The sequence below is a fragment of the Micropterus salmoides genome, unplaced genomic scaffold, assembly GCF_014851395.1.
Source record: "Micropterus salmoides isolate LMB-PRFRI ecotype aquatic unplaced genomic scaffold, ASM1485139v1 Ms_hic_scaffold_14, whole genome shotgun sequence".
Classification (NCBI taxonomy): Eukaryota; Metazoa; Chordata; class Actinopteri; order Centrarchiformes; family Centrarchidae; genus Micropterus; species Micropterus salmoides.
The window spans coordinates 7,218,341-7,320,568 of NW_024040485.1; the positions used below are offsets into that span (position 1 = coordinate 7,218,341).

The 102,228-nt window shown below is 41.8% G+C and overlaps 2 protein-coding genes and 1 non-coding gene across 8 annotated transcripts; all 3 read left to right on the forward strand.

Annotated features, from left to right (window-relative positions):
- The first annotated feature begins 3,132 nt into the window (after positions 1-3,132).
- On the forward strand, positions 3,133-7,137 carry sdhc (succinate dehydrogenase complex, subunit C, integral membrane protein). Of its 2 annotated transcripts, none has more exons than XM_038717391.1 (6): positions 3,133-3,193; positions 4,212-4,271; positions 4,405-4,506; positions 5,376-5,437; positions 6,429-6,592; positions 6,900-7,137. In XM_038717391.1, exons 1-6 carry the CDS (start codon positions 3,177-3,179, stop codon positions 7,002-7,004), a joined length of 510 nt encoding a protein of 169 aa, XP_038573319.1. In that variant the 5' UTR covers positions 3,133-3,176; the 3' UTR covers positions 7,005-7,137. The 2 variants fall into 2 exon arrangements, with proteins under 2 accessions (XP_038573319.1, XP_038573318.1); XM_038717390.1 differs by lacking the exon at positions 3,133-3,193 and adding an exon at positions 3,711-3,772.
- A 1,570-nt stretch (positions 7,138-8,707) lies between these two features.
- On the forward strand, positions 8,708-8,781 carry trnar-ucu. Its single transcript has one exon. It is a non-coding gene; the product is annotated as a tRNA-Arg (tRNA).
- Positions 8,782-10,847: 2,066 nt separating this feature from the next.
- cadm3 (cell adhesion molecule 3) lies at positions 10,848-100,609 on the forward strand. 5 transcript variants are annotated; one of them, XM_038717392.1, is made up of 11 exons: positions 10,848-11,125; positions 12,707-12,864; positions 44,884-45,033; positions 63,744-63,896; positions 69,981-70,118; positions 82,900-83,070; positions 83,652-83,742; positions 89,301-89,473; positions 90,867-90,890; positions 93,650-93,775; positions 96,318-100,609. In XM_038717392.1, the coding sequence occupies exons 2-11, from the start codon at positions 12,774-12,776 to the stop codon at positions 96,434-96,436; spliced, it is 1,236 nt and encodes a 411-aa protein (XP_038573320.1). In that variant the 5' UTR covers positions 10,848-11,125; positions 12,707-12,773; the 3' UTR covers positions 96,437-100,609. The 5 variants fall into 5 exon arrangements, with proteins under 5 accessions (XP_038573320.1, XP_038573323.1, XP_038573324.1 ...); XM_038717395.1 differs by having other exon boundaries at positions 93,659-93,775; XM_038717396.1 differs by having other exon boundaries at positions 90,870-90,890; positions 93,659-93,775.
- The last annotated feature ends 1,619 nt before the right edge of the window (positions 100,610-102,228 follow it).

The window sequence follows — 102,228 nt, forward strand, 5'->3', positions numbered from 1 at the left end:
ATTTTTTCCCCCTTCTAAACACTTTTTGCTCACCTCCAGCTCTCTCTGTAGCTCAGACAATCCCTGCTACCTGCCTGTGCTAATCCATTCTTTCAGCCATATTTTTTGTCTTTATAATTGGTATCTTAATAATAACAAACAACAGCTGTTTTGTGTGCAGATTCACCTAATTTCCGTTTCACATTTCACGTTTTCTTGACGAAACGTGGTTTGGAGACCAGCGTCAGGTGACACAGCCGCTGTCAGCTCATGTACTGTGTGACCCCCTGCCACTGATCAGTCACAGTGTGAACGCCACAACGATTTGGTAAGTTGTGTAGTGTGAACGGCACGGCCATCGGCAGACACTGAAAGTCGTGCAGTCTACACGAGCCTTAAATGCGCTATATGTAAGTTTTTGATTTTAATAAATCAAAATTGTCAGTGGGCTCAAAACACACTGAGAAATGAAGCACATGCCTGCTTTCTCCGTTGCTTGCATCAGCCACTATTCTGCTTTTAATGTGAGGTCTCCGGGTCCCGAGCATCTCAGACTACAGCGACAACATGGAAGCTAACGACATGCAGTCCACTAACACCATAAAACAACCGGCTCACAGCAAAACACAGGCTCCACGTAAGGATCCAAAACAACAATAAAGGTTTATGTGCTGAAGCCTATCAGACCAAACAGGTTCAGATGATGTCGAGTAAGAACAAAGTGAGCATTAGTAAAGCTGGAGAAACACAGAGAAAGTCATGTTAGCTCGCCGGCTAACGCAGAGCAGTTGAAATGTTATCCGGTGCAAAGTTATATAACGTTAGCTTTCCACATTACTTCACCAACTAACACGACCCATGTTACTATCCTTTGTATCACTGTTGATTTAGCCTGCATAGAGGATGTAACGGTAAAAAGCAAATGTGGAGCGATTTATTTACTAAAGGTAGCCTATAGTGATGCAGCCAGGAGCAGCCAACTAACGCTACATTAGCTCGGACCTGCCGCTGTTTGCTTCGTAACGTTCAGTTTAGGTTTATTGTGGTTTTACCAATACTCAGGTACACAGCTTCTCCACCTCTCAGTCGCTGTAACTAACGTGACCCACATAACATAAAACACTGCAACAAAACAGTCACAACAACCCAGAGGAAGGAAGGGCCATGCACTAACACTAGTTAGAGTAAAGTTACTGACTGCGGCCTAACTGTTATAAAGTGTGACACAGTCTCAGTTATAATATTCAGTCCAGCTCACTACTTGTTTCATTATCATCCAGTACATGTAGCTGTGCTGACATTGCTGAGCCTCCGGTGAAAGATACACAGATAGTAAAGATAGTTACTGAAAGCAGCAGACGAGCTAACGCTGTAGCACGTCGGCTAAATGCAGTAAATGTACCATGATCATGTAACGAGCATGGATTAGTTCAACCTGCAGCTGATAAAACTATTACTGTAACTTTGCAGTGGGAATTTACCTGAGTTTCCAGCTCTGTCTGTTCTCCCTGCCTGTCTATAGCTGTCACTCTCCCTTTTTTCGCGAGGATTGTGCCGCTGTGCGGCTTGCTGAGCTGAATGAAGTAACGTTACGGAGCCGTTGTTGATCCGCCTCTGAGACGGAAACGTTGAAATAACAGTATGACAGTGGTAGTGTTTTGGATTATGCTCGCTCATGACTTCAAGCGAGCACGAGTACGAGAACATGCCTGGTTGCAATCTTAGAACCGCACCGCTAGTGGCCGCTGGAAACTACATAATGCCCCTTTAAGAAGGCCAGCTCAGCATCTGTCTTACAGCCTTTTATTTTTGAAGCTCTTTCCTACATCAGGCAGCCTCTTGCTTAGTCATTGTTTTCTCTTAGCGTCCTCTTTGGTCTCTTCGCCTCTGCCATTAGCCAACATTATGTCCAAAAAATCTACTGAGACCTGTTGCTTGCTCACCCGGGTTTGCTAACACAGGCAATCATAAGCAAGCGCAACAACACACGACACAGCAAGCAGCTAATAAGTTATTATTGACCAGTCCAACAGCCAGAAGGCCAGCTCGGCATCTGTCTTGCATCCTTTCAGCTCTTTTAGCTCACACCAATGAGTCAAAGCCTGTCCGATATTTACTCTTGTCCAGTCTCTTGCTCGGTCACTCTGTCATTTACTCTTCCTCGGTTCCTCTGACGTCTTCTTTGGTCTCTTCGTAGCCTCTCGAATAATATCCATACTGACGATACCGAGCTAGCTTCTTCTAAAGAACTTACATTGTACTTACCAATGTACATGTAAAGTATCAACACATCATTGTACCTTGTACAAAATGACAAACTGGCCCTCATTACCAGTGAGGAGGCACATACATTGGCTCACTTTTATTTACAAGTCTATGTTGTATATGTTCCCCTCTTATCTTTGCACTTACATATCACGCAACATCAGTTCCTATAATTTGCATTCTGGTAACTTGTATTTGTAATCTGTACCTACGGTCTGTACAGAGCTCGGTAAGAAGGCCTTTAGTTATGCTGCCCCATCCACCTGGAACACATTGCAGACTGATTTGCAGTTGTGAAATCTGATCTTGATTTGGTGAATTTAAACACTGCATGAAAGACTTGGAAGTAGACGGTATAAATTGTTGTCACTGCTTTTAAAATAACTAAATCCTTTAAACTTAAGGTATGTATAAATTGCACTTTGTATAAAATGTCGTTTGTTTATGTATTGTAAGGGTCTTGTTAATTGTTCTTTGTTGTTGTGTGTGTGCTCGTGTTCATATTTGTCACTGTGCTTTGTCAATATGCTGCTATTTTGGCCAGGTCTCTCTTGGAAAAGGGGTTTTAAATCTCAATGATATCATCTGGTTAAATAAAGGTTAAATAAATAAAAACATACTTTTTGCTTCTTCTTATAGCTTGCTTGCTGAAGAATCGTGTTGATGCTGTAAAGCATTACAGAAAAGTGATTCCAATACAAATAGTGCAGTAGGGGCACTGAGCCGAAGTGGCAATGACATTGACACCCTATGACAAGTCAGTGTACCATCAAAATGATTTTAAAGCTGTTATTTTAAGATAAAATACTACATATTGTTGCGTATACCAACGTCTTCACCTCTGTGACCGAGACTAACCTTCTCAGAACAACCCTTCAAAGTTTTAGATAACAACATCCGTCGACGTCACTTCCGTTCACTGACTGTCAAACATGGCGCTGCTCCTAAGGTCAGTACATCTGTGCTACATCAGTTTTGGGCTCGGGGAAAGCTCTTTGTGTCGTTTATCGGGGTGTTTATGTCAAACAGTCATATTTACAGCATATTAACGTAACAGCCGATGACTCTGCCCGAGTGTGACTTTTTATCTTGGTTCATTATCCTTATATAGCGTCAATATGGCGCGACACAGCGCTAGCTAGCGGGCTAACTCTTGGTGTTTTTGAAAGCTAGCAGAGAGTGGACTTTGGCTGTCTGAGTATAATTAATGGCTGAAGTTGTTATTTTGCTGCCTTCATATTGGCGTTGGAAGGCACAAACGTAATTAGCTGTTGATACGATAACGATATGCTTCCTAAATCGGAGTGTTTGCTCAGGTTTAGCTTGGAGCAAACTGGAAGTTAGTTAATTGCTACACTGTCTTTCATGCCTTTACCAGCAGAGTATTAACCAAGTAGAAAGTCAAGTGTGTGAACTTTGCCTTTCATTGACATTAGGAGGCTGTTGCAGGAGAGCACAGCAACACTCGGCTAATCAAAACAATGTTTGTCACTGCCCGGACAAGTTGGTTTATTCCTTCTTTCTCAGGGTGGAGATTTATTTAAACATATTCTCTATCAGACTGTATTGCTCTATACTGGAGTTTTTTGTAGTCACTTTTTGAGTTGTAACTGCTTGGTATCGTAAAGCTGAAGGCTTTCCCCCAGTGTTGACCTGTACATCTGTTTTGAGTAGCATAAGAATAGTATGTAGAATAGGTGTTATTGAAATCATGCTGTCAGAAATATGATCTCATTTTCTTTGTAATGTTGGTGTACACAGCATAATTTATACCATTATTCACAGTATTAAAAATGTGTTCATTAATAGATGAAAGAACAGCCCTTTTATTAAAAAAAGTTCCATATGTAAGTGGATATGTACTGGAGACTGTATATTTGCTTTTTTTTCTCCTTTATTTGACTCTAGACACAACATCCCAGATAGTAAGTACGGACTTAATTCTAACACTTCTTTCTTATATTTAGGACGTTTGCCCGCCAGGGTGTCTGTGTCGCCAGACCACACTACAGTGTCCTCTACAGACAGTGAGTTGTGTGTGTGTGTGTGTACTTGTAAGAGAGAGAAAGAGGGCTGCAACAAATCATAGCATTGATGCAGAGTTAAAACCTAAGTACTTTAAACTTCTGTACTGAAAATTATTTTTCCTCTCATCTACAGTGCTGCTCCCATGGGAACCACAGCTAAGGACGAGATGAACAAGTTTTGGTCCAAAAATGCCAGACTAAACAGACCAATGTCTCCTCATATCACCATCTACAAGTATGTGCATTATGTCACGTGCAGTACAGAGTATCGCCTGTTTTTTTCTTAAAGGGTGGAGATGACTCAGTTGTTCTCCATTTATGTTTTGTAATTTCAGTTTAATATTTTCCAGTGCACTTAAAATCCCCTGCAGCAGATTATCCAAGTTGAAAATGTCACTGTTAAAGTCAATTTTCAGATCATACAGCCTTTTCATTCATTTTATGTTTGTAAAACAGCAGGACAAGCCACCATTACCAGAGATTTTTATGCTTTTGGATACATTTAGTGCAATGATGTACTGCTAGGCAGTTATGAGAATCCTACAACCTGCAGTAAAGATAACTGTTTTATTGAGTATGTGCCTTGGAATTTCTCACTACCTCTCCTTTCTGGTTCATTAAAAAAACCCTTCTCTATTATCTGGGATAATTGTTATTGTTAGTCTGTGTCTATGCCGTTTTGTCTCTGATAGTTGGACTCCTAACCACGGATTGTTTCTGACACCGGTGATCTAGTGATTTAACACTCTTTCACTTGTTTAAAGTTAGCTTTGTAAGAACATAAGCTTACAGCTGTACATGCAAACATTGGAAACTGTAGGTGAAAGTGTCATTTGAAATAAAATCAAATAAAAATCTACCATGGCTTGCAGCTTTACCTTGTAAGTCTCAACCACTTTGAGTTAGCATTGCTGCCTGTAGCTGACAAAAGTCCCTTTTGTTTGTGTCTGTACTATGCCACTGTCATCTGCTACTTGCTGATGACAACCTGAGCCCAACCAGAAACAAAACAGTGACTCAGTCAGTCAGTGAAGGCTCGTTGCATTGAATTATACATATATCTGCTATTGTTGTAAATGTGTTTCATAATTTTTTGTGTTTCAGGTGGTCTGTTCCCATGGCGATGTCCATCACATTCAGAGGAACTGGAGTGGGGCTCAGTGGAGGTACACATCTCTTTTCTTTATTATCCATGATTAAAGTTATAGATACGCTAGTGAATATTTTTTCAACTAGTTAGTCTCATCCTTTAAAATACCTAAATTATCCCACATAGAAACAAAAGTCTTTTCTGTTGTTATTCTCGTATCTAAGTGAAGCTGCAAGTGCCACTGTCAGCTTTTGATTGACCCTGAAAATCTCTTCAGGGCATTTCAGTTCATCACTATTGATTTCTGCTAAGAGCATTTACTGGCATTACAAAACAAAAGTTGTTCAATACAATTCCGCCCTTTGCATGTGAAAACCAAGTCTACTACTGGACCGCTAACAACATTTAGTCATTTACCTGGTGTAGAGGTTGAGCCTGTGTTACTGTGACATCGGATATCAGTACTGTTGACCTTGATGTACGATGCTGTATAAGCTGGGTCCAATTTTCTTTATATGGTAATTAGTTCAATAAAGGTCAGCACCCTCAACTGCCAGTTTAAAAACAGTCTTTCACAATGTCTCATTTTCCTAACAAAACATTGCATGTGCTGAGTCACTGTGTCTCAAATCAACTTTCTGGCTACCTTGCTAAGGGACCTTAAACTAAAAATATCACCTGCTGAGAGTAATTTTTAAAAGCCATATTGATTAATATAACATTTTCATTGTAATGTTTAGATAGCTTTAGTTAATCTGATGTTAAGGAGAGTTTCTTCTACCATTAGACCTGTTATTAGGCCTTCATCCAAACGGCACAGAAAGAGAAGGCAGCCACTGAGGAGCCTGTTGATACTGGCCCATTTTTCATTGCACATAAAAAATGACTGTCCATTGGGTTCTAATGGTACAGTAACTTTTGTAGACTAACCCAGCAACCACAAATGATAGTAGCATGTTGATCCGTGATTTCTGACTTGTTGCTTTCTCTCATGCTTGCACAGCTAACGCCCATTCACATACACGCATTATCCAGTCTCTGGTCTCATTACTTCTGTCTGTGTCTAGCTGTCTCAGCCTTTGCCGTGGCTGCGTTGGTATTACCGGAAAGTTACCCCTACTACCTGGACTTGATCCACTCGCTGTCCATCGGCCCCTTTCTCATTGGATTGGCCAAGTTCGGCATCGCCTTTCCGTTATCTTACCACACCTTTAACGGCATCCGTCACTTGGTAAGACTTACTAATTTGATTCATAGGCGTAGCAAATGTTTGTCTTTTTCCCCTCATGTTAGAGTATGCATGAGATTCTTTGGGTTGTTGCCATTACCAGCTTAAGCTGAGGAGTCCAGACACTAAAACTGCATAGAGACAGATCTCTATGCAGTTTGTTACATATTTTTATTTTGTCTTGATTGCTAATTTCACCAGTTTCATGGAACATGTTATTATATCTGGCAAGATTTATAAGCTGATGGTGTTTCTTATGCCAAATATTTTTCTCTGTTTTCTCTTATTTGTTTCCTATTATTTAAATCAGAGTTGGGACCTTGGCAAGGGCTTCCGAATCCCAGAACTCTACCGCACCGGCTACACAGTTATTGGTCTGTCCATCATCACCTCCATAGCCCTGCTTTTGAAATGAGAGGAGGGAGTCAAAAGGGATGTGGACTGGATTCACTGTTTGGTTTTTGTGTGTACGTTCTGTCTTGGCCTACAACAGGCCCCATTTCATCAAAGTATTAAATAAAGGATTATATTATGCTGTACGCAGAAAAGGTGTTGTGATGTTTTGTCCCTTGGAATTAATTATACTCTGGAAAGCTTTGGGGTCATCAAATGCAGCAAGAGTGCAAAGTGCATGTAAACGTGACCCAGTTTATTTCACACTTGTTCTCAGTGTGAACAACAACCAGCGGGCAAAATTAGATGTGTCCTACATGTTATATCCTTATGTAATTTGTCTAATAGCGCTGTGACGTCAAATTCATTAATCACTTATCTTTGCCCTAAGTACTGCTCAGTCACTGCCAGCCCAACCAGTGTGCCAGTGTTGTCTCTGTGTACAGGAATGTGTGTTTGTGTCTGTAGAGTGGCTGTTTACTGTAGGCTGTCATTCATATTTTACCTCATACAGGCTGCAGCTGCTCAGATGCATTTTTAAAATCAGGAAAGAGAGCGGCTGAAATGTGGAGTGGAAGCTGTGTGCGTACGAGTGTGAGAACAGGCTCCTCACCAGCAGCCTGCCTCAGGCCTTACCTCCCACTGAGCCACACTAGCTACACAGTGCACCTGAACAGCTTTTGTCCTGCAGTGTGAATAAAAGCAAGCCGTGATGTAATGTCAGATCCAACTCCATTTATGTAGGGTATACAGTAAAAAGTGCTCACAGGGGGGAAAAAACAACAGTAAACGTTGTGGGGAGGAGGCTGCACCCATACGGTTTTGTACCACTTGGTTTGAAAACATTCAGATCAACGATTCAACGTGACCACTTAGTCTGGTTAGCGCCAACAAAATTGGCTTCTCAATTTGTTACGGGTGGCGTGGAGGGAAAATTCAACTTGTCAACTTACATTTCTTTTCATTTCGCTGTTGATAAAATTTATTTGTCAGCCACACGTGATCAAATATATTGCTTACACAGTGTCAGTGTTTATAAATCTCAGAGTTAATTTAATGCTTTTGATAGAGTTATATTGTCCTCAGAGCCACATCAGCTCCATTACTGGACATCTCTATATTTAACAGTTACCAGCTCAAATTAATTGTCACTGTAAAAACAACACTTGTAAAATTGCTCTCTGTACCTGACGGCTGACTGCAGTGAATTTGGCATAAAGACATGTTACGCCTGAGCTGGAGATCCTTCGGACTGCAATTTTCTTTTGTGGGCAGAATTTTTGCCCGAACGCTGCAGGATATAAGACTGGATTTGCTTATAATCTGTTCACACATGAACCCTGTAGATATATCTCCCATTCTTAGAGAAAAACAAATGGAGATAATAAAAACATGGGCTGTTCACTGGAGCTGTTCCCTGCAAGGAGTGAACACTTTGCCTCATAGTTATTGATGCAGATCTTTTGGTTTTGCTCTGATAATATCACCATTATGATGTTTTGACGAGATAACCCGTGTGAAAGCAGTGGGGGATGGAGAGCGGGGGCTCTCCCCTTCTCTATGAGGCATAAAGGGACTAATGATTATGCGGCGGCAGCACCCCCTACCGGGCGGCAAATTATTATCCACGGGGCTGCGGTCCTGATGCTGAGAGATGGTGAGGATGCTGCACAGAGCAGGGAGGGGGAGTATAAACCCGCTTTTGATCGAAAAAAATGTGTCACAGTCTCTGTGGCGCAATGGAATAGCGCGCTGGACTTCTAATCCAGAGGCTCCGGGTTCGAGTCCCGGCAGAGATGTGGTTGAAGGTGTTGTGGTTTTTGCTTGAGAGGAAACACAGTGATGGGGGGGAAAAGCTGAGACGTTGTTTAGTGCTTTTGCAACTAGGATGCATCTTACAAGGCTGCTCTGTACAAAACTGACGGATGGGTGATAAATAAATAGATAGATAGATAGATAGATAGATGGACGGTCATGAGCTACTGACTACCAGAGATGTGTTAATTTTTGCAGAGGCCCAATACAAAGTTCATCTGGACTGAATTGTTATAGGAATTTCACAGTGAGCCTTTTCAGCGCGCAAAGGTCAGCGCTTTAATATGCAGATTTCAAACGGGCAAAAAGCCTGAAACCAGAACTCCGGTCGCACAGCACGAGCTTCGTTACAAGCCTATTGCTGTCCAGACTGCATGCTTAGGCTCCGGTCTTGCATGCGGCCATCACATAGCCACCGCTGGACAACACAGTGCCGCGTAGCATCGTCTCGTGAAAGTCAGTGGGCACGCGCGCTCGCTCGCGCACGGTTTCAGCACCTGGGGCTGTCCACTCATTTAAGCCGGAGCAAAAGCTTCTGTAGTGTAGCGCCAACAACAAAACATTTAAAGCCTTTTCCGGCCACATAACAAGTGTTCAATGATGCCAGATGCTGCATTTCTACTCTCCCATGTGGTTTGGAGACAGAGGGAGAGATAAAGATTCCGGTTTACTTTGAAGATAAATTACTCATAGTGCCAGAAAATGGTGTCGTTTCAACATTGTTGTATTCAGATTTTGCATTGAATGATAGACTATAACTACAAGGTGGATTTTGGTGGATTGCAAAAGCCATTATGTATTTTTAATTTAGTGAAGTCAGAGTGGGGACCTTTCTGGAATCCATTCAAGAACCCCTAATGGTGGACTGTAGTTTAGCCCAATCATGGCAGCCCTGAGCTGCACCCTTTATGTTTACAGTGTGGAAAGCAGCTGCTTGCTTGAAGATGTCTCCAACGCCCCGACTCTCTGACCCCTCCCGGCTCCCCATGGCTTTTATTATTTTGTATTTTCTTCAAACCCACCTCCCTGGTGTCACTTTGTTGCCGTCACCACTGATTGGGCTGTCGTGCGGCTGCCGCCATCCATGTTTAACCCCATCATGCCTCCCCACACACAGACCTAATCCGCCAGTAAAACTAATCCTTAATCCTCTCTGGCAAGTTGAACAGCCCCCCTCCCCCCCTCCCCCTCCCCCTCCTCCCCCACCTCCCTTGGATCCTGATTCCCACACGGGCCTTTTGCCTGAAACGTCAAAACTATATAGACCTCTATATGATAAAGTTTACTGGAAGCATATGCAAAACCATTCCAATGGGGTTAAACATCGTGATAGACGTTATGGCAGCCCTATTATACAAATTTTGAGGTGTTAAGAGATTAAAAAAAAAAAAAAAGTCAATGTTAAAGGCACAAGTGAACAGCAGTAGGGATATGGGGAAGATAAAGACAGAAAAAGTCCCACAATTCCACAAGGCCAAGGACTCAGTATATCATTACCGTGTCGCAAATTATCAGGCCTACATGAAATAGCAGCGGGCCTATCTGCAAGATATGGGTAATAGTTCCATAATATCAACGATAAGAACCATTAGGCTACTGAGAACCGTGACAATCAGCTTCAAATGAACTCTGCTGCTTCATCTCGGGAGATATGTAGGCCCAAACCTATATGACAGAATTGAAGAAGGATAGACCTACTCACTATCAAACCTTTAGATAAAGTGAGCTGAGCTATCACTGGAAATCCTAATGTGCTTCCACAGGAGATAATAAAATATCATAAAGTCCGATAAGGTCAGTGTAGATTCACTGTGGAGCATTAGAGGAACATTATGGTGATTTTTCGGCGGGGTGAGATCACGCTTCTCTATCTGCTCCATCTCCTTCATGTTGCTCTCAGCCAGTAGGCCCCTGCTCTGGCCCTGTTATCCCGATGGTACGGGCCAAATCGTATTAAAATCCCCTCCCCTCCCTCCCTCCCTCCCTCCTCCCTCCCTTGTCCCCTCCCTCTCGTCTTTCAGACAGACTGTTTTTGCTGCAGTGAACGGCAGCCGTGGAGAGAGAGCGAGAGAGAGACAGACGCGCGCACACACACACACACACACACACACAGAGTGAGCGAGAGAGAAAGAGAGAGAGCGGAGGAAAAAGCAAGAAAAACAAAGAGTCCGGAGAAGGAACAAGGAGATAAAAAAAAAAAAGTCGATAAAAGCAGACTGTGAGAAGGATCCGGACAAGCGACTGCTGCGCATCAAAGGAGGAACCTTACCAGGGACCTTATTGGAGACCAGCGCCAACAAAACCGGACTCCGGAGGCGGAATATAACGGTGTGTGTGTGTGTGTGTGGTCATTGCCGTGTATTGCTTCGCAGTTTGTATTATTGTTCAGGGTTAGGCTGTAGCCTGTAGGGCGGACAGGAGACACCTGTCAGTGCTGACGCTTTCGCTTCTCCAGGAATGTGTCTGTGTGCGCACTCAGTAGCTACTGTGTGTGTGTAATCCGTTATGCCTGCCCAGGGAGAGAGCTGTATAATCCATGCATGTTTTATAATGTTTTCTGAATAGCCTATGCGTTTTGTTGTCGGGCTGCCCGCGCTGTATCCGACTCCTCTCCCCTTCCTCTTCTCTCCCAGCTATGTTGGCTTTATCGCTCTGCAAAAAAAAAAAAAAAAAGAAAGAAAAGAAAAAGCATCACAACTCGTGCCTTGTGCAGGAGCCACCTCACCAGCCGCTTACAAGAGTCTCCTCAATCTCATCCCATCAGCACAAGATATTTCTGCAAGTGCGAGAGATGGTGTTAGAAAACGGACTCCCACCCGACAAACATCGCGCTGGTGCTCCCGTGATCCGTCGCAGCGATGCAGGCCACCACGAGCTGATTTTAGTGTTATTATTATCATCATTTCTCTCGTTACTCTCCACGTAAGAGCAGGACGCCAGAACTTGTGTTAAATCACACCCGGTGTGTCCTGGTTATTTCCCATGGATGCACTTCTATTTGTTTTCATTTCTCACCATCACTCAACAGGAAGGGCTGGAGCAGCAATAAAAACCCCCACCCCTCCCAATCCCACATCCCCCATACCCCCCCCCAGCCCCACTCCTCCATCCCACCCTCTCTCAATCCCCGCCCTAAGCGCCCGCCCGTCCCGCAGGCAACGCACCAGCCACGGTTTCCTCTCAGCGTTTACAATGAGGTAGCGTTTCGCAGATGGTCCGAGGGCTCACCTCGGCGCGGGCTACTGCTATTTTAGGGAACGCACGTGAGAGAAAGAGAAAGAGAGGGAGAGAAAGAGTGTGTATGACAACGAGAGAGAGAGAGAGAGAGAGAGAGAGGACGAGTGCCTGAGCGGCTATTAAGCACGTCTCCAGTCCTGTGCAAAGCGCACTGAGTGTTGTCAGCTGGCGACAGGTGCATCTTTTTGCCGCTGTTGTTTCCCCCCTTTCTTCTTCTCTGCTTTTTCACCACCAGCTGGGGGAATGTTCCTTTCCGTTATTTCTAATTAGTGTGAGTTAGTCGGAGCTGTCCAAAATATTCGTTTTCCTTCACTCCACATGCGCACAGCTTGTTAAAGTGGATGAATAAATTCCCAGTAATGAACAACCTCCTCCTCCCCTCTTCTCCTCTTCTCCCCTTCTCCCCTCATTACCACCTATACAACACCACCATCACCCTCTATTCTGCTGTTTGGCTCCATCACCGACCCCTCCCCTTACCCACGCCTCTCTCAATCGCCTCTCAGTATGGTGTGACACAAGCAGATCGATGAATACCCATGGAGCAACGCGTGAGGAACGGGTTGGCCCAGCGTTTATTCAGAGGCATCCAACCAGTGGCAGGGAACGCAATTAGTGGCCAGTTGGCCTGTCCTGCTTGTTTTCTTTATTTCTCCACTTCTGTCCCTGCAGGTGACTCTCCAGAGCTCCTCTGCCCTCCTGAGGATTCAGTGAGACAGGTGGATCTGTGCGCCCGACCATGGCCATCCCATCAGCCCCCTCCGCATTATGGAGTGTCAGCTTATTGACAGTACTATTTGCAGCTGCGGTTCACAGCAACATTGTCTATGGTAAGCGCCTCTCCCCCTCTTTATCTATCTGCTATCTCCTAGTCTCTCTATCTCGCTGGCTGTCCCTGGGCCCCTGACCTCCCCGACCCTCTCTTTCTGTCGCTGATGGTGCCCCTTATCTGTTGACATGAGTTTTTTTTTATGTTGTTTCCTGTATTATGACAAGGGAATCAGAGAGCCGTTAATAAGCCCATGGGACATTGCCACCTCCCCGGACCCCAGTGGAATTTCTGCCGTTGTATTTGAGGAATGTGTGTGACTTGCACGTGGGTGCAGGACTACACACTTACACGCATACTACAGGTCCTTGCTGGAGTAGCTCACTTGCCCCATGGCTCCCTCTGCTTTGTTCCTTCCTTGAGTCACTTGCATACACTCACATAAAAGTACAAAAGCAGCCACACGCTCATGCACTAACATTCTTCATTTCACATTCACCTGCTCAGCATCTCTCCGTCTTTGTTACATGTGCTATTCATCATCTTTGTGGGCCCTCTGTACTCATCCCCCCCCCACACCCCCCCACACCCCACCCCCCCACCCCCCACACCCCCCACCTCTGTCCTATGCCCCGGCATACAGTACAGACACATGCCACTCGTCATGGCTGAAGCTCAACCTGTGATGAGCTGGGCGTGGCTGAGAGCGGACGATAAGAGAGGATTTGATGAGAGAAGCACTTTGTAATGATATCATCCCTGCTGTGAGCACCGAGTGAACAGGAATACGCTGTCCAATGTGCTTTTCCAATTACATAACACTCAAGTGACTGGCTGCGGGTAATACAACCTTTAGAGGGCAAACTGTGCCCATGGCGAAATAGAGCATCATGATTGCCGCTCAATCCATAGAAAATTGATTGACACAGGTAGAATCCTGTAGGCATTTTCTCATTACAGTTAGGATTTAATTGCACTGAGTGTTTGGCAAAGAACTGAAAGACGATATAGCAGGCGAGAAGGCTTCTAATAGACGTTCCCTGATTTGCATTAACGATATATTCTCAGAGGCCCCTTGTGTTCACTTGTGCACGCCCACACAATTTCACAAATCTGAATACATCTCTGAGTGCATGAACATGCATGAACACATGCACAGTGTACACGTGTATGCACATAGATATGCAAGTGCACTCACCACATCTAATACACTTCCACTTTGTTTGTCCACATCAGCTGTTTTTACTTTCTGTTAAATTATGCATACCAGTGTTTCTGCACATTTGTGTATGAAATGTGGGGAGGTGGAGGATGGTCAATGTGAGCTCACAGTGGTCAGTGCAGTAAAACGTGAGAAACAATCCTGCTGTGCCAAGAAGCCGGGATGAGGTCACTGCTAAACAAATGCAAATGTAGGCCTGCGGAGGCCCCCGAAAGCTGTTGAAGATGAGAAATGCACAAACAATCTCCGGATTGAGGTGCTGATGATGAAATATCAATCTCTCGTCAGAGTGCTGACCCCGACCGTGTAGCTCGTCATTGAAACCCAGGCAGCGCTTCGTTATTTGGGTCCGAAAACGATTTTGGCTCGCACTCAGAAGCACGTCACATTTGATTAAGGTGTGCCTAGCTGGAGGCCTGACCATGCATGACCAATTCCTGCTTTGGTTTCACCTAAGCGCTGTTTTACATTATCATGTCAGTCAAAGAGAGTAATTAAGCCTGGGACGTCTGACAGTGTTTAGGAGATGAGAAAACACGTCAGAGAGTGCAATTGAGAGGAGAAGGGGAGCATGGATGGAGTGCTGGCTTAACAGTTTCAGTGTGTGTGTTGTAAAGCATTAAGATGGCAAGACTGTTACACTGAAACCAAACTAATAACATTTCTGCAGTGAAATTAATTAGAATCACTTTCATCAAAAAAGTTTGAAATTATAATTCTTCTGCTACTTAGGAAGGCTTTAATCACAATATGAATGCACATGTCTTTTCATCAACATAGAATGGGAATTTATAGACTTTCTCACTGGTATAAAAGGAACTCTTATGGGACACACTATATATATATAGTGTGTGTGTGTTTTCTGTTCTATGGTTTCCAGATATCTGAGCAATGTTGGAAACAGAGTGTTTGCAAGCTGCAGAGCACTGGACCATCGCTCACATCTGCTCTTATTGGTGTCTGATTGGTGTTGTTGTGACACAGCAGCAGAGCTGTTAAGTAGAAGATGGAGTAGGGCGGGGTAGGCAGTCAGATAATGCCGTAATAATGGAGATCTCCATGCTAAGAGGCCCTGGAACAGAAGGGTCTACTTAGCATAAATAATTCAACGTTATGTATCAGAGAGGAAAAACGGTTAGCTCAGCAAATCAATGCAAGAGCAGATGAGCCATCGGAGAGCAGGACTGCCCATCACTGCTATACTCAGAGTGCGCAGTGAATTCAAAACAAGGAGAGAGAAAAAAGTTACGGGTTAATTGTCATACAGCGAGCAACAGGCTACATGTCATGGCTATTTAAATTCCTGGCCAACCCCGGATTCCAAACTCTGCCACTTCCACTGCTCCATCTTCATTTGATGTATGTCAAAGTCAGGGACAGGACAGCATTAACTCTGTTTTTTTTCTGGATTTATCTGTGACCTGACTTCCTTAGAGCAAGTGAACGAATTGGGGAGACACTAATTGCGCGCCATTTGACATATCCATTTCCACAGCTGGATGTGCAGCCATGCGCTGCGGATGGAAAGTGCCTCTCAGAAGGGTACAGATTAGGCATGCAATTGGCCGGCTGTGCCCTGGTTCTGTACTGCTGACCCAGTTACCTCGGGGCTGCTGTGGAGTGTGGAGGGTCCGTCCGCTGGAGCACTCAGCAGACAGCATGTAGAGCAGCCCGCTGTGGCTTCCCATCAGCCACCTGGCCCTCAACTCCACGGCAGCCTGATCCCAGACCCCAGGAGAATGTTTGTGTTCGTGACAAGAAACATGTCTAATAGTTTATTTACCTCGACGAGTTCTGCTGGTCGGAACCATTGAATGAAGCCCTAATGCTTCCAGCTGAGGCCAATAATGAATAAGGATTAAAGGACGGGAGCAGTGTGGACCCTTCGTTAGTGTGTTAAGATTTACAGCTGGGCGGGCTCTGCATGTGTGTGCCTTTGCCAGCGGTTCACTTTATCCTGCCACAAAATGGGCTCCTTCCCCACTGGACCAGCTCTTTCTCACTGGCTCAGTGCCCACTTCCTGTGTGTGCTGCTGTTGTTTACTGTTGACTTCCTGTGTGCCAAGATGAGGGAACATTTGGCTAATACACAGTACGGCTAGCACACAATAGCAGTAGGCGGTTTGGATGGGAGGCCTCTGCCTGTTAACAAGGCTGACTGATAAGCAGTGACTCATTAACAAGCCGAGGTACACAGAGCCTGGGGGAATTACCGCCTAGCCACTGTGACATTAATAAGAGGTCTAAGCTATTTTTCCATTTGGCTCCACTGGCACAGCGCTAAACCAGTGGTTTCCAATCTCGACCCTGGCTATTTACTGGCTCCAGTGCTTTTCCATTTGTTTCAGCCACTGCTTACCTGGTCTGATTGGAGCTGGACAGATCAGTATTGTCAGTGTGGGCTACAGTTAATGACATCTGCTGCTTCAATGGAAAACCAGACACCTCATTAGTTTTCTCCAGATTCATTCAGAAACATCTGGGGAGGAGCCCAATTAATTCTTCTTATGCTGAGCATGCCAATTAATTAGCAATATGTTTGTTTTTTCAAGAGAAAAAGACAATGACATATTCTAACACATAGCCTAGATTTTAATCAGTAATACTGATGATGGTTCTGACACTTTATAGATCCAATTAGGCATCTAAAATAGACTCAGTACAATTTGAAAAAGAGCTCTAAGTAACTGTCTCCTATCAAAATCCAAAGCCATATTACTCCCATTGTCTTGTGTGTTTATTTGTATCTGATCCTTTAAGTGTTTTGTCGTCCGGATCAGTTTTGTGATTATAAATTAGATCCTGATTGGCTGGCATTAGTTTGCAGCAGATTCACATCTGGCAGAAAACCAATTATTTCTCCTGTTCATCATGCCGATTAATTAAGGCGCTGTGGCTGATTGATTAAACTCCCAACAAAGCTCCAACCATGAGCAATAGAGCCTTGGGGATGATTTGCATCACACATTATACACATTGCTGTGTCATGTTATCTTCATAAAGCTCTTCAGACATGTCGAAACATTACATATGCGTACGCGACAGGAAGAGAAACCCACAGCTCAACAAGGAACAAGTGTTGATAAGTAATATGTGGCTAAATTAAGCAGAATTAAGATGCAGTGGCGCGCCAGTATCATTGGATCTTAAAGGTATCAGGAGCGCCCAAACAAGTCTCCATTAGACCTCATCAATCTCAGGCAGATCTCATCCACCCTGGCCCACTCAGGCCATGTGAGATTACATCAGAACCGATCAATCTCGCCTGCTAGCATCATAATAACAGCAAGTGCCATTTAAAAATTGAAAGAGAGAAGTGCTCTTGAGATTTTGCTAAGCAGTGACACACTCGGCTTCCTCTCAGGTTCTCTTAAAAGACACATCACTCTGCAGCAACTCGGTTGAGGAAAATTGGGGGTCCAGCATTTGCAGAGCTGTCAGCTTTAAACCATCACTTCACAAAGGCAACGCAGATTAAACAAACCTAACAACAATAACAACGAAAGCCTTGGAATAAATTAATTCTCTTCGTTTTCAACAACAGGAGCTCTTATTATTGCGCTCTGCACTCAACTGGCTTTTCCTTTGATCGGGTCCCCCACTCTCACCACTCCCAACCCGCCCCCATTTTCTCCAGTTACCTGCCTGAATTCTCTACTGGGTGTTTTAATTGATTGCTGTGGGGTTGGAAATCACCCATCCTGTCACTGACGCATGGTTGGTCAGACCAAGGGCTTCCGGAAAAGGTGTATATGTTTGTTGAAGCCCATCACTGTGCTATGACGGGGTGCCGGAAGACTTGAGTGCGTGGCTGTAAAGCGCAGCATCTGTATTGATTGAGTCTGAGTGCTGAGGGTTCCCCCTGAGCGCAGGAGCTCCTCCAATGAAAGAGCAGAGGTTGCTCTTGTTTATTGCCTCTTTTTGATGATGCCATCACTTCAGCTGGTGGTAGGGAGTGTGTCTGTGGGGGGATCTTATTGCTGATATCACAACCGTAAAGCCATTTTAATTCACCTGTGGGCTATCTTGTGAATTCTCCCAAGTCTGGTTTCTGCTGAGGATATCGCCGTCCATTCCCTGGATGGTGAGTCCCTCTAACATAGTACTGTGACATACCGAACCAAGTGTTGTGAAGCTATAAACTGGCATGGACATAATTGCATTACATGTATAAATCTTTGCAAAATGTGTACAAATTATTCAATTCTTACTTGAAATACTTCTGATTATGCTGTTTTTCTGCAAGCATACTTGGTTATTTTACTTTCCCCATCTATAACATAACTATAAATGGCTGTTTGATGGAAATAATTTGTGATAAATTTACCAGCTTAGAGCTGAATTGACTGGAGTCTGGCACTTCTGCTGATCCAATGTCAAAGTGAATCAGCAGCCAGACTGACAGAGTCCTCAAGGCTGTGTCCTGTCTTGGCACATGCAGTTAAGTTTTTCATAGCTTTAGCTTTGGCTGACTGATTAACAGTCAGAGTGACCAAACTGAATGCTAGCTGTAATTTCTGAGCTGCAACAAAATGATATGTTATGCTAGTAATAAAAAATTGTTGTACTGAAGCCATCTTTAATATTGGTTTTAGCAGTAAAACAGTTGGATGGTATCATTATTAAAATTTTTGTATTGTAACACAGCTAATGTTCAGAGTTCATTTGCGGTTCCACTGCACTGCTGCACTCCGTATGCTGCACAATCACACTGTACCACACTGCTCGTATGCTCATAGCTCCCATATCCATCTGCTATTAAAATGCATTCTGTTTTATTTTAAATGCCCTTTCCATTAATACAGTTGCATTTAGTGTGTAGTTTCCATTATCATTATGGCTGCATTGTAATTGGATTACATTTTTCATGCGCCCTATAGCACAGCGGGAAAGTAGTGTGGGAGCATGCATTGTCAACAAGAACAAACATGACAGGTGTAGGATCATTAGACTTCATACTATAGTGCCTGGATTTACTTTTCATTGAAGTGGAAAAGGTCGTCTTTTATGAGTCTTTCCTGGAAGACAACGAAAATGATGACGTGTGGTTTTTTGCCGCAGTTTGCAACTACTGTAAAGGCTATGGAAGAGGAAAAGTAGTGAGAACTGGTGGGAATGGAGAGTGATTCTGTGGGTGTCTTTGGGTAATCTGATTGGTTTGCAAACTATGGAGTGAGTTTAAACTTCTCTGCACTGCTTGCAATATGTGAATACACACTGTGTGGACTGTATTTACTCCTGGCTGAGGTTTGATCACCTCCCTAGGTGGTCTATGGACCTGATAACTTTCAGATTGTAACGTGCATTTACTCGCTGTATCAGCATTTTGTTTTTCATCCAAGAGATCCACAAAGACATCACATTTTAATCCTAGGTGTAAAGGAGGCCAGACTGCTAAATCTTTCAACAGAAAGTTGAGTAAATAGTCTGTAATCTTTCTTGCACTCTTTTCCTTGCACCAAGTTTTTTTTCTCCGGTGCTTTTGTGTGTTAGTTTGATTATGTTCTCCTTCAAAACCACAGTCTTGATAGATCACCTATCTACATTTTTTGAATACTTTAATTGTACTGGTGAATACAGTGACTGTGACCTACAGTAGATATCATTTCACCTACCAGCTCTTCTTTTTTTGGGGCGGAGGAATCGAGGAGGATTCCAAAACAGCAGTCTATAGATGAAAACAAAAATAAGCTTGTTGGCTTTATTCTGTTGTCCTTGAGTTTTTAGAGAGTGATGGATCCATGTTTTCCACTGGCAATTGGTGCAGGGAATATATTGCCTTCCTTTAAACATTTCATAAGGTCAGCTGATCAATCAAACAATCTATCACTGTGATGGAAGTGGAAGCTTCAAACTCACACACTGCCCAGTGGACAGGTGCAGCCTTGGCTTTTATTCTGCATCTGGCCCTCGACACTGATCAGGGTATGATGAACACATGATGAGTGGATGTGGCTTATGATGACGGGGCTGTCGTCGCGCGGTGTAACTCAGTGCTACCGCACTGACTGAAGACAAAGGCACCAAATAGGCATCTCTAATCTCCCTGCTGAATGAATCCGAAACAAAGAGAGGAGGAACGCAGACATAGAGGCTTGGACACACATAGGATAAGCTGATTACCCAGGAAAGTAGGGAGGGCGAGGGAGACAGAGGGAGAAAGACAGAGGCATGCACGTGAACAAGAGAAATCCATACAGTAAGGGAGCTTTAGGGCAGAGAAATGAAGGAGGAGGGGTAGTAAGAAAAAAGCAAGTGCACTCTAATGATGGGGTGCACAGACTGGAGAGAAAATGAAAAGAAACATCGTAGGGAGCGAGGGAGGAAGAAAAAACACACAGGAAGAAAAAGGGTGAATGTTTAAAAGGACCAGCTATGGCGCGCTACATAGAGCATGCAATAGGAAAATGAAAGGAATGCATATTTGCCTGTGATATCCTCCTAAGGCACGCGACACAATCAAAAACAGGACATTATGCAAATGTGAGGCGGCTACGGCAATATAATCGCTACCTGAGTCATTTCACCTGCTCTGTTCACTTGTCGCTATATATGCAAACAGAATTACACCCAATCCAGGTGTACGGGCTAAATATACAGCTAATTAAAATTAATGAGATTTACTTAGAAAAGAATATGCTTCTTCCCTAAGCTGCTTATCCCCGCATGAGAATCGACTATACACATTGATACACACACCTTTGCCAGTGCACTCACAAATACACACACACACACATGTACCTTCTATTCCTTCACTACGCTTTCTCACACCCTGGTAGGCAGACTATTTAGAATCCTTGGGACACTTGCACACACACACACACACACACACACACACACAAACACAAACGCTTAGTCTATCTTTCAGCCAGCTTTCCTCTCACCCAGACTTAAACATGCTCCTTGTTCAATGAACACGCAAGTCCTTGACTGTATGTTGGCACACACACACACACACACACACACACACACACAAACACATTCACAGAGATTCTCAGGGATGCACACACACACAAACATGTAAACAGATGCTAACACACACTCTGAAACAATTTAAGAAAAACACTTATGTACATATTTATGCATAAAGACAAGCACAAGTACACACGCACACACACACACACACACACACACACACACACACACAGAAACAAAGCTCAAATAGAGCTTTGAAGGCCTTCTAGTCTTTACTTAAACAAAAATATCCTTGTGAGCCAAGCTGTTGACTGCCAGGCGAATATGTTTGTGTGCCTGCTTATCTATCTGTGTGTATGCATAAGTGTGTGTGTTTAGCAGGCCAGTCAATGGATGCATATATATTCCCCACACAGAATGGCCCTTCTATATACAGTATATCATACAGTGTAAGCTTTTGATATGTAACATTTCTTCTTCTTACAGACTTTTTTTTTTTATCCATAAGGTGGTGTCCAACCAGCGACGCTCCATTTCCTAGCGAGCAGAGTGCTGAGTAATTAAACGGTCCTCTCTGTTGAAGGAGTGGAGTGGGGGGGTTGGGAAAATGACACAGCACGAATTAATCACACACTTTATTAACAGACTTAGGATTCGGTTCCTTTCTCCACTGCAGCTAGCTGCACCACTTGGCACCCACCCAACTTATGTCTCAGCCGACACCACGCATATTTGTACTACACGTACAGTAGCTTCCACATGCACTCACACACTCACACGAGTACTGTGCGAACACACACATGTACACACTCCTCTTTTTTCTGTCTCTATCTGCATTTCTCTCCTTCTGTCGCTGCTTCATTTCTCAGCTTGGTGAGTACTTGAATGTCATTATGACTTTTGCTATCAAAAGCAAACAGCGGGACTGGATTGAGGAGTGTATGCCAGACCTCCCGTTTTCCACGCTGAGAGTGCCACAGCATGTCGAGTGCTATTTTGATCGTTCTGGCTTTTTTTCCCTGTTTCTTTTCAACAAATGGGCCGGCGTTTTGAAAGGACAGATTCATTGACAATGCTCCAGCTGTGAGGCTCAAACGGCCCACGTGCTATAGTTTCTGAATAGAAACCTCCCTCTCTATATATTTATGCTACAGTCACTCTCCCTTGGCCTGTGTGTCAATGAAGATGGCTTCATATCTACCGGCAAATTCGATCCCATTTGCGTAATGCATCAGCAGACGGCACAAGTGAACGATATAATTGAGTTAATGAGCTACATGCCCTTATCTGCTGTTCATTCATACGGGCAGCCCGGGGCGTGACGACTATCAGCCTCTTACACAGGCTACTGTATGTTTGATGAGTCCCTTGAAGGGAGAATTTGATAATGCAGTCGAAGTTCCTCAAGGCAAACTGTTTTGAAGGGAGTTTATCCTCTACGTTTCTGTTTTTTTTTATTCTCTTGTTCTCTTATTCTACAATGAATATTTAAATGTTATTGTGATTTATTTATCGGGGCTTAGTGTTCAGCTTCACTGAGCTATTTTCAGGTTGATATCTTCACAGGCATGGGAGGGGGGCATATATACTTGTACATAGTGGAGGTGTCATGCTTGAATTTATGACAGCGCTCGATGGCGTGCCTGGGAGAGCGTCTTTTTGTTGTTGTTTGAAGGGTTCTGTGACATTTTCTGGTTCTTCCCCTTAGGGGTAGAAAGAGTCAGAGCTGGCCTGGTTTCATCATCCTCACAGTACAATTTACTGAGGTTCCGTTTGAAAGGATGAAGAGAAAAGGAAGGGTCATTTACGTCATAGGGTCAGTTGCCGGTGGCAAGATGACTACATGCTGACATTTCCTCGTACTGTTTTGTGTTACACCTTGATGAAGCAAACCAAGGCAAGGGGGCATGACATACCATCCATTGTGCAGTGTTAAAGGGGATCCTATTTTAGGAAATCAGTAGTAAAGATTTGTACATGACCACTGTAGTATTTAAGCGAGCAGTCAAGTCCAAGTCACGTCACAAGTTTACAGCTCTGGGTGAGGCAGCATATTAGGCTAAGTCAAGTGACACACGTCTGAGCCCCACTGTAACCGTGTGTCCTGTAAACGTGTCTGGCTGAGACACTAGACTCCTCCAGTATCTGCTCAGTCAGCCTGGCTCTGTCTTAGAGCATCAGCTAAATGGCTAAAAGTGTTGGGACATGCAGTAATTCCATCTTCAAAATTCATTCAGTCATTTTTACTGGCATTTTCAGATTAGCTCTAGCCAGCATGTAATTAATTGACTGGCACATATTCCCCAAACAATAGATGTCTATCACAGCATAATGTAGACACAACTACCAGTGGTTACTCAGGGCATTTTACCATAGTGAAGGAGTGACAACAGAAGGCAGGAGGATGGCGATGTTGGTCTGTTGCTTAAGTCTCAATCTTCGCTACTGCCATCGAATTTCCCGTCAGAGTTGAATCACTTAACTCCCTCCAATTAACTGATGTTGCACTGTTTGAAATGAAAATGAACGCTTCAACTGAATGAAACTTGACGTCTTCAATTTCAATCAAGAACATTTATATGAGCAATACTTTATGTGTATGTAGGGTCATTTAGTGATACTCTCTCACACAGAGATGAGCCAACAAACCAAATACCCCATTAACTATTCATAAATACCCCATTTAATATTCTCATTAGTTTCTATCTGTGTATAGAAACACATGGTGAGACATGCAAACACTCAAATATCAGATCAACATAGCTACTGTGGCTCATGTACTGTATTTGAAAAACACCTCACAGTAGGGAGGGTTTAAAAAAACATGCATTTATTTGACAAACAACCGCATGCATATTATTCTTTCTTTTTTGAAAACACACTGAAATGGGCCCTTTAAAGCTCTACTTGGATACTAAGATAAATGTTAATAGGGACCGTGGGATGAAAAATAGCTGTTTAGCTATATCTCTGTGTAATGCATTGGCTTTCAAGCTTGAAGTCAATGTTTTATTATGCATGGTCCCTGTTAAATAAACTTCACAGTGCCAGATGTGATAGACAGCATGATAAAATAACCATTTATGCAGCAGTTTCAAAGTAAAATCACAAAAGTAAATCCATTAAAAACAAGAAATAGAACGGTGGTGCAACACCTTCCATTTGTCGGATGATTTCTCCCAAAGTGTCACCATGACTGCATACATTTTTGAGCACCGGTGGCCCGAGGGGGAATCCCTAACCATGACAGTGTTAGTGCAGAGATCTATCCACAGAGAAATACAGTGATGCAGCAGATTTTATGCAAGATTTGAGTTGCAAAGGCCACTAGAGGATGTCACTCTTTTGTGAAACAGTCTTCTTTGATTAATGAAATTTCTCTCCAAGGTAACTGGATTTTCAGATGTTTCACCGGTCATCTAAGAGCCTTTACCTCTTTCAAACTGTTTCAAACATCTTCCTTTTATTTATGGTACCGTGATCTGGATGATTCAAGTTTGTCATAGACAGGCAGTGCTTTCTCAGAATTGATGGCAGTAATATTTTATTAATGTTAAACTCGGAGAACTTGATGTGATGAACTTCCTTTATAAATGCTCAAGTTATGACAGAATGATTTCTATCTAAAAGTTGTATGTTCAAGGTAGCTGGGCTTGCTTTTTGCTTTCTTAGAGGTTCCAGCTGTTCCACCATCTATAAAAGCCTTCAGTTCAGAGTTTGACTTTAAAAGTCTCAGAGTTTCCAGCCACGCCACCTGCACTGTGAGGCTGTACTTAGGTGCAGCAGTGCTTTGAATTCTTACGTCGGCATGCTAACATGATCACCAAGACAATGCATTCATGCTCATGTTCAGCAGGTAAAATGTTAACCATGTGTACCATCTGAGATTAGTATGTTAGCGTGCATTTGCTGATTAAAACAGAGTACTGCTGATGGAAAGCTTTAGCATTGGTTTTGCTGATGAGCTAAAAAGCGTGTTAGACAAGTTTAAATGTTGATGTGATGATGGCATTAGATGGAAAGTTAAGAGATCACCAAAGTTGTTACACTTTATTCTTAGGGGAACATGAACATTCCTGCCACATTTTATGGCAGTTCATTCAGTAGTTGGGATGTTTGACTAAAAACCACAGATGTGAACCACAGAGGAAACTATGGAGAGAAAGTCAGAGGATGACCAGTAATATTAGGATTGATCCTGTAGGGGCCATAATTGTCTGTACAAAATGTCATGGCAATCCATTCTCTGGTTAAGTTATTTGAAACAACGTGGTGGACCAACAGAACGACACGGTAGCGCCACGTCACTTGCATGTGGTGCTGTAGTACTGCTGTAGACTGGTCTTAAGACCACTTTTTGATGGTCTTGCTCTCGTCTCGGACTCAACCGCATTTGTACTTGGTCTTGGACATTGAGGACTCTGGATTTTTTTTCAAGGCCAGTCAAGTCCATAACTTTGGGAATATCAATAAATTGCTTGTGCATTGTCAGATTTTTTTGTTAACATCCTAACTTTGATTGGATGTAAAACGTATTGCTTTACATGCAACCAATAACCCTAATTAAAAATGTGTTGTTACTGTGACGATCGAACCCCCTCCCCGCGATGGTAAGCATGGAAAAGGAGTGTTGCAGCCCTTAGTGTTTGTATGTGGGTGTTTTAATGGGAATGTGGATCTTTCAGATCAGTTTGAGAAGTACCTATGATCTCGTTCCACATTTTATTGTGTGTCATGTAATGAGGTTTAAACCGGTCTTGGTCATGACTCAGTCTTGGTTTCTGCCCCTAAAAGTCTTGGTCTTGTCAATAAACTCTGGTCTTGACTACAACACTACTTGCATGGCTAAAAAATCAGGTGAACAAGGACCTTCATCTATAAATGTCAGTCAGTCTGAAGGACCAGCATATGGCAATCACAAAATGAAGAAAACAAATAATTGCAGAAATAAATATATATATCATCACGGCAACATGGTGTCAACATGTCCCCCTTCCCCCACTTCTTCCCTCAGCTGTGTTGTAGTTGGAGTGTCAATCACAAGAACTCCAGCGCCCAATCCAATAGACAGTCGACAAATTACCATTTGGAGCGGAACCTGGCCATAAATGCGATTGGGCTGGATTTGAGTCTGCTTGGATTTGAATAGAATAGAGTCTGTCCTCTTCTCCCCACCCCCCTCTCCGTGGCTTCAGAAAGCAAGATTAGATAGAGGTAGGGAGGGAAAGCAACAAACAAAGAGAGGGAGAGAGGAGTCAGAGGAGACAGAGGGAAAATAATAAATGCAGAGCAAGAGAGAGCGTCCACAGGTCTTTAAAATTGCAAAAGCCTTAAAATAAATCTAAATTTAAGGCATTGAAAAGTGTGAAACGTCTGCATTAGGGGTCTTATTTTTCCCACCACTCTATGATATGTTTCTTTGTCCTGCATGTCTCCTCTTAGAGTATTTTAGTGCAGACCAGGGTTAGCAGGACAATAGGCTGTGTAATGTTTTATTCATCATTTAAGTAAACAAAACTGGACTTCATGTTCCTTAACAAATAATTTCATGTCGTCCTTTTTATTACACTGCCCATTCATAATTTCAGAATTTTTATTAGCTGTACTGAATCGCAAATAAGTTGCATTTGGCAGTTTTATAGCGTTCTATTTGTCGCATTGCAAGATCTGTAAACCCTCGCCACATTTTGACAATAAAGTAATTACCGTAAACAAATGACACTATTACCAGGAAGATTGTCAGCCTCTAAGAGCCTCTGTGCTGCATTTTACACAGTCCTATCAAGTCAGATTTGGCAGGAAATCTGCTAGATTGCTAACAACACAAAGAGTGAGCATTGCAGTGCGACATCAGGTGCAATATCAGTGATACATGCGAGTGATCCTTATTTTTACATACATCTGGTGCTGACATAATTCATTTAGACTCAATGAATTGATTCAAAATACAAATGTTTCTTACCTCAGCATTCAGGTTATATTTTTTTCAATATATTATATATATCATATATTCTACAACTCTGTACATTGATTCATTCCACATTGTCATCCAGACATACAGTTTAATTGGGCATAACATATATGTGATATGTCATAATACTATCTAGTTAACCTCAGGGAATAGAATCCATCTAGCGGTGCGTCATAGTTCACGCCATGCAGTTTTACCCCTTGTGAAATAGCATGACCGCAATGGTCTATGTGCAACAGGCCTGCTGGGGATACCTGTACACGCTAGTACATACGCTCACTTGCAGCTTAACAATAAGCTGAAACGCACTATAAAGTATTTAATACTCCCAACTTGCCTTACTTTGCTTTTTGAGCTTTGTGTCTATAAATTTACATGTATTCCTTTGGCAGATGCTTTTGTCCAAAGCAACATAGAAATGAGGTGCAACACAAGCTGCAGCAGATAATAGAAAAGCCTTTGAGGATAAGTGCCACAGCACTCACTTCTATATTCCACCTGACACATGTGCCACAAGGCTGCAGGAGCGTGTAGTAAGATATAGGTTTGTTCAGACCGAGTAAGCCATTTTAAAGCCGCACGAGTATTTGTTTTCATTTTTGACATTTTATTTCCTAAATGAGTGATCAACTAATCCATAACGAATTGATGGATTAATAATAATTAAAGCCACGGTTTGTTGCAGCCCCACACGTGTCACATTTAGACTGCACAAGTCAACATTTCCTTTCAGCAACCCCGCAGCAGGAGATTCATCACCTCATTAGCCGGAAGTCATGTGATGTCATAATCGTCGGTAACGTAAAAACTGTAATGTCCGTAATCTCTGCACTCCTCTGACCTGCATTTCTACCAGCTGAGTAGATGTTGGGCAGGCAGATGGCTGGTCAGCTTGGTCAGCTCACTTTCTCTGGGGAGGACACTCAGTGGCATCTTGCTGGTGTTTGTTTCTTGCACTTGAGTTTTGATTAATGTGCAGTTTGCCAAGAACATTTCCTGCTGCTGACATCTTGTTGGTTAATTAGGACAGATGTTTAAGGCCTCCATAGTGGTCTTCTTTGCTGAATCCTGTAAATGATCTGTGATTTGGGCGGATAAGACATATGATTTTACATTAAAATATCGCCTATAACTTCTATAAAATCTTAAGTTATTCCTTCTGAAACCTGCAGACAGCCTGTAGAGGCAGAGACAGAGAGGGAACTGCCGCGACTGAGTTCTGGGTTATTTCAGGATGGTTGTCTTGCAGTCTAATGTGGTTTGGCACTCGCGTGTCTAGTCAGGAGGAGATATATGACTGAATTTGCCTTGAGTGGCTGGCTGGTTTCTGAATGGATGCGCTCTGGTTTCTCTGGTTGCTGATTGCTATGGTCAAGACTTTTCTCTCCTACTTTCCTTCCTCATTTTCTTCCTCTGTGTCTCCCTTTGTCTTATCTTCCCTGCTTCTGTTGTGTTCTCCTTTTGTTTGTCTTTTCTCTCCTTTGTTTTTCCTCCATTTCCCTATCCCTCCCAATTTCTATTATTGTTGGCCTCTCTATATCCTCTTCTTTTATTGTTTTTTTTTTTGCCTTTCTGAGGCTCTCACCATTCCTTGCCTTGCCCACTTTATTTCTCCTTTCCCTCCTCTATCTTTGTTTCTTGTTTTCTTCATCATTCTCCTCGTATTATCTTTGCTGCCTTTCTTCCCCTCCTTCCATTACCATTTTCTCCTCATTTCCCTTTCTCCTTTCAACAATGTTTCTTACCTTATGTTTTGCTATTTTCCTTTCTGCTCTCTTCTCTTTTTATATATATTTCTACCCTCTATTTTCTATACTTATTTCTCCTCCCCTCTCATCACTCGTAAGTCCCTTTTCTGTTTCCCTCTCATCTTCTTCTTCCCTCTTCCAAGCTCTCTGCGTTCCTGTCCTCCCCTCTCGCTTTATCTTAGTCTTTTTGCCTTTATCCACATCTCTCTCTCCCTTCCTGCCTCCCTCTCTGCTCTCCCTCTGTTTTTGTGCTTGCTGTTTTAGCATACTCTGCAGGGAGCACTCCTGCGATGCCAATTATATTGACTGAAGAAAAGGAGAAAGAGAAAGGGAAGGAGGGAGATGGGAGGAGGAGGAAGGGTTGGAAGACCTGTGCATGTGTGCACAAAAACACACAAAGACACACATTCATGTTGATGGAGGGAATGAATAAGAGGGGATAGAGGCTTGAGAGCACAGGAGAAGGAGAAGGAGGAGAGGAAGAACTGGATGATGAAAGAAGGGGAGAGCTGGGAGGAAGAGGACAGAGAGAAATTGGTGGAGAGAGAATCCGTCTGTGAGTGTAATAGTCTCCCGCTGTCGAACCCGAGGGAATTCACTGACTGCAGAGGGGAAGAGAGGGAGGTATGCATAGATACAGAGAGACAGAGAGAGCGTTGTGGGGAGGGGGTGGGTGCGATCACAGCAGAGAAGGAGATAGAGAGATACAGAGGGAGAGAGCGCAAGACAGAGAGAGCAGAAACAGAGGGAGACAGCAGGAAAAGAAAGATGACTTCAGTCCTCTCCTCTCGGAGCTGAGCTTGTAGGGCTCCACTCCAGGCAAATGTGGCTCGTGACATCAAATAAAATTCAGTGTCATGACTTAGAGTATGAATGGAGAGCATAAGTATATCATAGTAATGTGCTGCTGTACAGTAGCTCAGCCTTGGGAATTACTTACAGTGTGTCTGTGCAAGCCTGTGCAATGGATGTTTACACTGTAAGCACTTGTGTATATTGTCACTAGTGTGTGAAAAGGGTCAGTTCACATAAATTACCAAAGAACATTTTCTGACTCACATCTGTGGTATCTGGCCATGCAGGTAGTTTTCGTTTTATTTGCTAATGATTTTAAATATCAGTCTCTCAGATTTCTGCCTTCACTTTAGTACAATGGAGGCGAATGGAATTTCATTTTTGGTGCTCACGGCATTGAAAAATAATATTTAAAAGACGTCTGCAGGGATGTGTCTTTCTAAAATGATGTCCCCATTACTTTGGATAATCCACAGACCTCGCCGTGAACATTTTTCAGTGGAACTATTTTATTCCAAAGAATTTGTCATTGATTTTTTTCAGCACCGCAAACAAAATTCCATTCAATTCTATTGAACTGGGGTGGCAGCAGAAATTTCAAAGATGGATATCTCAAAATTGCACATATAAAACCACAACTATCTGCATGGTTAGATACCACTAGAATGGTGAGAAAATATGTCTTTTGTAATTTCTGTAAACTGACCCTATTTTAATGTTTCTTTTGAAACTTGAACTACAAAAAATGAAAAGTAATCTTTGCAAACCTATTTTCGCAACTGCACAAGAAAATAAGCTTATAAGTCTGTTTATTGGATAGCAACATTTGAGACACTCTTCAAAAGAAAAACAACACAATGAGTTGTTTTAGAAAGTGCCCTAAAATGACATAACATTCAATTGACAAAGCCCTCTGGCATCATAGTAATGATGACGGGAACAAAGGAGGAAATCAGGTAACGTTAAGTCCCCAGCCATACTAATGGCTGACAAATCTGGCAAGAAACCCTAAACAGTGCAACAAGAATGCAGATGCTTCCATCTGGCAGGCTGAGTGAATGAATATGAGTATGAAAGTGATGGGAATCATATACTGTGGCCTTTGCAGTCACCAGGTCTCAACCAAATTAAATACCCAGACAGCGCTCTCCACCACCATCCTCAAAACTGAATGAGGGTGGAAGAACGGCGTTCATCCCTCCGGTAGAGTTCAGAGACTTGCAGTGTCCACGACAAGGAGCATTGAGGTTGCTCTGAAGGTGGAACAAAACCTTAAAAGACGTTTATATGTTTGTTTTTCACCTATCAGTATATAAATATTTTAAAAGGATAAAAAAACAATCCAAAAGACCTGGCAATTGATTTCTAAAAAGAGAAACTTAGAAGACCTGCGAAGGGATGGAGAAAGAGTTTTAGGGAAACTTAGGAAAACCCATCTGATATACAGTACTAGAAAAAAAAACAAAAAAACATAGTTGCTGACAGTTTTATATTAGCTGACATGAGTTTTCAAATGACATTGATGGTACAATGCACACACATCTGCACTCTACTGTACATCCATCATGCGTCCGTGCTTGCGTACATGAAGATATAGTGGAGGGTGTTTACCCGGCTTTTTAGCTTGACATATACCTTTATGATATGAATTTATAGCACACATTAGGGACTGGATGATATATCTGGCAGTTATTTGCCTTTTTACATCACATATCAGATAGTTATGCTGCTGCCTAAATGATAGTTCCTGCACAGTGGAGAAAAACAGTCTGGAGTACCTGCAACAAAATTTGATTCCTGAGCATTTTCCTTTTTATTTTTCTGTTCTGTGTTTTCAGAATATTATTTTTCCATTCAAGGGCCTAATATATCACAGGCTTGGGCCTACCATTGAATCAGAGCAAAGTGTCAACCGATCTTAGGGATCTGCTAAGAGTTTTGTGGAAATTACTTTTATTGTATTGTAATACTCTAAGTGGTGTTTCAGAGGCTTTTCCACTCTGACTAGAATAAAATGTACATAGAAATACTGAGCAGAGATTAATTGAGTTTGAATATATTGTTTGAATAAATTACAGGAAGTAGTTTCAAATGGATGTCGGTCACATTTAAGTCTTTTAAGGGATAAAACAGGGCCTTTTCTGAATGCACAATAAATGATAGGTTGCATAAGTGGTGCCTCGTCTAATGAATGACACTGACCTGAGTTTAGTCTTTACCCACCTATATGCTATATTTACTGTATTAACATCAATACCATGCATTATCCTCAGCTTGATATGTATTTATAGTGTGTGTAGGTGTGCTTAGGAGTGCGCTGTACACCACTGTGGTCACATATCTTTTTTTAAATCATCAGGGCCCACGGGTCGTTGATGGAGCTTCCTGCAGATGAATGGTTTAATTTCACTATAATAAAATTCTGTTGAAATGAATGAATAAGACTGGATATTCTGTTCCTAATTTGCACACTTGTGATCTCCACATTTCATCCACTTGTACATCTGCATAATGTATGTGTATGTGCCTGCATCATATACGATGAAGCCCTGGCCCTTATATTTTATCCCTCATGTCAAGTGGGTCACCAGATGGTCACAGGGCCCCGCCAATTCTCCAGTGTTGGCGGTCATGACAGTTAAGACCACGTGGAGTGGCCCTAATGAGTCAATTAGCCCACGAGGGGTGCCCTACCGATTTCTGGAGGCGCCACGCCACTCAGTGTGCATGCAAATAAAAACGATGCTGTGCGAGCTCCATTGTTTCACTGTCTGTGCTGCCATTGTTGGCAGCAACGAGCCCCCTCCCCCTCCCTTCTCCTCATCTTCTTCATCTTCCTTTCCCTCGCCTTGCTCTTCCATTGATCTTCATTGTCTTGATTGGGAGTGACAAACCGTGGGGGCCATCTGAAAGGTTGCGTTCGTTAGTGGCCGTTCGCCGTTACAAGACATACAGTACACACATTCCTCCAGACATTATGGGGGAAGAGAATGTGGAGTACATGGCCACACACACACACACACACACACACACACACACACACACACACACTTGAGGACACACATTCTCAAAGTGATCCCTGGGGAACAGAGACATGTCTGGATACAAGAATTCCAATACACTGCCAAACACACAGTTTCAGTAAAGGGGAAAACAAATCCTGCACACACACACACACACACACACGCACACACACACAGTACTCCAAACTTTGGTCCACATTAACAATTGTACTTCTCACAGCCCTGCTTCATCTTTCTGTGCTATTTCCAGGGAGCTACACAAACACTCAAAGCCTTCCATACACATACCCTGCCATTGCAGGCGCACACACACACACACACACACACACACACACACACACACACACACACACACACACACACACACACACACTTCCAAAAACACTCCTCGTCCTTTCATGTCATGTTGCTCAGCAGTCAGAGACAGAGAGGAGAAGAAAGGAAAGAGGTCTGCCTGAAACGAAACAAAAAACATCCAGTAGAACATCCAGTCTCATGTAACTCGGCAACAATTACACGATGAGAAGAGAGAATGCGTTTATTTGTGATTTCAAGTGGAAGCAGCCAGGCAGGAGAGTTGACATGATACCAAAGAAACTGACTTCAGTAGCATCTGCAAGTATCACAGTTTGTAGTGCGACTATCAGGACAGGTTTATAATAATCTTTCAATTATGCAGGGGGAAAAAAAGAACGTGAAGTCTTTAAAGCAGTGCACGCTAGACTGATTTCTAAAATAATTTAAATGGATTTCTGATCAAATCTGCACTAACAGCAGTCCTAAAGAGGGGTGCTTGAAACTATAAACAGAATGTATTCATTCATTTCAGTTGAAGCAAAGTAGCTGGTACAACATGTTGTCTGACCACATTTTCAAGTGTTTACCTTTTCCGAACGACCACACTCAAAGAGGGGGCAAAAAGCCTGTCATTATTGCTTCCTCCTGGCTGCGTCAGACTGACTACCTGATCTGAGCTCTGCGTCTTCATGCGTGTCTTTGAAGTCTTGAGGTGATGAATCTTACAAATTGGGATAACGGTGCACACTTTTATAAAGTCTCTCTTCAAAGGCATTCATGGAGTTACACACAAAAAGTGACGGAAGAAGTTGTGTGAAGAATAGAAAGTCAAAAAAAAAGTCAAATTTCTTTATATAGCACATTTCATGCAATGTAAACTCAGTGCGCTTCAAAATAAATAGGAAAAAATAAAATAGAACATGAAAACATGTTGAAATACACACAGTATATTAAAGAAACCCCCCAAAATTATTTATCCTCTACCCACCCACACATACCCAAAGAGTGAATGAAAGAGAGAGAGAGACATAGAGATCTATCCTGTCTAGCCCTGGGCATGAGAAAACAGGTAGGTCTAAAGCTTGCTTTTAAAATACAGCACAGTTGTTGTGAGACATCTTATATCTCTTAGGCACTTTGTTCCAGAGAGTGGGTCCATAATAACTGAATGCACCTTCACCAAATTCACTTCTGATCATGGGTACAGTTACAGCAGGAGACCAGGGTCTGATAATTTGAGCGTTCTCAAGGGTTTGTGTGGTTTTAAGCAGTGAACTGGTCAGAGATGTATTTATGAGCTGGACCAGTAAGTGCTTTTTAATCAGTGAACAATATTTTGATGTCACTTTTGTGCGCGATAGAGGTGGAAATCACTGAATCACTTTAGTACGTACGCACACCAGTAAGGCATTGTGTTCACCGCTGATTCAGTCTGTTGCTAGTCCAAGCTGTCACGTTCAGTTCATTACAAATTCAGCCTCTTCAACCACTTTACATAAGGTTAATAGCTCAGCGGCCTATTATTTACGACAGAGTGGGGTTCATGGTCTTTTAATAGGCCTTTAACGCGGAAGTAACACACTGTGAATCACAGCTAAGCTAACAATGGCCACCAGTTTCAATCAACAGTGAGGACCTTCACTACTACAAGCCACTGATCTGGTCAGTGACAATAGTGATTGAGTATAGTCATTTCACTTTGAAAATGTATCAATAAGGATTTGTTTGAACAGGTACTGAACACTTACTGTGCGGTGGTCCAAAGAGCACTTTGACTGAGGCATAGAAAGCTTCTACCTTTATGTCCAAAACATGAAGAAAAATCTACCTTGAAAGGATTTCTGCATTTCAGTTCCAGTTCAAATTACTGTCTAATGTTTGCTTCTCATACTCTTACTAAGTAACAAAAAATTGCAGGACAGAAATCCAGAGGTTATTTACAAACAGTGTCATGATTACATAGTTTGTCCACCCGACAGCTGTGACAAGTTTATTTTTCAACGTGTTCCACTCCAGTATACACTCAGTGTGGGGCACAATGAAGTCAAAGGTTCCTCAATAATAATAAAAAGTGTCTAAAATAATGCACAAGACATGGTGAAATTGTGGGAAACATCACACAGCGTTAGTGAAGAGCTGAAACATGATACAGAATTTGATTTAGATGATTTTAACAAACTTAAAGCTACTTCAAGGGAAACAAGGCTGAACACTAAAAAACATTTGTTTTTAACCCTTACATTTCTGTATCAGCTTCAAATATCCAGTACCAGTAGGTCTCTATAGGTCTAGGTCTCTTACTCTGAATGGTAAAGACCATGATATTTTTAATGTAAATGGCCTCTAATGTAAAGCCTCTCTAATAGTCTTTCCCTTACTGAAGAAGAAAGCTGGGATACATCCATCATTTCAAAACAGTGTTTGTGTACTGACAATGCTGCCAAAACCCTCTGAAAAATACAGCTCTATTTATTTATTCTACAAGCTCATCTTGGACATTGGACATTGGACATTTTATTTGTTGTGCTTCACTAGCTGTTGGTTTTGGCTAACGTCATCCATTAGCCATCTAACCTCATATCCTCTGAATTTTTGAAACTCCTCTTGATTGAAAACCCTGTTTGTTGTTTGTGCCTCAGGATGACATTTCAGTTGTGTTCTACATTTTCCAGGAGAGAAACCTGCTGTCTGTTTGTGTTTGTCGGGTGGACCTTGAAAGCAAGAGAGAGAGAGAGAGAGAGAGAGAGAGAGAGAGAGAGAGGTGGAAGTGTGTTTTTGTGCGAGCACATACATGTGTGTGTTTGCTGACGAACGACAGGGCGACTCCATTTCTTAGGTCAAGCTTCGGGTCACCTCGGTTGCCCTGGTAACCCTGTTCTGGCTGGGTTGCTTGGCAACAATCCTCTTTTGTTCCAAATGATTTAATTTGAAGCATATCTTCCCTCCTCACCCTTGGCTCACTGGCTCACCCTTTTCTCTCTTTCTCTCCCTCCCTCGCTCGCTCACCCTCATCCTGCATCCTCCCCAGCCTCTCTCTCTTCTGCTGAAGCTTTAGGACTATTCCCCTTTTTCTAATCTCGGCCCTTCCTCGGGCACCAAGAGCCCTATCCTTCTTTTGCCTGGTGTATAAGTCCCTGCTGTTATCAGAAGGTTTTACGAGTGGATAGGTGTGTGTGAGAGAGTGTGTGTCTGTGTGTTTGCGCAGATTGAAGGTGGTGACTTTGCTTGCTGTCTGTGTGTTGTGTCAGTGCATATATATATATTTAGTTGTTTTGTGCATGCTATAGAGTTTCCGAGGTGGAGAATGTGTTTGCCTGTGTGTTTATTGTGGTACAGTATCTGTGCCCATGTGACTTCTCTTGTGTGTCTGCTTCACTTAAAACAATGTCACAGTATCCATTTGAATAATTTTACTATATATATATATATATATATATATATATATATATACTTCATGGCCTTTATGGCTGAAATCTTTACTGTACTTATTACAGTCCTGCGAGAGCCACAGATATCAGATTTTTATTCATTTTCGTGTCAGAGCATTTGATTTAATTATTGCTGTTGGCTCGTAGAATTTCAACAAATATAACAAAAAATGCTTCTGAAATAAATTGCCTACCCTGGCTTGAAGATATACATTAATTAGAATAAAGGGGCCTAGCTCAAACCACACAAACCAAAAATACACTGGGCCATCCACGTACTTTTGGCATTTAGTGTATTTATGAAAAGGCAAATTATGCAGCTCAATGAACTGTGACCTGTTGTGATACTTTACATCAAACACAACTCTTTAGACGTGTAACAAAAACTGTGAGTTATTTTTCTTAATCTGGATAACAGAATTTGACCACTGAAACACAAATGATGATATTAAATTATCACCCAGTGTGCACGTCCATTATTTGCTGTGTGTGATTGTGACACTTCCCAGAACAGACCAGAAACTTTTTCCAGCCGTGTTAGTGTTAAAGAGAGAGAGAAAGAGACATACTCACACTTGACACACACAAATACATGCATAGATTTACTGTGTGTATGTAATAATATATATTATTCTGTTGATGCATTGGCAACATTGTTTTTGAAGCTTTCGTGCCAGTAAAGCCATTTGAACTGAACTGTGGGAGAGAGAGAGACAGCGTGAGCTAAAGAGAGCGAGAGAGAGTGCAGGTTCTGAGGCTCCCCATAGCGGATCCAGTGATCTTAGTCAAAAGGGCAGACTTCTGGTAATTGACTACTCATTTCTTTAAGTGGCCTATTGGCAGGGGCAGTCAGTGCATTTGCCAGGGCATTAAAGATTTCGCTCTCTTTATCTTCCTCTGTATATGCGTGTGTTTGTGTGTTTAGAGATGGACAGATCAAGCCTTGTAGGCTATCTTATCAAATGAGGATTTCTGGTGGGTGAAGTAACTGTAACTGCGGTAAAGGGCTCTTCTCTTTAAAATCAAAAAGATCTCTCAGTCCCTGTCTGTCTGTGTCCAAGATTTAAAGAAGCTTAGCTGGCACCGTCAAATAATGAACAATTACCAAAACAGTTTACAGTGAATTATAATATAAGGAAGGTATCAAAACACTGCAGAGAGATGATTATAGATCTAAATAAAATGTAACAGGAGAATGATATTTAATATTTAGTATAGGTTAGTATAAGTCGCACATTTCATATGTACATTGAAAGAGTTTTTGGTCACTGTAATCATTCCTCCTGTCCCACAAAAAAAAAAAAAGCTTTCTATTACTAATTTGAAGCTAATAGGAAGCTTCAGCAGTCTTACTTAGTCAAACCAAGTGGGCATCTTTGTTCAAACCAAGTGGGCATCTTTGTTCTGACGGTTGCATGTATACATAAAAACAGGAGTCAGGTAATAATGAAGATCAACTCTCACCAGACAAGAACTCAGATGGATGATGCTGCAAAAACTTGGCTTACTTTCAACGGCAACTATTATTGAAATTCTCACTTTCTGCACTACCGACACATGGCAAGTGACGGATGGTTAAGGTTAGGATCGTCTCAGAGGCTTTTGGAGGCCTGGAGCCCTGGAAAAATTACCTGCCTTGGCTGGTTGGTAATCCAGGCTTGTACATGCGACTACCACAAAGTGTCCCTCTGCCGTAGACCAGTAAGGGAACACTTTCTGAGGAAACACAAAGAGGGGAAAGGACCCTAACTTTGAAAGATACCCACTTGATTTAACTAACTCAGACTGCTGAAGCCTTATATTAAACAGCTGAACTTAAGAATGAGGGTGGTAGATTTTGTTCCCCATCGCTTACAGTGAATTTGCCTTAGAAAGAGATCCCTTCAGACCTGCATGGAGAGAAGGGATTAATGATTACAGGGACTGATAAATCTACCAGCATGCTTATTGTATTAAGATAGACTAGAAAAAATCATCCATTTATTCTGTTTTGTTTAAATCTTTCCACCCCCCTGTCTCCTTTTTGACTTTCTGTCTTTCCCCTCTGTTCTACTTCTCTCCATCTCACTCACTGTTTTTAATACTCTTTCAGTTTTTCTGCCCCCTTTCTAAGTCACCCTGTCATCTCTCCTCATTGGTCTCATCTATCTATATATGCTTATTTCTGCCATGTCCTTCGCTCACCTCACTCTCTTTACCTCTGTTTTTCCCCTGTGCTTCTCTCCCTCTCTTACGCTCTTTCACCACCCCGACTCTCTCTGTCTTTCTCTTCCTGGCAAATCATTATTCTTTTTCTTTTGTCAGCAGTGATGCTGCTGCCCTTTTCTGCAAGCTGAACCCCCCCCCCCTTTCAACCGCGCTCTCTTTTCTTTCTCATAGCACTGTTCCACTGGCAGGGTGGGGCGGCCGGCTTGGCGCCTCACTGCTGCTGCAGACACACTGCTGGGCTGTGATGGAAATGGTGGGTGTGTGTATGTGTGAGTTTGTGTGTGCATGGGGGGGATCTAGCTAGTGGAGGATGAGGACGAAGACGTGGAGGGGGTTAGTCTGAGCTCTGAGCTAACTATGTTTGACAGGCAGCAGAGGATGGGTGGCGTGGCAGGGTTGGTGCTGGGGGTGGTTGAAGGGGGTACTTGATGGGAGATGGGCGGGGGCTCCCACAAACCCTCAGAAAAAAGGCGGGCTGGAGGAAAAACTAAAGGCTAAGGAGTTTGTTTGTAGACAGCAGGTGCTTAAATCCCAAATACACAGCCCAATCCCTGCAGAGCCACACCCCTTCACTTCCCCACCCACCCACACCCTGCAAAGATTATCAGTAATTTGTATGGTGACCCCGATAACGGAGACAGGACAACAGATTGGGAATCGCAACAACCTTTCCTCTATTAAAGGCTTTAAAGCGCCGAAAATCAGGCGGAAAACAAAGCCTTTCACCACACCCGCTCTGCTCCGCAGTTAACAGGCCGGAGAAGTGTTTGTCTCACGCTGAAAAGGAGGGAGGGTTGTTACTTGAAAAAAACTTGTGTCATGTTGTTTTTTTATTTGCTAGGCAAATTTTCAAATATCTGGTTTGAATTTGCGTCTCTTGACTCACAACAGGCGTACAAGGGGGGTAAAGGATGCACACAGGGATAAAAAAAAGAGGAAGAGAGTGGGGGAAGGGGAGCTTGTAGAGGTTAGAGGTGGGCAGAAGGGCACACACACACACACACATACAGTATATACTCATAGATACACACACACTCACACTTACCCAGGGGGATGGGTGGGTAGTAGTTGGGGACAGCTGGGCATAGATGGATGGTGTGGGGGAGGTTGCTTTGTGTGTGTGTGTGTGTGTGTGTGTGTACATGTGCCTGTGTGTCTGTCTGAATGTCTCCTCTGTGTACTTTGTGTGCATACGTTTGCATGTTTGCATGTGTCCAACTGTATCTAATGTACTTCTGAGCACATTTTTACATATTTATGTATTTCTGTAAGCGTAGGTGTTGTTTGTGCTTGGCGAACGTGTATGTCTTCCTGTCTGGATGCTCCTGTGTAGGACTCGGGGGGCGTGTCAGCGTGCTTGCAGTGCGTGCGGGTGGATGCCTCTGTGTGTGTGTAATGGCCTGTATCATACCATGCCATATCAAACTGCACACTGTTGGCTGAATTTCCCATCAAGTGTGTACAGCATCAGCAGCACCAAGACACATGACACTGTCTGTCACACACAGTAGCACTACTCCGTGCAGCGGCAACACAATATGTAGATACACATGCGCATACACCAACACGCACACAGCCTCAACCGCATGAAGATAAAAACCATCTCATAAATCATCCAGATACACATACTTCGTCCCCCACACACAAACAGATAAATTCCTCCCTGCAAAAACAAATACAACTGCATTTGAGTGCAAACACATACTTGCATGCAAACAGATCCACACAAACACAGATAATAAGCTTCTTGAGAATCTCACTTGCACACTTGGAGAGACGTGCACATATCCACACATTTAGATAGGTACCTTCTTACAAAGCAGCTACACTTAGAACCTTACATGCAAACACCTACAAATGTACGCCTTACACACATGCACAACCATGGTGATAATAAGCTCATCACACACACACTTAGCCCAGACCTACATGCTGAAGGCGCACACACACACACACACACACATGTATTACAATAAATAAAGTTCATTAACCCGCACTAATTAGCAGCAACACAGTGAAGCTTCCCTGGGAGAACAAAAAAAAAGGGGGGGAAAGAAGGAATTAAGGATGGTGAGAAGTAAATGAGTTCAGAATTAGGGGAGAAGGCTCGACAGAAGGGCGAAGAGGTGACGGAGGACGAGAGGAAACCGAGGAGGACATCGGGGCAGATGGAGAGGAGGAGGGAGAAAAAGATGGAGGGAGACAGATGGAGGAGGAAGGAAGAGAGAGAGGGGGTGAACATGGAGATGGCCAAGGTGGTTTGAATTTTTCACCGTTCTTTTCAGGGAGTGAAACAGGTGGAATTGAGAGGAAGCTGTTTTTTTTAAAGGAATAGTTCAGTATTTTTTGGAAATACACTTATTTACTTTCTTCCTTAGAGTGAGAGAAGACGAGCGATATCAATCTTATATCTGTGATTAGAATCAAGCTGGAGTCAGACCTCAGTTAGCCTAGCTTAGCTTGAAGGAGGGAAGCAAAGCATACACCTACAGATGAACACCTCTAACAGACCACCATTTATACAAGAGATGTTTATTCTTAAGCCCAAGGCATTTGCCATAATGTAAGACCAAGGAAAGCAACAAATTCTCACATTTAAGAACCTGGAACTATCCTATTTTTGGCACTTCTGCTTGAAAAAGTGATTCATTGATGTTCACAAAAATTTTCGAGATAGTTCCAGGAAGTGAGAAAACTTTGGCTTTCACTGGAAATGATGGCCGCCATCTTGGAGTCCGGTATCTGGCTCTTTTATTACACCCTGGGCTGTTTGAGAAATTGGTCTAACTGGACATCTTCTAGGATCTAAAACCCGATCCTAATAAAAAAATCTGAAGACAATTACGCATGTTTCAAAATGTGGGACTTACATTAACACGCAGCTGTGGTAAGGTATTTCACATCTTTACACACACCTGAAACAATAAAACGGGACGTACTCTACCCAGTTTGATAGAATATCATTTGGAGCCTTAGATATTACAGATCCAGCGGACCCGGGAGGACCTCTAGGTTCAGCATATTGAATTAAAACCACAAATTGTCATTTTGACATTTATGTACAGAATCAACAAACAAGATAAAATGTGTTAATTTGTTGCTAATTGATAGGGAAGGAACTCCTGATAGTGAGTACTTGGTTGGCCTATTTTCTCTCTTTCAAAAGGCTAGTTTTATGCCATCTGCATCCAATCTTTATGCTAGGTTAAGCACGCCTTAACTGCAGCTCTTTGTAACGCATAGACTTGAGATGGATAATGATCTAACTCTCAGAAAGAAAGAAAAAAAGCTTATTTAAAAAAAAGAGAAACGTTGAAACTATTCCTTTAAGCCCTCCCCGCTCGTTTTCCATCATTGGAGGTCCCTCGAGCTCCTCACACTTCCTCTGTTGTCTCACTGCCAACTTCTCTCCCCTCCCTCCCGTTTTCACACACACACACACACACGCGCACACACAGTTTCCCGCCTTGTTTTATCACCCACCCTCCTTTACATATCCTTATCCATCCATCTTCCTCTCTCTCCTTCTCTAGACTTGATATCCCAGTCAGCCTTCTACCTCTGCATTCTCTCACCTTATTGCCGGCGAGGGAAAGTGTAAATTGTGTTGCTTTAAATACCCGTGTCTTCCTCAGGCTTACAGCTTGGGGGTAGTGGAGGAGTGAATGTGAGGAGAGAAGAAAGAAGAGCAAGCCACAGTGTTTAACTTAACGTCTGCTAAGGATAGATAGGTCTCTCCTTTCATTTTTGCTGCTTGGGTGTTTAGCCTGACTTAACCGTTTAAACTCTGGCTGAACTTAATTTCCTCCCTTTCACTTTGCTCTTAAGTAGCTTCAAAGGTAAGAAGAACAGCTGTATCTGTATCTGAGGCTTATAGGGGTCATATTACTACTGGCGAGTGACTCTGCACTGTTTGCGTAAACCGATTTGGACCTCTGGATGGGTTGGGCGTGTCATTAGGATAGTTTGTCATTAAATTTGCCAACCACAGAAACTTTTATTTAATTTGAAATAGTCTAATCTCTCTGGCGCCCATCTTAATGCCCACTGCCGCTAAGCCCACCCATCTGACCATATAATGAATGACGATTTGAAATATTGCTAATAGATTGATACTTTATATTGATGCAGTTAATACCCACATAGCGCTACGACTAAATTAAACCCAAGTTATCTGTGATTAAAATTTGACTGATACTGAACAACATCAATTGATTTGTATGCATTAGTGGAGCTTTAGATCCATATAATTATCATTTAAACATTTGTTTATGTTAAATTATGTGATGACATCATACAGAAACTTGTAACCCACTACATCAACAGTCTGATCTGTTGGCCAATCAGCTTATGAGGATAAAGGCCCTTTGTAGCTCACTGAGTAGAGCACGGCATGACCATGGGAAAGGCTAAATATTATATATTCTGTACTAGTTCTGAAAAAATGTATTCACTTGTAAAGCAGATATCGCCTCAAATTCTTTTCATTTCTGAAGAACCAGTAGTGGACCACTACTACTAGTGGAAATTGTTCTACTAGCACAAATGTCACTCCAAGCCTCCAACACAGGTTGTTCTTGGTCAGAAGTGCCAGCACTCTGCAGCGGCTAAAGATAAGGCACTACTTTGGCTAACTTGTCGGAGCTCATTGTGGTTGGCTTGATGGATGATGCACTGGGACAAGCAATTTACCCAAAGTGTTCGTGCCAAGTAGAGGAGCGCTTGTGATCAGCCACAAGAATTAGCTCAAGATGCTATTAAAGGAGACACTAATCCGTGGTGCACTTGACCACATATTCAGCCCTCTGCTATCATGGTGCTTAGGTAAACTAACCACAAGGTCATGGCTGCAGTAAAACACCACAGAGATCGAGGGAGCAGCTTACTCTGACAGGAAGGGCTCTCTGAGTGCTGTTTGAGTCCTACTGGCAAACGGCAGCTGTACCTTTAAGAGCTGTCATGGCTCTGAATCCTTTAAGCCCAGAGGCAAACCTAAGGGTTTGTTTTTCTTTTCTAATAACTTCTGTTTTCTGAGATGCTGAACTGGCCATCCAGCTTTAAAATGACAAAAAAAGATGCCCATAGTTGCTTCCTGCTGCTCTCGGCTCATGGCAAATGTGTGTTTTTGATACTACATGCAGTTAGTTTGCTCGCCTCCTCTTCTGCATCCTCTCTTCTCGTGTCCCCCCTCTTTCATGTCTTGATGGGAGTTCCGCCGAAGCACACTTAAGCAGATGTTCTTCCTGTAGGAAAAAAAAAAAAAAATCAATTCCACCGCCGGTGCAGGGATGCGATAACGCTCCACGCCGAATATAAACCTGTCTCCCGCTTGACAATTTGGTTCCAATTAAACTATTTATACACGCCATATTTTCAGGGGTGAGGGGACCGCTTTGAGGCATATCTTCTTATGAGATGTTCCCACCGTTGGCTTGGTCTTGTCGTCAATTATACCATATTTTTGTTTTGCTTGAGATTAGGATGAGCGAGCGTTTTAAAGTGAGCAGGAAGGGAGGGGAGCGCAAAGCGTGGCTGGGTGTACTCAAAGCCGCAATAATTTAACACGGTAAAAAGAACCATAGTGGCCACATTCGGCGTTACTAACCATAACGAGGGGCTGCATATTTTAGTATATATATATATCTCTTGTTCTGATTCACCCAGTAGTCTGCCACCCTCATTGAATGCAGAGAGCAGAATTAGCCTGCACCATCACCCGTTATCAAGGGAGTGCTGTTAAATACCATAATTTGAGCCAATTTGAATACTGTTACACACCCAGACAGTTCACTGCTCAGTAGTTTTTGTGGTGCTCCGGTTCCAGCCTTTAGAATCCCTTCATTATGCTCGGTCATTTGTATTCTCTCTCTTTCCCTCTGACCTGCTCATTTCCATAATGCCTGTCCCGTTTGAGCTTGTTCTGTACCAGCCGATACATATGCATGGCGTTAAAAACTGACACATATATTGACAAAAGAGGGTTACAAAGCCATTAGAGGTATGAGACAGTGCTCTTGTTGTTGCTTTGACCTGTCGAGAGACACTCGCTGCCGTGGTCTCTTCATCTTTGCTGGTCCCTCAGGTCGTGCAGTCTCTGGATGCCAGGGCCGCTACTGACTCATCGCTCTTACATTGGCCTCGCAGACATACAGCCAGATAGCCATTTGTCTGATTTTTTGTCCCTCTGACAGCATGTCCGTGTGTGTGCGCGCATTGTGTCTTTGCTTTCAGAAAGACAGATTGAGATATATAGATAATCTGACAAGCAGAGAAAGAGATGGGCGGTGGGAGATAGAGAGAAAGAGAGAGAGCGAGGCGAGTAATGCATTTTGTGGGTTTATCTGATTTGTGTGTTGGTGTGTGCTACTATTTTTGCTTGTATTTTCATATAAGTGCCTCTCTGACTTGTCTCTGTTGCATCTCTATCGCTCTGTCTTATCATTTCTTCCCCTCCTCTCTCTCCTGTTACCTAGACGACGACCCCTTGCAGCCAGTGACCTCCGATGAGACGGTGTCCGTGGGGGGCACGGTGACACTGACCTGCCGGGTGGCCGAGAGCGACAACTCTTCACTGCAATGGTCCAACACTGCGCAGCAGACCCTGTACTTTGGAGAGAAGAGAGGTGAGAGGGAGGGACACGGGGGCGGCTGTGGCTCAGGAGGTAGAGTGGTGGTTCGATCCCCGGCTCCTCCAGTCTGCATTTCCAAGTGTCCTTGGGCAAGATACTGAATCCCTAATTGTGAGTGTGTGTCTGAATGTTACTCTCCATCTGATGAGCAGTTGGCATGACAGCCTCAGCCGTCAGTATATGAATGGTGTGTGAATGGGTGAGTGTGACATGTAGCGTAAAGCGCTTTGAGTGGTCGGAACACTAGAAGGGAGCTATACAAGAACATTCCATTTACCAGTACAGAAAACTATGAAAATGTCAAAACAGCAACCCTACTGTATATGTTCAAATAAGACGAATTTGCTTTGCCAAATATGTTTTGAAAGGGGAACATAAATGCTGCCTCGATTATTTTTTCATTGGCAATGTTTTTTCCAGTCTAGAAAGTGTGTCGTTCCACAGAGATGTTGTAGGTAGCTGGGTGTATTCAGCCCAGGACTTTGACAACCAAGACTTTCTTTCTTTGTTGTTATGTTTAGACTACAAAAGCAATTGGCTACGGTTTGGACCAAGATTGTAGGTTTGGTCAAATATAAAAAATTTCAGTGCATTGGTTCATTTGCTTTAAGACTTTTTCAAATGACCAGGATCTTTCAAATGACCAGGATCTTTCCCTAACTTTCACCCACTGCTTTGAGTTGCTTGAACATAACTAAAAAATTCCAGGACTGATAGTTTAGTAGTTTGGACCAATGAGCTTCCTATGAATAACTACTTGCAGCTACGGGTGTGGTTTAGGTGTGACGACAGCTCATGTAAGACGGTGATAGACAGATTGATTGTTCATCCATTCACCTGCCAAGTGTTTTTTGAAAGTGCCTGACCTTTTCCAAAAAGTTTCCAAGTTCTCAGGCAGCACATACGGCAGATTATTTCAGTGCAATTTCAGTTTCACTGCCGTTATCACAAGGGAAAGTGTGCAGGCTACTTTCACAGACTGCTTACTGATGCAATTACACTTGGGAGGAGAAAAGATTATGTATGCACCTTGGAGAGGCCGATGCATCGACGACATGGAAGATGGCTATATCATCATATTCGAGTTATTCCTTGTGCATTATAGTAATTTATTTCTGCATTGAAAGCAGGCGGTGTTGACATGGAGCAGACCTGCTGTCGCTGTCTCACACAGTCAAAGACCCCTCAGACTAATTAGCCATTGACGTCCTGACTGAGTTAACTTCAGTTCCAGACAAAGATAACAGTGGTCGATCATGTGGAGGTGGTTCTGTTTCTGGAGGGCAGATGTGAAACATACTACTATGCCCTGCAAAATATACCACAAAACGATTGCTACCGACGCCACCAGTACCACATTTCTATCCCTTCACCTAAAACAGCCCCTAGCACAGAATGAAGTATGAATAATGTAATATACAAGTGCCACAAGATGACAGAAGCTATATTTGAACTTTATGGGATTAAAGTCCTCCATCGCTTCAATGGATTTCCGTCTGTGGGATTCCAGAGAGGCCATGTATGAGCGTCCATACAAAGGAAAAAACGTACAGGAATTAGGAATCTATCGGCGATGTGCAGCTCATCTACTGTGATGTAGGCTGCCACGCGATCCATTAAAGCATCTCATTATTAATGATCTTACCACATTGGTTTTGCACGTGCTGGGGATTTATCACCTTCGTCAGTCATCCGTATGTTGAGTGTATGTTTGTGTGGGCTTGTGAGAGAGAGAGAGTGAGGGAGAGAGAGAGAGAGAGAGAGTGAGTATGGGTGTGCATCTGACAGTAGTAAACTTACGGTGTCCCAAACACCAGTATTTTAAAGTATCAGAAAAGATGAATCAGTCAGGTTAACAAAGATTTGAGGATGTAAGTAAAGCTTAGTATCGTGTCTTTTATTATTTGTTATTTTATTCCTACAAAAGTGGTTTTGGAGTGGCCTTGTCAAAGTCCTGTTCCTAGTTGAAATATTGTGGTTGATGCTCAAAAACCTTCTAGTCTCTCTGAATGAATGCCAGACGCCAAATAATAGGTGCTCTTTGTTTTCAGTTATCACTCCGAATGCAAATGCAACAAGCTATTAAATCAATATAAAAGGGCAATTGCTTATTCATGTTGTAGATTGTTTTCTTTTTCTGGAAATGATTACAATAATATATTATAAAAAACTGCATTGTTGGTATTAACAGCATGCAGTAACTTTTAACACAGCACACAGTCTCTAAGCCTGCTCACAATAAGGTCTGGTATCCTCTGGCCTCTGCAGTTGAGAGAAATGAAGGCCTCAGCCACTATTTGAGAATTTACAGTATGTTATTTTGGAGAAAATGGGGAAAATATTGAGATATATATTGTATATTGCGGCACAGCCTAAAAATATTGAGATATTATTTATTAGCCATATTGCCTTGCCCCACAAGTAACTAGATGTAAATGAAGTCCATGTTGATAAAAAAACATAATCAGAGAGGCATTACATTTTCCACAAGACATATTTAGGGGACAGGTTTGCAATAAAGATGTGTGCTGCTGCATTTTTGCCGAACAAGGCACATATAATTACTTTGTGCACACTGGGTCAAAAGCTGTGTTCAAGAGAAAAAAAGCCCCAAACAAAGACATGACAGACGTGAGATAACAAACGCCGTGTTATTGTAATATCGCATGGTGCCGAAAGTGCTCAATAAGTGCAAGAAATGAAAACAAAACAACAAAAACAAACCTCAGACTCTGATGGGGTAAAGTGGATCAGAGTGTCCAATTCAAGCTGCTTCTTTTCAAAGAAAAAATGTCTGATTAATCCATTTTGTGCAACATTATGGTCTAGGTTGGCTTTTAATGATATTTTTGAAAAGAGAGACTTCCCACTCCATGGTGCAGAAGCCCAACATCACACAACAGACCCTGTATTTTAAAAAGAAACAAGGGGTGAGAGGGAAGGCTAGTGGTGGGAAAAAATGACACTGTAAATAAGGACTGACATTATAAATATGGTGCTTTGGTTCTAATGATTACTTTTGACTGTGTGGGCTCAAACCCGTGGTTCAAAACATTGTCAAGATTGAAAAGGAGCATGCACAGCAGCCAGTTTAAGTATAAAGACAAGAACATTGCTAGGCTTTGATTGCAAGACATGTTTTTATTTGACATGATGAAAAAATTACTCCAAATGAGAGCAAAAGTCAAATAATGTCAAAGAAAACTTAAAGCCAGACAAACCAAAATGGGAGTTCCGACTTTGTATAGTCTGTTTTCAGTGGGCCAACATCACACAACAGACTTGGTACTTGTGAGTGAAAAGAGAAGAGAGTGGTACAGATGGAAGGAAGGAGAGATGGAGAAAAAGAAATAAGGGCGGTGAGAGAGATAGAACGACTCCGTTCTGCCCTAATACAACACTTCACAGCCGAAGTGAAGTGAAAGAGAGATGGATTTTAGAATAGCGAGAGTAGAGACGTATACAGGCCAGGAAGTTTTTCTTTTAGAGGGCCAACCATTTTGCAGTCTCGAGAAGGCGAGGCAAGAGAGAATGGGGGGCTGGGAGCAAATGGAGAGATCAGCAAGTCTTTCCTCCAGATGGAGCTTCAACCACAGTAAAGAGGAGAGAGTTACAAAGTGAGACTCTTCTCTGCAATGATAGAACACTTAAAGGCCGACCTCAACTTTGGAGGGAATTGAGAAGAGTACTGGGGGAAGAGGAGGAGGTGGGGGAGTGAGATGGAGCAGAAACTCCCCATTGCAGTGGTCTAACATGCACAGCAGATGCTGTACCTTTGGAAAGCAGGGAGTTGAGAAACAGAGAGGAGGATGATGGGAGCTCAAAATTTAACCCTTCAGCCATGTCTTCTCTTCAAAGTGCAGCAGATGCAGGGAGACAGAAGAGGGTGGAGACATGAAGATGTTGTCTTTTAAGGAGGGAGGAGATAGAAAGATAGAGCAGGGATGGAGATACAGTAGGAAAGATGACATGGGACAGAGAGGGAGGAAGGAGGGGAGGAGTTTTAAGCTGAGGGCAACATCTTTGTGGGGAAAAGTAGCAGATGGGGAGGAGAAGAAGGAGAAAGATGAGATGTCATTTTTGACTCTAATAAGATGTTTATACAACAAAAAATCCCTGAGTAGAGCGTCAAGATGAAACCTCTAATGATATCCACATCATCCATACAGGCTGCACATGCATGGTTTTGTAAAAAAAAGAAATGGAACAGACAAATCACATGTTCTCCAAAGTGAACAAACAAAAGACGTTTTTGTCATTTCCTTCTCTGAACGTCAACTACACTTGAGACCTTGCAGTGGCTTTGAGAACACAAAAGAGCGTAACAAGCATTTTTCATATGACAGGCACAATAATCACTTAAGGTTAAGATTAGGGAATGCTCATGGTCATGCTTAAAAGAAAAAGCAGTTGCTTAAACCTGCATACACAGACATTTTGGCCACTTGGAGGCGGCGCAACAAGCAAGTAACATTTTATCACCTTAGAAATTGTTTTGGTGAACGTTGCAAACATTTTCCTATTTACACATCCAGGAGCATCAGAATTCATCTGGAGTTGTGTTTCCAACTGACAAATGTAAGTCCAATATTGACTCTCCCTTTTGCTCTTCACCAGCACCCTAGGGGAAATATCCAACTCTTTAGGTTCTAAATGTTCCACTGTGTTCACAAGCTAGTCTCTACATTTGTCTTTCTGCCATTTGGTGCTGGGTGGGTAGCACTTTGGTGTTATCACACGTTGAAAACAACTGCCAGTTGTTGCTTCAAACGGTAAAGCTGAACGTTAAAACAGTAAAGTTGGGGGCCATAAAACCAAAACAACAAAAAGGTTTTTTAGAGCTGAGGGGAACTGCTGGGTTGGAGGATAATTCTCCGCAGAGCCATCTATTTTCACATTACACATAGTCACTTATTGTTAATATGAAAATATTGATTAGTGCAGCTTGGAGTTAAGTTTGAAATATCAAAGTCATGGTTAAAAGAAACCCTCGTTGACTGTTGTGAGTTGTTTACTTGTCATAGACAGTAATTTTTGAAAACATTCTCCTCCTTTGGGTTGACATGGAACTTCGCCATCTCCCACACATGACCGTCCAAAGAATTCTTTCTGGGTAGTTTACCGTAATTGTCCAAGAAGGCAAAGGTGAAGGAAGGACAGACAGATTAAGAAAGTAAAATAAAACAGTGGTGGGATCTAAAAAGTGAGGCAAAATGGAGGGGAAAGAGTGACTAAAACTTCCTCCGTGTTTGTGCTCGAGACGGAGCAGCAAGTCATATCTGCAGTTGGCCCGAACAGCAAAGCACAGACAGTGTGCTTCAGAGCTGAGGCAGCAAGAGACTTAGGGGGTGAAAGTTAGGAGAAAAATAAGGATGTAGAAGAACAAGAATGGAAAGGGAAAGAAATAAGAGAGCTGATTGAAGAGAAGACATGGGAAAGTAGAGAAATCAGGACTCGTCACCACCACGTTCTGACTCTGCGCAGCGTGCACCAAGCTGTGGAGAGTTGAGACTTGAAAAAAATGGATGGGTGGGGGGAGCAGGGGGAGCGAGGGATGGAGAAGCAGCGTGATGAGAGATAGAAGAAGAAGAAGGAAATGATGTGTGACAATTTCTCACAATGAAGGCCGCCACACTGCAGAGTAGAAACTGTACTACAGCAAGATCAGAGATGGTGAATTCAGAAGCGAGAGAGGAATAACCAAAGATAGTGGGACGGATGCTTTTCTTGACCCATTGCTTTAAACTCTGAACAGGAGGCCCTAATAAACTTACAAAAACTTTGCTGGCAACACATTCATGGTCAAGAAAGCTTGATCATCATTTAATTAATTAAACTAAGCGAAGAAGAAGAAGAATAGGAGGAGGAGAGGTGGCAAAAAGGAGGGACGTGGTGAAGAAAATGCATAGAGAGTATGAGACAGAGTAGTAGATATTACATTATAGAGAGGAGAGGGATGAGAATGTAAAAATGATGCAGTGGATACAGAGAAAGAGACCTTGGATTTAATTTATAAAAGAGTTCTTATACACAAATAATGTAAGAAAAATGATGAAAAATCACAGCCAAAGCTGTGATACATGAAATGTTGATGTTGCTGGCATAATCACAGGGTCACATCAATTCGATCCAATTCTCTGCGGTAGATCGAAAGCTCAAGCTGACTTTTATCGTTACGCAGGCGAGGAAAGCCATTGATATCAGTTTAATTTGACCCTGCTCTGCACAGATGAGAGGCGATAGAGAGGGACGGAGACACAGAGGAGGGAACAGAGTGTGGGCGCGTTTTGAGAGACTTTTTTTTAAAGCAACATGGAAGTGAATAGAAAGGATAAATTAAAAAAACAAAAACAAAGTAAAAGAACAAAACTGAGGAAACCAGCCTGGTTCCAGTGGAGCAGAGATAATGAGAGTTCTGCAACTATAACTGCCTAGATAAAGATAAAGCAAAGCAGGAAATTAATTGTTAAGGGACATAAAGCCCAGTTGTGTTTATTAAAGCAGATACAATGACAACTTTTTTTTTTTTACAGCAAATCCTGTCCTGTATTAATCTGAGCGTGAACATTTAGAGCAAAGGAACCCGTCAAAAAAAACAAATGATCTGATAACTGTAGCCTATACAGGATATTTTAATACATTTTAAGGCCTTAATTCTAGATAATGTATTTTAAGACCCTTTTAAGGACCCTCAGATACCCTGGAGGAGATGTGTGGGAGAGGATGGGTGGATAAATGAGGAGAGAAAAAAGATCCAGTGCTGCTAATAGAAGAGATTAGACAGCTTGGAAAGCATGAAAACAGATGGGCTCCTCCATTAATGCTAGACATCAGGAGACAGCAAGAGAGACAGAGAGACATTTAGGCAAAGAGATGGACATGAGGGAGATAAAGACCGGGGGGAGACACCAAAACACTGAAATCAAGACAAAGAAAGGGGAACAAACAAGGGCATTACATTTTACATACTTTTTAGCATTCACATACAATCTTGAACTTACCTAAAACTAGTACTTACTTCTCAGTTTCCTCTTATGAGACTCTGTGAGTCAGTAAGTCTTGAAAATAGTTTACAGAACTGTGCTAACACACCACTTGACATCATGGTTTGACAGTTCTCATGCTTTGCTCTTCATGTTGAGACTCTGGCCTCTTGGGGGATGCTCCTGGGGGCCTTCGGCAACCCTTATTATTTCTGGATTAGTTCTTTTTGCCTATAAGATGTGAAAAATATCACAGTTTCCCAAAGCACAATATGACGTCTCCTTGTTCTATGTTTTTATTCAACCAAAAAGTCCAAAATGTGAAAATTATCAGTTTACTCAAGAGAACCAGGCTTTATTGTAGTTCTGTGACTCCTGTATGGCAGCTCTGCATGATTCAAAGTTCAAAAAAATAATTTTCTATCTTATACTGGCCCTTCATTTCAGCCTCTGTCTGATACAAGCTGTGACGTGCCTGTCTCTTTAAGGCCCCCCCCTCTCAAAGCCCACTGTCTTCTGATTGGCCAAGACTTGAAGCATGTAACCAGGCTGCTGTTGTTGCTAAGCTACAGACAGACTACATTCAGATCAAACACGAATTTAATCCTTGCAACGCTTTCCTCGCAGGAGTTTTATTGCTGGACAAAGTGTCCACACAACGCATATAAACAACACTTGCGATTACTACAGCTTTATGAACCCAAAGTAAACATTTTGCTGTGATTTAATTGCAAGAAACCGATGCCGAAATAACTACAATATGATGCTGATTTGTTAAACATATGAATTCATGATTTGTCAGGTCTGTCAGCAAGACAGCATGGCAACAACTTCTAAAATGTTTGTTTTCTTAATGGAGTTGGATCAATCAGGGCTATGCTACGCTAACTTGTTCACAGTAAAGTGCAACGATAGCTGGAATGAAGTTACACACACATATTTTTTGAACTCACCAGTTAGTTTAACTCCGTCGCTTTCTTTTCTCCATCAATGTCCAGTTTTGTCTGTTATATAAATATGAAGTAGTAGTCCAACAGAACTCTGAGTGCCAAACGACGCTAACAACAACAGTGAATCTGGATATGCACAGAAGCTGGCTCCTGAGATGCTCCAGTGAAGATAAATCAACATTGTAAAAAGCCAATTTAATAAAAGCAGTTTACTCCGAACTCCTCCTGCGAGTAAACGGCGTAGTTTTCAGAGCATAATCCAGTCCGTCTGCGGGTGTTTATTTGTCCAAAAGCTGGGAAATGTTGGGAATTTTGACTTCAAAAATGATTTAAATGTGAAATGTGCTTGAGATTAATTTGTTTCAAATATGCTTTTCATTTGGCGTACTGTGTGATGAAAGATTTTGTGCTAACATTACATAATTTACATACATCTTGGTGGACGGGGTGGGCTGTACTTTCCCACCACAAACCAAGGTCAAATGCTCACACAAAAGCCATTGTAAAATGATTCATATATAAATGAGCAGAGACTCTGAAATGCATGTTACAAATGATTTTGCTCCATTGTGCAAGGATTATGAGACAGTAGCACAAATTGGACCCTGTATATTCACTTGTTCACTATCGATTAACTTTCAACCAGATAAATAAGAATGAATGAAGATATTTGTTTGGGTTGGTTGCTAATGATTAAAAAAATAAAATCTTTTTGGAAAACACACTCAAAAACTTTTTTTGTATGACTCAGGATCTAAACCAAGGTTATCGAGCATGGAAGCAAGTGTATCTGCCCACCTTAACACTTTTTAAATTCCCCCAGTCCAACGTGAAACCATAATGGTTCCAGCTGTGTCCCTGCCACATAGCACTTTCCTTATTTCTCTTCCTTTATGTACCATAAGTATGTTTAATTACCATATTGTGAACAATCTGAGCCGTGTTCCTTCCATAAAATTTCATGAGACCAGTCACACATGGGTTACACAGAGAAGTGTATTTTACTCAGTGTGCACACAATCAAAGTAGTCATGCAGTTCAAATCCTCACAATTTGAGGTTTTGCAAATACATATCATCACCAGAAAGAAGAAACTCTGTATTTGCTTTCAGTCCAGCTATAATTTTATTTATTAGTCATGTGCAGTTTCCTTCCTTTCCATAAAAGCATATCAGCAGACATCAGACAGGATATCCGCCTCAGTGCAATTTAACTAGGTAATGGCTCTCTGGTGATTTACAAACGTTGGTGGATGGGGAAGCTCTTGCCTAGTAGGAGGATATTAAGTTGGCAGACTTTAACTGTGTTGAAAACGACTTGTAACTTGTAAATCATTTCATTAAAAACACACAATAAGCACCACGTTAAGAAGTCTGACTGAAATGAGCACAAAGCATATTGAAATTGATGGTAAGATCCCCAGCCTCTCGGAGAACGAGACAAACTGACAATGACTGCTCAAAACACAGTGCGAGACGGTACTCCAAATGCAGGGCGTGGAATGTTTTTTTGACATTTTCTGAAAAACTATTGATCCACATCGCATCAGTCAAAGTTTTCTTGGTGTCTGGGAAGGCTCTCTAGAGAATGTATTAACAACAACCATCACAGTCTGAAAGACTGCAGGAAAGACGTTTGAAATTTAGCACTTGAAAGAAGGGTTTTCTTCATTTTATCTTTATCATCTGAGCTCTAGATTTTTATGTCAAATAATCACGTGTAATGGAAGACAATTGCTGAGAGAAGAAAGGGATAGGGATACAAAGAATCCAATTTATTTTTTATGTTAATGAAGAAAATAGGAAAAACGTGTCTTGTGTGATTCAAAACTTGACCTTTTGCGTGCATTGCTACTGTATTATAACGGTAATGGTTCTCCACTATAATGTTTTCCTTGAAGGAATGAGGAGACAGTTATAATTCCAATGCAGATTTTTTGTTCATTTAATCAACATTACGGCAAATATTATCTTTTTGAGTGCCCAAAGCACTGATTTTTTAATTTTTATTTTTAAATAAAAAGACTACAATGGAGTTGTGATTGGCTAGGTCTCTTCATTTTCACCTGATGTTTACCTGCTAGTCAGCACATCACTAGAATAGGTGGGTGTTCTTCCTTTAGTTTCTCAACTAGCTGAAGTCAGACCTCTAAAGGAGTAGTTTGACACATTGGGAAATACCTGTATTTTCTTTGCTAACCATCTCCCGGTTCCAGCTTCAAATCTAATGGACAAATATGAGAGTGGCATTGATCTTCTCATCTAACTTTACCAAAATGTCCATTTTTTCCCCTTTAAATAAGCCTCTTCTACAAGTGAGGAAGGACCACATGAGGGGCGTCGGTCTTAATAAAAATAAACATAATGAAAAAACTCCAAAGTCAATCAAACCACAGCACTGCAGCACATCAAGAGACATCAGGAAGAGGGTTAAAAATCTTTCCTTTATATTTCCGTTGTATTAGACTGATCTTTACAAAATGAATGGCAGAGTTAATGTGATGGCATGCAGACAACCAAAAGTTGCTAAAAGCTGCAGGCTGATAGTGACAGCTATTATAATAATTGCTTCCTTGACTTCTTTTTACTGTAAAGGTGAGGAAAGATGAGAAAATAAGCTATGCTTCAGCTTCATACATTTTACTCTGCCGTGCTTTCTTTCTAATCCTTTTGCACCAGGCTGAGCAGCCAGCATGAGCAGTGTCTTCTCTAGGTAATCTAGCTCTTAGGATGTGTCATCGGTCAGTGTTATTTGCCAGAAATCCCCAATGGACATTTTTCGCTGCTGTAAATACTACATGGCAGGATTTCATTGGCATGTAGCTTGAAGCTGATACACCGTTGGGAACATTTCTCTCTCAAGTTTCAACTGGAACTAATGCCTCCTTGCTTCAATTTGCACCACCTTGGGCAAAGTTTGGTTCATCCCGCTCTGTTTGCCTCCTTCCGTTGATTTTGCATACGTTTGTGCTGCAGCCTCTAAATGATTCTTTTTTAATTCTGTCAGAAGGTAGGGCAAGAGAGACGAGTGGATTTAGAGAGAGAAATAGGCGGAGGGAAGGAAGGAAAGGTGGATGAAACAGACAGAGGTGTGTGTTTATCAAGCGTTTCATCGTTGCCGCACTGATCCAGGATCAATTGATGCTCTCAGATCAGCAGGGACGTTATGATCAAGGGAAGCCCGCGGTCACTGAACCCAGATCAGCTGTCGGAAAGGATGGATAATTAGGGAGCTGGAGAGAATATTTAGGAACAGATGGGAGGATGGAGGCGACATGTGTGGGAGAGAGAGAGAGAAGGAGAGAGGCAGTCTCTTTGGATGCGAGTGTCAACTAAATGCCTAAAATGTTAAACAAAATGAGAGAGAGAGGGTTAAATGATGAGAGAAGAAGGGGGGGGGGGCAGAAGAAGAAAGAGTGAAGAACAAGGCTGGAAAGGAGAAGAACGGTTGGATGGGAAGAAAATATGGATGGAGAGGGAAGCAGGAGGGAGAGGTGAAATGCAGATTCAGGCTGAGCCAAAGACGGAGATGAAGAGATGCACAAGCTGGGAGAGAGATGGAGACAGAAATATGAAAATATTGGTCTGTAACTGATTTACTTTACTTCAGCAACATAGGTTTCTCCCCTGTCGTGCCAATGAAGCAAATTTGAATTTGAGAGACTTCTCGGATAGAGTGGAAACTTGGTTGGAAAGGCATAAGGAGGCAGGAGGCAGATGAACAAGGAATATATGTATGTGCGCTCAGTGTGTGTTGTGAGAGAATTCTCTTCTTCCTGAATGTTTGAAGTTGAAAGAGCATGAGAAAGATTGAGGGAGGTAGAAGAGGAGGAGGTGGAGGAAGAAGACAAGAAGTAGGCAAAAATAGATGCTGTGACCAGATCAACAGTTGGACCTTTGGGGAGTATCAAGTCTCGAGTTTGAGCTGCAGACAAGAACCACTGTCTGGCCAAACACACACACACACACACAAATAAGCAATAGAGACATGCAGACACACTTTCAAACACTGATGTACAAAAAGGTCTGTACACTGATAAGCAGATCCTGTACTTGGTATGTAATCAACACACATAAATGCTCGTCCCTCTCTGCTCAAAGCCCTACTGACACCACTTAGAAACCCCTCGCACATACATACACACACAGAATTGCAAAGTGGAAGAAGATGCTGTTCACAGAGGGATTTCTTCTCACTGTAAATTCCCATTTTAATTGTGTCTTTTATCCTCAGTATTCCTCAATATAGAAACACAGGGGCCTCCTTGATAATTTACCGACACTATAGGGCTGCTGGAGATGATCCGCTGCCATTTGAGCCAGTGTGCCGAAGTCTATGAGTGCACCATCTCACTTGTGGCTCAAGTGCGGCTGTGTTCTCTGCTCTACTACCTTTATGTGCCGTTTCTACTTTTAGCAACGTGCATCTCTGGAGCATGAAATTCACTTGTGAATGTATATAAGTGCCTATAAGAATCAAGTGACTTTGCCTTTATGTACAAAGACTGGTTTTCTTTTTTGTTTTTGTTATACATGCCACATGCTAATATCTTACCAAATCAATCATTATATGCTTTTATAACACCAAATGTTCTGCTAAACAACTCTAAATAAGTTTTACAGTTTTACAGGACGCTCTGCATGTGAAACACTTAAATTATTTTAACTTTATTTCTGAGAAATCATGTTTTTTTCTGTTTGGTTAGCAGATGGCTTTAAACACTTACACCCATGAGCCTCAGCTGATGTTGCTATGGAGAAGAACATAGTCAGAAGAACAAAACAGGGCTGTAGCAAACATAAAATGCCCCATTGTTACAAGTACGAACAAAATAACCTGCTATAGTTGCCAAATTCATCCAAAATGTCCCCAGAATCTCAAAATGAATTTTGATTTAAAATACTGTATGTTTTTTCAGATTTACAGAATTGCGTGATCTTTCACGTTAACTTGCTGTTATCGGTGCATGCAACAGTAATTTCAGCTTGGTGAAAAACCACTTACTTCCTTTTTTATGCCTTTACTGGGTACTAGCAGAGAGATGTCAGGAAACAAGGGAAAGAGGCGGATGCAACGAGGGTCCCAAGCCAGACTTGAACTGGGAATGTCTTGATTCCTAATTCCTCTTTTTTTTTTTATGTAGCTGCATGCTGTTAACTGTAGCTTAAATGTTTAGCGTTTCATGTCCGTCCAAGTCTTGGAAGTCTATTAATCCAGTTTACCTCAGTACTAAGAAATGTATTACATGCCTTCACTGAGGAAACAAAAGCCAAACAGCAGAGTGTGACCTATTGGCAGGCTATTTATGTTGCCCACATCGCGGGATAAACAGCAGGAGGCACATGTACAATTTTCAGGGGCATCCCGATCGATAAGCCCCTGTAACTAGATATCATATCGTTTCTGAAAATCCATCACACCTTTACTTGCAAGCAATATACATTGTTTATAATGAAAAAAAGAAAGGACACAAAAAGAGATAGAAAAGCCTGGAGTCAGAAAAGATTAGAAATGGGTGAGATGTACGAGAGAAAGACAAAGAAGAACAAGAATGAGGGAAAGAGGGGAGATTGAGGAGAGATGAGGAGAAGTGAATTAAGGAGACTGATAGCTGAGCGCAGGGTCCAGGGGGCATGGATATATGTGTGTGTGTGTGTGTGTGTGTGTGTGAGTGAGTGACCGCATGCCTCACACACACCCACACACTCACACACAGACACACAGAGAGGTTAGCTCATGAAGACAAATGTAGTGACCTTGCTTAGTGATAAGGCATGAAGATAAAGTAGTGTTGGAAGAAATAACTAAAAAATACCAGGAGAAACAGAGGGGTGTGTGTGTGTGTGTGTGTGTGTGTACGTGTGTGTGTACGTGTACGTGTGTGCGTGCATGTGCGTGTGTAGGAGTGCAATAGAGATAGACAGGTGAACAGACAGATGGGAAAGTGAGAGACAGGGAGATAATAGTGAGACAGACATAAAGACAGAAAGATGAGGAGCCACACAGACAGATGTGGCTCAATACTGAGGATGGCAAATAAACAATAAGATATGAAAACAGACAGTGACCAGAACACACTATTTAGCTACACACACACACACACACACACACACACACACACACACATATTTGGAGTTGCCCATACAATCTTGTCTTAAGATTTTCAGGATAAAATGTGTATTCACACCTGTCTTGTCTGGTTCGGTTGAATCAAACTCATGTTTGTTTCCCCCTTGGCGAGGATCTTTTGGGCAGGTGTGAATACAGCAATCACACACAGGTTTGGACCAAACAACCGTATAGACACCCAGCTGAAGAGGTGGTCTCGGTCCGGTTCCAAACAAACTCTATTACGGTTTGTTTAAGGTATGAACTTAAAATAGCTCAATTGCAGAAAGCACTGTGCAGTCTAGTTGCACATCGTCCACTACAGTGGACACTAGAGTGTTATGCCATACACTGCCACTGTTTGGTAAGCCATTGTAAGTGCAAATTAAATTCGTCAAAACCAAGATGGCCGACGAACAATCGGAAATGCTGAGCAGCATTCCTACAATTTTAGGAGAACCCTGAAGGTAAATAAAATTTGGTAACATCTCGTAACAACTAAGGAGTAGTACAATTGTTAATTTTTCCAAGTATTGACTTTATGTTGGGAGGAAATTGCAATTAATCATCTGTCCACTAAATTGGACATTATGCATCATTTACATTTACATTTACTCATTTGGCAGACGCTTTTATCCAAAGCGACTTACATTTGAGGAACAACATACAAGCATCAACAGAGCATCAAATACTGACAATACATACTAGTAAGAGCAGCAATAAATACTAGTAAGAGCTCATAGTACATATCACATCAGTGGGGTAAATACCTAGGGACGGAAGTAAGAGTTAATAAAAACTGCAATCAAAACAAAAAAGTGCAATCAATACAAGATAATTGTAGGAGATAGAAAAAGAAGAGCACAGGAAGTACATGTTAGATGTTAGGAGTTAGAGGTGTTATAAGAGGAAGTGTTCTCGGAAGAGATGAGTTTTCAAGAGCTTCTTGAAGTTAGAGAGGGACGCCCCTGCTCTGATGGCGTGTGGTGGCTCGTTCCACCATCGTGGTGTCACAAATGAGAATAGCAGGGACTGGGATTGCTTTGTGTGAAGGGATGGCAGAGCCAGGCGACGTTCGTTGGAGGAGCGTAGTGGCCGAGAAGGAACTTAACTTTGTATTATGCAGTTTAGGTAGATGGGTGCAGACCAAGTAGTCACTCTGTATGCAGCATTAGTGACTTGAATTCAGTTCATACCTTAGACGCACGCTGTCCACCTTAGTGGACATGTAAGAAACTCCTTGAAAAATGTGTGTTTTATTTTGCATGCCTAAAGAGCAATAAAAACACATAGGAAAAAAATCCTGACAAAGGCTCTCATAATTCATGCATGAAAGGGTGAATTACCTGATATCTAGTTCATGTGACAGACAAATCTGGAGACAAATGCACAGCTTGCCTATGCAGAGTGTGACACAGTCAGATTTTTATTATGTAATTAGGGGTGATGAAATGGCTAAACATGACTCATTAGTGATTGCAGTGATTACAGTGCACTACACATACAGCAGCAGTATGCAGCAATGTTAGCAGTAATAAGTTCTGATGAAATAACCTGCTGATCTGGTTGCATGAACATAGGCTCTCTCTATGAATTCAAATGTTATACATGATCCGTCTTCTGCGCAGTACCACTGTCAACATGCCATATAGGTGCACATAAGAGAATGATCTCTCTGCCAGAACCATCTTCGTCTTTGCAAGATGCTAATTACAATACCGTGTAGATAACACCATATCATATGACCCTCACAAGTTTCTGCAAATTGTGATTGTAGCTGATAACACCAAATCAGCAAAAGAACAATAATTGCACTACAAAAGATCTCCATGGTTATTTAGCCTCCTTTCGCACTTCCTGCTTTTCCTCACTCACAATTTCTGTCCAATGAATGGATGACCTTAGCACACATATGGCAGTGTGAAATTGAACCGCACCAAACCAAAAAAAATAATAATCAGCATTGTATTTGACCAAAGCAAGTGAAATAGCAAACTTTCCTGATCTGAATTACTTAACACCATTGGAAACTCTTGTTTCTTGTTGAAGTGCTCACCTTGCAATTATGTAACAGTGTACTTGGGGTGTGGTGAGTACTCTCTGACATCACTGTAAGGTGTGGTTACAGGTGCAACAGAGCACACTTCAACATCGACCAAAAGAGGTCAGTAAAACAATGATTTTCACCTCGGTTTTAAGTTCTTATACCATTTGGTACATGTAAAGTAGCCATATCTGAGATACAGTAGGCAGTCAACTTCAGCTCTGAACAACTCAGTTCTCACAATAGAACCCAAAAGATGTTCATTTCTGTGCAGAGTCCAGTCAATGTTCAAACGGTTGCTTTAGTGATCTGACTACAAAAGTCACGTTGATCACTGTTTAAAAATAGTGATTGATTCTGTCTTGTCTACATTTCAACATCACGCTTATGAACGAGAAAGGGGCCGACAAAACAAAACCACAAACTTTCATAGACTCACACATTTTTGAACCTGTCAGTATATGTTGCAATTTGTAAACTCTTGATTTGCACCCTGGCTAACATTAGTAGCTGCATTAGCATCAGATTATTTTAGAATTGGCCTGCTGGCTATATGTGGCTTGCTAAAAACATAGTACTGTGTGCAGTTTAGCCAGGCCGCTGTATTACTGTTGGTAGAGTAGGAAAGACTAAATTGTTTGGTCACGTTCACTGGTAGAAGAAGCGAAAACATAGATTTAAAGCAAATCAAACAAAAATCCCACAAATAAAGTAAATTGACAAGTAAGTTAGTTAGCATGTTAGCTGGCAAACAGCTGATTTTCTGATGATGTATATTATCTCCAAAGGAAAACCAGATGCTGACAAAGCGTGTAGTGTTTTTAACAAAACCATCTACTCTAGAACTTGACCTTGACTGTTAACCCCACCCATCCATATTAAGTTGAAATACAATATGTTCAAAACTGCCATTAAACAGCCAATAGAAGTGCTTCTGTGGGCAATTTATGGGGTCACTTTGTCTGTTACACATCTGCTTTGATTCCCTCATATCAGACAATACAACCAACAATGCCTAAAATATAGCCAGTAGTTTATCTGAGTCTCCTCAGCCTTCTACTCCTCGTGTTTCAGAGTTGAGATAACACAAAAAACAGTGCCACTGTAACTTAAAACAATTTTGAATGTGGAAACAAATCTGTCGGAAGGTTCACATGTCTAACTTGACCACAAGGATTTTTTGCAGGTTTCTGCTTTCTTTTAGTGTGGTTGTTATGTGTTAAGTCATTATTTGCAGGGAACCAACTGTGCATGATGGCGCTGGAGAACAAAGCTGAATGGCCTTTATTGAGACAGAGAGATAGACAGATAGACATCTAGATGGACAGGCAGATAGGAAGACAGGGACACAGACAGCAATCATACAGCACAAACACCGTAGAGGTCAATGCTATCACAGAAACGAGCAGTTATTTCGTAGCATTTCATCATCATCATCATCATCTATCTTGGTCGCTTGCGCTCTCTCTCCCTCTTTCATGGCTGGATTTCTCATTGATGACAAAGGCATTTATGTCTCTCTTATGTTCCCCCCTGTCTTCCTCTTCATCCTACTCCCTCTCCCTCCTCCTCCGCCCATCCCTTACTGTCTCTCCCTTATTCTCCTTGCTATTTATGCTTCCTCTGTTTTATTTTGCAGTTTTTTTTACTCTCTCCTGCACTTTCTTTTGTCTCTCATTCTCATTTTGCATCTTCTCTCTTTGTCTTTCTTTGCCTTGTTCAAGCTCACAAATCTCAGCTATTTTTTCCTCCTCTCACTTCCTCTTCATCACTCCTCCTCTTCCTCCTCCTCTTCATCCTCTCTCCCTCTTACATCATTTTCTCTCTAACACAACTCTGCCTTCCCTCCTCCTTTCCATTTTACCTTTCTCTTTCCCATGATTTAAATTCTGCACATCATCGTTCTTACTTTCCTCTTTCCCTCTTAGTCTGCCCTCCCTATCCTTGCTCACCCTCCTTTACATGCTTGCTTCCTCTCTTCCCATCTCCTTTATATTTCTCACTACCTACTTCTACATATATTTTCATTTCTTTCACTACTCCACAAATGTCACTCTTCACTTTCTTTACATCCATTCATCCCTTTCCTCTTGGTTTTTAACTTCTCCTTTCTTCATTACCCATTTCTCTGCTCTCTCCCTATCCCTTATTCTTTTTCCCTTTCTCACCTTTTCCCTCTCTAATTCCCATTTCCTCCTTCTTTCAGTCCTTTCTTCTTGCTATCCTTTCCATATTGTTGTCCTTCACTGACCTTTCCCGACCATCCCCATCTGTCATCCCCTCATATTTTCTCCCACTTTTCCTTCTTTCCTTCCTCCTATCTCTACCTTTTTCTGCCCCTAATATCTTGCTCATACTCTGCCTCCTTTCTCTGCCTCCTCTTCCTGCTTCTTTTCTTTTTTCTTCTTCTTCTACAAAACCAGTACCTAGTAAATATGTGAAAACTATCAGTCATCCATTGCAATGTTAAAAAATACAAAGTAATTACTCAGTATATAAGTTTTAAAAGTTTTAAAGCAAAAGAGAATCTAAATTTAAAAAAGCATACATTATACAACTTAAATTAGTTATAAGTGCACATTTCTGTTTATTTATATCCTGTTCTTCTTCCTCCTTTAGCTCTGAGAGATAACCGCATCCAGCTGCACCGCTCGACATCCACCGAACTTTCCATCACCATCGCTGAAGTGCAGCTGGCCGACGAGGGCGAGTACACCTGCTCCATCTTCACGATGCCAGTCCGCACTGCCCGAGCCACAGTCACCGTGCTAGGTGGGTTACACAAACATGCATATACACAATACATATTTACACAGTGGGGTGGGGTGGCTGGGCCTGTCAGCTTGACGTTACCAAAAACAGAGATTGCATCTATTCCAGACCTTTAAATAAACCCTTGAAATGAAAGTGCAAGTTATGTGTGTCTACATCTTCTATCTTACGAAAAAGAAAACATGATGTTGATAAAAAGACAAAAATCAATTCTCATTTTTCATTATCATTTTAGTTAAACTCCCTGAACTCTATTAATTTTAGTGTTCCTATCTCCTGTCTGTCCTTGAAGGAGGATTTCTGTGTGTGTGAGGCCCATCCAAAGGTTTCTACTGATTTTTTTCCCCCTATGTAGGCTTTTCTAAAAATCTTTCTTTGTTCTCACTGAGGCCTAATGGTGCAGAATGACATTCTTGCCATCCTTGTGTTCATATGTTCATGTCTCCTTTGAGACTGACTGATGGCTGTATAAATCAGCCTGACTGAAGTCTATTTTAATTTCTCTCCCAAACCTGTAGGATTGTGACACATTTAAACGGATGATTCAAGGCATTTGGCAAATTTTCTTATTTTCTCCACGGTTGTCATGTTGTTTATAACAATTTTACAATGTCTATTTTTTCTACCAGTCATTTTCAGACTACACAGAAAATGTTGAAAAACTGGCTCAAATTCACATGGATAAGTCACTGTGGCCCAACCTACACTGCAGAGTTTACCGTCTCTCAGAGCAAAAGTTTGACCAAGTGGCTGTCAGTTGTAAGTGTGACATGAGAGGCTGCCTGTTGGCATGAGGCAGTGCAGCAGTTCCATAAGTGAGGGGACTTATAAAAGACAGACAGAATATCTGCAATAAATGCGCATAGGCAGAGATATCCTGACATTTAGACCCTAGTATGGTAAAGCTGCACAAACACTGCATCCTATAATTCAACTTGATTACATCTTGTGATTAGATCACCGATGAATTGAAAAATAAATTGTATAACTTCCAAAATATGAATGAAATAACCCATTTTGTGATCCATGACTCTATAGCTTTCCTCATGATGCCTTCATCCAGTTTGATCTAGTTCCTTACTGATAGTGTTAACCTTTGTGTACGGTTGTGACCTCATATAACTCTTGTGTGGAGATAAACAGGCTCCACTCATCTTCTTTGAGACGGATGTTATTACCTATGTGTGATGCTTCCCTGCAGCCTGCAATATGTTGCTGTCATCCTGTCAGTGGTGAGTGAGCCTGTTTATTGGTTGGATGGGCTAATTGGCTTTGGACCCCACGAACAGTCTTTCAAGTATTGATTTTTATTAGTTGAGTTGTTATTGTTCCACATTGTCAGCTAATTCTGGCAGCCATTTTTCATGGTTTCACTTGAAGATGAGAACAAAGCAATGTGCTTGGCAATACTGTAATGCAACTACTAATGGCCATAAAACCACAATGGAGACTTACTGTATGGGAGAGACAGCTGGTCTGATATTCCTGGGAGGTTGTGGTGGGCAGATTTACGGCCAAGCTTTCACGGCATCCAATGCCACTTTTAAATTGCTGTGTAATGAAATGGAGTCATTCTTAGTGCTGCTCATGAAAAAACCTACATCTGCATTTATTCAAGAAATGGGCTTCCATCGCTTAATTGCATATTCTCTGATACCTTAAAGCTTGTTCATGATATTGAGGAGATTTTATATAAATTTTTGCCATTTCCTCTCAGCCTTTCTAATTCAATGCACCATCATTTACCAACAAGTTGTTGGATAAAACTGAGCTGCAGACGGTTTCTGCCTTAGTCCCTTGGAAAACGCCTTGGGAAAAAAAAGTGGAAGCAACAAATACAAAGATTTTGACATTTAGGGTGGGGCAGATTGACTTATGTTTACAACGGATGTTCTGTGGCTGAAAGGTTGTTCCCCCAAATCTGGGGTTTGTTCGTCAACAGCTGTGGAAGCATCCTTAAATAAATCATTTTGTTGACATTTATTCAAATGTTTTGGCAGTGCTGCAAAGTGTATTGAAAATAATTCACTATAGTTGCTCTGGACAGCAGCATGAGCAGATCGCCTGAAATGTTAATGTGATGTTTGTGTATGCGTGGGTAAGGGGGAGGGGAATGTGTGTGTCGGAGTAAGGATGAAGGCGGGTGTACTTTAGCTCTTTAAATTCAAATTAACGGGAGAATCACTTCACCACATTTCTTCCGATTTTGCAGTAATTGTGATTCGAGCATTTTTTTTTTTTTATTCACTGTAATTGACAGCTGTGACACTGTATTCTGCGTTCAATAAATATTTCATGACCCCTGAGAGGGAGCCAAGCCATTAAAAATGTATGGTAAAATGTCTAAAACGCACCGACCCCGATGGGAAAATCGGCCAGAAATCATGGAATTTTCAGCATTCATGTGTGTGTGTTTAATTTTTGTTTTGACATGTGCATAGTTTTTGACAGACACAAATGTGCCCGTAACTGCTGAGTATGGTCAGTTTTAAATTGTGTGTCTGTTAGTGGTAAATGTGTGGCATGCCTCTCTGCTCTCTCCTCCGCTAAGCAGAGAATAATTTATAATGGCTTTATTCTCTTTATTCTCCTTGTAGAGGAAAGGGTCTCGACAGGGCTTCTCCAACCAATTCTATATGTGCTGTATTATTCCCTTATTAATATTCAATACTGCTTTACTGCCAGAGAGCTTCCGCACACAGCGCACTACATCAAATACTGCTACATGACCACATTTAAAATTTTTTTTATCTTTACCTTAATCTATCTATCTATCCATCCATCCATCCATCCATCCATCCATCTATCTATCCATCTATCCATCCATCCATCCATCCATCCATCCATCCATCCATCTATCTATCTATCTATCTATCTATCTATCTATCTATCTATCTATCTATCTATCTATCTATCCATCCATCCATCCATCCATCCATCCATCCATCCATCCATCCATCCATCCATCCATCTATCTATCTATCTATCTATCTATCTATCTATCTATCTATCTATCTATCTATCTATCATCTATCTATCTATCTATCTATCTATCTATCTATCCATCCATCCATCCATCCATCCATCCATCCATCCATCCATCCATCCATCCATCCATCCATCTATCTATCTATCTATCTATCTATCTATCTATCTATCTATCTATCTATCTATCTATCTATCTATCTATCTATCTATCTATCTATCTATCTATCTATCATATCTATCCATCCATCCATCCATCCATCTATCTATCTATCTATCTATCTATCTATCTATCTATCCGTGTTGTGTCACACTCACTCCCTTACTCCCTCAGTACTTGCATTATTTTAGACATTTCCAGCCTTTTCTGGCCTAAAAAATGTCACATTTTAAAAAATGTCAATAACTGGTACAAGACCATGTCAATTTTAATGATAATACATCAGTTTCCCTCCTGGCGCCCCTTCATGATATGGTCTCCCCTCTCCATCTTTACCTTTCTGTGTAACTTTCTCCGCTTCTACTCTGTCAGCTCTGTCTCTTTCTCTCTGCCCATCTCTCTCTCTCTCTCTCTCGCTCTCGCTCTCTCTCTCTCTCCTCCCTTAATGCACAAGGCGGCGGTATGCGGTAAATGGCAAACCGAATGTTCATTATTTCCCAAAGCAGAATGACAGTGATCGCCTCCACCACTTGGAGAAATGTGCCGCCCACAACAGCTCCAGATGGAGGACGGCAAAAAAAAATTGTTTCCACTCTTGCCTTTGACCATGATGGTGAACACAAAGTGGATTCTGAAATATTTGGCAGAGTGGTTGTGTAGATTCCTTCACATGCTTGTGTTCACTTCAACTTGTGCTCCAAGTTAAAATAGTAATTAAGCAAAAATGTGTCTTATTTTAACTGACTGGAAGAACACCTCTGGGAGAGGAAGATGTATCATGACATTTTGGTTTGGCTGGGGCACTCCTGGAGGCTGAAGCTAGTTTGAATGTGACCTTTTGCTCATTTAATCCCTCTGTCCCTCTCTTGCAAACTACCCCCCAAAAAAACATTTGGTCTGACTGAGTCATTTTAACTCCCATCTTGGCTTTTAACTAATGAATTATGGGAGTCACGTTTAATAATCTCTGTAATCTCTAATTTACTTGACATTTTGAACTGAATTTCCGTGGCAAAAACAAGCACTTTAGTGGCTGTACTTTGACGGCGTGCAATTGCCGGCAAGAATGACCTTGCAGCCCTGTTTTGCTGCTGTTGACTGCAGCGCGCTCGCTTTATACTAGACCAATTTCAAAAATGTTTGTTCCAATTAGTCACATAGACACAAAAGCATGGAAAAATAGGGCCCAGGTTGAAAAATACTGAACTTACCCTTTAATATGTGTGCCATAAGTACTGTTAAGTTAATGAAACATTTGGGAATTGTTTTGTCTCTGTATTCATCTTCTGTATGCTTATGTCATATTTTCAAGTCTTACTAAAAATGTTGTCAGCATTTCAGTTATGAAAATTCATCACGAGACTAATATACACTTGAATTATGAACTTTTAGTGTAGCATTTGACTTTTTCTCAGCCACTTTGGTACATTTTTCGAATCATCCTTAACATTTGCAAAACACTAAGTGCATTTCTCGAAACCGTACAAACAGCACCACACAGTGGATTACCTGCAGAAGCCCATAACTTGCTCAAAATCCTTAGTTTATCTCTCAAAAGTAAGTCGGTTAACATGTCAGTGCCATCAGAATGACAAGTCCTTATGTCATTGTTTAAGACAAGACAGTCAAATTGTTTAGCCCTGTTGTCAAAATAAAAGTGTATTTTCTGATGTAAATTATAGTGTTTTGATGACAATGATTGAAAATGCACAATGCTCACTTTTTCTGTATGGTATATATCAACAGCAACAGTACAAAGTTATACATCAAAAGAGATTGGACTGGGTTCACAGTTATGCTTTTACTGTCTGTACTGTAATTTGAATAGAAAACACGCTTGACAGATTATGACGTGTTCAACCATTTTGCATGTAGTGACTTATGCAGTGAACGTATGCCTAGGTGTTTTGGGGTCAGTAAGACTATTCAATAGAGAACCTGTATTTATACATTGTGCTTAAAATGACATACGCAATTGATAATGTAGGAAACAGCATACAGCTGTGAATAACCATTTGCATTATTAAATCAATATATTCAAAAGAATGAGAAACTGCTTTTACGGTGTGCACAAGTGACTGAATGATGTGGAGGTTGAACAAGTAGTTTTGAGAATTTTACTGCACTAAGGAATGTATATTTAAACACAACAAGATGCAATCAGTTGAAACATCTTGCAATTAATAACAATTTCGAATTTCGAAATGAAAGGGCAACTAGGGATGCACCGATCCAATCTGCCAGATCGTTATTGGGTCTGATGACCTATATATAGTTTGCAGATTTGGTATCAGCAAGAAATAACCGATCCACATTAAATATAGTTTCTTTGTCAATGTCATTATACAATTCAATGTTTCTGCTATCACTTACATTCATTCAGTCACGGCAGGATGCCAACTGAGTTTTTAGTGCCACAGGTATCCCTGGCATCATTATTTTACAAAAAAGTGATTCCAACTGCTAGATGAAAATTTCAAGAACTTATTGGTATAGGGCAATTTGTTGTCCTTTACTGACTAACAAATCCTCTAAACTCAACAACAAAATAAGTGGACAGCTGATAGGAGAGTTTCTGATCTGGTTCCCTGTCTCCAAGATTTTTTTCTAGTGCCTTCAAAATTCATTGCAAGCCTGCATCATTATATTTCTCCGAGCTGATTTCCATCAGAGCCTTCAGAACTGGCCAAATAAATGAAAGCTTGTCTGATATTGAGGACGCTGTATCACATTTTGCTGTTGATATTCATTTTTTCCTCAATTCGATACACCGCACCTTGCAAAAAATGTAAAGTATTTGTCAGAAGCTCGGCCGTTGGCCCTCACCTTTTTTTTTCTTTTTCTAGCTACAAGGTGAACCTGCAGCATAAAAGTTTTCTCTCCCTCTCACTTGCTAACTCTCGAACTCTTTCTGTCTCTCTCTCTCTCTCTCTTACCAGGTGTGCCTGGTAAACCTCAGATCTCAGGCTTTGAGAATGCAGTGCAGGAGGGGGGCAAAGTCACCCTGACCTGCACCAGTACTGGCAGCAAACCCCCCGCCATGCTGCGCTGGTACAGAGGAGACCAGGAGCTGGAAGGTGAGAGATACAGGGAGTGTGTGGACGCTCTCTGTGTGTGTTTGTGAATGTTTGTGTGTGTGTGTGCGTGTGTATTGTGGGGTCAGAATACGTGTGTTGGATGTGTCTGTTGTTGTCCTCTGGCTTGTACTCATGCTGGATCTGTTTGTGTGGTAAGGAAGCACATATGTGTGGTTATGTGTGTGTGTGTGTGTGTGTGTGTGTGTGTGTAGGACAGGGTGTGCGAGTGTGTAGCTGTAAGGATATTCTGTAGGAATGCAAGGATGTGGTTTGTGCTTGTGCACATGTATGTGTGTTTCTATGTGGGCTTACAGTAAGTGTTTGTGGGATTCTGCAGTACTCTGTGTATGTGTGTATGGTGAATGTGTTTAAAATTATTTGTGCACATATGCCTCATCTATGATCATTGTGTGTGTGTGTGTGTGTGTGTGTGGGTGTGTGTGTGTGTGTGGGTGTGTGTGTGTGTGAGAACGAAGCTTGTGTGTGATCATGCTGTGTGCGTATTGTGTCCTTGCCACGTTGCCTGCTGTCTCCCTGTGTTCTAAACCTGTGCCTGCATATGTGTGTGTGCAAGTGAGAGAGCATGCTGCTTGTGTCTGTGTGTGTGTGTGTGTGTGTGTGTGTGTGTGCAGAAACATGCTGTGAGTACATTTGTGTTTGTGTTTGGGCCTTTTTTCCCCCCATCATTCCTTATGTCCTGATCCTGTAAGTTTGTGCCTATGCATGTATCCAGGAACTGTATATGTGTTTGCTTTTATTGGATTTTGTGTTAGTTGATGCAGAATTTATTTGTGCAAGTGTGTGTGTATCAACCATTGAGCTGCAACATATCTGCAACTGGGAGTGACACAACAGAGAGCGAGAGATAGCGTGGGTATGATCTAGCCGGGGATAACGACAGAATCCAGCATAAAAGGCAGGGCGGAGGAGAGGATGAAGGGATGAGGTCGAACAGAGAAACAGAGATAGAGAGAGCTTTGCATGAGGTCAGACTGCCTGGTCTTTTGTTACAGATAAACGGGAGAAATGAGCAGGGAAGAGAAAGCGAGAGGCAGAGTGAGTGCAGCGAGGTTGTCATGAGAGGACAAATTAGCGGGCTTTTCTTCCTACAGATGAACTGAAAATCAAGGAGACGATTGGCAGCCTCTGACTCACACCAGTGGTATTGGCAGTGGTAGCGTTTGTGCAAATTACGGCCATGTTTCCCGTAAACACTCCCCCCCCCTTCTTGTTGCTTCATCAGTCAAAGGTTTTCTATTTTCCTTTACCGAGCAGAACAAATATGTTGGAAGTGTTGTTTCTGTCGCCCTCTCGCTCCTTCCACCATCTGCTGCCACCAGAAACTCTATAAGCTTTAAGCCGTGCTTGTACAGGAAGAACAGCGCCCTCTGTCTGTTTGCACAGCTCTCCAGCAGAAGTCCCGCCAAATCCACTCTGTGTAAATTGACGTGTTCAGACTGGTAGATCGTCTTTGTACTGGCCTTTTCTACAGTAATTATACTAATATAATATGATGACATAATATGATAATGATTTATTGATATGAAAATGCTACACTCAGGCTTTGTAATGCAAAAATGCCCGTCTTGTGGCCTGATGCTTTGGCAGTGTTTGTGCTTGCTATAATTATGGATTGAAATGAATCGAAAGAATGGACTGAAGCTACAAAGAGAAGGAGGAATGGGAGAGCTGCCTGCCCGAGGACAGATTATCTGGTCTTTTTGTTACAGCTGAACTAAAAAGAGGAGACGTGGGGAAAGGGGAGTCTAGAGATTGTTGCTTTTAAGGGAGATTGGATTTTTGTTTAAAGTGTCAGCTGACCCAAAATACGAAAAGATGTATTTTCCATCTTACCTGTAATGGTATCCTTCCACGGAGATAGTTTTGGAGTAATTTGCCCAGGTTTTTTAATATAAGTCCTATGAGATTTCTACCAACGCTCCAATATAATGGAGGTGTCTACAATTTGTGGTGCTCACAACATTAAAATTCTCCAGAAACAATGTTTCACAGTATTTCTGCTGAAGAAGTCCTATGCTTATGTTTATACTGGACATGTCTGCACTTCATGATTTACATCTAGTGCTAGTGCATTCTGCGCCATTGCAGAGGGTACTGTGCCCTTTATGTGGCAAGGTGGAAAATAGAGTTGTGGAGGTATGGGAGCTGGATGGGCATGTAGCACATCTGACTTTTATGTTCCTGTCACAGACCTATAATGTTAGCTTTTTTCTTACTGAAACCTATATATTTCTCTAACCATAACATTAAAAGCGTTTTAGTTTTATAACCTTAATGATACATCAAAGGGGTAGTTTGTATTGCACATCCACAATGTTAAGGGACTCACAAGTAACAGATTTTTAAAAAGAATGGTCAAAATTGAAGCATCAAAGGCCCTCTCAACTCGTCCCTGGTGTGCCAATCTCCGAAATCAGTGGATCCATATAGGATTATTTTTTCAGACATGCCCTCCAGAAGACATTATACAACTGTATTCACAGGCTGATTAGTACTCCTCATGACTAGAAATCTAAACACCATTAGTGGATTGCCCTTTAACCATACTTTATATGCCATAACCATGATCTTTCCCATTTCTATGCAAAGATATTGCTTAAATAAATAAGTAAAAAAAATCATTTGCAATGAATGTTAAAAACAACACTGAACATAATCTAGGGTTTTGCTGAATCACTAGTCTTGTCTGGCCATAGGGTCACATCCAAAATAATAGGGACATTGGCCTTTTTTGGGCAGGGCTGGGCAATAACAAAGTACAGTTACTTCAGTATTGTACTTAAGTACATTTTTCGACTATATGTAATTTTATTGAGTATACATTTTTTTGGAAACTTTTGACTTTCACTCCACTACATTTGAAAGACAAATATTGTACTTTTGACTATACTACATTTCTATGAATGTTCTTGTAACGCGTTACTTTGAAGCATTGCTTTAAGGCAGTGGCGTAAGTCCCAGTGGTGCAAACGGTGCAATGCACCCAGCCCAGCTGATTACAAGGGCCCACTAAGGGAGAGGGACATTTGCCACGTGGATCGTGATCAGATGCTGTCATCCACTCATTCATAATGTGTTGGCATCATGGGTTGTTGTGCTTTTCTTGATTGCTATTTGTTCTGTGATTATTGACATACTGTGTCAGCTACTTTGTGTTGATTTGTTAGTAAAGCCGTTTCGGTTGTTTGATAGTCGGAAGCAGCAGGTTTGAGTCGAGGACAGGCTGTAAGATTTGCATTTGGCACTTTGGCTGCTGTCCGTGGTGCTGATCAAAGGCTGCAGGTTTGCAGATGTGTGGAGTCGTTGTGTGTGTCCCTGTGGTCTGTACGCTTATGTTTGAGATTTTTGAAATGAAGAAAGATGCCTATCGCTTTTAATGTTTGCTCTGTTTACCATGTACTAACTTCACTGCAATCCAACCTGAGGTAGCATGTTCAGTTAAATATTTGTTCAATAACAGATGCACCTTTTAAACAAAGGTATCTTTGCTTGTAATAGTTGCAGTTTTTATGCTTTGATTGGTCAAAACATTATGGATTTTTATGGATTTCCCCGCCAAGTTGTCATCTGTGGAACGGGTCCTGTGTGAATCCTCTGCTGACACACGCTAATAGTTAGCTAGCAAAAATGCAGAGTTGATATGTTTTAATCTTGTCAAACTACTGTTATTGGCAACAATACAGCAATGTGTTGCCATTATATTTTTAAAGCAAAAACCTTTGCTTATACTGGAGTAATATTTTACCAGGAGTATTTATACTTTGACTCAAGTACTGGAGTTGCGTACTTTGTCCACCTCTGAATTTGGGCGAACCAACTCTTTAAAAAACAGAAGGGCGAATAGTGAAAAATAGAGACAGACAGAGAGAAATTTGAAGGAGATCAACTCGACGTGAGTCATGGTGTGTTCGAGGCCTTGCCCAGCCGACCTGACACCCCACAACACCAATCAGTCATTGCTGGAACGACACGCTGTCACACACACAAACACACACAATACACACACCTTCGGTTTAACACAGAACACTGGTAATGGACGATGATAATAATACACACACACTGTCACACAGTGCTCATCTCCGGCTAGATAGCCGAAGAGCACCACAGGTCAGCGTGCTATTATTACAGCTTCTCATTCATGCGGTTGTAGTTGCAGTGGGTTTGAGCGTGTGTGTGAGTGAATGTTGGAAAGATGAGCTCTTAGACTGCTGCTGCTCACCACTGCTTCTCTGACAGCTTCACTGACAGTAAAAGCAAAGAAGGAGAGAGAGGGAAGGCAATGAGGGCAACACAGATGTAGAGAGAGTGTGCGTATGTGTGTGTGAGAGAGAGAGAGACGACCTATATCAAGAAAGTGACAGTGAGGGGCTGCCGAGAAAACAGAGAACAGAAAGGGAGAGAGTGTGTGTGTGTGTGTGCGTGTGTGTGCGTGCACGCATGAATAAAGACGGAGCGACGGCGAGAGAGTGATGGAAGTTGCAAAGAGACGACAGAGGAGAGAGACTGAAAGAGAGAGCAGAAGGGGAATTAAGAAAACCACAGAAGAAGAAGCGAGGCGGCTTTGCGGCTGACTAGGAGCACAGACTGGGGGCAGGGGATGAGGCAAAGGGGGACCAGTTTTAAAGAAGATGGGACTGGAGAGCGCAACAGGAGAGAGGGGAGAAAAAGCAGGGAAGGCTGACGAAATAGAGAGAGAAATCCGGAAAGAGGATTTAGATAGAGAGAGGAGGGGAGACGGAGAGCAAGAGAGTGCGGGAAAGGGAGTGGTAATTGAGAAGAATGAAAGGCTAAGAGCTTTGAAGACTGTATTAGTTGTACTGTGTGAAAGGGCTATGGATCATTTAGTGACATCGATGTATTGGATTGGGGATAATGGGGATTTATGGTGGCACTTAAGGCCATACCGGCTGAATACCGGCCCAAATTGTCATAATGCAGGACGTGGGGCGGATGGCGAAGGGTACATGGGTGTGTGTCTATATGGAGCGATGTAATGTAAGAGACGAGACAGACAGAGACATCAGATGAACAGAAAGTGGTGGAAGAAGTGTTCATATCTGTGAAATAGCAGCAACATAAAGCAAATTATTCTTTATAAGTAAAAATCCTATAGAGCTAATTTCCTGCCAAAACTTATAGGATAGATGTATTTTTACATTTAAGACATGCTGTTTTGGAAATACGTTGTGTACTTTGGCAGGGCTTAGCATCAGCTCCATGAAGTCCTGCATTACAATTTGAACTGACATGAGTGCATAATCTGCAATTTCAAAAAATTAAAAGTACTCATTTTGTAGAATGGTTCCTCTGGATTGCTTTACTATTATAGCAAGCAGTATATATATACTATCATTTGTGATGCTATTCCAGGCTTTTACCGCAGCTTCTTTCACTTCTTGTTTGTTTCGGGGTGTTTCTCCCTTCAGTCTCCTCTTAAGGAGGTGAAATGCAGCTCTATTGGGTTACGGTCAGGTGACTGACTTGGCCAGTCTAAAACCTTCCACTCTTTCCCCTGACGAGGTCCTTTGTTTTGTTGGCAGTGTGCTTTGGCTCATTGTCCTGCTGCATGATAAACTTCCTCCCCATTAGTTACAAAGGAATTTGCCTCACTGATCCAATACTTTTGGAGGGGACTGTATATATATATATATATATATTATAGAGCACCTGCCTGTTGCAGCTTCAATAAGCCATGAAGTAGCTTTGAGGTATAAAAATTGTGATGGGGCACAAAGCAAGATAGAAAAGATCTAAAAACTAAAGTGTTAACAGAAGAAACAGTTCTCACATAGTCTGGATTTAATTTACAACCTTTTCAGAAAGAAATATATTTAAGTCAGTCACAATCACAGCACTGTGGGAAATGGAATAAATATGGGACTGAAACTAATGCTTTCCCGTATTGATTAATCTGTCACATATTTTTTGATTAATGGACCTGTTTATTCTTTAAAATGTCAAGAAATAGTGAAAAATGACCATCAAAAATTTCCAAAATGCCCAAAATAATGTCTTTGAATTGGTTGTTTAGTCGTACCAACAGTCCTGAACCCAAATATATTCCATTTTGCAGTGATATAAAATAAAGAAAAACAGTAATACATGACATTAGAGAAACTGCAGCCAGTGAATGATTGATATTTATGCTTGATAATTAACTTAATGAATTAATGAGTTGTTGCCAATTGTGTTCAACACTAATTATTATTACAGATGCATTAATAATTCAGCAGAATTTCATGTTGTAGCTGATCAAAGAGAAATTTAACAACTTTATATGAAGTTGGATTAATTCATTCATTATCTGTTGTATTTAAAATCTTTAAAGTAAGAAGTGTAAAGTAAAAGTAGAAAGTAGCAGAAAAGTAGTACAGTACTTGTGTAAATGTACTTGGTCACCTCCACCACTGGAAATAGAATCAAACTATGTTCCAGCAGCTATGTTCACTGGGTAATCCAGTAACAGGACTATTTAAATCTCTATCCAAATTAGATGACCTCACATGAACGCTTAATCAGACTTTTGCTGGCCCTAATGCAGTTTAAGCTTAAAGGTGATGACTGTTTTGATTATTTTAAAACCATCTCCTTTTCCAGGGAAGCATGGATTTTGCTGAGCATGCTTGGTGGTGTTAAGCCATGCGGTACTGTCTATTCACACACAATATTTTTACACCTTGGAGATGCCAAGTAGAACCACAGTCCTCTGCTTTTGGCGACTAAGCAGCTTCACTGGAGTAGCTGGGGGGGGCGGTCAAGCGGAGTTTAATTCACTCATTCACTTTGCGTTCCCTCCGTGGTCCAACTTCTGTTTTTTCTTGCTGGTTTTTATCCACAATAGGGCAGCAACTGATGATTACTTTCATTTTTTAATAAATCTTATTATTTTAAGGGTTTTGTCTATAAAATGTCAAACTAAAGTGAAAAAGACGACTTTAAATTACAGAACTAGTTTTGTCCAAAACCCAAAGATATTGAAGACAAGCAGTCACATGTCACATTTTGAAAGAAGAAGAGCTGCAAATACTTACTTTTGAGAAGCAGAACCCAGCTGATGATTTTTATTTGATACGTGTCTTGAAGTGATTAAATTGGTTAAAGATATTGCTGTGGATCAAATGGTGTGGACTTCCAGACTGCGAAAAGTCTTACTGTAATAAATTAGTATTTACTGCTTTGGGATGTTTTCTAAATGAAAAAAAAAACTAGATCACTTGGATGGATAATTTAATTAATGTTTTAATAACTTCCTTGGCTCAGGTGACAGGTGTGAATTTAAGTTGTCTGAACTTTGATTCTAATTTTTGTTTTCATCAGAAATATTACAAAAACAAGATCCACTTTAACTTTTTGAGACGCAGAAACCGCTGCACATGCATTATTTTCTTTACAGCCTCTTCTTTTGAATTGACCACAGACTTTACAGAACTCAGCTGCTAGGCTTTTAACCAGAACCACAGACTTTATATAAAGTCGCACTTCCACTTTCTCCCACTGCACGAAAATAAAGCCATAATTTCCCAGATACAGCCGCTGCCATCTTGTGCTGGTGACGTCATTTGGAGCCAGACTCGCAGTAGTGATCAGGTTGGAGCCGCGGTATCGAGGTCCTGTCCGATACACCCGGCTGAGATGAATTAAAACCAAGCTTAGCAGAAAAATACACACTTGAACATACGTCAGCGTGATAAAAACTGCCTAAAATGACAGAAACCATCTTTGGGAAAATTGTATTTGACATGTACTCCAGTTTGGTCTATGTCCCCTCTGCTACATGACATATACTGCAGCCAGCTACCAGGGGGCTGCAGTATACCATCGAGATGTTTTGGTTTCACTTATGGGGAGCTGTCATGTCATCCATTATACACAGTCTAGTCTCCAAATGGTAGGATCACATCACAACTATTGTAGCCTCTTTACATTGGCTACCTGTTTGTTTTAGGATAGATTAGATTTAAGGTTCTTCATGACCTGGCTCCAGATTACATTTTAGACCCTTTAATCCCTTTTGAGCCTTGGCATAGTTCGAAATCCTTGGTCAGGGCTCTTCTGTCTCTTCCCCTGTCCAGGCTGAAAACTAAAGGGGACAGAGCCTTTGTCATCAGGGCCCCAAAGCTCTGCTTTATTGGAGATCATATCCTGATTTCATCTGAGCTGCATGTTGTGTTTATTGGTTTTTAATATCTTGTTTATTAACTTTAATTTTTCATTTTGCCCTTTATGTATTTTATAATTCAATTTGGTATTTAATTTATTTGATTTCTCTCACTGTGAAGCACTTTGTTTTGATAAGTGTGCTACAAAAAAAGTCATTCATTATAAGCTACTTTCCTTTTGTCATGTCTCACAAGGTGCAACCCAGTTGAATCTGCATTAACAACACATGAAGCTATCTCATCCCACTGGCAAATTAATTTCTTTGATTATAAAAACAAACATTTTACATCTCATTAGACTAAATGATTTTGGTTCCATCCACTAATCGATTAATTGGCTCATTGTTTCAGCTCTAATCCAGAACCTACGGTCACAAGCACACTTCTCCAGCCTTAAAGGCCCAAACGCATGCAGTAATCGCTGCATCCAGTTGTTTGATTCTCCTAATATGATCATTTTACAGTGCACTGTGTGCTTGAAGGTTGAAGCATCAGCAGCACCGACACCTCATACACATCTCATCACCACCTTGGGGGAAGTTTGTCTCAAGGATGTGCCAATTGCCCACCTTCTTTATTCGAGAAATAGGAGTTTTAATAAAAAGAAAGTATGGGCCTCCCATTAAATTTTTTAGCAGATGCTGGAGTATAGTTGAGTTTAAATATTAAAGAGGAAGATTGCCGCACACACTTCCACTAATTGAATATTGATATTTATTTTTAATGATTTATCAGTCATTAAAAAAATAACTTTGATGATATGATATGTTTTTGTAATGATTTGGTATTTTTTGGGAACCCTTTGTAAACTTTGAGCCGTTTTAATAGTAATGAATCATGTGATAAGGCAATGATATCATATATTGAGAATATAAATTAAGCAAAAATGATGACTTGAGGATGTAGAGTGAAGCACTGTGTTTAGATAAACACGCGTGGAAGCATCTGTAGCAATGTGTGGCCTTCTCTCTAATACATTATTAAAAACAGACAGTTGCTTTTACCAGATGTAAGCTCTCAAAAAGAGGCAAGCTATCCTTTTCTGCAAATATACATGAATTTATGCTGATGGGTGCTTGCTACTGTGAAACACAGTTTTAAATATATTTAACACTGAAGAACTGTCATTTTTCACACATTTATTTTTACCTCCACACCATCACCACAGATCTTTATCATTTTTTCTGTTGCCTGGGCTGTTCTGCAGTCCGCTGGTATATGTAGAGACTCAGCTGAAACAAGCGGCAACAAACATTGACATATGATCACCTTGTAAATTTGATATGGCGAACATGGTGCAGTAGCAAACATCTGTTTGTATGCATATCCAGGTGATACGGAGAGACATTATCATTCATTTAGAGTCATGTTTGTGGCAACTTGAAGTCCAGTTATCACTCTCTTACACACTGGTCTAACTCCTGACATCCTTTCAGCGATTTATTGCTTTTTCACTTTCTTCTGACAAATGTATTTATTGTATGTCGCTTTGGAAGCATCTGCTACATGACCTAAATGTATGTAAATATAAACATTTCAGTCCAGAGTTTTAAATCCTTTGGTAAATATCTGGCTCATACGCTGCTAAACGCTCCGGTGTTCACCAGCTGGTCACTGACTGTGTCTGTTGAACAGGTAGTGTACAGTGAGTTTATCAGTGCTGAAAACAGCTTTCTGCGGCAGATGGAAATAATGCTGTGAGAGCTGTAAGAGTGAAACAAAACAGTAAGCGTCCAGATTTATACTCAAAGGTGATAGAGCTTTTGCAGTTAGGGTGCCTTGACTTTGGAATGACCCGCCGGAGGAGATGAGGGCTGCAAACTCTGTCTCATTTTTTAAATTACTTTTAAAATCCTACTTTCCTTGTGCTTTATAATGTGTTCAGTTAGTATAATCTCAGTTTTTACTGGAATTACTTTCTAACAGAATATATATATATGTAGCATACACTTTATAATAGGACCCTGTTACTGGAGAGAGTTGTTACTGTTGATTTTTTTCAAATTCACTTACCGATGCTATCTGCCACAATCAAAATTTCATTCCACTCTATTGTATCTGGGTGGAGACTGGAATATAAAAGCTCTCAAAACCTAGACAAAATTGTAAATTGGGGGAACTGACCCTTTAAGAGATAGAATCTGTTTTTTGTGTAACCCAGTGAAACACAACCTGTTATTGCTTCCCAGTCCAATTTGCTTGTTGCTCCGCTTGCAGCAGCTGACATGCAAATTTACCCTGATTATCTAATAATGAACTGAGGAAATGTGAATTATGAGGAAATGTGCATCACTGCTGTCTTGGGGGGAAAAAACGCTTAAACTGACTGCATCTTATCTTTTCCTTAATGAATGTGTTGAGTCAGTCACATGACCCCTTGGGCCTGAAAAACGTATTAGAACTCAATTGTAGGATTCGGAAAATACTGTACACAAGAGTCAGTGAGTAAACAAACAGAAACATTTCTTCATTCCCAGGTCTAGTTTTGCAGACCCATGGTCTTTAATAAAGGCTATATACTGTCTGCGTTTGTGTGTGCCTAGGGAGAGGGAGAGAGAGGGAGAGACACAGATAGTGACGAAAAGACTCCTCTGAGTGGCGTAGGATTATTGAAATGCACCTGGAAAGTAAACTAATTTTCTCTGCGGGTCAGAGGACTGGTTATGGTAATAAAAAGAGAGATGTCATTAGATTCAGTGGTATTTGAAGAGTTCTCTGGAGGAGGGGGAGGAGGGGGAAGAGGGGGAGGAGGGGGAGGAGGGGTCTTTAATATCTGTGTGTGAGAGAGAGAAAGAGTGAGACAGAGCAAAGTGTGTGTGCAAGTGTGTGTTTTGCAATCTGCTCCCCTGCCACTATCTCTGTCTCCTCACTGTGTATATGTTATTCATGAGCTTGACCTACATGTGCCCGTGTGTGTGTGTGTGTGTGTGTGTGTCAGTCCACGCAGGAGAAAGTGATAAGGTTCCGGTCCACTTTCCAAGATTCACCAACCACTTTCACGGTCTGACCACCCGGTTTGATATTTTTTTCTTACAATAGAGTGCGATCTCCGGATGACGATCTCTACTGTGTTTATGCTTTCATATTTCTTTGTCTTCTGCTGCTCAGACCCACTTGCACCTGCTCAGTTCTTCTTCCTCTTTTAAATCAGCACAGACTCCTGTCAGAAATGTAAAATGCAGGGAAGAAAGAAACAGCAGCAGCAGCAAATGGAAAAGTGTCTATATGAAAATCTGTGCATTTAAACCAGAAAAACAGAGCTGTTTTATCACTCTAAATAAGAAAATATGGCTGCAACAGATTGCAGTTAAGATGCTATGATAGTCTTTATTTGCCAAAATAAAGCTCTGTTGTTGGGTATAGTTGCCGCTCCGTCCTCAATGATGGATTACATCATGTGAAATGCAAGTGGTCTCCTAAGCAACAGCGAGCAAGTGAGTCCAAAGAAAGCTGGACTGAGCAACATTAGATCTTTAGCCTCTCTCGTCCCTTTGGTGTCCTTCAGCATGAAACATCACAGGCTGTGCTGGTTAGTAAACATGAGCGTGCAGTTTACTGATGTTATTTTACTGGGTACCAAAGGGAACTGAATTTTTTACTTTCTTTACTTGTTTCCTCGTGCAGGCAGGATGTAAGACTGACACAGTCTGGAGTTGTTATTTATACTTTTTTAGAAGTGAGTAAAGTCATGTCAATTCGACCCAATCACAGGTCTTTGGAAAATGCAACAAATTTAGGGCTGCAACTAACAGTTATTTTCATCATGAATTCATCAGAATACCAGCTTTTTGTTTAATAGATTAATAGCTTGGTCTATAAAATGTCAGAAAGCAGAAGGAGAATGCTCATCATAATTTTCCATTACTTATTTTTTCTGACAGTCCAATCCCCCAAGATATTAGACAGATATTAAATATATAAAGTACAGTGGTATAAAACAGGGACATGTAGCAAATCCTCGCATTTGAAAAGCTGTAAACAGTGACTGTTTAGTGTGCAGTTTAGCTTGATTAATGACTTATATGAATTATAAATATTGTTGTTGATTAACTGACTAATCGTTTCACCACGTTTTTGGCAGACCTCAGACCCACGTTACTGCCGGTAGTTCCCCTTAGCTTGAGGACGAGGATAGACCTGCAGGTTTTACACAGTGGAAAGTTTTAGGGTCGTCCTAAAATCTGTGATTACATTTTACTGGATAAAACATTTGTATACATCACCGAATGAGTCAGCAGAAAAATCCTTTGAGGGAGAGAAAAGGTGTGATATTGCCCTAAAATGTGGAGAAATGCATTGTTAGACATACAGTGTATGTGGCATGTAGTGATAGATAGCAGAACAAAACACCCAGGGGAACAAGGTAACTGCACAGGATAAGCATTTTTCATTTAATGGGAACAAATAGGGGTCATTGCAGTTCCTCAACATGAAACCACCACATCCTAATTACAGTAAAAGGACCTTTCTCTGTGGCCGTAGTTCATTTGGGTTGTGTATTTTTGTATCTGTGTTGGACCTCTGTTGTACTGGTCCCTGGTTAAAATGCAGACGCATTCCTCCTGACTGTCCCCTCCCCTTCCTGTCCCTCTTCACCTCAGGACGTCCAGACGTGGTGGAGTCCGTTCCAGACGATCCCACATACAACGTGAGCAGCGAGCTCACCCTGGAGGTGAGCCGCAGTGATGACAACGCCCTCATCACCTGCGCCGTCGACCATCCCTCTCTCGCCCCGGGGGACAAGAGGAGCGAGCAGGCTCTGCGGGTGTTGTGTGAGTCAACTGGGGAATGGGGTGGAGTGGGAATACGGAGGATGCTTTGGGAAGAGAGAGGGAGTAGAGGACAGACAGATGTGAGAGGGAAATGCAAAGTGAAGCTGCTCTGTTTTTTTCTCTTTTATTAGGCAGTATAGTCACATTTCTCCCCTTTGCAGTTTGATCTCTGTTCCAATAATTGTTACCTGTAATAATGGCCACATAGGAATTTAACCTTGCTCCGCTGGTGCGCCTGACCAGAGTTGAGTCACTGTGGATAAGAAGAGCAGGTTATCACCTGAAATGAAACTATAAGCGACGTCGCCGGAGTCTGTGCTGGTGCTGCCCCCTGTGGGCGAGACTGCAGTACTGCATCGCTGAGGGAAAGCGATGTCGTTGTGTAAAGGGGTTATGTCATTTTGGGAGGCAGAGAGATGGTGACGCCTACAGGATGCAGATGGGAGTAGATGGATGCGGGGATGAATGAGACTATCCATGCTGTTTGCATGTCTGTACGGTTATAAGTCCTTTGTTATGTAACTGTGTGTGTGTGTGTGTGTGTGTGTGTGTATTTGTGTGTGTTTGTCTTCCACTTACAGATTCTCCTAACGTGCAGATCCAGCCTGAGAGTGATCTGCCTAGAGAGGGAGAGAAGTTTCATCTTCAGTGTTCAGGCAACAGCAACCCCGAGTAAGGCAAACGCACGCACTCACACGTGTCATTCCACTCTATGTCTGCCCATATAAAGACACGTTCTCCTACCAACTTAATTATCACCACATGAACTAAGACACAGTTATAGGTTAGTTTATTGACTTCTATATAAAAATGTAAAATACATATAATGAAATAAAAAAGCAAACACAACTTCCAAACATCATTAAAATTCATGTTCTAACATTTCCTGGCAGTTTGCAACATAACCAAGGCTTTCTTGTCTGTGCAAACAAGGAGGGAATTAAGATCATTTGAGTAAAGCTCACATTTTACAAGAGTCTCGTTAGTTAGATGACATGTGGCATATACACCAGCATGGAGTGCTTCATGTGCCAAATCAGGTGGATGACAGGTGGAACCTTGCAAGCTTCATTTTCAAATGAGCTTCAGTAAAGGGTTTACTGTGTGTTTACGGCAGATGGACCAAGAAATCCTCATAGCTTTACTACAAAAAGTGTCTGTCAGTGCCTTCAGAAATTACTCATATGACTCGGATCATTAGACGCCATTGTGTTTCGTTGTCAAGGTCAGTCTGTTTGAAATTTTAAAACATCACTATACTTCCGCTACTTATTGAAAACACACTGTTTGAACATTTGACTGATGCTGCCATGTTTCTGGTGAGGACAGTTTTGGATGTTCGGCAGTTAATTCAGGATTTATGTACTTTCATATAGTACTCGTAGCCTTTTTATTATATCATCTTGGCCAGTACTATTGTAATCTCTCACCTCCATGACTTGAACTTAATATTATTCTTATGTATAGCAAATCTGAGCGCATAACCGAACAGGTCAACCTGGCCTATTTTTCTCTTTCTAAAGCATTTACTGATGATTGACTAATGAACAGGGCAGGTTGTCCTTGCTCTAATCAAAGCTTTCACTCCAGTATTGTAGAAGGTCTCAATAGATTTTAGAGGCACTTTAAATCGGTGTAAACACACCCACATTTAGTTCCTGAATAGGTGTCAAAGTGCAAGTAGCAGCACTGATAACCTGCACACACACACACAGATACACATTTGTAAGTCATCACACTTTAACATGTTTCACTTCTGACACCTTGTGCAGATAGTCAAACACGACACGTACATACACATACACATGGGCGCAGTTAACGCAAAAACACCTGCTTGTGCGTGTTCACTGATGCAGTGTGAACACAATGTTTCTGATACTACAAACACACAAACAAACTACAACCCCCCGTCTTAAATCCTGCCCACACAAGTACACTCTTTCCCCTGGCCTTTCTGCATTATAGATGAACCTCAAGCCAACCAGCCCTATCGATCTACTTTCCTCCCCCTCTGCTCCCCTCTCTGCCTCCCTCCATCCTTCCATCATCAGGTATCTCTCCGCCGCCGTGTCACTCAGGGCTCGTTTGCTCCTCTCCGTCTTGTCACGACGCCTCCTTGCCCTCCTCCTCTCCCCGTCCTTTCCTATAACTCTCCTCTATCTCTCCTCACACCTTTTCCATCTAAACCCCCCCTCCTCTTCCACTTCCTCCTGCTCTGCTCCTATCCCTCCCCCCCTCCCCTCTCTCCCCCTGTCAGCTCATCACAGGAGTGGCGAGGAATAAGACTAGTCGTTTAGTTTGATTGGCAGGTGGAACAGATAGGGGGCGGGGTAGAGGGAGGTGACTGTCATCACATGTACGTGCTTTTACAGGCAGCAAGGGAGTCGATAAATTATGGACGGGAGAAAAGCAAGGCGTGCCACGTGTGCCAAGGACAGGGGTTCAGTTCCCACGGGGACCACCTATGCTGGAAATCTATTTATCTGTGATACAATTAGACACTGTGGATGAAAGCGTCCATTAAATCATGTACCTTACAAGAAATAGACTTTCTCTATGGTAATAAATGGTTCTGTGTAGTTTAAAATGGCCCTGACAGTGCACCGGTTCAGGGTTCAGATCCCACTGGGATCACCCATTCTAAAAATGTACTTAACTCTTAATACACAGAAAGGCTTTAGATAAAAGCGTATGCTGAGTGGCAGAGGCTGTATGTAAAAAAAAAAAAGGAAAAAAAAGCGAGGCTATAGAAGAAGAGAAGAGAGAAAATGTGACATCGAGGCAAAAAAATGACAAGGGAAGCAGAGGTGGAGAGGGAAGGAAAACAAACCGACGGGAGAAGGAGAGGGAAGCGGAGAAAAGCGTGGGCGGAGAGGAGACAGAAAGATTTGGTGACAAGAAGCGAATGACTAAGACAGAGAGAGGGAGAGCAAACAATAGAAAGCCTGTGTGTGTGTGTGTGTGTGTGTGTGTGTGTGTCTGCAAGAGAGGGCGATAGAGGGGGAGCGTGCTCAGTTACGTGCACCGCTGCTTGTGGATGAGCTAGTGTCCAATAAAATCTGATACAGGTTGCCCCCGCAGCTGTCAGTCAAAACCCAATCACCGCGAAGACGCCTTTCCTCCGACACACCCAGCCACTCGGGTCCCTCTCCTCCTCAGGAGCTGCCCTCCCCAATCAAACTCAATGAATGTCACACTCCATTCCACGATACACACGTTTCTCTTTCCGCGGTCACATCCTGTCAGGTTCAAAAGAATAACTCACCGTATCAAATTCTATACTGTGTTTCCTTGACGCCCCGGCGGCAAGAGTGTTCTAATAGAAGAGAAAGGAATTTGTGCTGTACTTTCTATTATATTTCACATCTATTCGATCAGCCCGGCCCAGGAGTGCTTGCAATTGCATCACATTTCGGATCTTGATGTCATTTAACCAAGTTAAACTCCCTAAGACCGTTCACTTAGCATATTTGCAGCTGAAAAGCCTTGCATAACGTTGATCTATCGCGTGCAAGCTTCCTTATGTGTGCAAGGTCATGGCCACAGTTAGAAAACAGCTGGTGACATGTAACAGGATTACTCTAATCTGTAAGCTATAAAAAGGATAAGGCCAACCATATTCTATAGGATATTTCTCTCTCTCCTTCTTTATTGTTAACAAATCCCATTAAACGACCAAAAACATCCATGAATTGATCCTACTCACAAGTGTTGTCTCTGTAGCCAAAACCTGAAATAGTTTATTCTGCTCTAAACTCATCAACAAGCCACATCTTTGCACTAGGTGACCTGTTCCTTGTTAGGATGGGCGCTCTGGTTTATTTTGAGTCAAATCTACATAATCAGTCCTGCTGCTGTAAATACTCACTAGATCACCAAATCTGTATTAATCCGCATCTTAAAATAGTCCCCAACAAATCTATTTGCTTCTGTTTGAGCTACCTTTGCTACTGCCCTGCTGGGTTTTTTTTGGCCTCTAAGGTGCAGTGCAATATGGGGTAAACAAAACATTGTATCAACTTATAAAGTTGTGCTTATAAAGCAAATCACACATCTAGCAGTCACGGTGCAACATTAACATTAATTTCCAGTTGTGTCAGTATAAGACCAATATTCACTCTCCTTTTAGCTTAGTTTTGGTCACTAAATCCAGAGGGAAACATATGGCTCTATAGCAGTTAAATTCGAGCAGGGAGTGACAGCCGGTTCATCAGAGATTTCTTGCTGAAACCAGCTGCCTGATGAGTCTTGAAACTATGCTGATTACTGAATCAAAACAGTTAAGCTGTGGTTTGTAAAACCAAAACAATGAGCTGAGAAAAAAACTCTGTACAAGTGAGGATAGCTGCAGAGTCATGTGATTGGTCATTTAATCCATTGATTATATAAAAATAGTAATTAGAGCAGCTTTGAATATGTCCATCTTCTGTAGAAACCAGTGCCACAGACAGGGTAGGAAGTCAGGAAGTAATGAGAGATGGACTGGTGGATTGGTCTTTTTTTTTGGTCTTTATTGGAAATGAGAACAATATGAAATAACACCAGGCTTTAATAATCTCTCCCTGTAAAAATACTGATCAGATGACAGACATAAGAAATAAGTGCTGTATTACAAAGATTTTGTACATTAACATAACAAGCAAAGCTAGGAAAGCTTCTATAAATAATTTAGCAAAAACACCCAATAGCTCATTCTTTACCGTGATAATGATTATAGATGCAAGACGGAGGAATATGCAGCACCAAAGTACCCATAATTGCAATAAAGATTGGCTTCAAGCGTAGCATGACTTTTGTACAGTGTTTACTAATGCATGCATGCTAATTGAAAAGTTTCCACCTAAGCAGAGCTCATAGCCGAGAATAAAACACAGAGTTTAGACCTGTACGATGGGAATTACCAGCATGGCCTGACCAATCCGCTTTCTGCACTTAAATGACCTCCTGTATAACAGACTGACACAAGTTACAGCCTGTAAATGTGAAGTTAATTGTTCAGTTAATTGCATATTATCTAGAAGTTGGATTGGGGTGCAATACAACAGCTGATTGCATTTTATTGCAGGTGACCAGACGCTAGCCAAACATGGTCAGGACACGCTTGTTTTAAATATTTTATGGTTGACTCTTCATTTTGTATTTGCTTCAGTACAGTACTTTTTTTGGTTAGCATTGTTAGGATTTTATATCCCTAAAACGACACATATTCAAAACTTTGAATATGTGTCGTTTTAATTTAGTAATTCCACAGTCTCCCAAGTGTTTGCTTAGCAGGTGTCAAGGGAACAGATCATGTTTCTCACTGGCTTTCTGTCAGCGTTGCCCAGCAGCAACAACAGCGTTGCCTCTTGGAAACATCCAACTAGATTTTGAAGTAAGAGGTCTAAGAGGCGCATTGTTCCTGCCTTTAACAGTTACATTACTACCACAAATGGCCACCTGGTCTCTATCATGAATTTTTTGGATCTCACCTTTAGGTGTCGCTGAGGGTTTTTTCACATTTCGAAGAGCGATTAATCAGTCCAACCCACTCAGGTCTGTCCCCGATTCAGACTCCCTGTCATTGTAATTACTGTACATCGCTTAAGGACTCGCACATTTACATAATTGATTCTTTTATCAAGGCGCGTCTCGCTATCTCTCTCATACACAATCTGTTATGCAGAATGGATTTTTTTTTAACACAGGCTGATTTGAAATGCTGATCTTTGTTCTGTCGTCTTCTTCTCCCTCCGTCTCTTTTAATCTCTTCTCTTCTTCAAGCTGCGGCACTCCTCCTAACGCCATCCTTCTTTCCATCATTTTCATCACTGTTCCTTTTTTTCACTTTGAGCGCCTGCTGCAAGAACTCTCACCCCTCATCCCTCCTTTATTCTCTCCTTCTCCCTCAGTCTCTTCTATATTTTCTCACTGTAACATCCATCTCTTTCTGTCATTTCTTCCCACTGGCTCTCCTCTCCTGCTTTTTTATCTCTTCTTTTTCCATCTTCATTCCTCCCTGTCTCACCTCTCCTCCAACCATTTCTCTCCCCTTTCCCTTTCCATCTCTACTTCACCCTTGATCATTTTTTCTTTTTTTTCTCTCTCCTGCAGCACTTGTCACAGGTCCCCTCTCCTCTCATCACTTCGGCCCCTCGTTTGATTTAACTCTACTTTTTTTTGCAGAGCATGTACAGTTCAACTCAGGACTCTCTCTTTCTGTGTCTCTCTCTTCCTCTCTCCTGTCTCAGGCCCACCTCCTACGTGTGGGAGAAGAAGGATGGAGAGCTCCCCCCACTGGCCAAAGTTGACGGTGCTTTCTTGCGCTTCGAGATGCTCAACAAATCAGATAACGGTGTCTACCTTTGCCACGCTGACAACGGCATTGGACAGAGCCAGGGAGAATACACACTCCTGGTGCAAGGTAACAAGAGAAAGTGAAAAGAAGAAAGGAAAGAGGGATGTGTGGTGGGGAAAAAGGGGGACAAATGTAGACAAAGAGTTGGGATGTCTTCTTCTTTTACGTTTCTTCACCACGTTTTTTTATTTCTGTCGTTTGTTGTGGCTTTTGCTTGTACTTCCATCTTTTTTCTCTTCTGATTTTCTTTCGTTTCTTTCCTCCTGTTTTTGTGTTTTATTTTTTGTTTTTCTTTTCTCATCCAACCGCGCCACCATGACTACCACCGCTTACCATCCAAACGCTTTCGCTCGTTCTTGCGCTTCTTTCCCCTTCGCTTTTATGTGTCCCGTTTGTTCGATCCACGGCCATTTTTTGCGCTTTGCTTCCACATTCCCAATCCTCCTGCGCCTCATCTTCCCCCTCCTCCCAACATCTCCTGGACCCAGACTCCCTGGACGCCACCACCACCACCTCCTCCCCTGGCTCTGCAACCCATCCATCTTTCCCTCCTTTCCCCCCCTCCTCCTCGTCCTCCTCCTATCTCCCATCATCCTCACCTCCTGACGTCTTCTCTGGCTCCGGCTCCGGCTCTGATCCCACTGACTCCTCCTCCTCATCCTCCTCCGCCTCCTCAACCTATCTCCCATCGTCCTCTCCTCCTGACGTCCTCTCTGGCTCCCGCTCTGATCCCACTTACCCCTCCTCCTCTCCCTCTGACCTCACCTCCTTCCCCGACCCCTCCTCTTCTCCCACCACCTCCGTGGTTGACGTGCCGACCGCCATCTCCGAATTCCCCACCACCACCACCCTCTCCAACGCCCTCTTCCCCGACCTGCCATTCGCTCCCGACTCCTCTCCCTCCTCCCCCGCAAGCATCGCTCCTCCCACCGCCACCCCATCCTACTCCTCCCCCGCCTCCTCCCTTACTCCCTCAGTTTCCGTCCGGCTGAATGGAGTTTACACTTTCACAGGTAAAACCATCTGAGTTACACACTTGCACACACACTACAAACAAGAGAGATGCGAGAAGCTTAGTAATGGAGTGGAAAAACAAACATCATTCAAGTTACTACCTTGCTGTTTTTTTTTCCTCAGTACACAAACTGTGCTTGCATTGTGGAGCAAAAACACTGGGAGTTTGTTATACATGCAAACACACACACATTCTCAAAGCTGACAGCAAGAGCAGACTTAAACACGTAATGAAGGAAAAAAATGGCATTTGTGTGGCCGTGTCACAGCTGTTTGATGTTTTTTTTTCTTTTTTCCCCTCTTTCTTCCTGTTAATAATCCCTAACCCCCAAACTTCCCCCCCGATGCACACTGCTCCACTCATCTAACCAACCACGCCTCCATCCATCCATCCATTCATCCATCAATCTAAACATCCAACAATCCATCTACTCATCCACTTGAGGAGATGCTGGGGACAACAGTGCAGGTATAAGTTTTCCACCTGTCGCCTGACTTTCTGTCGTTCTAACTTTTTTGTGCACCTGGCTGTCTGTTCGTCCATCTGTAGGTCTGTCTTTTTTTGTCTGTCTGTCACTCTGGGGAGAAAAAAAAAAAAGAAAACTACCCCTGTGTCTGGGGGACACTTTGAACTTTGAAAGCGGAGAGATTAATATTTCATACTCTTGCCCACGTAATGCTTTGTTGTTGCCCATGCATGCACATACAGGCTCAAAACACAAGCTCACGCACACACACACACATACACTTTCACACATGCAGCAATCATCCACACCAGCACCCTTCACACTGGGCGCTCACACCTGTCTCACATAGACACACACACACACACACAAGCATGACCCCTTAAGTGGTACAAGTCATTTACACGGTGTCCCACTTCCTCTATGTGTGTTTGTGGGTGTGTGTAGGGGTGTGTTCTGTGTGTGTGTGTGTGTGTGTGAGTACTGGTGGGGGGAGGGTCAGGCTTCGAGGTGTTCTTGGGTCTTGTCTGCTTTCCTTTGATGCTGACAGCAGGATTTATAGGCTCATTCTCAGTCTCGCCTCGTCAGCATGCCCCTCTCACCTCCACGCTGGCCAGCCGGAGTGTGTGTTCGACTTTCCGTGCGTGTGTGTCATTCTGACTGGTGCTCAGAGCCTCCCCTCCCCACCACCCCTCTTCTCCTTGTTCTGTTTCTACGTCTGGCCTCTGGTTAACTGTTGTCATGCCCCTTCACTTCTCTAAGTGGCTGAAATGTGACTTTTTCTTCCAAAATTGGCTCAATCAACCCATCATTTGGTGTCCCAGCTGGTTGTAATGTGTTCCTTTCTTCTCTCTTCAATTTCAATTTTGTCTATGTTTCTGGTTATCAGTGGCTGTTGCTGTGCCTCTATCTCTCATTCCTGTTCTCTGATTGGATCTATAAGCTACCTGTATCTTCCTGTGACTGGTTGAAGCCCTCCACATTGGGCTGACCCCTCAAACATTCACTAAGTACAAACCAGCCTCTCCTTCCACCGCCCTTTCCTTTTTATTCCACTTTAATCTGTTTTCTAGTCTTTTTTTAAAACGCATTTTGACATGAGAAGTGCCGCTTTTGAGTTCTATCTATCTGAATGACTTTCATATTGACACCCGGCGTTTGATCTGGTCTGAAAAGTCAGGCGAAATAAATGATATATCAAATTAGTTACGCGTCGACTGCTTTCTTCTCTGAGGGGCAAGTAGCTAAAGTGGCTGAAGCGAGGGGAACTGGGAAGGAAAAATTCAAATCTCTGCTGTTGGGTGAAAAGTTGCATCTCAAAATTGACAGCTTTTCAAAGCCAATGAAAAGACGTCTTGTTTTTAACTTGACCGCCATGAATTATAAATTTTTATTCAGAAGCTTCCCCAAGTGAAATTTTATTTTCTTTGTTTCATAATGAAATCATACTTTAAGTATACAAACTATATTTAAGTACTAGTATAAAAGTATATTGTACTTTAAAACCTAAAGAAACTATATATGTAAGCAGTATCTAGTATGTAGTAGATAATGCTTATATGGATAATGTAAGTTTGTATTAGTTTAAAGTGAATCTAAAATAATGTTTTTTTAAAATGCATTTTTAATTTGTGTATTTCATGGCTTTTACAGTATATTTAAAGCAACATTAATTAATAACATTAACTTGCTATTAATTGAAAACCCATGAGTTTATACTAGACTATATTTATTAAAGGAAACTTTTTTTGAATTAATTTTTGAATGTGCTAAAATGCATTTTCAAAAAGTGTTATAAATATATGTTAAGTATATTTAAACATATTTTATGCTCAGCTTTTATTACTAAGTACATATTCCTTGGTTTCAATTAAGTAAAGGTCTATTCAGTTTAAACAAATGAAAAGTATACTAAAGTGTATGAAATACCATGACTGGATTAAACTAGTACAACTATTAGAAGATAACTTAAAATTTGTATTTAATCAAATTACCACAAAAACTGAATCTGGGCCTTTTGAGGCCTTGGGGGTCTGGGGCCCTGGTGCAGTTACCTGGATTGGAATCCACCCTTGGATTCTACAAAATGAAAGTCTCAGTCCATAGAAGAGTATAAAATCCTAAATTTAAGTGAAAAGATGGAAATCAGCACAGCTGAAGGGGCAAGTATTTCACCCAATATCAGGAGTGTGTCCTCCCACAGGGTTCTTACAAGTGATTGGAACTTGGTCGGTAAACTGCACAATCCTGTTGCATGTTAGGCACGAACAATTTTTAATGGAGGGTGACGCGGTGGCCCCTTTTCTTTTTTGCCTGGCTTTTTTCATATCCTTGTCTTTGTCTTCTGAAGGTTTGCCACTGTGCCTGGGTATTGTACATTGACAAGTCTTCTCCGCTCCCCTGTTCTTTTCTTTTCTTTGCTTTTCTTTTTGCCTTCTCTCTGTCACTCTCCCCATTATTCTCTCTCTCTCTTTCTCTATTTCTGCTGCCTTTCATCATCCGTCTCCCATTTCCACCAATATTCATCCACCCCCCCTATCCCTCCCTCCCTCTCTGCTCTTAATCTCCCTCTTCCCTTCTCTCCCATTATTTCTTACTGTCTCTACCTCATTTTCTGTCACTCTTTGTCCCTTTCTTTTTCATCCATTTTCCCCTTCCCTCTCTCAAATTGTGACTCCCAAATTCTTATCTTTACTACATGACTTCCCTATCTCCTCTCTTCTCCTCTCCTTTCCTCTCCTCTCCTCTCCACACTCTTCTTAAGACCCCACAGCCATGTCGACCTCTTCGGGGGTGGACCACGCCGTGATTGGAGGGGTGGTGGCTGTTATCGTCTTCATCCTGCTCTGCCTTCTCATCGTCCTCGGCAGATACCTCATCAGACACAAAGGTCAACTGCTCACACACACAGACACATGAACACACGCGGACGCACTTATGCATGCATGCATGAGTGTGTATACAGAGATACACTTGCATAAATATGGAGACATGCTGGGGACCAGGATCTCACACGTACGGACATGTATATGCATACAAATGGAAGGACACACAGAAATGCAAATGCACTCATAAATATGGATTCTAAGCATAAACCTCACATATTTTACTCTGAAAGCAGAATAAAAAAATTAATGAATGACAATAAGTGAATGTTTATTCATTGCCTTTTAATACATTTTAGTTCACTCAACTTCCTGTGATATTTTCAATTATGTGGCCCAATATGGGATTTAAAGTGTGGTGGCAGAAGCATAATTGCTTTCTGGCCATGATGTGTGACATGATGTGAACAGGAAAGTGTTACTTTTTCTTCGTTTTCACTCATATTCAGGTCTCAAAAAAACATTTTTAGCAGATAAACAAACAAGAATTAAGCAAATTCTAATATTTTAGCTCCACCAGGGCACAGGTGAAATTTAAAGGATACTAAATACTTGTGTTAGCACCCAGGTGGCACAGTTGATAAACACCACCACCACCACCTTAGTGTGCCAGATTCAATTCCTGGCTCCAGTGCGTCCAGCTGGTTCAGAATATTGAACACAATCACTCGGTGGCCAGTGTTCACAGATGTCTGTGCGAGATCATGTCTGTGAGTGCAATAGTGACTCTCTCTGGCTGGTTAAGGCACTTGTGCAGAGAAGAGTTCTATCTGGGGGTGATAGTGTAAAGCTCCTCACTGTCTGGTGACTGCATCTGTACAAATCTGCAGGTCAGGAGTGAGCAATTATTCTAGTATTTGCAATCATTCTCTGTCATTTCTCTGCCAGTATGTGAGAGTAAATGCAGATAGTTCTCACTAATGAAGCGTAAAAGCAACCGATGAAACAACTGGCAATATGTGCACTTACATTACAATGGCTAGAAATTTACACTTTGGTTTTATCATAGTGTAAAACACTTTATAAGTTGGTTGACAAAATTATTTTAACTCAAGTTCCAGTTGCTAACCCTATCCAGAGCTTCCGATCTCACATTCTTCTTCATCTTTCTCCAGCTGTCCTCTAACTTTTCATGAGTGACTTTGAACCCTTCTCGGGCTATGGTGTGACCTGTTTTTGGTCTGGTGATCAAACAGCTGATGTTGTCTGTTTCCGCCATTCATTCAGTCTCTTGTCCAAGATGATTCTATAAGTGTGGTGTTGCCCACTGCTGTAGCATTGTCCCATATTGCATACGACCACCTGTTATAGAGAAGTTCCCTACCTAGGTCATGTGATGACAACTGAGTCAACTACATGACAACTAATTTAAGTCTATTGGGTGAAAAAGAAAGTGACATGTGGCTGAAAGCTCCAGAAAAAGCTTGTATGTAGAGTTTGAGTTTAGATTATTTTGTTAAACTGCTATTTCCAAGGTCAAGAATGCATGTTCATTACATAAACATTGAAAAATAAAGTTGTGCTGCGGAGTTGCTCGTCCGGTTCTTAGCAGGAGAATCAACTGTAGAATAAAATCCTATCAAAAACAGGACTTGGTTTTATTTGGATGACAAAGGCTCGATGGAGCCCTGTTAGTATTTATTTAGTGATTTGGAGGTCAAAAGACATCTAGACATATAATCAGTGGCGCAGTGCTGAGGATGAATTTGAGCTTAAGAGTCTGATAGCTTGGGGGGAAAAGCTGTTCTGCAGTCTGGTGGTACGGCAGCTGAAACTTCTATCTCTCTTCCCAGAAGGCAGCAGAGTGAACAGACTGTGGCTGGGTGGGTCCTGTCCTTTAGTATCCTTTGGGCTCTGCGTAGGCACCTCACCTCACCGATATCACTGATGCTCGGGAAATGGGTACTAATGATCTTCTGAGCAGTTTTAATCACCCGCTGCAGAGCCCTCTGGTCCTGAAGGTGCACATCCCATGCCAGTTAGTGATGTTTCCAGTCAGGATGCTTTCTATTGCTCCTCTGTAAAAGATCTTGGCGTGGGAATTTGGCCTTCTTAAGCTTCCTCAAGAAATCCAGTTTCTTCCGTTTCTGAGCTTTCTTCACCAGCGTGGAGATGTGAGATGACCATGTCGGATTCTCTGTGATGCTGATTCCCAGGAACTTATGGGAAATTATATGTGTCCTAGATGCTTTTGTACTCAGTTTACACCAGTTTTTAACCTGCAAGTCAGTCTTTGACCTGCAGACCAAATGAATGCTTGAACTGACTTTTCTGACTTTTTCCAGGACTTTACCTCCTAGCTGTCCACAACCTAAAGACTACTTTCCTACATAGTAATGAAAAACAAATTACCAAAAGCACATTTGACACAATTTTGAAACATCTTGCCACTGCATTCTCAAGTCTCTGTCCTGCTGACCTTTTGTTGTTTTACAGTTTCAGTGTTTGACTTTTACTGCCTCCACAATCTTATTTCATATCCCCCTTCTCTCTCTCGCTTTCTCTCTCTCTCTCTCTGTATCTCTTTTTCTATTTCTCCTTACACAGGAACGTATCTGACCCACGAGGCCAAGGGCTCGGACGACGCCCCCGACGCCGACACGGCCATCATCAACGCAGAAGGAGGCCACTCCGGAGCAGAGGACAAGAAAGAGTACTTCATCTAGATTGAGGATGGAGCGGTGGAGGAAAGGAACGGGAGGAGGAGGAAAGGATGGAGGACATGTATAGAGGGGAGGAGTGAGGGAGGGGGAAACCTCCATTTGTTTTCACAACGCTTCAGTTCTTCACTCTGTTGGAGGGATGATGGGAGGGGAAGGGAGGGAAAGAACTGTGGGCAGGATAAAGCGATGAGTTGAGCTTCAACTGGTACTACCCTTTTTGAATTGATACAGGGAAGTGAGATTTTGCACTGATATATGGACGAACTGAAGTTACACACTCAAAAAAAAAAACAAAAAAAAAAACAGACACACAAAAACATAAATGCATACTGTACATGAGTCAGTTTTGGGGGAAGCTCTTCTCACACAGACTCGAATGCTCGTAGATGCTCAGATTAACAAACAGGAGCCTCCTACTAACATGTCTGAATTATTTCCCGGATGGCACATTAACACATTTCTAAATGTCAGCAACTCGAAAAAGCAAAATTGTAAACCCACATTCCTGACATCCCAAGCTGATACTTCACTTCTCACACCACGCCAGCCTGTTGCCTCAACATTTAAGCCAAGCCAGCTCTGTCTTTTCACGTTTGTGTCCTCATTCTCTCCATCTAACAAGGCAGTATCCCTCTGTAAACATTCTAGTGGCAGAGAAATCCATCTAAAACAAATTATGACTGACGAACATAATCTCCCTCTCTCACAGTTTAATCTTTTTATGCCATCAAACCTCTTCCTGTCCTCACAAACCCTGGTACGAGCCGTTCCCACAATGCAGCACCACACAACTTGCAACTCAAAATAGCATTCCCACCTTGGCTACCAAGCCAAGGGGCTCCAGTATACATATATAAATATATATATATATAGAATTATATAGCATTCTTTTTACTTGACAGAAAATGTTTGGTGTGCTGTAAATACACTCTCTCTCCTCTTTCTACCTTCTATCTCTCCTTCTTCTCTCCCTCTTCTCTTTCTCTCTTTCTCTCGTACACTCTGTTACTGCATTACAGTAACTTATATACTCTAAAAAAACGCCTGCCTGTTTTTATTACATGCGTGGAAATGCAGAGTCGAAACTATCACTATCTGGGTAAAAAAATATAAAAATAACGACGATGATGTTGCGAGTAAAACTAACCTTAACTGCAAATATTTGTATGAGGAACGTTTCCTTCCTTTGTTCTTGTTCTTTTATTCCTTTTGGTTTTTCGGGGACTTACAGTATGGGAGATTTTCTCTCCTCAGTGTCTCAGTGTGTTACTGTCAGTGTTTACAGTGTCTGTCGATTTGTCAGTACAGGAGTCCATAAATCTAATTTCCGACTTGTAATTTGATTTTTTGGGGGATCATGGTTTTGATGCTATTGGTTGATTTACTTATCCCCCCCCCCCAGCTTTGTCGGCCCTCTGCTCCCAAACACTAAACTGTAGCAAAACCTTGATTCGAACACAGCTTCGAAAGGTGTCGTAGTGTTTGTTGGGAGTTTCCCTGGACTATCACTGCCCAGTGCATATGGACCGCTGTGGTCATCCTTCCACCGTGCCCCTCCACCGTCTTTCTCCCTGCAGCAGACAGCTTGTCTTGGCGAGACCACCTGGCGCTAAATTCATTGAGTAGTGATGTCATGACTTCCTCTAAGAAGCTGGCACGGTTGCTCCTCTGGGAGGTGAATATGCTGGCTTGCTTTCCACTACAGGGCCAGACAGGACTGCCTACATGCATAATGACAAACTTCCTGGCAAAAAAACCCCCAACTTTCTGTTATTGTTTTTTTTTTTCTGTGTGTGTGTTATTGTGAGCAGGAATCATTCGCCAGCTTAGCAAAAGGTTCCCATAAATGAACGGTGTTTTATCAAGGTTGGGAGTTCACTTTGGCATTGGCAAGCTCCACTTGGCCCGGTCGTGGAAATTGATTGCAATCTAACTAAGAGGCTCTGGGCTCCAGGCTGTTCATATGCCAAGGTTTGGCTTGGTGGGCAGGGTGCCGAGCCGGAGTCTGGGCTGCACTAACACTACAGAAAGTCATTTAGGAACTTAAATGTCCTCTTCTCTTTTTTTCCCCCTCCGCTCCGCTCGTCCATTTCTTTTCATTCTTTAATCAATCATGCTGTCTGCGTCCTGATCCACCTTCACCCGGTCTCTCCTCATCACTCCTTCCCCCTCGTCTCCCCCCCTCCATCTCTGATCGATGTGCGATTCTCCTTGCTGGTCTCTCTCTCATTCATGCGTCCATGTAAACATACAGTAGAAGTAGCGCCTCTAGGTTTGCAGGCGTGCGCTGATGACTCTCTGCAGCACTCTTTGGAAGTGTTTTGGAGAGGAATCCATTTGCTGTTGTCAGCCTACCTGTAGACAGTTATGTCTGTGATAGTTTTTGTACAGCCTTTTTGGGAACGTTCAGGGATTGTGCTTTTCGTACCTATCCCGCATTGTCGTTAACTGCTACCTAGCTAGCTGCTTTGGAGCCAAGTGGCCCGGCTAGTGTGTCTATAAGCTAGCTATACTACAAAGGGTGAGGCTACCTGAAGCAGGGTCAGCTGTTTATTTTCTGTTTTTTTTTTTCTTCTTAGAGCTCTTCTTTGGAATTGGGGAGGCTAATAAGTTGACACTGTAGAAAACTTGGCTCAAACGGTGTTTAAATTCTGTTGCAGACTGTTTGGACATTCACCAGACAGCTTTAAACAAACCAAGATGAAGATTTGGAAGATTTCAGAATGCTGTTTATCTCATGTTTGCTCCGCAGCACTCTTCAGCTTTTCACAGGATTCATGTCTGCAGACCAGAGGATGGGCTTTGTCTCACAGAGTTTACTGTCATGAGTAACCTTTGATTTCTGTTCAACCCCAGTAATTCTGCTCAGTGGTATGGAGAGAGGAATACCTGTCTCACACTCAACAAAGTGTAGTGTTATTGAAAAACCAATGGACCTGTATTTGCCTGTAATTTATCGTCCTGTCCTTCGTCTTGGTTAATGTGCTAGCATGTAGCTTGCATGAGGAACAGTTTGAAATGTAGATAGTGTTGGAGATGAGTAGTGCCGACAAGCTTCTCTCCTGAGACAAGAGTGGTGGTCTGCCCTACTGACCCCGCTGCTGTTCTCTGATCTGCAAACATAGGCCGTGTCCCAGTTAAACCCGCCTATACCTCCTGAACACTGCAGTCCTCTGAATAACACTGAGAAAACTGATGAAGTAGGGCTCTTCCCAAATACTGCTACATTAAAAACATGTAGGGGTACAATGGCGCTGAATTGGGACATGCAGTCAGTCTAATTCATATTTCATTGCATCAGTGCAGTAATGACTAGCTGTCACCAGATGCCAGCAAACCGCAGCTTTTCTTTTTCTCTCTTCAGTCCGGCCGAGCTGTCCTGCTGCACCACTTGACTCTCACCAACTCCTCTTCAAGCAGTCGCACACTAGCTGCCAGTCATCTCTTTCCTTTTTTGTAGTACAAACAAATTGATTTTTAAATTATGTTTTGTAAAAGGTGTGCATAATCTTAAATGTGTTACTTTCAGTTCAATCGATAATCATTTTCTTTTTTTTAAATTAGATTTTCCAAAACTTGAAGGTTAGAAATTCCGTTTTTGCATACTTTATTGTTTCAACAACCATTTTTATATAATTTCATGTATATAGTGTTGCCTTTACTGGATACTCTTACAAGCGCACCTATACACACTTTGCACACACACTTTGCATACATACACATCCACACACATATCTGGATATGCACGGCAGGCATGATGTCTGTGAATATGGCGTACTTGTACATATGTGTGTGTATGTGTGTTTGTGTCTGAGTGTGAGGTGTGTATTATTTGACTCAAACAGACTCCGGAGACACTCTTACATGTGTTGCATTCATAAAAACTTTATTATCTCAATGACTAAAACAATGTCCATGTTCTTAGGGTTATAATTTTGGATGACAAGTCTTCCTTTTCGATAAATATCCATATCACATGAGAATAGTGCTGTCATGTATGTTAATTTGTACAATGGCTGATGATGTCATCGAGGCGAGACCCAACCGCATGCTGTGGTGGGTTTTGCGTCTGTTGGCTGTTATGTTCATACAGTATTTGTTTATTTTATTTAATTTTTTTGTTAAAATACCGGTTCAGTTGTTGACTTCAATAAACATGCATTTGGGTTAATTTCACCTGTCTTGTCGTTGGTTCTTCTTGTTCAGAAATTTCCAAAATCCAATCTAATCCAAAATGTTCATCCAGATTGAAGTCTGTTTTCTGTCTGCGTTGGTCATTTTCTTGTTGCGCTAACTTCCCTCAGTTTGCTTCAGGGAAATGTGTATTATCCTCAAACAACTGAAAAGTTCTGTTCCAAAATCAAATTTAAAAACATGATATATCACATGATATATGCACATATCTCCCCAGTCTTAGCATTTAGAATTCTAATATTGTATTAATCACTTAGTGTGATATAAGAAAGGAACAGTATGGGTTACTTGATCATGACTTTTCAAATGTATTTTGGACTTATTGGAATTTGTTTTAGATGACAGCCCTACATTAGGGCAATTGTAGGTTAAAAACATAGTTACGAAGCCATGGTTTTGGATGTACTATTCCTTAGAATTCAGACTCAGACTTTCCGAGATTAAAGTCATACATTTATGAGTTACAGTTTCTCAGATGTGCTCGTGTTATTAAAAGCTCCGTACTCTCTTAAAAGCAGGATATTATATAGGCAGATGTTAATAAGCCATCACATATAAGCTACTTTCACCAACAGGTATTATGAGATACTTCCTTCTGTTCGAAGACTAAAAGCATAAAGAATTAGAGAAGATTGAAGAAATGCTTTTAAGTGGCTTTATTGTGGTCCTTCATTTCTGCCAAACACTTTGATTTTCTCTGAATATTAACCCCATCCCTGGTTCTGTAATTTCTTTATTTTGTATCTACAACGGCCCTGTCATACTTTTTGGGAAGTACATTTAGTCACAAATCTGGATTTTTAGGGTAAATATCCTCTACTAGTTACTGTGTACAGACGTTTTGAACATAACATGTTCAAGAAATAATGGATATGATTAAGAAAATCTCACAATTTCAATAATCACTGAATGTGTAAAAGACTGTAGTTAAGCAGTTCTAAAACATATGCCATATGCCATAATTTTTTTGTACTATGCAGTTAAAGAAGATGCCCAACAGAGGGCAGTACAATGCAATAATTCAAAATCCTATGTTTAAAAAAAGGTTGGTTGGTTGTTTTATACAGTCTATGTTTAGTTAGTTATAAAATTAAGACACTCAATGACTGACTGTCTCTCTGAATCCAATGTCATATGTCTTAATCTTAATCTCATTATTTCCCAAATATATTGTTAAACAATGCTTTCTTTCTTTTGCACATGCTACTAGTTAGACAGTAGTAGTCACAGTCCTCACACAGATAGATATTCATAACCCTGTCCAGCTATTGGAGGATAAAGGACTTGTTTTTGCTGAACTTATTCTGTGTAAAAAAAAAAAAAAGTTTGCAGTTTTAAAGCTTTTATCAAATTTCCCCAAACCAATCTGATCTAGTTAAAACTGAACAAAATATGTTACTGTGGGTGCCAACAAAAGTGTGCATTGCCAAAGGTGACCTCATTTGAGTGAATAACAGTTTTGTACTGATTTCAGCCAATTTATTCTGTGTGACAGATTGTTATGTTTGGAGATTGTAAAGTCATGTACTGTAGCTGATGTAAGTGTTTTTTTGGAAAATGGTATATCTGACCCCAAGCTTCCCTAAAAAGAAGTTACTTTA

Excerpts from the sequence above, each read along its gene's own strand:
- cadm3 (XM_038717392.1), top strand. The coding sequence starts at position 12,774 with ATGGCCATCCCATCAGCCCCCTCCGCATTATGGAGTGTCAGCTTATTG. Across the intron at positions 83,071-83,651 it reads GCAGGCTCTGCGGGTGTTGT|ATTCTCCTAACGTGCAGATC; the intron begins GTGAGTCAACTG and ends TTCCACTTACAG. Across the intron at positions 90,891-93,649 it reads TGCTGGGGACAACAGTGCAG|ACCCCACAGCCATGTCGACC; the intron begins GTATAAGTTTTC and ends ACTCTTCTTAAG.
- sdhc (XM_038717390.1), top strand. The coding sequence starts at position 3,726 with ATGTTTGTCACTGCCCGGACAAGTTGGTTTATTCCTTCTTTCTCAGG. Across the intron at positions 4,272-4,404 it reads TACAGTGTCCTCTACAGACA|TGCTGCTCCCATGGGAACCA; the intron begins GTGAGTTGTGTG and ends TCTCATCTACAG. Across the intron at positions 6,593-6,899 it reads TTAACGGCATCCGTCACTTG|AGTTGGGACCTTGGCAAGGG; the intron begins GTAAGACTTACT and ends TATTTAAATCAG.